The sequence below is a fragment of the Pleurodeles waltl genome, chromosome 10 (assembly GCF_031143425.1).
Source record: "Pleurodeles waltl isolate 20211129_DDA chromosome 10, aPleWal1.hap1.20221129, whole genome shotgun sequence".
NCBI classification, from domain to species: Eukaryota; Metazoa; Chordata; class Amphibia; order Caudata; family Salamandridae; genus Pleurodeles; species Pleurodeles waltl.
This window is the reverse complement of record NC_090449.1, coordinates 6,307,350-6,442,500: the sequence shown is the minus strand read 5'-3', so window position 1 is coordinate 6,442,500 and position 135,151 is coordinate 6,307,350. Positions and strand designations below refer to the sequence as shown.

The 135,151-nt window shown below is 50.4% G+C and overlaps 2 protein-coding genes across 2 annotated transcripts in view; both read right to left on the bottom strand.

Annotated features, from left to right (window-relative positions):
* LOC138260876 (selenide, water dikinase 2-like) overlaps positions 1-23,616 on the bottom strand; it is a 31,530-nt gene extending 7,914 nt beyond the window's left edge. The window contains exons 1-7 of the mRNA XM_069209321.1: positions 23,274-23,616; positions 16,567-16,670; positions 16,376-16,483; positions 15,080-15,234; positions 14,318-14,408; positions 11,731-11,830; positions 9,396-9,608 (exon numbers count right to left, since the gene is read on the bottom strand). Of these exons, the coding sequence (XP_069065422.1) occupies positions 9,396-9,608; positions 11,731-11,830; positions 14,318-14,408; positions 15,080-15,234; positions 16,376-16,483; positions 16,567-16,662 (763 nt within the window). The 5' untranslated portion in view covers positions 16,663-16,670; positions 23,274-23,616. The remainder of the gene's footprint in view (positions 1-9,395; positions 9,609-11,730; positions 11,831-14,317; positions 14,409-15,079; positions 15,235-16,375; positions 16,484-16,566; positions 16,671-23,273) is intronic.
* Positions 23,617-48,113: 24,497 nt separating this feature from the next.
* GPKOW (G-patch domain and KOW motifs) lies at positions 48,114-133,366 on the bottom strand. Its single transcript, XM_069209319.1, has 11 exons — positions 133,166-133,366; positions 119,440-119,603; positions 114,808-114,947; positions 110,485-110,591; positions 108,203-108,404; positions 106,883-107,015; positions 103,168-103,315; positions 94,315-94,456; positions 69,032-69,101; positions 65,255-65,340; positions 48,114-48,576 (listed from the first exon to the last, which is right to left on the bottom strand). Exons 1-11 carry the CDS (start codon positions 133,318-133,320, stop codon positions 48,448-48,450), a joined length of 1,476 nt encoding a protein of 491 aa, XP_069065420.1. The 5' UTR covers positions 133,321-133,366; the 3' UTR covers positions 48,114-48,447.
* Positions 133,367-135,151: the final 1,785 nt, after the last annotated feature.

Genomic DNA, 135,151 nt, shown 5'->3' with positions numbered 1-135,151 from the left:
GCTTCTTTAAAGGGCAATGTTCAGTGGATGAAGACCCGGGCTTAAGCACCTCTGTCAGAAGGTTAGTCCTGACTGCCACCAAAGGCAACTTGAGGCACAGGAGTTCGGCCGCTGTACGCACCACCATCAAATAGAACGCTCCCTCCTCCATAGCCACGGCAGGGGGAGAAAGCATGCCAGTGTCTGGGGAAGTGTCTAGACCACTGGCGTCACCCTGGTCCATATGACAGACCAAAGGGGCTTGGAGCTGGTATTCTAAAGGGTCCAGCGCCCCTCCCATTTCCCGTTGTACCCCAACCCCTAACAACAAGGGTCAGGATCCAAGATAGGGGGCAAGCGATGCCGATCCGGGTCGGTGTCCGTATCCCCAATGAAGATGGGGTCAGTACACCTGAAGGCACAGGCGGTGCTGGGAGCGTCTGCTTCAAAACCGGGGACGGTTGAGGTGGTATGACCTCGGCCCCCAGAGCAGAGGCTGAAGCTGCTGGTGTAGAAGCAGAGGAACCCCATTCTGACCACATGGGGCCCCATAGGCGCTCCAGCGGAGTCAGACTGGTCAAAATCAAGGCACATGGCATTATAAAAATTCTCGAAAGCCGATAGACAGGTTGAAGTCGAAGAACACTTGTTCTTCTACAACTTCATGTGCCTCGACTTACCAAACTGTCCAGAGGACTTGAAGCGGGACGAAGAAGGAGGGCTTGCGCTCCTAACACCAAAGGCAGTCGAGGTGCCCACTCGCCACGGATATCGCCCGATGACAAGAACCGCAGTGCTTGAAACCAGTCTTACGAGAAGACATTTGACACACCAGGAGTGTAGACACTTAAAAATCTTCAACAAAAAGACCAGTCAAAAAGTGACCGAGGGGGTCGCTCTTTCTTCGGATCAGCGCTGGCCGGTGTGGAACGGACATCAGCGCGCAGTGGCGCATATACAGGACCCGTGATGTCATTTCCAGCAAGGACGATGCCTGACACGGAGCCGATCAGTGCCACTTAACAGGGCGCAAGGGTTTTGCTTGAGACAAGTCTCCGGATCCAGACTGACGCATGGAGGAATCTGCGGCCAGATGTCTCAACCAGATACTTTGTAGTTGAATGATGTGGTTGGTTTCCACAACAGGTTTACCTCACGTTCATGTCACATCTAGTTCGAATGCACACCATACAGTGTATAGATGGTGGAGGCAACGCACACCAGGACCACTTCTCGGGTCCTCAAGGTACGCTACACGCCACATAGGCTCTCTCGATCTGAAGTGTTCCGAGTTATCAAGTACTCTTGGAGGGAGCTCCAAATATTAGGTCATGGTGGATACGGTCTGATATTTCATTACAATGAATAAGATCTGCTTCCCAGTCTTTAACTTTGGGGACTGCCCCCTTGCATCACCAGAGTGCCACCCTTCGTTTTGCCAGGAGACATCAATGCAGTATATTTCTGCACCCTCTTGGGGAACCTCTTCACATAACCCAGTAAGGTTGTAAAGCACAGGTCGTCAAACTTTTTGATGCAGAGACCCCCTAAAAAGTGTTTAGGAGTAAGGACCTCTTCCTGAAAAAAACTTCCAGAACCTGGTACTCTTCATTATCGACCATCATAAATGTCTCCAATTCCCACGGCAAATCATTTTTACGGTGAAGAAATATTGCTGCCTAGTGCCACTGTAGGGAGGTAGGATTGTTTTTGTGTAGGAAGGGGCACCTTCATCCACAAAAACAATCCCGAGCGGCATTTTCCTCTTTCGATATGTGCTTCAGAATGCAACACACATGGCAAGAGAAAAAACGAGGAGCAATTAAAACATTTATCCTCATTGCTCCTGCTCTGGGGAGGCGTAAGGTTTTGGCACTGGTCCAGTTTACATGATTTTGAAAATCTGGGCCAGCGTCAAAATCCATGGATGTTGCGTGGGAACAGCCACAGCGACGCCCATGGGATGCCTCCTTGGCGCAGAGTAAGGCAACGCAGCGGCTTGAACTGCTTTGCCTTACTCCATATCTATGAGGTCATGCGTCACGTGGGGTGGCTTTGCGTCGCCTCATAGGTATGATTGAAAGGCTTGTTCTGCCGGAGCGTCAAAAACAGTGATGCTTCAGTGACGCAAGTCTCTCATAAAGCTCCAAAATATTCTGTACTTTTTTTAGGTTTTCACCGTCAGCACGCTTAAATGAAAAATAAATAAAAGAAAGTTGTTACTCAGTGTGAAATGCACTGTACTGCATTATGAGACCTCAATTAGCTAATGCACTGCAGAGGTCTGTGTGTAACCAGAGAGGACAAAAGGCACGGTGAATATGTACGTCACTATTTTATATTTGCATTACACAGTATAAACTAGACTACTACAAAATGTGCAAAATGTTTTACCATAAAATACTGCTTCCAAGATATAGATTTTAGTAATAATACGCAGACCATACGAAATACAATTTTCTTACATAACTGTCCCTTCAACACCTCCTTAGGGGTAGTAAACACTATGTAATGAAAATGTCACTTACCCAGTGTACATCTGTTCGTGGCATCAGTCGCAGTAGATTCTCATGTTTTGCAATAGCTCGCCATCTGGTGTTGGGCCGGAGTGTTACAAGTTGTTTTTCTTCGAAGAAGTCTTTCGAGTCACGGGACCGAGTGACTCCTCCTTTTGTCTCCATTGCGCATGGGCGTCGACTCCATCTTCGATTGTTTTTCCCCGCAGAGGGTGAGGTAGGAGTTGAATTGTAGTAATAGTGCCCATGCAATGGAGTGACTAAGTTTGCACCTATTTAAGGTTGAGATGATACATATATAAATAGTTGAAGGTAACTTCCAAACTGCTACAGGCTCCCGGGGAGGCGGGTGGGCACATGCGAATCTACTGCGACTGATGCCACGAACAGATGTACACTGGGTAAGTGACATTTTCAGTTCGATGGCATCTGTCGCTGTAGATACGCATGTTTTGCATAGACTAGTAAGCAGTTATCTCCCCAAAAGCGGTGGATCAGCCTGTAGGAGTGGAAGTAGTCTGAAATAATGTTCTTAATACGGCTTGACCTACTGTGGCTTGTTGTGCGGATAACACGTCTACACAGTAGTGCTTGGTGAATGTGTGAGGCGTAGACCATGTGGCTGCCTTACATATTTCTTGCATTGGGATGTTTCCTAGAAAGGCCATGGTAGCACCTTTCTTTCTGGTTGAGTGTGCCCTTGGTGTAATGGGCAGCTGTCGTTTAGCTTTAAGGTAGCAGATTTGGATGCATTTAACTATCCATCTGGCTATACCTTGTTTTGATATTGGGTTTCCTGCATGAGGTTTTTGAAATGCAATAAATAGTTGTTTAGTCTTTCTGATGTTTTTTGTTCTGTCAATGTAATACATCAATGCTCTTTTGACATCTAATGTATGTAGTGCCCTTTCAGCTACGGTATCTGGCTGTGGAAAGAACACTGGAAGTTCCACTGTTTGATTTAGATGGAACGGTGAAATAACCTTTGGCAAAAATTTAGGATTGGTCCTTAGGACGACCTTATTCTTGTGTAGTTGTATAAAAGGTTCCTGTATTGTAAACGCCTGAATCTCGCTTACTCTTCTTAGGGAAGTAATGGCGATGAGAAATGCCACCTTCCAGGTTAGGAACTGTATTTCGCAGGAGTGCATGGGTTCAAAAGGTGGACCCATAAGTCTAGTTAGGACAACATTTAGGTTCCATGAAGGAACAGGTGGTGTTCTTGGTGGTATAATTCTCCTAAGGCCCTCCATGAATGCTTTAATGACTGGTATCTTATATAGGGAAGTTGAATAGGTAGTCTGCAGGTATGCAGATATTGCTGCAAGGTGTATTTTAATGGAAGAGAAAGCCAGGTTAGATTTTTGTAAGTGAAGCAAGTAACCCACTACATGTTCTGGAGTTGTGTGTAATGGTTGTATTTGATTAATATGGCAGTAGCAAACAAACCTCTTCCATTTACTTGCATAGCAGTGCCTGGCCTTCTGGCTTGTTTTATGACTTCCATACATTCTTGGGTAAGTTGTAAGTGCCCGAATTCTAGGATTTCAGGAGCCAGATTGCTAGATTCAGCGATGCTGGATCTGGGTGTCTGATCTTTTGGTTGTGCTGTGTCAACAGATCTGGCCTGTTGGGCAATTTGATGCAGGGTACTACTGATAGGTCTAGCAGCGTTGTGTACCAGGGTTGCCTTGCCCAAGTTGGTGCTATTAATATGAGTTTGAGTTTGTTTTGACTGAGTTTGTTTACCAGGTAAGGAAGGAGAGGGAGAGGAGGAAAAGCGTAAGCAAATATCCCTGACCAGTTCATCCATAGGGCATTGCCTTGGGACTGTTTGTGTGGGTATCTGGATGCAAAGTTTTGGCATTTTGCGTTCTCCTTTGTCGCAAACAAGTCTATCTGAGGTGTTCCCCAGAGTTTGAAATAAGTGTTCAGAATTTGGGGGTGAATTTCCCATTCGTGGACCTGTTGGTGATCGAGAGAGATTGTCTGCGAGTTGATTTTGGATCCCTGGTATAAATTGTGCTATTAGGCGAATTTGGTTGTGAATTGCCCAACGCCAAATCTTTTGTGCTAGCAGGCTTAACTGCGTGGAGTGCGTCCCCCCTTGCTTGTTTAGATAATACATTGTTGTCATGTTGTCTGTTTTGACGAGAATGTATTTGTGAACTATTATTGGTTGGAAAGCTTTTAGTGCTTGAAAAACTGCTAGAAGTTCTAGGTGATTTATATGCAGTTTTGTTTGATGTACGTTCCATTGTCCTTGTATGCTGTGTTGATCGAGGTGTGCTCCCCACCCTGTCATGGAAGCATCTGTTATTACGTATTGTGGCACTGGGTCTTGGAAAGGCCGCCCTTTGTTTAAATTTATGTTGTTCCACCACAGAAGCGAGAGGTAAGTTTGGCGGTCTATTAACACCAGATCTAGAAGGTGACCCTGTGCTTGTGACCATTGTTGTAAGGGCCTCATGTGCAGTCTTGCGTTTGGGACAATGGCTATGCATGAAGACATCATGCCTAGGAGTTGTAGTACCATCTTTGCTTGTATCCTTTGTGTTGGATACATGCGTTGTATGATGGTGTTGAAATTTCGAATTCTTTGTGGACTTGGAGTGGCTACTCCTTTTGATGTGTCTATTATGGCTCCTAGGTATTGTTGTACCTTGCGCGGCAGAATTTTGGATTTTGTGAAATTGGCGGTGAACCCTAGTTTGAAGAGGGTTTGTATGATATGATGTGTGTGATTTGAGCACTCTATTAACGAATGGGCCTTGATTAGCCAGTCGTCTAGATATGGGAACACATGTATTTGCTGCCTTCTTATGTGTGCAGCGACTACCGCTAGACATTTGGTAAAGACTCTTGGTGCGGTTGTTAATCCGAAAGGCAGTACCTTGAATTGGTAATGTATTCCCTTGAATACAAACCTTAGGTATTTCCTGTGCGATGGGTGTATTGGTATATGGAAATAAGCATCCTTGAGGTCTAAAGTTGCCATGTAGTCGTGTAGTTTTAGCAATGGCAATACTTCTTGTAGTGTGACCATGTGAAAGTGGTCTGATTTGATGAAAGTGTTCACTACTCTGAGGTCTAGGATTGGTCTCAGCGTTTGGTCCTTCTTTGGTATCAGAAAGTACAGTGAGTAAACTCCTGTGTTTATTTGTGTGTTTGGCACTAATTCGATTGCATTCTTTTGCAATAGTGCCTGCACTTCTATCTCCAGGAGATTGGAATGGTGTGTTGTCAAATTTTGTGCTTTTGGTGGTATGTTTGGAGGGAATTGTAGAAATTCTATGCAATAGCCATGTTGGATAATTGCTAGAACCCAAGTGTCTGTAGTGATTTCCTCCCATGCTTTGTAATAATGACTTATTCTTCCCCCCACTGGTGTTGTGTGGAGGGGGTGAGTGACATGTGAGTCACTGTTTAGTAGTAGGGGTTTTGGGGCTCTGAAATCTTCCTCTATTTCTAGGGAATTGCCCTCCTCTATATTGTCCCCGAAAACCTCCTCTATACTGTCCCTGGTAACTGGACGGTGTTGCTTGTGAGGTGCTGGCTTGTGTGCTCTGACCCCGAAACCCCCCTCGAAAGGGTGTTTTACGGAATGTGCTGTAATTCCCTCTGCTCTGCGGGGAGTAGAGTGCGCCCATGGCTTTGGCAGTGTCCGTATCTTTTTTGAGTTTCTCAATCGCTGTGTCCACTTCTGGACCGAACAGTTCTTTTTCGTTAAAAGGCAAATTGAGAACTGCTTGTTGAATCTCTGGTTTAAATCCAGACGTTCGGAGCCATGCATGCCTTCTGATAGTTACAGATGTATTAATTGTCCGTGCAGCTGTATCTGCAGCGTCCATGGAGGAGCGGATCTGGTTGTTGGAAATGGTCTGTCCCTCCTCAACCACTTGTTTTGCCCTATTTTGTAAGTCCTTGGGCAGATGTTCAATGAGATGTTGCATCTCGTCCCAGTGGGCTCTGTCATAGCGCGCAAGTAGTGCCTGAGAGTTCGCGATGCGCCACTGGTTTGCAGCTTGTGCTGCGACTCTCTTACCAGCTGCATCGAACTTGCGGCTTTCTTTATCTGGGGGTGGTGCATCTCCAGATGTGTGAGAGTTGGCCCTTTTCCTAGCTGCTCCTACAACGACAGAGTCTGGTGGCAGCTGTGTAGTGATGAAAACCGGGTCTGTAGGAGGCGCCTTATACTTTTTTTCCACCCTTGGTGTGATTGCCCTACTTTTGACCGGCTCCTTAAAGATTTCTTTTGCGTGCCGGAGCATACCAGGGAGCATAGGCAGGCTTTGGTAGGAGCTGTGGGTGGAGGAGAGTGTGTTGAATAAAAAGTCATCCTCGACCTGTTCTGAGTGGAGGCTTACGTTGTGAAATTGTGCTGCTCTAGCCACCACTTGAGAATACGCGGTGCTGTCCTCTGGTGGAGATGGCTTCGTAGGGTATGCCTCAGGACTGTTATCCGACACTGGGGCGTCGTATAGGTCCCATGCGTCTTGATCTTGGTCACCCTGGCTTATGGTGGTGTGAGCTGGGGAGTGTGATGGAGTTCGTGCTGGTGAGACGTTAATCACGGGCGGAGGAGAGGGTGGTGGGGTAACTCTTTTCACCACTTTTGGTTGTGGTGTCTGTTCAGTTTGGAACTCCAACCTTCTCTTTCTTCTAATGGGGGGAAGGGTGCTTATTTTTCCTGTCCCCTGCTGTATGAAAATACGCTTTTGCGTATGGTCCACATCAGTTGATTGTAGCTCTTCCTCAAACCTATGCTTCTGCATTTGTGAGGTTAGCGAGTGCTCTTCTGTATAAGAGCCTGGTGCTGGGTCGCTTGCAGTTTGTTTCGGCACCGAAACCCTGTCTGCGTGTTTTTTTCGGCTCCGAGGTGACTTTTTTCTTTTTCGGGGCCGAAACCTCTCGGCGTCGATCTTCTTCGGTGCCGCTGTCTCGGCGTCGAGCCGTGTCCACACCGGCATCTCGGTGTCGGGGCTTGTCTCCAGCACTTTCTCGGTCCCGAGAAGGCTGCGTGCCGGTGTCTCGACCGGAGTCGGACGATCTCGGCACTGTTTGGGCCTTTTTCGGTGCTGACGGTCGGTCACCGAATTTATGGGTGGAGCCATGGCCTGATGGCAGTGGCGTCCCCTGGGCCTTGTAAATCTTCCTCTGTGTGGTTTTCGACGTCTTACTCACGGTTTGTGTATCGTCGAATCCTTCGGAGTCCGATTCTTGGATCGAAAAGGATCCCTCCTCTTCTTGTTCCTCGAACTCCTGGTGGGCTGTCGGCGCGGACGCCATCTGAAGTCTTCTGGCTCGACGGTCTCGGAGAGTTTTTCGGGACCGGAACGCACGACAGGCCTCGCAGGTGTCTTCGCTGTGCTCAGGTGACAGGCACAGGTTACAGACCAAGTGTTGGTCTGTATAGGGGTATTTATTGTGGCATTTGGGGCAGAAACGGAACGGGGTCCGTTCCATCGGCGTTCTTCAGCACGCGGTCGGGCCGACCAGGCCCCGACGGGGGATCGAAAAACTACCCCGAAGGGCACCGGAGCTCTTCGATCTGGTGTTGAATCTAACTACGCCGATCCCGAACGCAACAATACCGACGAAAATCTTCCGAAATTAGCTATCTTTCCGTTCCGAAACTCGGAGCGACAGGAACACGTCCGAACCCGATGGCGGAAAAAAAAAACAATCGAAGATGGAGTCGACGCCCATGCGCAATGGAGACAAAAGGAGGAGTCACTCGGTCCCGTGACTCGAAAGACTTCTTCGAAGAAAAACAACTTGTAACACTCCGGCCCAACACCAGATGGCGAGCTATTGCAAAACATGCGTATCTACAGCGACAGATGCCATCGAACATACAATTACAATTAAAAGCACACACTTCACAGTTCAGATGTTAACTCTCTTTACTACCACTCAAATAGAATACATCTTTGTCATCACAAAGCTTCCAGTGATTCGATCAATACCGGCTCCTAAGCACCTTTTACATTTGCAGATTAACTGGTAGCGAATATCTGCATTTCTTTCTGGCAAGTAGGCAGCCTGGAAAGAACGCTTCTTTAGATGTCTGCCCCTCCCTCGGATTCCCTTAACAGGAGACTCACTGAATGACAATTCAGCTGAAGCTTTCTTAACTATCCAACTTAACCGTCCCAGGACAGTTGTGGTTTTACACAATGAAGCCTTTTGTATTTGAGAGAACTGGCTGGGAAGTGCACGTCCGTCTTCCAATATCTCCACAGCCACCCTGGGGGTCACGACTCCCAGTTTCTTTGGGGACCTTGGTTGTAAAGGAAGGAGGGATTACTGTGGGGGTCATGAAAAACACGGATTCAACGCCTGGGTCCAATATTGACATATGTGGGGATCGCAAGGTCACATGCACATAGCCAGCATGGTCAGCGTGACTTCAAGGGGGCCTTAGATCTGCCTCTAACACCATTGCCTCCAACCCCGCAGGCGTACAATATAACAAGTGAATGAATGTGAAGCGTGCGTTTCTGTGCCTACTGTTGAACGACGCCTCCGACTGGAGCCACTTTCCCAATCTTTGCCTCTCCCAAGTCAGCCTCCCCCTAGCTCTGCAGCAGGGGCAGGTCTGGCATCCGTGATCACCCTGTATATTTTTCACATGATCTTTATGAAAACACATGCTAGATACACTACTCCACACTCAGCTTCAGACTTTGTGCCCGATTTAGAACCTGGCAGATGGAGTATTCTATCACAAACATGACTGATATCCTGTCTGCTATTTAACTGAAAGATAGAGGTTCTAAACCAGGCCTTTACTTTGCTGAAAATTTATAAATCGTTGTCATATGTCCAGTTTGCCACACATCGATTAAGATCAGAGTTGTGTCCTTCACCAAGTGCAGTTTTTCAGAGAGCACTTACCAGATGTTTCCGGCGAGGTGCCGTGTAAGAGCTTGAAGCGGTTCCCACATGCTTTGGTGATAGCCGCCATCTTGGCGATGATGGGCAGGTTGTGGATGACGAAGGACACCTCATTGTGCTGCTGCTTGGCCAGGTTCTGCGCGTGACCCAGAATCCCGAAGCCTGTGATGTCAGTGGCAGCATGAGCATTGAAGGTATGCATGAGGCCTGCGGCTGGAAGAGAGCAACAGAGCGGTCACGTGCAGCCTCTATGTGCCTCAGACCAGTGGTACCCCTGAACCACCACTGGAGGCTAAAGACCCCAAGCGAGTTCTGCGACTAAGTAAACAAAAACGCAACACAAACAAGTACACACTACATGAACTCAGCACGTTTATCTTCAGCTGCATGTTTACGTGCGAGCTACAGGACCGGGTTATCCCGGGTCATGTTCACAACCCAGTGAGTGATCACAGCTCTCAGAAGAGACAATGGGACAGAAACAGGAAGCAACCAAGACTGGTATAGACAAAGCTGGAGGTGATGCAGTGTCTTTGTGTCAAAAAGTGAGTGCAGAAAAGCTAGAAAGATGAAGTGCTTGCTATCCCAGAGTGCACGCTGTCCAGTGGGCATCACTGCGCTCTGCTGAAGGGTGCAGACATGTGTCCTCTCCAACAGAAGAAGTGCAGGTGCTTGGAGTCTAAGTGCCACAAGAGGCGATAACCTGCAGCCTGAAGGGCCCATTGCCCAGTCTGTGTGTACATCCATAGATCACTGGGCGCTCTGAACACTGGCTCCAACTCTGCATTGGCAATTCAAGTGTCTTCTTAGTTAGAAGCCAATGGCTGGTTCAGGCTGGTGTGCCTGAATGTGAACAGTGACTGCGCACTCACCCATGCTCCGCCCTCAACTAGCAATCAGCTTCTCACTACAAACATGCTTGAAGTGCCTATGATCCTTTTTAAAAGATATCTATTAATTTAATACAGACATCTAATTAGTTACTAGATTTTTTTCACTGTAGAAGGAACTCTGTCAAGTAATGTTGCTCAAAATGCTTGTGATTGGCAAGCGATGATGGTTAGAAGAGGTGCAGCAGACCTCGTGGGGTCGCGGACCACAGGTTAAGAACTAATGCCTTGGACTAATGGAAACCCAAAGATGAAGACCCTAAACAGAGCTTGCGGCAGCCAGCGAGAGGAAGAATGGTGGACATGGGTAGCAGGATGAGGGGTAGATTACTAGTTGCAGTTCAAGGCCGGCAACAAGCAAGTCTGGCGCTCTGCTGTAAATAATACGCATGGTTTAAGCGTTACTCAGTTCTCCGGTGAGGGCTTCGTCACTTTTTAATGCTGCTGCAACAACCCAACAATGGGCTAATATTCTGTAGCCATCCTTGCCATTATATGTTCCTTCAGGTTACGTGGACCGAGGAGGCAGAGATTCGACATTTCCAATGTTTTAAGCAACACGCAGTGCCCTGTGGGCACTTGAGGCCTACCTTAGGGGTAACTTACCAGTATTAAAGTTATGCCTGGCTAAAGGTTTATTTTACCAGGTTGAATTTGCAGGTCTAGAGTCATGTTTTGATTTGTGACATTTAGTGGTGGCACCGTAGGGGCTGCAGTCCACTGGTGACATTCCACTTAGAGGCCCTAATTACCTCGAGTATTGTATACTAGGGACTTCATTAAATATGCCAATCAGCTATCAGCCAACTGCACATTTACTTTAGGGGTCGGATCACATACACTGGGCGCTGGACGTCAGCAACCAGGGTTTCGAGGCAGTAAATTAGCACTAAGTCTAGCAGAAAGTGGAGGTGGTCTGCACACATTGTAGATTGTATACACTCACCCAATAGGTTTGCTTTTGTACACTGCTGCAGATAGACCCGCAACCACCAGAACAAATGCAGAATACGCACACAAGGAAATGAAAACAAATGCAGACGAACCAACGAGCATGTATGTACACACTCAAGCCAACACAGCGGCAAACTTGCAGGGGACACACACATCTACAGGGTGCCTGGGCACAAAGGCCTGAATCCAACAGGACAGGGGTCATTATAGAAGCACCAGCAGAACAGGCTTCAGGTGGATCCACGAGTCCCACGTGGCCACTGTTTTACGTGTGATCTTGTGCACAAAGGCAGCATCAGATGGAATCCATGTGCTCTCCACACTACGCAAAGACACTTCAGAAACAACTGGAAGCGCACTGAGGCCTCGAGTCAAGCGCTGCAAGAGCTAGCAGGCAGGCCCAACCCCAGAAGGGTCACCGCAGGGGCTTCTGTAAAACCACACAAACACACACACACTATGCGAGCTGGGGCAGCTCGGGATTCACTCACCGGTCCGGTTCAGAGTGGCCATGCTGTACATGGCCTCCTGGTAAGCCAGCTCCACCTCCTCCTCAGAGACCACCAGCTTGATCTTGTTCCACCTCTCGGGCTGAAGAAGCAGAAAACAGGAGCCACAGGGAGTCAGGAAGTCTGCATGACTAGTGTAGGCAGGACTCAGGGACAGAATGTCAGTCAGCCCCTCAGTGTCTTCACTCAGTGCCCGTCCCTCACCAGCGCCTCATCCACCCAGACACCAGACCTCAGCTCTGCTCCTGACAGAAGAGAGCTGCCTCAGAGACATCTCAGAAGGGACAGTGGGTGCTTCACCCAGACTCACCTAACCTCAGCTCTGCTCCTGACAGAAGAGAGCTGCCTCAGAGGCATATCAGGAGGGACAGTGGGTGCTTCACCCGGTTACCCAGACACCAGACCTTAGCTCTGCTCCTGACAGAAGAGAGCTGCCTCAGAGACATCTCAGAAGGGACAGTGGGTGCTTCACCCAGACTCACCTAACCTCAGCTCTGCTCCTGACAGAAGAGAGCTGCCTCAGAGGCATATCAGGAGGGACAGTGGGTGCTTCACCCATCCAGACACCAGCCCTTAGCTCTGCTCCTGGCAGAAGAGAGCTGCCTCAGAGGCATCTCAGGAGGGACAGTGGGTGCTTCACCCACCCAGACACCAGACCTCAGCTTTGCTCCTGGCAGAAGAGAGCTGCCTCAGACATCCCAGGAGGGACAGCGAGTGCTTCACCCAGTCACCCTGACACCAGACCTTTGCTCTGCTCCTGGCAGAAGAGAGCTGTCTCAGAGGCATCTCAGGAGGGACAGTGGGTGCTTCATCCAGTCACCCAGACACCAGACCTCAGCTCTGCTCGTGATTGAAGATAACTGCCTCAGAGACATCTCAGGAGAGACAGTGACTGCTTCACCTGGTCAGACACCAGACCTCAGCTCTGCTCCTGGCAGAAGAGAGCGGTCTCAGAGGCATCTCAGGAGGGACAGTGGGTGCTTCACCCGGCCAGACACCAGCCCTCAGCTACGCGCCTGAGGGAAGAGAGCTGCCTAAGGGACATCTCAGGAAGGACAGTGGGTGCTTCACCCAGACTCACCTAACCTCAGCTTTGCTCCTGACAAAAGAGAGCTGCCTCAGAGGCATCTCAGGAGGGACAGTGGGTGCTTCACCCAGTCACCAGCCCTCAGCTCTGCCCCTGACAGAAGAGAGCTGTCTCAGAGGCATCTCAGGAGGAACAGTGGGTGCTTCACCCGGTCACTCAGACACCAATCCTCAGCTCTACTCCTGACAGAAGAGAGCTGCCTCAGAGGCATCGGAGGGACAGCAGGTGCTTCACCCGGTCAGTCGCCAGACCTCAGCTATGCTCCTGACAGAAGAGAGCTGCCTAAGGGACATCTCAGGAAGGACAGTGGGTGCTTCACCCGGCCAGACACCAGACCTTAGCTCTGCTCCTGGCAGAAGAGAGCTGCCTCAGAGACATCTCAGGAGGGACAGTGGGTGCTTCGCCCGGTTCCCCAGACACCAGACCTTAGCTCTGCTCCTGGCAGAAGAGAGTTCCCTCAGAGACATCTCAGGAGAGACAGTGACTGCTTCACCTGGTCAGACACCAGACCTCAGCTCTGCTCCTGGCAGAAGAGAGCTGCCTCAGAGGCATCTCAGGAGGGACAGTGGGTGCTTCACCTAACCTCAGCTTTGCTCTTGACAGAAGAGAGCTGCCTCAGAGGCATCTCAGGAGGGACAGTGGGTGCTTCACCCAGTCACCAGCCCTCAGCTTCGCTCCTGACAGAAGAGACCTCCCCAAGAGACAGTGGGTGCTTCACCCGGTGCCATCAACTCCTCTGACAGGGGTCAGCCCAGTGGCCTGTAGGAAGGGCAGTCTTCTAGCCATGGGCTGTGCTCCAAGGATGCTGGGAGTCCAAGGGCGGGTTACTACACTGAAGTAACCTTTGGTGGAAGGAAGGACACAGTGCCCCCCCAAACCTCACTCCCCCCCCCCCCCCCCCCAGGAGTCGCCTGCCTCATCCGTGCGCTGTGATCGGTTTGACAAACCTACAGCCACGACTGGCTTTACTCAGTATGGAGGCCTCTCCCACACACATGCAGCACGCCATCACTGCGGCCGCCCTCCCCACCGCTGCTAGAAGGGCCCCTGAAGAGCTTTTTAAATGTGTGATGTTGGGTATATTAGGGCTCCAGAGACATTCACTGTATATAGCTAGGATCTCCAATATTTTAAATGTGTGTGTTCACAACACATGAAGGCAAACCGGTAACTCCCACTTTCCTCACCAGGCCTTGTTTCCACTTCAAATGTATAGTTATGTTGCCTGAACCTCGGTCATTCAGGCCTGAAATATCGCACCAGTGTTTAACCCTGGGGGGGCTACAGAGGGGCAGTCAGCAGCTACCAGGTCGGTGGGATTCATGGGTGAAGATCCAAGCTTTACCTCCCAGGCACGAGCCCTGGCCCGGTCTCTCTCCAGTGCGAAGCACGCTTTACTCTATGAAGCCCCCCTCTCCAAGTAGATGCCCCCCTCCCCCCCCCAGAGGATGCAGGAGACATTTCATTCACTTAAATACTCACATTGTCCAGCCACTGATGGGCGTTGACTGCCACCTGCGTACCGAGAGGCTTGGTCAGCACCAGCACATCTCCAGGGACTGCGTTCTCAGGCCTGGAGGGACAGAGAAAACATCACCTTTCTTAGCCTTCAGGGGAGTGTACATAGTGACACACCAAAGACACACGTACAACCTCAAGCCACACAGCGCCATGCTTCCCACCGCTGGGTGCACAGAGACAAGATGCCTTACCTTGTGCGTGCGGCGACACTGGTGAAAGCACGGGTTTACCCCCCCACCCCTTTATGTAGGGACACGAAGACAACTGATGAAACTGATTGCACGACCCCAATCCCCCCCAAAGATCTGCACCAGCCCCCCCCTCCCACGTGTGCAGGGACACAGGACTCAACCTCAACCAGTGTAAGGATTGTGCAAGCTCAACTCATGTCTACGAAAACACAAGACACCCCAAGTGTAAACTAAGGCAGGAGACACCCCTTCATGGCGTGTGCAAGGACACAGGACACCAACAGTGCAGGTATGTCAAGGTTCGCCCCCCTCGTGCATGGATACAGAATCCCACGTGTGCACACACAAGGGCATGAGGATCCCTCTCCCCAAAGATGTGCAAGAAGGCCAGCAGAAATGGTAGCACTAGACACCCCCATAAACCCCCCCCCCCCCAAAAAAAAAAACACACATGCAAGGACACAGGCCATAACCAATGCAAAGAATGGCACAGAAGCCTCAAGGGGCACAAGTCTGGCGGAAGTGCACTCACATGATGAACTCGCTCGGCTGACACACGACGGTCGCGACTCCCCCGATGATGATCCAGGGATTGTAGACAGTCTGCCCACCAGTGACCGAGGTACCTCCCTCCTCAGCAGCATCACGGAAGCCCTTCACCATCAGCGGCATGATCTTATCCCGCTCCTGGAAGAGCAAGACACCAGGAGTTAGGGTGCACTCAAGAAGAAAAGTGGCTTCAGAACCTACGTAGCAGTCACCCTAACACCATGATGGAAGACAAACATTCACCCCAAACATGCGACCAAGGAAAGGCGCAGCCACCAAACAGGACACGGGGTGAAAGAAACATCAAACCTAAAAGAAGGCTTCCAAAGGAAAGGCCATTCCACCAGTGCAAGCTTCCAGCACACATGCACACGCAAAGAGCATGGGGGGAGCCACTGTACAAGCTTCTCTGACCAAAACATACCCAACCCACGCCTACTTTACACGCAAGGAACACACACATCAAACAAGCTGCAGCACAGAAGCAGGGCAAACTCTACTGCTCGACAGACTGCAGCAGTAAAAGCTTCCCTCATACTCAAGCACAACAGCCCTGCAAGCTTCCCTCACAGTAGTGCACTGTGGACTGGACTGCAAGCTTCCACCACACAAAGAAGAGATAGGCACAGGCTTCCCTCACAGCAGTGCACTCAGGAAAGGACTGCAAGCTTCCACCACACAAAGAGATAGGTACAGGCTTCCCTCACAGCAGTGCACTCTGGACTGGACTGCAAACTTCCACCACATAAAGAAGAGATGCAACAGGTACAGGAGTGTTAGCTCTACAGAGACTCACTTTGCAAGCTTCCCTCGCAGCAGTGCACTCTGGAGAGGACTACAAGCTTCCACCACACAAGGAGATGGGTACAGGCTTCCTTCACAGTAGTGCACTCTGTCCAGGACTGAAAGCTTCCACCACACAAAGAGATACAACAGGTACAAGAGTATGCTCAACAGAGACTCCCCTTGCAAGCTTCCCTCACAGTAGTGCACTCTGAAGAGGACTGCAAGCTTCCACCACACAAAGAAGAGACAGGTACAGGCTTCCCCCACAGCAGTGCACTCTGGACAGGACTGCAAGCTTCCACCACATAAAGAAGAGATGCAACAGGTACATGAGTGTATGCTCTACAGGGACTCCCCCCAGCTTGTCCCTACTGCACCTCCAGATGTGGTTGCTGAAAGAGCCCACCCTATGCACTCAAACCAGCCCTGTGATTCCCATTTCCTTCTCGACCTGGCCCCCTATGCCCCAAGTGTCTCTGTGCACTCAGCTCACCTCTTCGCTCATCTTCTGGCTGACACTAAGCAGCATCAGCATGTTGTCACACTCCGTGATGCCCATGGCATACAGGTCGCTCAGCACATTGGCACAGGCAATGCGACCCTGATAGGGAGAAGAAGGGGCATTAGTCAGGTACAGACCCGCTTTTACCCCCAAACAATACTCCAGCAGTGCTTTCACGGTACCTGCATGTAAGGGTCCTCAACCGAAGGGTAGAAGAAATCTGTGGTCTGCACAAGGGACAGGCCCCCATGCCGCAGAGGAATGACACAGGAGTCCATGCCGATACCTGCATGAAAAGAGGACAGTAATGAATTGCTGTGTGTCAGAAGCAGTAAAGGGAGTCTTCCGTACAGGACCTTACACATGGAGTGCTACGAGAGGAGCTGATGGAGACCCAAGTGTGTGGGGATGCCTCTGTACAGGTAAGAGAAGCATTCAACATGGGCATGCCACACTTATGCGGCTGCTCCGGCATGGGTGGTGGGCGAGTACCACAGATAGAAACACCTCTTTACACACAAGAGAAACAAGTAACACCCATGGGATGCACACACACACACGGACTCCACACAGCTTTCCAAGCAACTTTCTAATATGAGTCCCCATGCACAACCAGTGGAGGCCTCTACGTGGTGGAGCCCTGAGAACTGCCAAGAGACTTGCTGGTGGAGTCAGTGTGCACAACCAGTGGAGGCCTCTACATGGTGGAGCACAGGGAACTGCCAAGGGACCTGCTGATGGAGTCTGTGTGCCCAACCAGTGGAGGCCTCTACTTGGTGGAGCCATGAGAACTACCAGGAGAACTGATGGGAGTCTGAGGACAACCAATGGAGGCCTCTACATGGTGATGCCAAAAGAACTACCAGAGGACCTGCTGATGGTGTCCATGTACGCAATCACTGGAGGTGTCTACGTGATGGTGCTACAAGAGCTACCAGGAGACCTGCTAATGGAGTCTGTGTGCACAATTAATGGAGGCCTCTATGTGATAGTGCAATGGGTCCATGTAAGGAAGCCTTCCACATGGGAATACCATGCTTTCTGTCAAATGAGACCCTCCAACATGGACCATCACAAAGTAACTTCCTGACCAAATCATGTAGGATAATCTTTTTGGAGCGAAGACGCAAAATTTTAAGAAAACCTCATCCTTTCTTAAACACAGATCCACACCTGGATAACCTGCCCCCAGCAGTCAAAAGCAAGCGAAGTGAAAAGAAGTCCTCATTAAATGAAAAAGTCTTCCCTAACCTGGGAGAGCTTAGCCCCAAGTGGAATAATACTTTGTGCCTCTCAAACACTCCTGGGATGAAACCACTAATGCTTACACAGCATTTGGCACTATAGGGCGGGCACTCTCTCATTGAGAGTCCATCACAGCCACCATTCACAAACCACTGCCAAGCCATCATTCACCTTAGCAAGGACTCTAAACCCAATGTTCATGCTCTCCTACCGTTCCATAAGTCATCTAGACACAAGGATTCAGCCTGGTTCTCTGCTTTACTCATTACAAACTGGACCTGACTTAACTCTTATGCATGGTTATTGTAATGGTGCGCCAGAAATATCAAACTTTGAAGGCAACCCAGAGCAGTGCAAACGAAACTGCAAAAATTCCTGAATCACAAATCAGTATTTCCCTTGTGTCTTTGAAATCTGTCATTTCGGTTTCACAGAGGGGTCAGAGATGGACTAGTCATTAACTCGTCTGGCTAATTAGTTACTTTGTGTGGGCTGCTGGAAAGGATGCGAGGCTTGTCCGCTGCTGGGTCAGGGCCCCTTTAAAGCCAGTGTTCACATTTCTAAGCTAATAGTTAGCTAAGACGAGCACGTGTGAACCTGTTGTACAAGAAGCCTTGGGTGCCGCTTTACGCCCCACACCCAAACAGGGCATCTCTGCACAGCTTGTCTGGTGGGAGTTCCAGGGGATCTCTTCTTATAGCAATGAGAAGACACTACGGTTGAACCTCATTCAGAAGCTCCTGGCCAACCTCACACTGCCTATGGCATAGATAAGTCACCCCTCTAGCAGGCCTTACAGCCCTAAGGAAGGGTGCACTATACCACAGGTGAGGGCATAGGTGCATGAGCACTATGCCCCTACAGTGTCTAAGCAAAACCTTAGACATTGTAAGTGCAGGGTAGCCATAAGAGTATATGGTCTGGGAGTCTGTCATACATGAACTCCACAGCACCATATTGGCTACACTGAAAACTGAAGTTTGGTATCAAACTTCTCAGCACAATAAATGCACACTGATGCCAGTGTACATTTTATTGTGAAATACACCCAGAGGGCATCTTAGAGATGCCCCCTGAAAACATACCCGACTTCCAGTGTGGGCTGACTAGTTTTACCAGCCTGCCACACACCAGAGATGTTGCTGGCCACATGGGGAGAGTGCCTTTGTCACTCTGTGGCCAGGAACGAAGCCTGTACTGGGTGGAGGTGCTTCTCACCTCCCCCTGCAGGAACTGTAACACCTGGCGGTGAGCCTCAAAAGGCTCACCCCCTTTGTTACAGCGCCACAGGGCTCCCTGAAAAACTCAAAAAGAGATGGGATGTTCTCTTGCTATGTCTGCTTTTCGCCTACAGAGAGGTGCCTCAGAAGGGAGTAGGGTTTTCCCCGTTTGAACTTCTGTTTGGCCATCCTGTAAGGGGACCACTAGCTCTTGTAAGAGAAGGCTGGGAGAGACCTCTTCATGAGCCTAAACAAGATATAGTGGACTATGTACTAGGCCTACGTTCCAGGATGAAAAGGCAAGCAAAAACCTTGAGGCCAGCCAACAACTCCAGAAGATGTGGTATGACCAAAAGGCTGCTATGGTTGAATTTCAGCCAGGGCAGAAAGTCTGGGTTCTGGAGCCTGTGGCTCCCAGGGCACTTCAGGACAGATGGAGCGGCCCTTACCCAGTGCTAGAGAGAAAGAGTTAGGTCACCTAACTGGTAGCCCTAGGCATTAGCAGGACCCCCCCAAAAGGGTGATCCATGTGAACCGCCTCAAACTCTTTCATGAAAGGGCAGATGGGAACCTGTTGAGGGTTACAGATGAGGACCAGGAAGCTGAGAGTGAACCTCTCCCTGATCTCCTCTCCACTGACCCTAAAGATGGCTCAGTAGATGGAGTGATCTATTCAGACACCTACTCTGGCCAACAGCAAGCTGACTGTAGGAAAGTCTTACAATAGTTTGCTGAGCTCTTTTCCCTAACCCCTGGTCAGACACACCTGTGTACCCATGATGGGGGCACAGGAGACAGCATGCCTGTCAAAAACAAAATTTTCAGACAGACTGACCAAGTTAAGGAAAGCATCAAGGTGGAAGTCCACAAGATGCTGGAATTGGGAGTCATTGAGCACTCTTGACAGCCCCTGAGCTAGCCCAGTGGTCTTAGTCCCCAAGCCTCACACCAAAGATGGGAAGAGAGAGATGAGGTTTTGTGTGGACTACAGAGGACTTAATTCTGTCACCAAGACAGATGCCCATCCCATTCCAAGGGCAGGTGAGTAAATTGACAAACTAGGTGCTGCCAGATACTTAAGTACCTTTGACTTGACAGCAGGGTACAGGCAAATCAAAATGGCACCAGGAGCAAAAGAAAAGACAGCATTCTCCACCCCTGATGGGCATTATCAGTTTACTGTAATGCCCTTTGGCTTAAAGAATGCCCCTGCCACCTTCCAAAGGTTGGTGAATCAAGTCCTTGCTGGCTTGGAGTCCTTTAGTGCAGCTTATCTTGACGATATTGCTGTCTTTAGCTCCAGCTGGCAGGATCACCTGGTCCACCTGAAGAAGGTTTTGAAGGCTCTGAAATTAGCAGGACTCTCTATCAAGGCATCCAAATGTCAGATAGGGCAGGGAACTGTGGTTTACTTGGGACTACCACAAAATAGAGCATTGGAATGATCTCTTTTTGACACTATCTTACCTCTAAGGGGAACCCTGAGACTCTGTGCACACTATTTCTTACTTTGCAATAGTGCATACACAGCCAACTTCCTACACCAAATGTATGCACAGTTGACAACTAATTATCCTTTAAAGTATTGTCTGCTAACTACATTGTCCGGCTCACCAACACTGTAAAAAAATAATCCCAAACTGGCTGAAACAAAACCACCTCAAATGAAACTCCATGAAGACTGAATTCCACATCTTTCCCACTCGCACAGAGTTCTCCACCTGTACGAGAATGGCTTAAACACTTCGATGCTCTCAACTATAAAGCCATAATCATCAAATCAAAAAAATCTATAAACATGCAAGCACATTCACATGTACTACCCTTTACCAACTTAGCATCCTCAAGATGATTAAGCCATTCAGCCCACCCCAAGAGCTTATGAACGCAGCGCAAGCCTTGCTAGTCTCCAGGCTAGATTATAGACGTCCTACCCTAACTGGAATACTTAAAACACATCTTGTGCTGCTAAGGACGACCTTCAATGCTGTGGTAAGGCCAATAACTGGAGCTAAAGGCTTTGACCACACAATTCATTTTTATTTAGTGCTCCATCATCTTCCTGTTTAAGCCAGAAGCTCTCACAAGACAGCCTACTTAATGCATCAAGCAGTACACTCTGGCAGCCCTAAATACTTACCATGCAGTTTGCCCATTTCAGGCAGAGGTCGAACCCTACACAGCACTGATTCCCAGAGACTGCAACCACAGAGATTCAAGGAAAAAATAATACCTACACTTGCACCTTTTCCAGTGCAGCCCTCTAAAACATGCAACTCCCTCTGGCCGTAGCTATGCACAAACCCATCCGTTGTCACTTTCAAGAAGGAAGTCAAAGTGACCCTGATAAACAGGTTCTTACCACAATGACCCTCTCCATAATGAAGGGCAGCTACGAGCTCAGATTCTAGCCTATCGGCACTCTATCCTAGCCTGCTGGCATCCTGAAAGTGCTCCTGTGATCCTGACCAGGGCACAAGTCAAGGGTAGATACCACCTACCCACTTTCTTTCACAGGAGGGATGCAGACTACCCTGCCAAGAGGCTGAGCCCCACAGAAATATGCTGATCTATCCCTGTGTAATTTTCAGACACTGGGACACATTCAGCAGCACCTGCATGTGGCCTGCCTTCTCTACGAGCAGCAACAGTCAGGCGGGGGAGGCTGCTTATCAGATTCCAGCTGGGCCCATAACAGAGGCAAAGTTAGCAGGCCTCGAAAAATCATAAAAATGTTACTAGACCTGCAGGTCGAGTAACTTGAACAATCTACATGACCTAATGTACTCGACCTTTAAACGGGTTTCAAATTGTGTGATCCCAGACATATATTTTATTGTACAGAGTTGTCTTTTTCTTCATTCTCACATGAGAGCACCTTCAAATATGTGAATTCAACATTTCTGCTGTACAAAAAAACCTCCTGTTTGATTAAATAGACTAAATGTTTGCTCCAAGTATAATAAGAATCTAAGTTACATATAGGGAACACATAATCCATGACTTGCCTCTTAGTTTACTTATAGCATTGCCATCAGGGCAGGAGTGTTTCTCAGTTTATGTTTAAATACTCACTTTTAATAAATATATTACTAAAGCATGATGTAGTAGCACACTGTCATAATGTACAAAAACTTCCACAATAACTTGCAGCTTTACTGATAAAACTATATAGTGTATTAACAAAAATCTGTGAAAATTAGGATTCAGAAAACATTTTTCGTTGCACATCACCAAGTGTTTTCATTCTATTAAAATATTTTTTTCATTTTACAGAAGCACAAAAAATGGGCTTTTACAACTACTGAAATACATTGTGAAATGTTTGAACAGTTGACTTAGTTATTTAAATGCAGACTCAGCTCCTCCGCTAGGGCTACTCACTCAAATGCAGGATGTCAGAGCACTTGACATCACGTACACATTCTAAACTGACAATAAATCAAATGTGTAAATTAACGTACAGTACGTGTTGCATTAAGACAGTGAGGGTTACAGAGTAGAGGAGTTGCATGCCCTGCGCAGCTCACTGTGCTATATTAGAAGGATTACAATTCCAGAACTGCAAGTAACAAAAGGATCTGTGTTAAAAGCAGTGAACCATTAACCTTTTAAAATTAAAATGAACACCTGTCATCGGCATGTTAGATAATGTGATTTGCACATATTAACCCTCAAAGCTACAGTTGATTCAAAACTGGAACTAGACATAACACAGATCTCTCTAGCAAATGTGTTAATCTTTAGAGTTTTCTTACCATTATTATCCCCTGATTATCCCCTGATATTTACCGGGCACACCCAGATCTCTTGCAGCCACATCTCCTTGTTGCAGATTCCTTTATAGCAGGGTTTTAAGAAATAAATCTATACGTTGAGGCCCTGATTTTGCATTGGAGGTTGTGTCACATTGTGGCACATACTGACACAAAATCTAATTTGTTAAATATTGTAATGTGCTGAAAGCATGATAGACCTGCTACACGTGTGCAAGGGTTTAAGGTCTTACGTCACTTGTGATGTCACTTCCTGGGAGGTTATGGGCTGTGATGCACTTCCCGTGATGTCATGATGTCACTCGTGTACTGCCTACCTTGGTTAGTCCCCCCCTTCATTTTTTAGGGTTCGTGCACGGACCCAGAACAAGCACGTGCATGAAACGTCATAAGCGCTGAAGATCAGTGACAACAGTGACGTCAGAGACCACGCTGCACCCACGTGCTCAGCACAGTTCAGCTTGAAACTCATGCGACCACGTGACCACCAGCGGCCAATCCGACCTGCTGGTCGGCTCCCACCCCCGAAAGACGCCATCTGCGGGCTGTGACGTCATAAAGACCCCACTGCGAACCATCACGTGACCCCGGCCTCTCCAATCAGTGCGCGCGCACCCCGTCCGCTCCTCGGTGCGCGCGGCGGCTCACCCAGTGTGGGGGCGGGGAAGCCCCCGGGAACATCCTCCGCCGGAGGCGGCGGCTGCTGAAGTCCCGCCAGGAGCCCGAGCAGCGTCTCCTGCGGGACCTTGCAGCCTCAGCCCTTCAGCTCCGAGAAGGCGGTGAGGCGGAAGGAGTCCGGCAGCCCCACCTGTGCCGGGGACCAGGGCGGCCGCGGCCCGCCGGGGGGAGCCGCCTCGCACAGCCGGAGGCCTGCCAGAGACATGACTGCGTAACGCCGCCTGCGGGGAACCAGTCCGGAAGCAGCAGTCCGCGGTCCGCCGTGGACAGTATGGCCTGCGCGGATGGGATTGGCCGACACCCAAGACCTGCTTGCACGGGATTGGCCGACGCCCAGGGCCTGCTCGCACGGGATTGGTTCAATTTTTTTGAACTCGTCTATGCGATTGGCTCTAGGACGGAGTCTTTTCAGATGCGATTGGTGAAGCGTCTGGAGGGCGTGCTTGCGTGTGTGGTCGGATGCTGATTGGTTGAGCTGGTACGGGGCTGCTCTTAGTGGGACTTCTTATTCAACGCTGACCCCGGAATAGGACGAACGCGGCGGCCATCTTTAAAGTGTCCAAGTCACGTGACCAGGCAGGAGCTCATGGAGCTGGGCTGAGGGTTGTGGTTGATACAGCGGGAAGGAGCATTGTAAACCAGCTGCCGGTGTCTTAAATATAATCAAGTCTTGATTTCACATTTGTGGCCATCCCTAAACCTTCCATGTACTTGTTCAAGGGATGCTGCGCCCGGGTAACTGCAGGCGGTGTCAGTGGGTGGTCTACCTACCTAGACAAGCTTCAGGACACATGCAGGACCTGCACTGGCTTCCTGTCGAAGACTCTTGTCCATATGCACAGAGCCCTGAACCACTCTGTCCGAGTACCCGCCCCTCAGGGCCCATTTCTGCACTCCCTTTAGAACTCTTTCTTCTGCCCATGGCCATCTGGCCGAAGTTCCTAGGGCCAGGCTGACAGAAACAGGAGGTAGATCCTTCTCTCTCCAAGATCACTATGGCAGCCGTTTGGCCAATAGCATCAGAAGTTTTGATCCTATTGTGGCGCTTTGCTACACTAGCATCAACCGGTTTGACACTAGTGCAGTAAAGTGCAAGGAAGGCCTTAGGTTACTATGGGTGCGTCATTAACATGCCCCTAAGACTTTCACAAATTCAGCAGGCACGGCCTGTCTGGTTGCTTGACATTTGACAGTTTTGGAAGCCTAGAGCTCCCCATCTTACAGTCCGTTTTCTGACACCAATTGTGATTTAAGGACTGTCTCTTTGAAGTTTAAGAGGCTGCTTCTTTTTCAATTGCCCCTTCCTCCAGAAAGCAGTTTTTCTCAGCAAGAGCGACTCCAAATCTGATAGGCCATGGGAGTGATTCTAACTTCATCCACTGGATGTCAGCCACAGCGATGTGTATCAAAAGTCCACCCAGGCCTCAACCCTGTAGGATTTTCTCATCAGCCCCATCTCTTTCCTGAGATGTACCAGGCTCTCTTCCAGGGACCTCTCTGAATTAAAGACCAGTGTGTTCAGGAGAGGCTGGCTTTCCTTTCAGTGTGTGACCCACTTAGCTCACCAGAATGCAGCAATCCACAAATTTGTCTGTGGGGGATGCACCTATGCCCTCATGCTCCTCGAATCAGCCCTGGGCCTCCAAAAAATGGAGCCCAGAATCTTTCATGTATTGTCTTTGACTGGCGCACATACATTCAGGGGACAGACCTATGTCATGGCCCACACACATGATCCATGTTTGCTCATGACAACAAAAATCAGCACCATGGATCCATACATCACTGCAGCTGGGGGTCTCAGGTAAGGGTATAACGTCCTTGACCATGCAAGGGATTTTTCTTTTCCAACAGATGCACTTTTCAAATCAGAATACCCTAAACCAACTCCCAACCTGGAGAGATTGAGCGTTTAGCTTGGTAAAAATGGCAGGAAAGTCCATCAGCATTCCCATGGCTCAATCTGGCTCCATGCTCCACTACAAAGTCTAACTCTGGCAATGAAACAGACCATCACAGCAACTTGGAATTCTCTCCCTTCACAGCCATTATCCGTATCAATATCTTATTGTAAGGAATTGCCTTTTTTGTATAGTCACCACCAGGTTTTTGGACTGATGCTGCTGTGTGTTTCTTATATATATATATATATATATATATATTTTTTTTTTTTTTTTTGAGTCTGAGAGTGCACTGAGGCCTGCTAACCAGGCATCAGTGTCTGTGCCTTTACCCTTAAACAGGTATGTCGAATTGGCCCATGCCCAATTAGCTAATCTAACTTACCTGTAGGTCCTAAGTAAATGGTACCCAGGACATGTTAGAGGGTCACCTCCAGGGACTGCAGCAGTGGTTGTGCCACGCTGGGTGGAAGACGAATAAAATAAGATTACCAGCCTGTCATTGCAGGCTGGAAGAGCAGTTTAAAGTGCTGGCCTGACTTTGCCATTTAAAGGAATGACAAAGCCAGGCTTTCCCGTGGTATATGTGTAAGTCACTGTTATGGCAGGACTACAGAGTCCTAAGGCAGAGGGAAGCATCTCTCATGGGCAGTGTTAGAAATGGGGTTTCTGGTTGGCTACGGTATGCACCCAAGCCAGGCAGAGTCCACTCACTCTAGTCAGGGCAAGGGAGTTACACGTCCAAGATAACCCCTGCTCACCCCCTTGGTAGCTTGGCATGAGAAGTCAGGCCTATCCCAGAGGCAATTTGTAAAGCGTTTGCACAACACACGTGACACAAGAAATACACCACAAAGCGAGCACAGCATTAAGTTATGTAAAAAATAAACTGTATTGCACAAAATATTATTAGGCCAAACATAACATGTCTGTAATATCCTGCTACTCAAGCAGTTGTCAGAACATTACATAATATTGTTATTCTGCAGAAATCAGCTAGTCACACATAACACATAGGTTACTTATTATTCTTCAACATAAGCAGTAGTCAGGAGATCATTACTTAAAAAATGCACTTGTCATGAAATCATCATAACTACCCACAAAGGGAACATTAGGGAGTATATATGGCAAGTCATAAAGAAAGCCTATTAACATTAAATTCCCAATGAAAGGAACATTAGCAAAGATATGGCACATCAGCCAGTACCTTTCTAGTGCCACGATGTACACAGGGGGGCCGCTGCACAGAACTGGGGCCATTTGGTGATTTTGGGGGAGAGGTGCAGCACCCCGTGTCCTGTGATACTGGAGGCAGCCACCTGCGTCCTCGAGGCAGCTGCCAAAAAGGCGAGGGAGATGCAACCCCTTCCCGATGGTAGCCGCACTCCTCCTGGAGTGTGTCCTGGGTCTGCCAGGGGCTCAGAAATAGCACGGCCTATCTCCTAGCCAAATGTAGCCCAGGTTCGGCGGGTTTCCTCCACCAGGGGAGACATGCCTCCTTCCCAACCCAGGCTGCAGAAGTGACCCTCCAGGAAAGTAGTTTCGGCTCTTGCCCCGGGGGCACTCCTAAGATCGCCCTAGTCCGTGGGCACCTGAGACAGCACGTTTTGGACACGCTCGTGGATCCAGGGTCATGGCATTGATATTGTTGTCAGGGGGACACCAAAGAGCGCTCTTGCAGTGCGATGGGCAAAACTTGAAGAGCATTAACCCCAGGCACTCCAACAGGTAGGGGAAAAAGCACTCCTCATGTGTTTGCATCAGTCAAATGAAGCGCTCCCCACCTGCTAAAAAAACAACGGTTGCAGGAGGTAGGGGCCACAGCACCCAGCCCCTGGAGACAGAAAGGGGTAGCACAGGGCTGCAAGGCCCAAAAGCAGGCCAGCCCAAGAGTTGCAGAGAATGGCAGTTCCTCCTAGTTACCAAGCAGGTCACAATTCAGCACAACAGCAACAACAGTCCAAGGCGGTTCCTTGTGAGTCCCTCTAACAGCATCCTATGCCCACAGTTCAGTAGTTCATTAATGATTTGTGGGGGAAAATCCCCTGTACTTATACTCAGGTTTTGTAGAGCATTTCCAATGAGGAGCAGAGGGGGTTTCAACCAGTTACAACTCATTCGAGGTGTTTCCCTTCTCTCCTCCAGCACAGGCTCCAAACATCAGTTGGGGGGTAAACAACCATTTTGTGTGAGGCCAGGGCACAGTCTTTACAGATGCAAGTGTCCCCCACCTCCCACTTCTCTCAGCCCAAGAAGAACATTCAAAATGCAGATGCACCCCTGACACCTCCACCCTCCCTGTGTACAGGCTGCCTGAAAAGTATGCACAAAGCCCAACTGTTACTCTGCTCAGCCGTGGATTGGAGTCAAGCTGCAAAACACCAGTCATAAGCACAGAGAAATGCTCACCGCCTAGAAGTGCCATGTAAGGAAATGCCTCCTTGGCATGGTTACCCCCTAACCTTTTGCCTTTGCTGATGCTAAGTTTTGATTGAAAGTGTGCTGGGACCCTGCTAACCAGGCCCCAGCACCAGTGTTCTTTCCATAAACTGTACCTTTGCTTCCACAATTGGCACAGCCCTGGCACTCAGGTAAGTCCCTTGTAACTGGTACCCCTGGTCACAAGGACCCTGATGCCAGGGAAGGTCTCTAAGGGCTGCAGCATGTCTTATGCCACCCTGGGGACACCTCATTCAGCACACGCACACTGCCTCACAGCTTGTGTGTGCTGGTGGGGAGAAAATGACTAAGTCAACACAGCACTCCCCCCAGAGTGCCATGCCAGCCTCACACTGCCTGTGGCATAGATAAGTCACCCCTCTAGCAGGCCTTACAGCCGTAAGGCAGGGTGAACTATACCACAAGTGAGGGCATATGTGCATGAGCACTATGCCCCTACAGTGTCTAAGCAAAACCTTAGACATTGAAAGTGCAGGGTAGCCATAAGATTATATGGTCTGGGAGTCTGTCAAACACGAACTCCACAGTTCCATAATGGCTACACTGAAATCTGGGAAGTTTGGTATCAAACGTCTCAGCACAATAAATGCACACTGATGCCAGTGTGCAATTTATTGTAACATCCACCCTGACGGCATCTTAGAGATGCCCCCTGAGTACCAATCCAACTTCTAGTGTAGGCTGACCAGTTCCTGCCACAAACCAGACAAGTTGCTGGCCATATGGGGAGAGTGCCTTTGTCACTCTGTGGACAGGAACAAAGCCTGTACTGGGTGGAGGTGCTTCACACCTCCCCCTGCAGGAACTGTAACACCTGGCGGTGACCCTCAAAGGCTCACCCCTCTTGTTACAGCGCACCTGGGCATCCCACCTAGTGGAGATGCCCGTCCCTCCGTCCACTGCCCCCACTTATGCGGCAACGCTGGAGGAGATAATGAGAAAAACAAGGAGGAGTCACCCACCAGTCAGGGCAGCCCCTAAGGTGTCCTGAGAGGAGGTGACCCCTGCCTTTAGAAATCCTCCATCTTAGTTTTGGAGGATTCCCCCAAAAGGATTAGGGATGTGCCCCCCTCCCCACAGGGAGGAGGCACAAAGAGGGTGTAGCCACCCTCAAGGACAGCAGCCATTGGCTACTGCCCTCCCAGACCTAAACACACCACTAAATCTCTAAGTCTCCTGATTTGAAAACCTGCAACCAGCGATGCATCCAACAGGGACCAGCGACCTCTGAAGCCTTAGAGGACTGCCCTGGACTAAAGGACCAATAAACTCCCGTGAGCAGCGGCCCTGCTCAACACCAGCAACTTCTTTGCAACAAAGAAGCAACTTTTAAAGACTTCACGTTTCCCGCCGGAAGCGTGAGACTTCCCACTCTGCACCTGACGCCCCCGGCTCGAGATCCAGAGAACAAACACCACAGGGAGGACTCCCCAGCGACTGCGACCCTGTGAGTAGCCAGAGATGACCCCCTGAACCCCCACAGCAACGCCTGCAGAGAGAATCCAGAGGCTCCCCCTGACAGCGACTGCCTGTAACAAGGGACCCGACGCCTGGAACCAGCAGTGCACCCGCAGCCCCCAGGACCTGAAGGAACCAAACCTCAGTGCAGGAGTGACCAATAAGCTGTTTGTCACTACCAGGACTGGCCACGCTACTAGGCACATGTCCATGCACTAGCAGACCTGAGGCCGGTTTGAAAGGCTACTTCAGTGGGTGGCGCAAGCAGCGCTGCAAGCCCACTAGTAACATTTAATTTACAGGCCCTGTGTATAGGGATACCACTGTACAAGTGAATTACAGGTACATTAAATGAGCCAATCATACCAAGTTTACAAGGGAGAGCACATGCACTTTAGCACTGTTTAGAAGTGATAAGGTGCCCAGAGTCATAACGTCAGCCAAAAAGGGGTCAGAAAAATTAAGAGATGGCAAAAAGTTTTGGGAATGGCTCTGTAGAAAGGGCCAGGTCCAACAAGCAGAACATGTATTTTCCATGTCCTGATATTAAAATGCCAAACTGTTGTTTTTACTAGGGAAAGGCTTGGTCGTCCAATTGGCGAGTACAGACATGCTGGCCCCTCTGCTGTGCTAACTTTGGAGGATGGGGGGGGGGGGGTGACCAAAGTGGGTCATCCAAGGTGAAAAAAAAACTTGTTAAATTAAGCCTGACAATTCTCCAGCAAAGAGAGGCTGCACTGTTGTGGACTGCACCTGGTGGCTGGTAAAGGAGCGGGACTGTGCCTTCTGTGTCCTGCTCCAGGAGAAGTCGTTTTGAGAGCCTAGAAAAAGCCAAGCACCTCCAAGGGTCAGCTTACTGGTCTCCTATTCACAGCAGAGGGACACAACAGCTGTAATAGCCTGCTCAGGTAAGGTGGTAGCCCAGTCTTCAACCTAGCACTTTGCAGCACCAGGACCTGATGCACAAAGTTGCACCCGAGTGCAGTGAGCCCAGGAGGGGTATTGGAGTGCAGCTGGGACCTCCAGAGGACATGGTACTGACCCAAAAAGGATTGTTGTTTGAGTGAAATGCTCTGATTTACTATACCTTGTGTAACTTTTATATCACTAGAGCCCCCCCAGTGGATCTTTTTTCTTTGTTGTGTCTAAAAATACATAAAAATAGTCTTTTTTTAAAAATTTTACATTGGTTTTGGATTTCTTTGGTGCCACGTCGATTACTTCTTCCATTGTTCTGGTGGTGTTTGAGTGCTTTACACTTGTTCCTTTGTATAGGCCTTACTACTCAGAGCCACAGCTACCCAGGGATGAACTGAAGGTTTGACAAACGAAACCCAAGGGTCCTAAAGGGGTTGGTCAGTTGATTATACTGCAAGGTTGCACAACCACAACATATGATACACCCCGCATCAGCGGGGGCTTCTCTACTTCAGTAGTTTGCCATAAAATGTTGGTAGTATCCAGTGAGTGCTAAAAAGGCCATCACCTCAGTCTCATTAGTAAGCACCTCCCACATCATCACATACTGAATCTTGGCATCCAACAGGCAAATCATTCCGGTCTCCACCTCATGCCCAAGGTAGACTACAAAGGACTGCCCCATCAACTTGATGGTCAGTTTTGTCTCCTGAGTCTAGGCAACCCTTAGTGATAGTGAATAGGTGTCCAGATAGCAGAAGCTCTCTAGGGATAGCTGAGGCGAGCAGCTAAAGCTTATCCAGCAGAAATGTAAAACACTTGCAATACCACACTAGTCAGACAGTAACTCACAAGAAATTACCAAACAAGTGTTGCAGAAATAAAGGATTCTTTATTACAGCACTATTACTAGACTAGCAGTTGTATATCTCCCCTTGGAGATATCGACACACAATATATATATATATAAACAAATAAGCATCAGAAATAGCATTAAAACACACAACCCTATGGGGGCCAAACCATATACTCAAAAAAAGTGGAATGTGAAATAGTGAACCCAAGCAAGGTAAGTGTGGTGGGTAGCTAGGGGCAGATAGAAACACCAGAGGTAAGTACAATAAGTGACCCCAGCAACCAGGTGCAAGGTAGTTACCCACCCAGTTGTCCCATATGCTAGCACAGAGAATAGTGGTTGGAGTTTGTGGGATTCAGGACTCTTCCCAGTGTACTCCAAAGGAACTAGCAGACAATCGGATGGATGGTGTAGGAAGTTGGCTCTGTATGTACTATTTCAAAGTAAGAAATAGCATGCACAGAGTCCAAGGGTTCCCCTTAGAGGTAAGATAGTGGCAAAAAGAGATAATTTCCAATGCTCTATTTTGTGGTAGTGTGGTCGAGCAGTAGGCTTATCAGAGGGTAGTGTTAAGCATTTGTTGTACACACACAGGCAATAAATGAGGAACACACACTCAGAGACAATTCCAGGCCAATAGGTTTTTGTATAGAAAAATATATTTTCTTAGTTTATTTTAAGAACCACAGGTTCAAGATTTACAAGTAATACTTCAAATGAAAGGTATTTCATGTAGGAACTTTGAATTAGCAAAATAGCATATGCAGTTTTCACATAAATGACATATAGCTATTTTAAAACTAGACACTGCAATTTTCAACAGTTCCTGGGGGAGGTAAGTGTTTGTTAGTTTTTGCAGGTAAGTAAACCACCTACGGGGTTCAAGTTTGGGTCCAAGGTAGCCCACCGTTGGGGGTTCAGAGCAACCCCAAAGTTACCACACCAGCAGCTCAGGGCCGGTCAGGTGCAGAGGTCAAAGTGGTGCCCAAAACGCATAGGCTTCAGTGGAGAAGGGGGTGCCCCGGTTCCAGTCTACCAGCAGGTAAGTACCCGCGTCTTCGGAGGGCAGACCAGGGGGGTTTTGTAGGGCACTGGGGGGGACAGAAGTCAGCACAGAAAGTACACCCTCAGCAGCACGGGGCTGCCGGGTGCAGTGTGCAAACACGCGTCGGGTTTCTAATAGAAATCAATGGGAGACCAAGGGGTCTCTTCAGCGATGCAGGCAAGGGGGAGGCTCCTCGGGGTAGCCACCACCTGGGCAAGGGAGAGGGCCTCCTGGGGGTCACTCCTGCACTGGAGTTCGGATCCTTCAGGTCCTGGGGGCTGCGGGTGCAGTGTCTTTACCAGGTGTCGGGATCTTGGCAGCAGACAGTCGTGGTCAGGGGGAGCCTCGGGATTCCCTCTGCAGGCGTCGCTGTGGGGGGCCAGGGGGGGCAACTCTGGCTACTCACGGTCTCTCAGTCGCCGGGGAGTCCTCCCTGAAGTGTAGTTTCTCCACAAGTCGAGCCGGGGGCGTCGGGTGCAGAGTAGCAAGTCTCACACTTCCGGCGGGAAACGCAAGTTGTTTTAAAGTTGCTCCTTTGTTACAAAGTTGCAGTCTTGGGTGAACAGGGCCGCTGTCCTCGGGAGTTTCTTGGTCCTTCTAGAGCAGGGCAGTCCTCTGAGGATTCAGAGGTTGCTGGTCCCTGGGGAAAGCGTAGCTGGAGCAGTGTCTTTAGAAGGGGGGGAGACAGGCTGGTAGAGCTGGGGCCAAAGCAGTTGGTGTCTCAGTCTTCTCTGCAGGGTTTTTTAGCTTAGCAGTCCTCTTCTTCTTAGGTTGCAGGAATCTGAGTTCCTAGGTTCTGGGGAGCCCCTAAATACAGAATTTAGGGGTGTGTTTAGGTCTGGGAGGGCAGTAGCCAATAGCTACTAGCCCTGAGGGTGGCTACACCCTCTTTGTGCCTCCTCCCAAGGGGAGGGGGTCACATTCCTATCCCTATTGGGGGAATCCTCCATCTGCAAGATGGAGGATTTCTAAAAGTCAGAGTCACCTCAGCTGAGGTTGCCTTAGGGGCTGTCCTGACTGGCCAGTGACTCCTCCTTGTTTTTCTCATTATCTCCTCCAGCCTTGCTGCCAAAAGTGGGGCCGTGGCCGGAGGGGGTGGGCAACTCCACTAGCTGGAGTGCCCTGGGGTGCTGTAACAAAAGGGGGTGAGCCTTTGAGGCTCACCGCCAGGTGTTACAGTTCCTGCAGGGGGAGGTGGAGGATGCACAGCCTTGGATGGTGCAGAATTCTTGCAGGATCCGGAGAAACAAATGTTACAATGGGAGCCTTCCTACTAGAAGCCGGCGTATTTTGGTTCCAAGACAGAAGCGTGGGCATGGCCTCCCGTCCCACCTGGACACTCCTGCTTGGCCTGGACTCTGTGCCCTTCTTTTGCAAGTCCTCTTCTTCCAGAATCCACCCTTGGGTTCCCCCTGCTTGGTCCTGCTTTTGCAATATTCCATTTACGAGTCCCTATATTAGCCTATTGGAGGACCAGGTAACTTACCTCTGCTCTCCTGCTCGCTGGGTGTCTTCTAGATACTTACCTCTTTGGGTTCCATTCTCTCCCAGCCCTTGGCTAACTACTCCATATACTCTGGTGGGGACCCATTCTCGCATTTCACTTTTTTAGTATATGTTTTACACCCCCATAGGGCCCTTGCTATTTTGTGCTATTTCCTAATACTTACCTGGGTATATTTTATGTATAACTACCTCCAGAAGGGGGTTTGCCTATAGTAATCTAGTTTGGTGTTCCTGTAATAGAGTATCTTTATTTTTGCAACACTGTGTGGTTCCTTTCATGTGTGATAAGTTGCTGTGTGACTGCAAGTGTTCACACTCCTCCTAGATAAGTCTTGGCTGCTCACCACAGCTGCCACTAGAGAGCCCTGGCTGTCTAAACACAGTAACAGTATCTAATAAGGGTCGGCTGGACAAACTATTAGGTGTAACACCACAGGTGTCCACCACACACTGGGCCAGCCTCCTACATGTCTAGAAAATTAATCAGCTGGACTATGTTCTTTTTCAGGCTTGTGAACACTTTTTAAATTATAATCCATTCATCTCATTCCCCATCTCTCAATCTGTTATAATTACAAATGGCTTTCCATAGAGGAAATCATGGCAGTGCTCGCAGGCCCAGACAACTGCCAAATCTTTTTCTGGCTGTAAATATCTTTGTTCAACTTCAGGTAAGCTTTTGCTGGCATGTGAAACCACGTAACGTGCCATTTCTCTACCAGGCTCATGTTGTACCAATATTGCACCAAGGCCAACCCGACTAGCATCTACCACCAATTCTGTGCTGAATTCTGGACCAAAATATTCAAAATTTGCTGCTGATATTTCTTCTTTTATTTTCCTAAAAGCAAGTTCAGTCATTGTTTCAGAAAACGTTTCGTCCTTCCTTAGTTAATTCTCTTAAGTTGAGTGCTTATGGTGGCAACATTTTTGATTTATCGAGAACAATAACTAGCCATTGCCAAGAATGAACATTATTCTGACACATCTTTAGGTCTGCATTTACAGATACCATTTCATCTCGATCTGGTCTCATTCCTTCACAAAGGGTTCATGAAGCCTGGAGACCCTGGAATGCAATCTGAGGTTGAGAGGGACATGTCAGTTGCAAGGAGCAATAAAAGGAGGAAGCTGTGTTAAGATTGTATCTTTCAAAATCTACAATTCTTTGATGATCCAATTTCTCATTCATGCTTTTTATAAGCTGTTTATTTGTGATCTGCTCTTGTTCAGGGAATGATATTGTGTCTTTCACATCATCTACTAAATTCGATAGTGTTTTTTGCCGCTCATCTGAATACTTTTTACATGTGGCCTTTTAAAAAAATGTTTAAACCTTTTCCATTTTTCCCATTGTTGCGCAATATTCTGTTGATCTGAAATATCAAATGGTGATGGCCTTCGAAAAATTGTACTTGATACACTGCCCCCATTTATCATTGTAAATTTCTGTACCCATATTAATTGTTGTTTCACTATCCGTTTCCTCACTAGACATCACTTTTATATTAATATTATGATTTATTACTGAAAAAAAAATGTTTTGCCTTACATTAAAATGGTATTTTACCAGTCTTTGTATGAAGTCACATAAATTATGCCTGACTTAAAAAAATGGCTGCTGACATTTGAACAAGTACACGTGATATTCCTCTGTTTTAATTTTTAGCTTAATAGTTGCTGTTGAAATTGCACAATGGCAAAAATTTGCTGTGTCATGCAGTCATTTGTTTGCTAATAGTTGATCTCCCCACAGTAATCTATATATTTTTCTCAATAGATTTTTTTTATGCTCTGTGTGTGCCCTTGATTCCAAAATGGCGACACTAACACAGACATGTAGTTAATGCGCATGGGTGCGCTCTGTAACAGCTTGTAAAGAAATGGCTCCCTGTTGCAGTTACCCCCCCACTTTTTGCCTGATACTGATGCTGACTTGACTGAGAAGTGTGCTGGGACCCTGCTAACCAGGCCCCAGCACCAGTGTTCCTTCACCTAAAATGTACCATTGTATCCACAATTGGCACACCCTGGCATTCAGATAAGTCCCTTGTAACTGGTACTTCTAGTACCAAGGGCCCTGATGCCAAGGAAGGTCTCTAAGGGCTGCAGCATGTATTATGCCACCCTGGAGACCTCTCACTCAGCACAGACACACTGCTTGCCAGCTTGTGTGTGCTAGTGAGGACAAAACGAGTAAGTCGACATGGCACTCCCCTCAGGGTGCCATGCCAGCCTCTCACTGCCTATGCAGTATAGGTAAGACACCCCTCTAGCAGGCCTTACAGCCCTAAGGCAGGGTGCACTATACCATAGGTGAGGGTACCAGTGCATGAGCATGGTACCCCTACAGTGTCTAAACAAAACCTTAGACATTGTAAGTGCAGGGTAGCCATAAGAGTATATGGTCTGGGAGTCTGTCAAACACGAACTCCACAGCACCATAATGGCTACACTGAAAACTGGGAAGTTTGGTATCAAACTTCTCAGCACAATAAATGCACACTGATGCCAGTGTACATTTTATTGTAAAATACACCACAGAGGGCACCTTAGAGGTGCCCCCTGAAACTTAACCAACTATCTGTGTAGGCTGACTGGTTCCAGCAGCCTGCCACACTAGAGACATGTTGCTGGCCCCATGGGGAGAGTGCCTTTGTCACTCTGAGGCCAGTAACAAAGCCTGCACTGGGTGGAGATGCTAACACCTCCCCCAGGCAGGAACTGTGACACCTGGCGGTGAGCCTCAAAGGCTCCCCCCTTTGTCACAGCCCAGCAGGGCACTCCAGCTTAGTGGAGTTGCCCGCCCCCTCCGGCCACGGCCCCCACTTTTGGCGGCAAGGCTGGAGGGAACAAAGAAAGCAACAAGGAGGAGTCACTGGCCAGTCAGGACAGCCCCTAAGGTGTCCTGAGCTGAAGTGACTCTAACTTTTAGAAATCCTCCATCTTGCAGATGGAGGATTCCCCCAATAGGGTTAGGATTGTGACCCCCTCCCCTTGGGAGGAGGCACAAAGAGGGTGTACCCACCCTCAGGGCTAGTAGCCATTGGCTACTAACCCCCCAGACCTAAACACGCCCTTAAATTTAGTATTTAAGGGCTCCCCTGAACCTAAGAATTTAGATTCCTGCAACTACAAGAAGAAGGACTGCCTAGCTGAAAACCCCTGCAGAGGAAGACCAGAAGACGACAACTGCCTTGGCTCCAGAAACTCACCGGCCTGTCTCCTGCCTTCCAAAGATCCTGCTCCAGCGACGCCTTCCAAAGGGACCAGCGACCTCGACATCCTCTGAGGACTGCCCCTGCTTCGAAAAGACAAGAAACTCCCGAGGACAGCGGACCTGCTCCAAGAAAAGCTGCAACTTTGTTTCCAGCAGCTTTAAAGAACCCTGCAAGCTCCCCGCAAGAAGCGTGAGACTTGCAACACTGCACCCGGCGACCCCGACTCGGCTGGTGGCGATCCAACACCTCAGGAGGGACCCCAGGACTACTCTGATACTGTGAGTACCAAAACCTGTCCCCCCTGAGCCCCCACAGCGCCGCCTGCAGAGGGAATCCCGAGGCTTCCCCTGACCGCGACTCTTTGAACCTAAAGTCCCGACGCCTGGGAGAGACCCTGCACCCGCAGCCCCCAGGACCTGAAGGACCGGACTTTCACTGGAGAAGTGACCCCCAGGAGTCCCTCTCCCTTGCCCAAGTGGAGGTTTCCCCGAGGAATCCCCCCCTTGCCTGCCTGCAGCGCTGAAGAGATCCCGAGATCTCTCATAGACTAACATTGAAAACCCGACGCTTGTTTCTACACTGCACCCGGCCGCCCCCGCGCTGCTGAGGGTGAAATTTCTGTGTGGACTTGTGTCCCCCCCGGTGCCCTACAAAACCCCCCTGGTCTGCCCTCCGAAGACGCGGGTACTTACCTGCAAGCAGACCGGAACCGGGGCACCCCCTTCTCTCCATTCTAGCCTATGTGTTTTGGGCACCACTTTGAACTCTGCACCTGACCGGCCCTGAGCTGCTGGTGTGGTGACTTTGGGGTTGCTCTGAACCCCCAACGGTGGGCTACCTTGGACCAAGAACTAAGCCCTGTAAGTGTCTTACTTACCTGGTTAACCTAACAAATACTTACCTCCCCTAGGAACTGTGAAAATTGCACTAAGTGTCCACTTTTAAAACAGCTATTTGTGAATAACTTGAAAAGTATACATGCAATTTTGATGATTTGAAGTTCCTAAAGTACTTACCTGCAATACCTTTCGAATGAGATATTACATGTAGAATTCGAACCTGTGGTTCTTAAAATAAACTAAGAAAAGATATTTTTCTATACAAAAACCTATTGGCTGGATTTGTCTCTGAGTGTTTGTACCTCATTTATTGTCTATGTGTATGTACAACAAATGCTTAACACTACTCCTTGGATAAGCCTACTGCTCGACCACACTACCACAAAATAGAGCATTAGTATTATCTCTTTTTACCACTATTTTACCTCTAAGGGGAACCCTTGGACTCTGTGCATGCTATTCCTTACTTTGAAATAGCACATACAGAGCCAACTTCCTACTTTGGTGGATCAGCGGTGGGGTACAAGACTTTGCATTTGCTGGACTACTCAGCCAATACCTGATCACACGACAAATTCCAAAATTGTCATTAGAAATTGATTTTTGCAATTTGAAAAGTTTTCTAAATTCTTAAAAGACCTGCTAGGGCCTTGTGTTAGATCCTGTTTAGCATTTCTTTTAGAGTTTAAAAGTTTGTAAAAGTTTGAATTAGAACCTAGAACTAGTTGTAGATTCTTAAAAAGTATTCCAACTTTTAGAAGCAAAATGTCTAGCACAGATGTGACTGTGGTGGAACTCGACACCACACCTTACCTCCATCTTAAGATGAGGGAGCTAAGGTCACTCTGTAAAATAAAGAAAATAACAATGGGCCCCAAACCTACCAAAATACAGCTCCAGGAGCTTTTGGCAGAGTTTGAAAAGGCCAACCCCTCTGAGGGTGGCAACTCAGAGGAAGAGGATAGTGACTTGGAGGAAAATTCCCCCCTACCAGTCCTATCTAGGGAGAACAGGGTCCCTCAAACCCTAACTCCAAAAATAATAGTCAGAGATGCTGGTTCCCTCACAGGAGAGACCAACACCTCTGAAATCACTGAGGATAACTCCAGTGAAGATGACCCCCTGTTAGCCAGGATGGTCAAAAGATTGGCTTTGGAAAAGCAGCTCCTAGCCATAGAAAGGGAAAGAAAAGAGATGGGCCTAGGTCCCATCGATGGTGGCAGCAACTTAAATAGGGTCAGAGATTCTCCTGACATCCTAAAAATCCCCAAAGGGATTGTAACAAAATATGAAGATGGTGATGACATCACCAAATGGTTCACAGCTTTTGAGAGGGCTTGTGTAACCAGAAAAGTAAACAGATCTCACTGGGGTGCTCTCCTTTGGGAAATGTTCACTGGAAAGTGTAGGGATAGACTCCTCACACTCTCTGGAAAAGATGCAGAATCTTATGACCTCATGAAGGGTACCCTGATTGAGGGCTTTGGATTCTCCACTGAGGAGTATAGAATTAGATTCAGGGGGGCTCAAAAATCCTCGAGCCAGACCTGGGTTGATTTTGTAGACTACTCAGTAAAAACACTAGATGGTTGGTTAACTGGAAATGAAGTGTGTGACTATGTTGGGCTTTATAATTTGTTTGTGAAAGAACACATTTTAAGTAACTGCTTCAATGAAAAGTTGCATCAGTATCTGGTAGACCTAGGTCCAATTTCTCCCCAAGAATTGGGAAAGAAGGCAGACCACTGGGTCAAGACTAGAGTAACCAAAACTTCCACTGGGGGTGACTAAAAGAAAGGGGTTACAAAAACTCCCCAGGAGAAAGTGGGTGACACTAGAAACAAAGAAAAAGAGTCCTCTGTAGGCCCCCAAAAACCAGAACAGGTGGGTGGGCCCCAAGACACAACCCAAAACAAAGGTGGGTACCAGGGTAAGAACTGGGATGCCACTAAGGCATGGTGCCACAACTGTAAACAGTCTGGGCACCACACCAAGGACACTTCTTGTCCCAAAAACAAACCCCAGAACAAAATTTCAGGGGTAACCAGTGTAGCCATTGGAGATGACTCCTCAGATGAGGAGGTCTTCATAGCTTTCAACTGGAAAATGGGCCCAACAGGTGAGTTGGAGATTCCAGAGGGAAGTAGACACTTCCACCACCTACAGGTGAATGGAATCCCAGCCACTGCCCTGAGAGACACTTGTGCCAGTCACACTATTGTGCATGACAGGCTGGTGCTCTCAAACCAGTACATCCCAGGTGAGATGGCCAGAGTAAGAGTTAGCCCAGACAGGGTCACTAATAGGCCTGTGGCTCTTGTGCCCATAGAAGTGGGTGGAACTTTTAGCTGGAGAAGGGTGGTAGTCAGTACAGACCTCCCCCTTGATTGTCTCCTTGGAAATGACTACCCAGAGGTTAGTCAGAGCCTAAGAGAAGAACTGGTCCAGGGCCAGTCCTCTCCCAAGGATTCTGGAGTGCCTGCCTCTGCAGTAAATGCAAGTAGGCCCCAGAGGAAAAAGAAAAGGAAACAGAGTAGGAAAGGTGGACAACCTTTAGCCAAGGTTCCAGCAAGCCAAGGAGATTCTGCTCCAGTAGGGGAGAACTCCAAAAATGGCTCTGATAAAGTCCAACCTGACCCACAAGAAGTCCTGGCTAGTCAGGCAACTGTTAAACCTGAGTGGGTGGCTCCTCAGCTAACAGAAGAAAGAGTGGAAGAAGGGTGTTTACTACAAAATGTGGTAACCCCCCACTCTAATACAGCAGACAGGCACCCTGAACCCAAAGAAGCCTGTAACTTAGCCCCTTCCCTTGTAGGTGAAGAGCTAAAGGTGTGGTTCTGGGCACTGACAGCTGTCAGTGGCCTCTGCTGGGTGTTAGCCTTTATGGCTGCACTATCCTTGGCATGGTGGTCAGACCCCATGCCAAATAGCAAGTTAGGCCCCCTGACCCTGTTGGTCATGGTGGGGTTACTCCAGCTCTGGGTAACCTCTTTGGGTAAGCTAGGGATGACCCTGGCTAAGATAAGATTAGCAGAGGTGGATACCTCTAAACCCAAAATAAAAAGAATGGGTGGAGACATTGAAGAGGCAGACAAGAGGCAATTCAGACTAGGTCCTATCACTGTGGAAGTGGGTCAGTTCCCCAAAGGGAATGACCTGAACAGAAGGATGTAAGGCAGAGTAGGCCCTGCAACTAACCAGCCTATTTCTCCTACTCTTCCTCGCCTGACAGACTAGGAAGACTCTCCCAGCTTGGGCTGAGTCTCCTGGCCTGTGGGCTGGGGGGGGCTTGTGTAAAGAAATGGCTCCCTGTTGCAGTTACCCCCCCACTTTTTGCCTGATACTGATGCTGACTTGACTGAGAAGTGTGCTGGGACCCTGCTAACCAGGCCCCAGCACCAGTGTTCCTTCACCTAAAATGTACCATTGTATCCACAATTGGCACACCCTGGCATTCAGATAAGTCCCTTGTAACTGGTACTTCTAGTACCAAGGGCCCTGATGCCAAGGAAGGTCTCTAAGGGCTGCAGCATGTATTATGCCACCCTGGAGACCTCTCACTCAGCACAGACACACTGCTTGCCAGCTTGTGTGTGCTAGTGAGGACAAAACGAGTAAGTCGACATGGCACTCCCCTCAGGGTGCCATGCCAGCCTCTCACTGCCTATGCAGTATAGGTAAGACACCCCTCTAGCAGGCCTTACAGCCCTAAGGCAGGGTGCACTATACCATAGGTGAGGGTACCAGTGCATGAGCATGGTACCCCTACAGTGTCTAAACAAAACCTTAGACATTGTAAGTGCAGGGTAGCCATAAGAGTATATGGTCTGGGAGTCTGTCAAACACGAACTCCACAGCACCATAATGGCTACACTGAAAACTGGGAAGTTTGGTATCAAACTTCTCAGCACAATAAATGCACACTGATGCCAGTGTACATTTTATTGTAAAATACACCACAGAGGGCACCTTAGAGGTGCCCCCTGAAACTTAACCAACTATCTGTGTAGGCTGACTGGTTCCAGCAGCCTGCCACACTAGAGACATGTTGCTGGCCCCATGGGGAGAGTGCCTTTGTCACTCTGAGGCCAGTAACAAAGCCTGCACTGGGTGGAGATGCTAACACCTCCCCCAGGCAGGAACTGACACACCTGGCGGTGAGCCTCAAAGGCTCCCCCCTTTGTCACAGCCCAGCAGGGCACTCCAGCTTAGTGGAGTTGCCCGCCCCCTCCGGCCACGGCCCCCACTTTTGGCGGCAAGGCTGGAGGGAACAAAGAAAGCAACAAGGAGGAGTCACTGGCCAGTCAGGACAGCCCCTAAGGTGTCCTGAGCTGAAGTGACTCTAACTTTTAGAAATCCTCCATCTTGCAGATGGAGGATTCCCCCAATAGGGTTAGGATTGTGACCCCCTCCCCTTGGGAGGAGGCACAAAGAGGGTGTACCCACCCTCAGGGCTAGTAGCCATTGGCTACTAACCCCCCAGACCTAAACACGCCCTTAAATTTAGTATTTAAGGGCTCCCCTGAACCTAAGAATTTAGATTCCTGCAACTACAAGAAGAAGGACTGCCTAGCTGAAAACCCCTGCAGAGGAAGACCAGAAGACGACAACTGCCTTGGCTCCAGAAACTCACCGGCCTGTCTCCTGCCTTCCAAAGATCCTGCTCCAGCGACGCCTTCCAAAGGGACCAGCGACCTCGACATCCTCTGAGGACTGCCCCTGCTTCGAAAAGACAAGAAACTCCCGAGGACAGCGGACCTGCTCCAAGAAAAGCTGCAACTTTGTTTCCAGCAGCTTTAAAGAACCCTGCAAGCTCCCCGCAAGAAGCGTGAGACTTGCAACACTGCACCCGGCGACCCCGACTCGGCTGGTGGCGATCCAACACCTCAGGAGGGACCCCAGGACTACTCTGATACTGTGAGTACCAAAACCTGTCCCCCCTGAGCCCCCACAGCGCCGCCTGCAGAGGGAATCCCGAGGCTTCCCCTGACCGCGACTCTTTGAACCTAAAGTCCCGACGCCTGGGAGAGACCCTGCACCCGCAGCCCCCAGGACCTGAAGGACCGGACTTTCACTGGAGAAGTGACCCCCAGGAGTCCCTCTCCCTTGCCCATGTGGAGGTTTCCCCGAGGAATCCCCCCCTTGCCTGCCTGCAGCGCTGAAGAGATCCCGAGATCTCTCATAGACTAACATTGAAAACCCGACGCTTGTTTCTACACTGCACCCGGCCGCCCCCGCGCTGCTGAGGGTGAAATTTCTGTGTGGACTTGTGTCCCCCCCGGTGCCCTACAAAACCCCCCTGGTCTGCCCTCCGAAGACGCGGGTACTTACCTGCAAGCAGACCGGAACCGGGGCACCCCCTTCTCTCCATTCTAGCCTATGTGTTTTGGGCACCACTTTGAACTCTGCACCTGACCGGCCCTGAGCTGCTGGTGTGGTGACTTTGGGGTTGCTCTGAACCCCCAACGGTGGGCTACCTTGGACCAAGAACTAAGCCCTGTAAGTGTCTTACTTACCTGGTTAACCTAACAAATACTTACCTCCCCTAGGAACTGTGAAAATTGCACTGTGTCCACTTTTAAAACAGCTATTTGTGAATAACTTGAACAGTATACATGCAATTTTGATGATTTGAAGTTCCTAAAGTACTTACCTGCAATACCTTTCGAATGAGATATTACATGTAGAATTCGAACCTGTGGTTCTTAAAATAAACTAAGAAAAGATATTTTTCTATACAAAAACCTATTGGCTGGATTTGTCTCTGAGTGTGTGTACCTCATTTATTGTCTATGTGTATGTACAACAAATGCTTAACACTACTCCTTGGATAAGCCTACTGCTCGACCACACTACCACAAAATAGAGCATTAGTATTATCTCTTTTTACCACTATTTTACCTCTAAGGGGAACCCTTGGACTCTGTGCATGCTATTCCTTACTTTGAAATAGCACATACAGAGCCAACTTCCTACACAGCTTTTTTAATTGCACTCATGGCTGATCTGCGAGTGTGGCCCTCTGTGCCATAAACGGCAACTCTCCAACTCTTCCGGCGCTTGCACTCACTGCTTGATTTGTGAGTGTGACCCCGCAAGTACAAGTGCCAACTCTGAATCCCAACATCCCCACAGCTGCAGAACTCTTCAAAAGCTGCGTCAGATCTTCTTGCCAGTTCTGGTCACACTTAACAAGGGGTCCGCTCGGTGCCATTGTGAGGACCCGCCACATATTCACAATGGACTTCGTTGTGGGTTTCAACTTCTTCATTGATATCGGTAGAAGATGACGCCTCCTCCTCGAACCGCCCCTTACAACTGACTTGAGTCCCTTTCAACCTCACATTCCATTCCAGAATATCCAGCCCTCATCTCATCTCCAACATGCATGCCACACATGCAGCCTAGGCATTTCCATTTTACATCGCATTACTATGGGGGAAAGCTGGTTCAGCATGGTGTGAGGGGAGGGAGGCAGAGGGGGTGGCAGGAATGGCTGTTCACCCATTAGATCTTGGGAGATGTGGCAGCCTGATGCAGGGATTGAGGGGCAGGAAAGACAGCTTCCCCCCATTGGCCTGTGGGAGACGTGGCAGCATGGTGTGGGGACAGGAAGGGCGCTTCCCCCATTGGACCTTAGGAGATGAGGCAGTGAGGCGTTGTAGCATGGCGGAGGGAGGCGTCAGAAAAGGCTGTTCCCCCATTGGCCCGTGGGAGATGTGGCAGCATGGTGTGGGATGGGGGTAGGGACAGGAAGGGCACTTCCCCCATTGGACCGAAGGAGATGAGGCAGTGAGGCGTTGTAGCATGGCGGAGGGAGGCGTCAGAAAAGGCTGTTTTCCCATTGGCCCGTGGGAAACGTGGCAGCATGGTGTGGGGATGGGGGTGGGGACAGGAATAGCGCTTCCCCCATTGGACCTAAGGAGATGAGGCAGTGAGGCGTTATAGCATGGTGGAGGGAGGCGTCAGAAAAGGCTGCTTCCCCATTGGCCCATGGGAGACGTGGCAGCATGGTGTGGGGATGGGGTGGGGACAGGAAGGGCGCTTCCCCCATTGGACCTAAGGAGATGAGGCAGTGAGGCATTGTAGCATGGCGGAGGGAGGCGTCAGAAAAGGCTGTTTTCCCATTGGCCCGTGGGAAACGTGGCAGCATGGTGTGGGGATGGGGGTGGGGACAGGAATAGCGCTTCCCCCATTGGACCTAAGGAGATGAGGCAGTGAGGCGTTGTAGCATGGCGGAGGGAGGCGTCAGAAAAGGCTGTTCCCCCATTGGCCTGTGGGAGATGTGGCAGCATGGTGTGGGATGGCGGTGGGGACCGGAATAGCGCTTCCCCCATTGGACCTAAGGAGATGAGGCAGTGAGGCGTTGTAGCATGGCGGAGGGAGGCGTCAGAAAAGGCTGCTTCCCCCATTGGCCCGTGGGAGACGTGGCAGCATGGTGTGGGGATGGGGTGGGGACCGGAATAGCGCTTCCCCCATTGGACCTAAGGAGATGAGGCAGTGAGGCGTTGTAGCATGGTGGAGGGAGGCGTCAGAAAAGGCTGCTTCCCCCATTGGCCCGTGGGAGACGTGGCAGCATGGTGTGGGGATGGGGTGGGGACAGGAATAGCGCTTCCCCCATTGGACCTAAGTAGATGAGGCAGTGAGGCGTTATAGCATGGTGGAGGGAGGTGTCAGAAAAGGCTGTTCCCCTATTGGCCTGTGGGAGACGTGGCAGCATGGTGTGGGATGGGGGTGGGGACAGGAATAGCGCTTCCCCCATTGGACCTAAGGAGATGAGGCAGTGAGGCGTTATAGCATGGTGGAGGGAGGCGTCAGAAAAGGCTGCTTCCCCCATTGGCCCATGGGAGACGTGGCAGCATGGTGTGGGGATGGGGTGGGGACAGGAAGGGCGCTTCCCCCATTGGACCTAAGGAGATGAGGCAGTGAGGCGTTGTAGCATGGCGGAGGGAGGCGTCAGAAAAGGCTGTTCCCCCATTGGCCTGTGGGAGATGTGGCAGCATGGTGTGGGATGGGGGTGGGGACCGGAATAGCGCTTCCCCCATTGGACCTAAGGAGATGAGGCAGTGAGGCGTTGTAGCATGGTGGAGGGAGGCGTCAGAAAAGGCTGCTTCCCCCATTGGCCCGTGGGAGACGTGGCAGCATGGTGTGGGGATGGGGTGGGGACCGGAATAGCGCTTCCCCCATTGGACCCAAGGAGATGAGGCAGTGAGGCGTTGTAGCATGGTGGAGGGAGGCGTCAGAAAAGGCTGCTTCCCCCATTGGCCCGTGGGAGACGTGGCAGCATGGTGTGGGGATGGGGTGGGGACAGGAATAGCGCTTCCCCCATTGGACCTAAGGAGATGAGGCAGTGAGGCGTTATAGCATGGTGGAGGGAGGCGTGAGAAAAGGCTGTTCCCCTATTGGCCCGTGGGAGACGTGGCAGCATGGTGTGGGATGGGGGTGGTGACAGGAATAGCGCTTCCCCCATTGGACCTAAGGAGATGAGGCAGTGAGGCGTTATAGCATGGTGGAGGGAGGTGTCAGAAAAGGCTGTTCCCCTATTGGCCCGTGGGAGACGTGGCAGCATGGTGTGGGATGGGGGTGGGGACAGGAATAGCGCTTCCCCCATTGGACCTAAGGAGATGAGGCAGTGAGGCGTTATAGCATGGTGGAGGGAGGCGTCAGAAAAGGCTGCTTCCCCCATTGGCCCGTGGGAGACGTGGCAGCATGGTGTGGGGATGGGGTGGGGACCGGAATAGCGCTTCCCCCATTGGACCTAAGGAGATGAGGCAGTGAGGCGTTGTAGCATGGTGGAGGGAGGCGTCAGAAAAGGCTGCTTCCCCCATTGGCCCGTGGGAGACGTGGCAGCATGGTGTGGGGATGGGGTGGGGACAGGAATAGCGCTTCCCCCATTGGACCTAAGGAGATGAGGCAGTGAGGCGTTATAGCATGGTGGAGGGAGGTGTCAGAAAAGGCTGTTCCCCCATTGGCCCGTGGGAGACGTGGCAGCATGGTGTGGGATGGGGGTGGGGACAGGAATAGCGCTTCCCCCATTGGACCTAAGGAGATGAGGCAGTGAGGCGTTATAGCATGGTGGAGGGAGGCGTCAGAAAAGGCTGTTCCCCTATTGGCCCGTGGGAGACGTGGCAGCATGGTGTGGGATGGGGGTGGGGACAGGAATAGCGCTTCCCTCATTGGACCTAAGGAGATGAGGCAGTGAGGCGTTGCAGCATGGTGGAGGGAGGTGTCAGAAAAGGCTGTTCCCCATTGGCCCGTGGGAGACGTGGCAGCATGGTGTGGGGATGGGGTGGGGACAGGAATAGCTCTTCCCCCATTGGACCTAAGTAGATGAGGCAGTGAGGCGTTACAGCATGGCGGAGGGAGGCGTCAGAAAAGGCTACTTCCCCCATTGGCCCGTGGGAGACGTGGCAGCATGGTGTGGGGATGGGGTGGGGACAGGAAGGGCGCTTCCCCCATTGGACCTTAGGAGATGAGGCAGTGAGGCGTTATAGCATGGCGGAGGGAGGTGTCAGAAAAGGCTGTTCCCCTATTGGCCCGTGGGAGACGTGGCAGCATGGTGTGGGGATGGGGTGGGGACAGGAAGGGCGCTTCCCCCATTGGACCTAAGGAGATGAGGCAGTGAGGCGTTGTAGCATGGCGGAGGGAGGCGTCAGAAAAGGCTGTTCCCCTATTGGCCCGTGGGAGACGTGGCAGCATGCTGTGGGGTTGGAAGGCCACTTCCTCCATTGGGCCTGAGGTGAACAGGCAGCATTGAGATGGGGAAGCGTGGTGTAGGCCTTCAACAGCGTTTCCTCAACCTGCTGATATTCCCAGAAATCATATTGAATATGTTGAAAGAATAAACTTAAAATGCGACTTGGGAGTCATGGTACAGAGGATGTAATACTTTTTATCTTTGATTACAGAATATTATCTTACTGATTCGAATGTAGTGGTGCCCTGCATATACTGTTCGAAAGGCAGCAAGGCAGATTAATAACATTCAGAGGGTCCCCTTTATCTTGTCAGGCGTTCCCAAACCAGTGCCAGGACCCCAAGAATAAAAGATCTGGCCCTCCTATTAGGATAGCTTGTGCCACCACATGAAAGTATAGCTCCCATTCCTCTCTGCATCATTCCACACTTGCACAAATTTGTCAACAAATGAAAAATACTGTCCACAGACAGGTTCCTCTGTGCCCTTTCACACTGAAGCCCCTCCTTGGAGTAGCGCTGTATCCTTTCACACAAAGCACTTTCGGGCCTCGTCAGGGGAGATACACAAATGCTACTACAATAAAATAGAATATGAATCGCACAGTGTAGTGACATTAAAGTAGAATTCAAACTATTATTAGCGTAAACAAAACAGGAAATTAATTCAAGTGACTGAATTAAATGCCCTCCTGCATCTCCGTGTCGCTTACTGCATTCTTGAAATTTAATATCGCCTGGTAAGGCGCTCCTCTCAAAGCTGTGGAGATACTGGTCATTCTTTAGTGAGAGAAGGGAGCACATTGTACAGTCACCTAAATTCCAGATAGACACATCTGTCTGTCCTCCAGCAGTTTACGCACCCAAGCACTCTACATCCCTCTCAAAGACATTCAAGACTAGAAAGGTAGGAAAAGGGTTTTATTTACAGCATAAAAAAGAAATACCAGTCCTTGAGGTGATCTGGTGTGTCTAGTCCTGTGGAGAGACCAGTTTATCTTGCATGATGTTCAGAGGGTCACAGGACCACACACCCTTGTGGTCAGCCAAGATCGTGGTGGTGGGTGTCAGCTCTGTCAGAAAAGGGGTGCCCACGCTGTTTGCAGGAGGAGGAAAGAAGGACAAACTTAGAACGTTTGTCCTTGAAACCTGAGCTCCAGGTACGACTTCTGCTCAGCAATAGTTCTGAGAGTCAAGCAGCGATCTATGTTCCTCAGACTGATCTCTTGTCATGGTGGCACTCATTCCTGGGTCTCACCCACATAGTGACAGATGGCATCAAAGTCTAGTTTCAGGACATTCACCTCATCCCGCAGAAGCTGCACCAGTGCTCGACTCTTCTCTTTATCCCTGCGGAGGATCCGCCCAACCTGCAAGGGAGGCAGATCTTTGCTCAGCACCAGCATGTTTCACAAAAGCATTCCAAAAATGGGTATTCTGCCCCCTCCCATCAGTCCTGCACCTTCCATGTCCAGGCCTGTTCTCTAAGACACCCACACAATATATGATCACATTGGATCCCACCCAGCACCCATTTCAGGAGAACAGGTAATCCACACAGGATCCGTCCCCTACACCGATGAGTATCCCCTTCTTAGGTCCACGGGACTCCTCTTGGGGCACGTGCTCCTTCTAAAACCAACTCACTCCAGCATGCAGTCTCCTGTCCAATCTGCTTTCAGCCTGCAAAGAGCAGGATCTTTACTCCTGCACACAACTGGGATAAGGAAAATGTTACTTACCCAGTAGACATCTGTTTGTGGCATGTAGTGCTGCAGATTTTGCATAACTCCGCCATCTAGTGTTGGGCTCGGAGTGTTACAAGTTGTTTTTCTTAGAAGAATATTTTCGAGTCACGGGACCGAGTGACTCCTCCTCTCGGTGATAGTGTGCATGGGCATCAGGTCCTTTGTTAGATTGGTTTCCTGCAGGTGGGTGAGGAAAGAAGTATGTGTGTATATATATTTATAGTGAAAAAAGATGTCCATTAAATTTTGTACTACAACATCTACAGGCTTCCGGGGAGGCGGGTGGGCGCATGTGAATCTGCAGCACTACATGCCACGAACAGATGTCTACTGGGTAAGTAACATTTTCCGTTTGATGGCATGTGTAGCTGTAGATACACATGCTGTGCATACGCTGTAAAGCAGTCCCTCCAAGTATGCAGTGGCTAGGAGTTGGAGTTGCTTGAAAAAGAGGTCAGAGCACTGCTTGGCCAACATTTGCTTGTTGGGGAGCTAAAACATCTACACAATAGTGCTTAGTAAATGTGTGTAGTGTAGAGCAAGTAGCAGCTTCGCAATTATCTGCTATTTGAATGTTTCCTAAAAAGGCCATAGAGACACCTTTTTTTTCCTGTTAGAGTTTGTTGTAGGAGTTGCTGGTAATTGACTTTTAGCTTTGAGGTTACAAGTTTGAATACAATTGACTATCCATCTAGCTAATCCATTCTTTGAAATTGGATTACCTCTGTGAGGTTTTGAAAAGGCTACAAAAAGTTGTTTCGATTTTCTAAAACTCTTTGTTCTGTCAATGTAATACATAAGAGCTTGTTTAAAATCTAGCGTATGCAGAGCTCTTTCAGCAACTGAGTCTGGCTCTGGGGAACAAAACAGGTAACTCAACTGATTGAGTAATGTGAAATGGTGAAACTACTTTAGGGAGAAATATAGGGTTTGTCCTTAGAACTATTTATCTTTATGGACTTCGAGAAAGGGTTCCTCTAAGGTGAACACTTGTATTTCACTTACATTTTTTAGTAAAGTTGTGGCTACTAAAAAGGCAACTTTCCATGAACGTTTTTAGGATGACAGTAATGTACAAAACGTTTCTATTTTGCATCATAACACTGTCTAGTTGTAGGTCTGCGTGCCTCTTTAAGAATGTCTACACATTCAGAAGGAAGTTGTAAATACCCAAACTCTAGAACTTCAGGAGCCATATCGCAAGATTGAGTATCTTGGGGTCTGGATGTCTGATATGACCTCTCTTCTAAGTCAAAAGGTCTGGTCTGTTGGGAACTTTCTGGTGGGGGAACCACAGAAAGATCCAATAGTGTTTTATAGCAGAGATGACATGCCCATGTGGGAATTACAAGGATCATGGAGAGTGATGTTTGATTGAATTTGCGTACCAGAAATGGAATGAGTGGGAGAGGCGGAAAAGCGTAAGCAAATATCCCTGACCAATTCATCCATAGGGCATTGCCCTTGGACCGAGGGTGTGGGTATCTGGAAGAAAAGTCTTAGCATTTTGAGTTTTCTACAGTGGCGAAGAGATCTATTTCTGGTGTTCCCCAGAGGCAAAAGTATTGGTGAGGTACTTGTGGGTGAATTTCCCATTTGTGGACTTGTTGCTGCATCCTGTTTAATAGGTCCACAAACTGATTGTCCGTTCCTGGGAAATATTCTGCCAGTCAGTGAATGGGAGTGTGAATCACCACTTCCAAACTGTCTGCGCTAGAAGGAACAATTGAGATGAGTGTGTCCCCTGTTTCTGCAGATAGTACATAGTTGTAATGTTGTCTGTACAGACTAACACCACTTTGTGAGATATTTGTGTCAGGAATGCTTTAAGTGCTAGGAAGACTGCTAGCAACTCCAAATAGTTGATGTGATAAGTTTGTTGAATGGGATCGCATTCCCCTTATATTTGTAAGGTTATTGAGGTGAGCCCCCTCGCCCCCCCAAACCCGTCTGTGATTCATCTGTTATGAGAGTGAGGGCCCTGAAAGAGCCGCCCTGTTAAAGGTTGGTTGGTTGGTTTCCACCACTGCAGAGAGCGGAGAGTCTGGCGGTCCAACAACACTAGACCCTGAAGATAACCCGGTGACAGACCACTGACTAGAGAGCCACTGCTGTAGTGGACTCGTGTTGTCTTGCATGGGGAACGATGGCAATGCACAAGGCCATCATCCCCAATAGTTGCATCACTAGTTTTACTGTGTAACTATATTTCTCCTGTAATTGAGCAATGGATTTTGAAAAGCCTGAATCCATAGTGGGTTTGGATATGCCAATGCTGAATGAGTATTCAGGATTGCTCCCAGATAAGGCAATATCTGTGATTGTTGAAGATGGGATTTGAGATAGTTTACTGAAAATCCCAAAATGTGTAGAAGATTTATGTTGTACTGAATATGCTGCTGGCATTTTTAGATGGTATTGGCTTTTATAAGCCAATCGTCTAAGTATGGGAAAATATGGATGTGTTGTCTTCTGAGAAATGCAGCTACTACAGCTAAGCTTTTTGTGAACACCCTTGGGGCGGTTGTTACCCCGAATGGTAGTACTTTGAATTGATCATGTTTTCTGCAATGACAAATCAAAGGTATTTGTGGTGTGCCGGGTGTATGGGAATGTGGAAATAAGCATCGTTGAGATCTAATGCGGTCATGTAATCCCCTTGCTGTAATAGAGGAATAATGTTGTGAACATATGGAAGTGCTCTGAAAGTATGTATAGGTTAAGAGATGAAAAATTGGCCTTAACCCCTTCGCTGCCAGGCCTTTTCCCCCTCCTGTGCCGGGCCTTTTTTTGCCTATTTGGGGCAGTTCGCGCTTAGGCCCTCATAACTTTTTGTCCACATAAGCTAACCAAGCCAAATTTGCGTCCTTTTTTTCCAACATCCTAGGGATTCTAGAGGTACCCAGACTTTGTGGGTTCCCTTGAAGGAGGCCAAGAAATTGGCCAAAATACAGTGAAAATTTCGTTTTTTTCAAAAAAATTGGAAAAAGTGGCTGCAGAAGAAGGCTAGTGGTTTTTCCCCTGAAAATGACATCAACAAAGGGTTTGCGGTGCTAAACTCAGCAGCTTCCCAGCTTTCAGGAACAGGCAGACTTGAATCAGAAAACCCAATTTTTCAACACAATTTTGGCATTTTACTGGGGCATACCCCATTTGTGCAATTTTTTGTGCTTTCAGCCTCCTTCCAGTCAGTGACAGGAATGGTCATGAAACCAATGCTGGATCCCAGAAACCTAAACATTTCTGAAAAGTAGACAAAATTCTGAATTCAGCAAGGGGTCATTTGTGTAGATCCTGCAAGGGTTTCCTACAGAAAATAACAGCTGAAAAAGAAAAATATTGAATTTGAGGTGAAAAAACCATCAATTTTTCTCTACGTTTTACTCTGTAACTTTTCCCTGCAATGTCAGATTATCGAAAGCAATATACCGTTACGTCTGCTGGACTCCTCTGGTTGCGGGGATATATAGGGTTTGTAGGTTCATCAAGAACCCGAGGAACCCAGAGCCAATAAATGAGCTGCACCCTGCAGTGCGTTTTCATTCTATACCGGGTATACAGCAATTCATTTGCTGAAATATAAGGAGTAAAAAATTGCTATCAAGAAAACCTTTGCATTTCCAAAAAGGGCACAAGATAAGGTGTTGAGGAGCAGTGGTTATTTGCACATCTCTGAATTCCGGGGTGACCATAGTAGCACGTGAATTACAGGGAATTTCTCAAATAGATGTCTTTTTTACACACACTCCTATATTTGGAAGGAAAAAATGTAGAGAAAGACAAGGGGCAATAGTACTTGTTTTGCTAATCTATGTTCCCCCAAGTCTCCCGATAAAAATGGTACCTCACTTGTGTGGGTAGGCCTAGCACCCGCGACAGGATATGCCCCAAAACACAACGTGGACACATCACAGAAAACAGAGCTGTTTTTAGCAAAGTGACTACCTGTAGATTTTGGCCTCTAGCTCAGCCGCCACCTAGGGAAACCTACCAAACCTGTGCATTTCTGAAAACTAGAGACCTAGGGGAATCCAAGGAGGGGTGACTTGCGGGGCTCAGACCAGGTTCTGTTACCCAGAATCCTTTGCAAACCTCAAAATTTGGCTAAAAAAACACATGTTCCTCACATTTCTGTGGCAGAAAGTTCTGGAATCTGAGAGGAGCCACAAATTTCCTTCCACCCAGCGTTCCCCCACGTCTCCCGATCAAAATGATACCTCACTTGTGTGGGTAGGCCTAGCGCCCGCGACAGGATATGCCCCAAAACACAACGTGGACATATCACAGAAAACAGAGCTGTTTTTAGCAAAGTGACTACCTGTAGATTTTGGCCTGAATTCAGCAAGGGGTCATTTGTGTAGATCCTGCAAGGGTTTCCTACAGAAAATAACAGCTGAAAAAGAAAAATATTGAATTTGAGGTGAAAAAACCATCAATTTTTCTCTACGTTTTACTCTGTAACTTTTCCCTGCAATGTCAGATTATCGAAAGCAATATACCGTTACGTCTGCTGGACTCCTCTGGTTGCGGGGATATATAGGGTTTGTAGGTTCATCAAGAACCCAAGGAACCCAGAGCCAATAAATGAGCTGCACCCTGCAGTGCGTTTTCATTCTATACCGGGTATACAGCAATTCATTTGCTGAAATATAAGGAGTAAAAAATTGCTATCAAGAAAACCTTTGCATTTCCAAAAAGGGCACAAGATAAGGTGTTGAGGAGCAGTGGTTATTTGCACATCTCTGAATTCCGGGGTGACCATAGTAGCACGTGAATTACAGGGAATTTCTCAAATAGATGTCTTTTTTACACACACTCCTATATTTGGAAGGAAAAAATGTAGAGAAAGACAAGGGGCAATAGTACTTGTTTTGCTAATCTATGTTCCCCCAAGTCTCCCGATAAAAATGGTACCTCACTTGTGTGGGTAGGCCTAGCACCCGCGACAGGATATGCCCCAAAACACAACGTGGACACATCACAGAAAACAGAGCTGTTTTTAGCAAAGTGACTACCTGTAGATTTTGGCCTCTAGCTCAGCCGCCACCTAGGGAAACCTACCAAACCTGTGCATTTCTGAAAACTAGAGACCTAGGGGAATCCAAGGAGGGGTGACTTGCGGGGCTCAGACCAGGTTCTGTTACCCAGAATCCTTTGCAAACCTCAAAATTTGGCTAAAAAAACACATGTTCCTCACATTTCTGTGGCAGAAAGTTCTGGAATCTGAGAGGAGCCACAAATTTCCTTCCACCCAGCGTTCCCCCACGTCTCCCGATCAAAATGATACCTCACTTGTGTGGGTAGGCCTAGCGCCCGCGACAGGATATGCCCCAAAACACAACGTGGACATATCACAGAAAACAGAGCTGTTTTTAGCAAAGTGACTACCTGTAGATTTTGGCCTCTAGCTCAGCCGCCACCTAGGGAAACCTACCAAACCTGTGCATTTCTGAAAACTAGAGACCTAGGGGAATCCAAGGAGGGGTGACTTGCGGGGCTCAGACCAGGTTCTGTTACCCAGAATCCTTTGCAAACCTCAAAATTTGGCTAAAAAAACACATGTTCCTCACATTTCTGTGGCAGAAAGTTCTGGAATCTGAGAGGAGCCACAAATTTCCTTCCACCCAGCGTTCCCCCACGTCTCCCGATCAAAATGATACCTCACTTGTGTGGGTAGGCCTAGCGCCCGCGACAGGATATGCCCCAAAACACAACGTGGACATATCACAGAAAACAGAGCTGTTTTTAGCAAAGTGACTACCTGTAGATTTTGGCCTCTAGCTCAGCCGCCACCTAGGGAAACCTACCAAACCTGTGCATTTCTGAAAACTAGAGACCTAGGGGAATCCAAGGAGGGGTGACTTGCGGGGCTCGGACCAGGTTCTGTTACCCAGAATCCTTTGCAAACCTCAAAATTTGGCTAAAAAAACACATGTTCCTCACATTTCTGTGGCAGAAAGTTCTGGAATCTGAGAGGAGCCACAAATTTCCTTCCACCCAGCGTTCCCCCACGTCTCCCGATAAAAATGATACCTCACTTGTGTGGGTAGGCCTAGCGCCCGCGACAGGATATGCCCCAAAACACAACGTGGACATATCACAGAAAACAGAGCTGTTTTTAGCAAAGTGACTACCTGTAGATTTTGGCCTCTAGCTCAGCCGCCACCTAGGGAAACCTACCAAACCTGTGCATTTCTGAAAACTAGAGACCTAGGGGAATCCAAGGAGGGGTGACTTGCGGGGCTCGGACCAGGTTCTGTTACCCAGAATCCTTTGCAAACCTCAAAATTTGGCTAAAAAAACACATATTCCTCACATTTCTGTGGCAGAAAGTTCTGGAATCTGAGAGGAGCCACAAATTTCATTCCACCCAGCGTTCCCCCACGTCTCCCGATAAAAATGATACCTCACTTGTGTGGGTAGGCCTAGCGCCCGCGACAGGATATGCCCCAAAACACAACGTGGACATATCACAGAAAACAGAGCTGTTTTTAGCAAAGTGACTACCTGTAGATTTTGGCCTCTAGCTCAGCCGCCACCTAGGGAAACCTACCAAACCTGTGCATTTCTGAAAACTAGAGACCTAGGGGAATCCAAGGAGGGGTGACTTGCGGGGCTCGGACCAGGTTCTGTTACCCAGAATCCTTTGCAAACCTCAAAATTTGGCTAAAAAAACACATATTCCTCACATTTCTGTGGCAGAAAGTTCTGGAATCTGAGAGGAGCCACAAATTTCCTTCCACCCAGCGTTCCCCCACGTCTCCCGATAAAAATGATACCTCACTTGTGTGGGTAGGCCTAGCGCCCGCGACAGGATATGCCCCAAAACACAACGTGGACATATCACAGAAAACAGAGCTGTTTTTAGCAAAGTGACTACCTGTAGATTTTGGCCTCTAGCTCAGCCGCCACCTAGGGAAACCTACCAAACCTGTGCATTTCTGAAAACTAGAGACCTAGGGGAATCCAAGGAGGGGTGACTTGCGGGGCTCGGACCAGGTTCTGTTACCCAGAATCCTTTGCAAACCTCAAAATTTGGCTAAAAAAACACATGTTCCTCACATTTCTGTGGCAGAAAGTTCTGGAATCTGAGAGGAGCCACAAATTTCCTTCCACCCAGCGTTCCCCCACGTCTCCCGATAAAAATGATACCTCACTTGTGTGGGTAGGCCTAGCGCCCGCGACAGGATATGCCCCAAAACACAACGTGGACATATCACAGAAAACAGAGCTGTTTTTAGCAAAGTGACTACCTGTAGATTTTGGCCTCTAGCTCAGCCACCACCTAGGGAAACCTACCAAACCTGTGCATTTCTGAAAACTAGAGACCTAGGGGAATCCAAGGAGGGGTGACTTGCGGGGCTCGGACCAGGTTCTGTTACCCAGAATCCTTTGCAAACCTCAAAATTTGGCTAAAAAAACACATATTCCTCACATTTCTGTGGCAGAAAGTTCTGGAATCTGAGAGGAGCCACAAATTTCATTCCACCCAGCGTTCCCCCACGTCTCCCGATAAAAATGATACCTCACTTGTGTGGGTAGGCCTAGCGCCCGCGACAGGATATGCCCCAAAACACAACGTGGACATATCACAGAAAACAGAGCTGTTTTTAGCAAAGTGACTACCTGTAGATTTTGGCCTCTAGCTCAGCCGCCACCTAGGGAAACCTACCAAACCTGTGCATTTCTGAAAACTAGAGACCTAGGGGAATCCAAGGAGGGGTGACTTGCGGGGCTCGGACCAGGTTCTGTTACCCAGAATCCTTTGCAAATCTCAAAATTTGGCTAAAAAAACACATGTTCCTCACATTTCTGTGGCAGAAAGTTCTGGAATCTGAGAGGAGCCACAAATTTCCTTCCACGCAGCGTTCCCCCACGTCTCCCGATAAAAATGATACCTCACTTGTGTGGGTAGGCCTAGCGCCCGCGACAGGATATGCCCCAAAACACAACGTGGACATATCACAGAAAACAGAGCTGTTTTTAGCAAAGTGACTACCTGTAGATTTTGGCCTCTAGCTCAGCCGCCACCTAGGGAAACCTACCAAACCTGTGCATTTCTGAAAACTAGAGACCTAGGGGAATCCAAGGAGGGGTGACTTGCGGGGCTCGGACCAGGTTCTGTTACCCAGAATCCTTTGCAAACCTCAAAATTTGGCTAAAAAAACACATATTCCTCACATTTCTGTGGCAGAAAGTTCTGGAATCTGAGAGGAGCCACAAATTTCCTTCCACCCAGCGTTCCCCCACGTCTCCCGATAAAAATGATACCTCACTTGTGTGGGTAGGCCTAGCGCCCGCGACAGGATATGCCCCAAAACACAACGTGGACATATCACAGAAAACAGAGCTGTTTTTAGCAAAGTGACTACCTGTAGATTTTGGCCTCTAGCTCAGCCGCCACCTAGGGAAACCTACCAAACCTGTGCATTTCTGAAAACTAGAGACCTAGGGGAATCCAAGGAGGGGTGACTTGCGGGGCTCGGACCAGGTTCTGTTACCCAGAATCCTTTGCAAATCTCAAAATTTGGCTAAAAAACACATGTTCCTCACATTTCTGTGGCAGAAAGTTCTGGAATCTGAGAGGAGCCACAAATTTCCTTCCACCCAGCGTTCCCCCACGTCTCCCGATAAAAATGATACCTCACTTGTGTGGGTAGGCCTAGCGCCCGCGACAGGATATGCCCCAAAACACAACGTGGACACATCACAGAAAACAGAGCTGTTTTTAGCAAAGTGACTACCTGTAGATTTTGGCCTCTAGCTCAGCCGGCACCTAGGGAAACCTACCAAACCTGTGCATTTCTGAAAACTAGAGACCTAGGGGAATCCAAGGAGGGGTGACTTGTGTGGCTCGGACCAGGTTCTGTTACCCAGAATCCTTTGCAAACCTCAAAATTTGGCTAAAAAAACACATGTTCCTCACATTTCTGTGGCAGAAAGTTCTGGAATCTGAGAGGAGCCACAAATTTCCTTCCACCCAGCGTTCCCCCACGTCTCCCGATCAAAATGATACCTCACTTGTGTGGGTAGGCCTAGCGCCCGCGACAGGATATGCCCCAAAACACAACGTGGACACATCACAGAAAACAGAGCTGTTTTTAGCAAAGTGACTACCTGGAGATTTTGGCCTCTAGCTCAGCCGCCACCTAGGGAAACCTACCAAACCTGTACATTTCTGAAAACTAGAGACCTAGGGGAATCCAAGGAGGGGTGACTTGTGTGGCTCGGACCAGGTTCTGTTACCCAGAATCCTTTGCAAACCTCAAAATTTGGCTAAAAAAACACATGTCCCTCACATTTCTGTGGCAGAAAGTTCTGGAATCTGAGAGGAGCTACAAATTTCCTTCCACCCAGCGTTCCCCCAAGTCTCCCGATAAAAATGATACCTCACTTGCGTGGGTAGGCCTAGCGCCGGCGACAGGAAACACCCCAAAGCGCAACGTGGACACATCCTAAATTTTGGAAAAAAACAGAGGTGTTTTTTGCGAAGTGCCTACCTGTAGATTTTGGCCTCTAGCTCAGCCGGCACCTAGGGAAACCTACCAAACCTGTGCATTTCTGAAAACTAGAGACCTAGGGGAATCCAAGGAGGGGTGACTTGCGGGGCTCGGACCAGGTTCTGTTACCCAGAATCCTTTGCAAACCTCAAAATTTGGCTAAAAAAACACATGTCCCTCACATATCTGTGGCAGAAAGTTCTGGAATCTGAGAGGAGCTACAAATTTCCTTCCACCCAGCGTTCCCCCAAGTCTCCCGATAAAAATGATACCTCACTTGCGTGGGTAGGCCTAGCGCCGGCGACAGGAAACACCCCAAAGCGCAACGTGGACACATCCTAAATTTTGGAAAAAAACAGAGGTGTTTTTTGCGAAGTGCCTACCTGTAGATTTTGGCCTCTAGCTCAGCCGGCACCTAGGGAAACCTACCAAACCTGTGCATTTCTGAAAACTAGAGACCTAGGGGAATCCAAGGAGGGGTGACTTGCGGGGCTCGGACCAGGTTCTGTTACCCAGAATCCTTTGCAAACCTCAAAATTTGGCTAAAAATACACGTTACTCACATTTCTGTGGCAGAAAGTTCTGGATCTGAGAGGAGCCACAAATTTCCTTCTACCCAGCGTTCCCCCAAGTCTCCCGATAAAAATGATACCTCACTTGTGTGGGTAGGACTAGCGCCCACGAAAGGAAAGGGCCCAAAACACAACGTGGACACATCACATTTTTTTATAAAAAGCAGTGCCTACCTGTGGATTTTGGCCTATAGCTCAGCCGACACCTGAGGAAACCTAGCAAACCAGTGCATTTTTGAAAACTAGAAACCCAGGGGAATCCAAGATGGGGTGACTTGCGGGGCTCTGACCAGGTTATGTTACCCAGAATCCTTTGCAAACATCAAAATTTGGCCCAAAAAACACTTTTTCCTCTCATTTCGGTGACAGAAAGTTCTGGAATCTGAGAGGAGCCACAAATTTCCTTCCACCCAGCGTTCCCCTAAGTCTCTCGATAAAAATGGTACTTCACTTCTGTGGGTAGGCCTAGCGCCCACAAAAGGAAATGGCCCAAAACACAACGTGGACACAACATATTTTTTCACAGAAAACAGAGGTGTTTTTTGCAAGGTGCCTACCTGTGGTGTTTGGCCTGTAGCTCAGCCGGCCCCAGGGGGGGGGGGGCAGAAATGCCCTAAAATAAATTTGCCCCCCCGCCGGGAGCGACCCTTGCCTACGGGGTCGCTCCCCCTGCGTGACATTGGCACCAAAAAACAAATCCCCGGTGCCTAGTGGTTTCTGCCCCCTTGGGGGCAGGTTGACCTAAACTCAGCCAATCTGCCCCCAAGGGGGGCAGAAATGGCCTAAATACAATTTGTCCCCCAGGGGAACGACTTTTGCCTGATGGGTCGCTCCCCATCTCTAAAAAAAAAAAACAAAGAAAAAAAAAGAAAAATTCCCCTGGCGCCTAGAGGTTTCTGCCCCCCCCCCGGGGGGCAGATCGGCCTAATAATAGGCCGATCTGCCCCCCGGGGGGGCAGAAATGGCCTAAAATAAATTTGCCCCCCCAACACCCACCCCCCCCGGGAGCGACCCTTGCCTACGGGGTCGCTCCCCCTGCGTGACATTGGCGCCAAAAAACAAATCCCCGGTGCCTAGTGGTTTCTGCCCCCTTGGGGGCAGGTTGACCTAAACTCAGCCAATCTGCCCCCAAGGGGGGCAGAAATGGCCTAAATACAATTTGTCCCCCAGGGGAGCGACTTTTGCCTGATGGGTCGCTCCCCATCTCTAAAAAAAGAAACAAAAAAAAAAAAAAAAACAGAAAAAAAAAATAATAGGCCGATCTGTCCCCCGGGGGGGGGGGGGGGGCAGAAATGGCCTAAAATAAATTTGCCCCCACAACCACCACCCCCCCCCCCCGGGAGCGACCCTTGCCTACGGGGTCGCTCCCCCTGCGTGACATTGGCGCCAAAAAACAAATCCCCGGTGCCTAGTGGTTTCTGCCCCCTTGGGGGCAGATTGACCTAAAATTGGCCAATCTGCCCCCAGGGGGGCAGAAATGGTCTAAATACAATTTGCCCCCCCAGGGGAGCGACCCTTGCCTGATGGGTCGCTCCCCATCTCTAAAAAAAGAAACAACAAAAAAAAAAAACACAAAAAAAAAATTGCCCTGGCGCCTAGAGTGTTCTGCCCCCCCCCCGGGGGCAGTTCGGCCTAATAATAGGCCGATCTGTCCCCCGGGGGGGCAGAAATGGCCTAAAATAAATTTGCCCCCCCAACCCCCACCCCCCCCCCGGGAGCGACCCTTGCCTACGGGGTCGCTCCCCCTGCGTGACATTGGCGCCAAAAAACAAATCCCCGGTGTCTAGTGGTTTCTGCCCCCTTGGGGGCAGATTGACCTAAAATTGGCCAATCTGCCCCCAGGGGGGCAGAAATGGTCTAAATACAATTTGCCCCCCAAGGGGAGCGACCCTTGCCTGATGGGTCGCTCCCCATCTCTAAAAAAAGAAACAACAAAAAAAAAAAAAACACAAAAAAAAAATTGCCCTGGCGCCTAGAGTGTTCTGCCCCCCCCCGGGGGCAGTTCGGCCTAATAATAGGCCGATCTGTCCCCCGGGGGGCAGAAATGGCCTAAAATAAATTTGCCACCCCAACCCCCACCCCCCCCCCCCCCCGCCCGGGAGCGACTCGTGCCTACGGGGTCGCTCCCCCTGCGTGACATTGGCGCCAAAAAACAAATCCCCGGTCCCTAGTGGTTTCTGCCCCCTTGGGGGCAGATTGACCTAAAATTGGCCAATCTGCCCCCAGGGGGGCAGAAATGGTCTAAATACAATTTGCCCCCCCCCCAGGGGAGCGACCCTTGCCTGATGGGTCGCTCCCCATCTCTAAAAAAAGAAACAACAAAAAAAAAAAAAACACAAAAAAAAAAATTGCCCTGGCGCCTAGAGTGTTCTGCCCCCCCCCCCCCGGGGGCAGTTCGGCCTAATAATAGGCCGATCTGTCCCCCGGGGGGGCAGAAATGGCCTAAAATAAATTTGCCCCCCCAACCCCCCCCCCCCCCCCCCCCCCGGGAGCGACCCTTGCCTACGGGGTCGCTCCCCCTGCGTGATATTGGCGCCAAAAAACAAATCCCCGGTGCCTAGTGGTTTCTGCCCCCTTGGGGGCAGATTGACCTAAAATTGGCCAATCTGCCCCCAGGGGGGCAGAAATGGTCTAAATACAATTTGCCCCCCAGGGGAGCGACCCTTGCCTGATGGGTCGCTCCCCATCTCTAAAAAAAAAAAAAGAACAAAAAAAAAAAACACAAAAAAACAATTTGCCCTGGCGCCTAGAGGTTTCTTCCCCCCCTGGGGGCAGATCGGCCTAATAATAGGCCGATCTGCCCCCAGGGGGGGCAGAAAAGGCCTTCCCAAAAAATTGCCCCCCCTGGGAGCGACCCTTGCCAAAGGGGTCGCTTTGTTGCGTGACATTCGCGCGCAAAAACAAACTCCCTGGTGTCTAATGGTTTCTGCCCCCCTTGGGGGCAGATTGGCCTTATCAAAATAGGCCAATCTGCCCCCAAGGGGGGCAGAAATGGCCTAAATATATATTGCCCCGTAGGGGAGCGACCCTTGCCTAAGGGATCGCTCCCCACCTAAAAAAAAAGAATTCATCACAAAAAAAAAAAAAAAAAAAAAAAATGGTCCCTGGTGCCTAGAGGTTTCTGCCCCCCCTGGGGGCAGATCGGCCTAATAATAGGCCAATCTGCCCCCAGGGGGGGCAGAAAAGGCCTTCCTAAAAAAATGCCCCCCTGGGAGCGACCCTTGCCCAAGGGGTCGCTCCCTTTTGCCAATTTCAAGAAAAAAAAAAAATCCCTGGTGTCTAGTGGGGTTTCAAAAGCCGGATTGCAAGCAATCCGGCTTTTGAAACCTGTGAGAGACTTCAAAGGGAAGGAAATACATTTCCTTCCCTTTGAAGCCTCTCGGGGCCTCCCCCATGGGATTGAAAAAGAAATGCAAAAGCATTTCTTTTTCAATCGCGCTGGAAGCTCTGCTTCCAGCGCGATGGGGGAGACCCTGTGACTAATCAGCGCGCGCTCGCGCGCTGACGTCACAGGGGGGGGGTTGGGGGGGTCGGGGGGGTCAGGGGTGGGAGGGGAAGGGCTTCCCCTTCCATCCCTGACTTGGGGGGGTGGGGGGGAACCCCACAGAGGGAGCGAGAGCGCTCCCTCTGGGCTCTGTGCACAGGACGTAATGGTTACGTCCTGGGCACAGCAGCACTGTGCCTCAGGACGTAACCATTACGTCCTGGGCACAGAAGGGGTTAAAGAACTGTCTTTCTTTGGTTTGACGAAGTATAGTGAACATACTCCTCCCCCTTGTGTGAAAGGGGAACTGGTTCGGTAGCTCCTCTGAAAAGTGGCTGTACATCTTTTAAGAGAACAAGATGGTCGTGTGAGTTTGCAAAAACGAAGAGGTATATTTGGTGGAGTAGAGATGAGTTCTAGACAATAACCATGGTGGATAATTGATACCACCCACTGGTCTGTGGTGATATTGTACCACTGGGGATAAAATGTGCCCGTCTTCCTCCCACTGTAGATGTATGTGCTGTGGGAGTTTGTAAAAAGTCACTGTTTTGTATTAGAGGGAGATCCTCTAGAGGCGGATACTTTGCCTCTCCCTCTATTATTTAAGCCTCTATAGAATCCTCTGAAGGAACCCCTGTTATACAGATGTGTTCCTTGCTTTTCTTGTGAGGTAGAAGGTTCGGTGGTTGATGTTTTAAAACCACCCCTAAATTGTGGCCTATGAAAATTACCCCTGCTGTGTGCAGTTAATAAGGCGCCCATTACTTTAGCTGTGTCTGAGCCCTTTTTTAATTTTCCGGTAGTGATATCTACCTCTGGGCCAAATAAATGCTCCTTGACAAAAGGCATGTTCAGGACTTCCTGTTGCATTTCCTGCTTAAATCCTGAACACCACAACTAGGCATGTCTTATGAGAACACTAGTGCTCACTCCACGTGCTGCGGTGTCAGCCGCATCAACGGCACATCTGATTGAGTTACTGGAGATGGCCTGTCCTTCTGCAACTATCTTCAGTCCTCTCTTTTGGTGTTCCTGTGGAAGATATTGTAATAACTCCTCCATCTCATCCCAGTGGGCCCTGTCATACCTCGCCAGGAGTGCTTGAGAATTTGTCATTTTCCAATGGTTGCAGCTCGAGCAGCCACTCTTTCCCGCTGCATCTGTTTTTTTACTTTCCTTATCTGGTGGACAAGCATCCCCTGTGGACCAATTGTTGGCCCTCTTTTGTGCTGCACTTACCACTATAGAGTCTGGTGGTAGTTGTGTTTTTATGAAAGTTGGATCTGAGCGTGCTGCTTTCTATTTCTTGTCTACCCTTGGTGTGATTATTCTTGCCCTAACCGGTTCTTTGAATGTCATTAGCCTGTCTGATGATACTCGGTAGCATCGGTAGAAACTGAGACTCTTTTTGTGTGTTGGTTAGTGTGTCAAAGAGAAGGTCCTCTTTAATTGGGTCTGTATGCATGTGCACATTATGATACGCTGCTGCTCCTGCAATAACTTGGTTGTATACAGTGGTATCCTCACTAGGAGAAGGCCCTGCTGGATAAAAGTCAGGGTCATTAGAGAATGAGATCTGGATCGTATAGATCCCATGGATCCACGTTTTGTGGAACATCACCTAAGTCATCTCTATGAGGTGATGATGATGCTTGTGGTGAAAAGTTTGGATGAATAAAGGCTGTCTGTGATTGTGGTGTACTAGGGAGAAGTGCAAGAGAATGAGATGGCAGAGGTTGTTCTGAAGCCTTGTCTTTCTTTGGAGACTTTTAGGGAGCGGCGCAGTGTCCAATGTTTCTTGGAATGTAGGTCTCTTTGATTGGAATAGGAGGAGAAGCCATGATTCTTCCTGTTCCTTTCTGTGTGTGAATTTTCTGCTGTCTAATGTCCATCACTTCTAAGATAGGATAAATCTCAAAGGAAACTGCAGAATCTTTGCCCACTATAGATTTCAACTCCGAACTCTTCGGTTCTGAATGCTTTTTTCGAGCCAAAAGTGTCAGCTCCAAAGTAGACGGCAATATTTGTTTCTTCGGCACCAAAATGGTTGATTCGAATGTTCGTAACAGATTGGGATGTAGTTGGCTGTTTGGTCGGTGGTGAAGGTATTTTGATCTTTATCAGTTTCGGTGCCGAACAGGAGGGTGGGGCATCCAATGTATTTTGCGGATCCTACCCTGGCCTGAGGCCAGAGGAGGACCGACAACCAATTCAGAAGTCTTTTTGAATGTCTTTTCTTGGTGCGATGGTGCTGGTGTTCTCACGTACTGAGCCTCTAGAATGGATTGACTCTCAATGTCTGAATCTTTGTCCGACTTGAAGTCTCGAATCAAAAGGGCTGCCTGGTGTCACACTCCTTCCTGTGTGTGTTCTTCTCCAAAGATGTAGGGGGTGTTGTAGGAAAGTGCCACTGTTGGCATTGTTTCACCATTGTGTATTTGCACAAGGGTTCCAGTTCTCTCTATAAACCTGCACCTGTAGCAGCTTTCCTTGCAGAATCCTGAAACGTTTTGTGAATTTCAAGAAGTAGTAAATGTGTGCTCTGCCACGGATGTAAATCTCTGAATGTAGCTGTCCTACTTTTATATGAATTGGTCCTGTGAGCGAAAGTACACACACCTCCCCCTGCAGGACCTGTTACACCTGGCAGTGAGCCTCAAAGGTTCACCCCTTTTGTTACAGCGCCCCAGGGAATCCCAGCTAGTGGACTCTAAGAATGGGAACCAAAAACCTCCACCAACCTGACCACGGTGTGGCCCCAACACCACCATGACAAAATCCTCCTCCATCTTGGGAATGAGAGTCTCCAGCATGGACTCCTTGATTCCTGTGGGAAAAACACAGAAGCCATTAGGAGGAACGAAGCCCGCAGACATGGTAGAAGTATGAAAGAGGACAGAGAAGGGGTGCTAGACACGAGGGGAGAAGTGAATGTGCGAGACCGCCAAGGGAGGGCTGGATACATAAGAGGCAACTAGCGAGAGGAAGACGAGGGACCTTAGGAGAAGGGGAGGTAGACAGAGCCACAGCCCAGTTACCAGGTGTGAGAGACTCAAGGGTACTAGCAACAGAGGAGCAGGTACCTCTGCGACCTAAGGGAGTGGGTGTGTGAGACTCAAGGGTACTATGAACTGAGGAGCAGGTACCTCTGTGATCTCACGGAGTGGGTGTGTGAGACTCAAGGGTACTAGCAACAGAGGAGCAAGTACCTCTGCGAGCTCACGGAGTGGGTGTGTGAGACTCAAGGGTACTAGGAACCGAGGAGCAGGTACCTCTGCGAGCTCACGGAGTGGGTGTGTGAGACTCGAGGGTACTAGGAACCGAGGAGAAGGTACCTCTGCGAGCTCAGGGAGTGGGTGTGTGAGACTCGAGGGTACAGGGACAGAGGAGCAGGTACCTCTGCGAGCTCAGGGAGTGGGTGTGTGAGACTGAAGGGTACTAGGAACAGAGGAGCAGGTACCTCTGCGAGCTCACGGAGTGGGTGTGTGAGACTCAAGGGCACTAGGAACCGAGGAGCAGGTACCTCTGCGAGCTCAGGGAGTGGGTGTGTGAGACTCGAGGGTACTAGGAACAGAGGAGAAGGTACCTCTGCGAGCTCAGGGAGTGGGTGTGTGAGACTCGAGGGTACTAGGAACAGAGGAGCAGGTACCTCTGCGAGCTCAGGGAGTGGGTGTGTGACACTCGAGGGTACTAGGGACAGAGGAGCAGGGACCTCTGCGAGCTCACGGAGTGGGTGTGTGAGCCTCGAGGGTACAGGGACAGAGGAGCAGGTACCCCTGCAAGCTCACGGAGTGGGTGTGTTAGACTCGAGGGCACTAGGAACCGAGGAGCAGGTACCTCTGCGACCTCAGGGAGTGGGTGTGTGAGACTCAAGGGTACTATGAACTGAGGAGCAGGTACCTCTGTGAGCTCACGGAGTGGGTGTGTGAGACTCAGGGCTTCTAGGAACCGAGGAGCAGGTACCTCTGCGAGCTCACGGAGTGGGTGTGTGAGACTCGACGGTTGCGAGCTCACGGAGTGGGTGTGTGAGACTAGAGGGTACTAGGAACCGAGGAGCAGGTACCTCTGCGAGCTCAGGGAGTGGGTGTGTGAGACTCGAGGGTACAGGGACAGAGGAGCAGGTACCCCTGCGAGCTCACGGAGTGGGTGTGTTAGACTCGAGGGAACTAGGAACCGAGGAGCAGGTACCTCTGCGACCTCAGGGAGTGGATGTGTGAGACTCAAGGGTACTATGAACTGAGGAGCAGGTACCTCTGTGATCTCACGGAGTGGGTGTGTGAGACTCAGGGCTTCTAGGAACCGAGGAGCAGGTACCTCTGCGAGCTCACGGAGTGGGTGTGTGAGACTCGAGGGCACTAGGAACAGAGGAGCAAGTACCTCTGCGAGCTCAGGGAGTGGGTGTGTGAGACTCGAGGGCACTAGGAACCGAGGAGCAGGTACCTCTGCGAGCTCAGGGAGTGGGTGTGTGAGACTCGAGGGTACTAGGAACCGAGGAGCAGGTACCTCTGCGAGCTCAGGGAGTGGGGGTGTGAGACTCAAGGATACTAGGAACCGAGGAGCAGGTACCTCTGCGAGCTCATGGAGTGGTTGTGTGAGACTCGAGGGTACTAGGAACAGAGGAGCAGGTACTTCTGCGAGCTCACGGAGTGGGAGTGTGAGACTCAAGGGTACTAGGAACCGAGGAGCAGGTACCCCTGCGAGCTCACGGAGTGGGTGTGTGAGACTCGAGGGTACTAGGAACAGAGGAGCAGGTACCTCTGGAAGCTCACGGAGTGGGTGGGTGAGACTCGAGGGCACTAGGAACAGAGGAGCAGGTACCTCTGGAAGCTCACGGAGTGGGTGGGTGAGACTCGAGGGTACTAGGAACCTAGGAGCAGGTACCTCTGCGAGCTCACGGAGTGGGTGTGTGAGACTCGAGGGTACTAGGAACAGAGGAGCAGGTACCTCTGTGAGCTCACGGAGTGGGTGTGTGAGACTCGAGGGTACAAGGAACAGAGGAGCAGGTACCTCTGCGAGCTCACGGAGTGGGTGTGTGAGACTCGAGGGTACTAGGAACAGAGGAGCAGGTACCTCTGCGAGCTCAGGGAGTGGGTGGGGTGTGTGAGACTCGAGGGTACTAGGAACAGAGGAGCAGGTACCTCTGCGAGCTCACGGAGTGGGTGTGTGAGACTCGAGGGCACTAGGAACAGAGGAGCAGGTACTTCTGGAAGCTCACGGAGTGGGTGTGTGAGACTCGAGGGTACTAGGAACCTAGGAGCAGGTACCTCTGCGAGCTCACGGAGTGGGTGTGTGAGACTCGAGGGTACTAGGAACAGAGGAGCAGGTACCCCTGCGAGCTCACGGAGTGCCAAGCCCCCCCCGTCTTCAGGCTTTGACTCCCACCGAAGGCTCGCTCTGGTGTGGGGAACGCGTCACTCATCATATATACAATGTCCAAGTACTGTTACTCGTTATACACTTTAACAGTAACGCGTTTACAGTGTTTGTGTGTCCCAGGAGTTCTGTGCACGCAGCTGCAACGGATCAGCCTGAGCTACAACCAAAGCGCCCTCTTGGGTTACTGTGGCCAGTGACAGTCAGGTCAGTACACCGGATGCTTGCCCAGGCCTGGCCACACTGCCCAGCTCTGTGGTACTCAGCACTCAAGAAGGGTGAACAGGGACATCGATGGCCCTGGATGTACAAGGGCCCACGCTTGGGCAGATCTGCTGCTGTCGAGTGAGGAGGGGTTGCTTGAGGAGGAAGGCCCTGTTGCAGGGGGCAGTGTCTCTCGCAGACAGGGCAGGAGGGCAACGAAGAGTCAATGTCATAGACCCTTCTGCTGGCCTTGCAAGGGAAAGCGATGGGTGCGGGGGCACAGAGCCTTGCACAGAGGCCCTCTAGTGCCCGCAGGGTTAGACTGTCGGCATCAAGGCACTGAGGCTGATGAGGAGGACTTGGCAAGGAATGGGGAGGCAGCAGGTGGGGGGGCCGGCGTGAGAGGATGGGAGAGAAGAGCCCAACCTGAGCCGCCGGCAGGAGGCGAGGAGATCCCACCCAGTAAGAGGGCAGTTTGAGGACATGGGGAGGGAGGGCGGGTACCCGAGCTGTGGCGCAAGGGACAAAGAGGAAACGGGGCAAACCAGGAGGTACAGGACAGAAACCAGGAGGGACAGGGCAGAAACCAGGAGGGACAGGGCAGAAACCAGGACAGAAACCAGGAGGGGCAGGACAGAAACCAGGAGGGAAAGGGCAGAAACCAGGAGGGAAAGGGCAGAAACCAGGAGGGACAGGACAGAAAACAGACGATATAGGACAGAAACCAGGAGGTACAGGACAGAAACCAGGAGGTACAGGGCAGAAAACAGAAGATATATGACAGAAACCGTGAGGTACAGGACAGAAACCCAGAAACCGTGAGGGCGACACAGAAAAGGAGGTGGGGAGACCAGAAAGAGGGGTGTGTTAGATGGGCGGCTGAGGGAGAAGAGAGCCCTGGATAAGTACAAGAGGCCGGGGGCAACTCCAAGGACACGCACCGTCCAGAATGCAGCCTTCCTCGGTCCGGCACACGCACACCTCGGGGCTCAGCACGTCCTCGATTCGTATCTGTGGAGGCAGAAAAGAAAAGCACGTGTAAGAACAGCACCAGAGCTGCTAATCTTAGCCTAGGAGAGCGCTTTACCAAAGAACAGCACCAGAGCTGCTAATCTCAGCCTAGGAGAGAGCTTTACTAAAGAACAGCACCAGAGCTGCTAATCCCAGCCTAGGAGATCGCTTTACCAAAGAACAGCACCAGAGCTGCTAATCTCAGCCTAGGAGAGAGCTTTACCAAAGAACAGCACCAGAGCTGCTCATCCCAGCCTAGGAGAGAGCTTTACCAAAGAACTGCACAGAGCTGCTAATCCCAGCCTAGGAGAGCGCTTTACCAAAGAACTGCATAGAGCTGCTAATCCCAGCCTAGGAGAGCGCTTTACCAAAGAACAGCACCAGAGCTGCTCATCCCAGCCTAGGAGAGAGCTTTACGAAAGAACTGCACAGAGCTGCTAATCCCAGCCTAGGAGAGCGCTTTACCAAAGAACTGCACCAGAGCTGCTAATCCCAGCCTAGGAGAGAGCTTTACCAAACAACTGCACCAGAGCTGCTCATCCCAGCCTAGGAGAGAGCTTTACCAAAGAACTGCACCAGAGCTGCTCATCCCAGCCTAGGAGAGAGCTTTACCAAAGAACTGCACAGAGCTGCTAATCCCAGCCTAGGAGAGCGCTTTACCAAAGAACTGCACAGAGCTGCTAATCCCAGCCTAGGAGAGCGCTTTACCAAAGAACAGCACCAGGGCTGCTGTAAGGAAATGGCTCCCTGTTGCAGTTACCCCCCACTTTTTGCCCGATACTGATTTGACTGAGAAGTGTGCTGGGACCCTGCTAACCAGGCCCCAGCACCAGTGTTCTTTCACCTAAAATGTACCATTGTCTCCACAATTGGCACAACCCTGGCACCCAGGTAAGTCCCTTGTAACTGGTACCAAGGGCCCTGATGCCAGGGAAGGTCTATAAGGGCTGCAGCATGTCTTATGCCACCCTAGGGACCCCTCACCCAGCACAGACACACTGCTTGCCAGCTTGTGTGTGCTGGTGGGGAGAAAAAGACTAAGTCGACATGGCACTCCCCTCAGGGTGCCATGCCAACCTCACACTGCCTATGGCATAGATAAGTCACCCCTCTAGCAGGCCTTACAGCCCTAAGGCAGGGTGCACTATACCACAGGTGAGGGCATAGGTGCATGAGCACTATGCCCCTACAGTGTCTAAGCAAAACCTTAGACATTGTAAGTGCAGGGTAGCCATAAGAGTATATGGTCTGGGAGTGTGTCAAAAACGAACTCCACAGCTCCATAATGGCTACACTGAATACTGGGAAGTTTGGTATCAAACTTCTCAGAATAATAAGCCCACACTGATGCCAGTGTTGGATTTATTAAAAAATGCACACAGAGGGCATCTTAGAGATGCCCCCTGTATTTTACCCAATTGTTCAGTGCAGGACTGACTGGTGTGTGCCAGCCTGCTGCTGAGAGACAAGTTTCTGACCCCATGCGGTGAGAGCCTTTGTGCTCTCTGAGGACAGAAACAAAGCCTGCTCTGGGTGGAGATGCTTCACACCTCCCCCCTGCAGGAACTGTAACACCTAGCAGTGAGCCTCAAAGGCTCAGGCTTCGTGTTACAATGCCCCAGGGCACTCCAGCTAGTGGAGATGCCCGCCCCCTGGACACAGCCCCCACTTTTGGCAGCAGGTCCAGGAAAGATAATGAGAAAAACAAGGAGGAGTCACTGGCCAGTCAGGACAGCCCCTAAGGTGTCCTGAGCTGAGGTGAGACTGACTTTTAGAAATCCTCCATCTTGCAGATGGAAGATTCCCCCAATAGGATTAGGGATGTGCTCCTCTCCCCTCAGGGAGGAGGCACAAAGAGGGTGTAGCCACCCTCAGGGCTAGTAGCCATTGGCTACTAACCCCCCAGACCTAAACACACCCTTAAATTTAGTATTTAAGGGCTCCCCAGAACCTAGGAAACTAGATTCCTGCAACCTAAGAAGAAGAGTACTGCTAAGCTGAAAAACCCTGCAGAGAAGACGGAGACAGCAACTGCTTTGGCCCCAGCTCTACCGGCCTGTCTCCCCACTTCTAAAGACACTGCTCCAGCGACGCTTTCCACAGGGACCAGCGACCTCTGAAGCCTCAGAGGACTGCCCTGCATCTAGAAGGACCAAGAACTCCAGAGGACAGCGGCTCTGTTCACCAAAGACTGCAACTTTGCAATAAAGAAGCAACTTTGAAACAACTTGCGTTTCCCGCCGGAAGCGTGAGACTTGGCACTCTGTTCTCCACAAGTCGAGCCGGGGGCGTCGGGTGCAATAACTTCAGGGAGGACTCCCCGGCGACTGCGAGACCGTGAGTAGCCAGAGTTGACCCCCCTGAGCCCCCACAGCGACGCCTGCAGAGGGAATCCCAAGGCTCCCCCTGACCGCGACTGCCTGCTTCTAAGAACCCGACACCTGGTAGGGACCCTGCACCCGCAGCCCCCAGGACCTGAAGGATCCGACCTCCAGTGCAGGAGCGACCCCCAGGTGGCCCTCTCCCTTGCCCAGGTGGTGGCTACCCCGAGGAGCCCCCCCTTGCCTGCCTGCATCGCTAAAGAGACCCCTTGGTCTCCCATTGCTTTCTATTACCAACCCGACGCTTGTTTGCACACTGCACCCGGCCGCCCCCCGTGCCGCTGAGGGTGTACTTTCTGTGTGGACTTGTGTCCCCCCCGGTGCCCTACAAAACCCCCCTGGTCTGCCCTCCGAAGACGCGGGTACTTACCTGCTGGCAGACTGGAACCAGGGCACCCCCTTCTCCATTGAAGCCTATGCGTTTTGGGCACCACTTTGACCTCTGCACCTGACTGGCCCTGAGCTGCTGGTGTGGTAACTTTGGGGTTGCTCTGAACCCCCAACGGTGGGCTACCTTGGACCCAAACTTGAACCTCGTAGGTGGTTTACTTACCTGCAAAACCTAACAATACTTTACCTCCCCCAGGAACTGTGAAAATTGCACTAAGTGTCCACTTTTAAAACAGCTATTTGTGTTTTAGGTGAAAAGTATATATGCTACTGTAATTATTCAAAGTTCCTAAAGTACTTACCTGCAATACCTTTCAAATGAGATATTACATGTAGAATTTGAACCTGTGGTTCTTAAAATAAACTAAGAAAAGATATTTTTCTATAACAAAACCTATTGGCTGGATTTGTCTCTGAGTGTGTGTTCCTCATTTATTGCCTGTGTGTATGTACAACAAATGCTTAACACTACTCCTTTGATAAGCCTACTGCTCGACCACACTACCACAAAATAGAGCATTAGTATTATCTCTTTTTGCCACTATCTTACCTCTAAGGGGAACCCTTGGACTCTGTGCATACTATTCCTTACTTTGAAATAGTGCATACAGAGCCAACTTCCTACACTTACTTTGAAATAGTGCATACAGAGCCAACTTCCTACAGCTGCTAATCGGAGCCTAGGAGAGCGCTTTACCAAAGAACTGCACAGAGCTGCTAATCCCAGCCTAGGAGTGAGCTTTACCAAAGAACTGCACCAGAGCTGCTAATCTCAGCCTAGGAGATCACTTTACCAAAGAACTGCACAGAGCTGCTAATCCCAGCCTAGGAGAGAGCTTTACCAAAGAACAGCACCAGAGCTGCTAATCTCAGCCCAGGAGAGCGCTTTACCAAAGAACTGCACAGACCTATGTTTATGTAGTTTACTACAGCGCACGAACCAGCCGTGAAGATGTGTCTCGGCGCTGTCAGTCAGAGTGCTGGGATTAAAATCAGACTCTCTTACACTGCTTCCTGGATTTAACATAATCAGAAGAGACGCGGGTATGAGAAGGCGAGTTATTCCAAGAGATCGGGCCAGGTAAATACAAGATATACCTTGTCAGTCGGACACAGGGACCGGAAGCAGGGCTTGACCCCTTGAGTGCAGACTCCTGACTGCAGAGTACTCTTTAAGGTGTCCGTCAGTGAATTGTGTGTAAAGCAACACATTTTAAATATTCACCTTTTCGTAACTGGCCCCAATGTAGAGCTCTCAGTAAAGGTTCAGAAGCAGCCCCGGGAGGGAGATTACAAACAAGCAATGAGGATGTGTTTTCAAACACCTCCAATCTGGACATTTTAAGGCACCACGCATGGGTACAGCCAGGCTACCACAGACTCTGGACATTAGATGGCACCACGCATGGGTACAGCCAGGCTACCACGGACTCTGGACATTAGATGGCTCCGCGCATGCGTACAGCCAGGCTACCACGGACTCTGGACATTAGATGGCTCCGCGCATGCATACAGCCAGGCTACCACGGACTCTGGACATTAGATGGCTCCGCGCATGCGTACAGCCAGGCTACCACGGACTCTGGACATTAGATGGCTCCGTGCATGCGTACAGCCAGGCTACCACGGACTCCGGACATTAGATGGCTCCGCGCATGCGTACAGCCAGGCTACCACGGACTCCGGACATTAGATGGCTCCGCGCATGCGTACAGCCAGGCTACCACGGACTCCGGACATTAGATGGCTCCGCGCATGCGTACAGCCAGGCTACCACGGACTCTGGACATTAGATGGCTCCGCGCATGCGTACAGCCAGGCTACCACGGACTCTGGACATTAGATGGCTCCGCGCATGTGTACAGCCAAGCTATCATGGACTCTGGACATTAGATGGCTCCGTGCATGCGTACATCCAGGCTACCACGGACTCTGGACATTAGATGGCTCCGTGCATGCGTACAGCCAGGCTACCATGGACTCTGGACATTAGATGGCTCCGCGCATGCGTACAGCCAGGCTACCACGGACTCTGGACATTAGATGGCTCCGCGCATGCGTACAGCCAGGCTACCATGGACTCCGGACATTAGATGGCTCCGCGCATGCGTACAGCCAGGCTACCACGGACTCTGGACATCAGATGGCTCCGTGCATGTGTACAGCCAGGCTACCACGGACTCCGGACATTAGATGGCTCCGCGCATGCGTACAGCCAGGCTACCACGGACTCTGGACATTATGGACTCCAGACATTAGATGGCTCCGCGCATGCGTACAGCCAGGCTACCACGGACTCTGGACATTAGATGGCTCCGCGTATGCGTAAAGCCAGGCTACCACGGACTCCGGACATTAGATGGCTCCGCGCATGCGTACAGCCAGGCTACCATGGACTCCGGACATTAGATGGCTCCGCGCATGCGTACAGCCAGGCTACCATGGACTCTGGACATTAGATGGCTCCTTGCATGCGTATAGCCAGGCTACCATGGACTCCGGACATTAGATGGCTCCTTACATGCGTATATCCAGGCTACCATGGACTCCGGACATTAGATGGCTCCGCGCATGTGTACAGCCAAGCTACCATGGACACCAGACATTAGATGGCTCCTCGCATGCGTACAGCCAAGCTACCATGGACTCTGGACATTAGATGGCTCCGCGCATACATAGAGCCAAGCTACCATGGACTCTGGACATTAGATGGCTCCGTGCATGCGTACAGCCAAGCTACCATGGACTCCGGACATTAGATGGCTCTGTGCATGCGTACAGCCAAGCTACCATGGACTCCGGACATTAGATGGCTCTGCGCATGCGTGCTGCCAGGCTACCATTGACTCGGCAGCTGTTTATCCTACTTCCTTCATTTGACTGGTAGCGCACAATCAACTCATCACACAACCATTTCAGGGCACTTTTGTAACAAAAAGATGATGCAATGGTGAGGCCTGTGGTTCTGGGTGGTGTGGGTGACTCATGGTGGTATAGATTCTGTCTGGCGATCAATATCTGGTGGGATACTGGAGCAAGTCCCAGCCTGCTCCCTTCAGGGAGAGAGATGGTCACCAGTGGATAATCCAATGCTACAAGGGATGCTGGAGCCGGGCTGGTGCAGGGAGGCACTTCGGTTATATATGTAAGATCCCTGTACCCAAAGCAGTGGCACAGAAATACTGAAATAAACTAGTTCTTGTTGCAGTTCAATGCACAATTCCAAACAAATACAAGAGAGGTAAAGAAAGTAAGAGAGGGGTAGTAGGTGAGGCCAGTGAAGCCGTTTGTAGTAGCGACTTAAACTTTTCTTTGTGGAACAATGTGGGAGATATTTAGATACAAAACTAGTGAGGAGGGCTAATGATTTGTTACAAAGATAGTGGTGAACAGTAGTGTTTTTGGTGTGAGTAGCATGTGCGGCGCTGTAGATACACGTTCTTCAAACTCCTACCATCTCGTGTTCCGCTTGAACATCTGCGAGCTGTTTTTCTTTGAAGAAGTCTTCAGAGTTACAGGATGAACTGGGACGCCTGCCTTAGTGGGCAACACTCAACAAGATGCACAAGCAGTCTGCCACTGATACCCGACATCTTCAGCGAACAAGACCTCTTTGGTGCAGAGGGAGGAGAGGACACCAGCCCTTCGGACACTCTGCTGCAGCAAGCCACACCCAGCCAGAGGCCATCTCACCCAGCGCATGCGACCCACAGGAAGTTGCAGAGGCTCCTCCAACCTTGAGGACCAGCAGCTCTTGAATGAAGAGCACACCCAGGGCCACAAGTACAGTTGGCACAGACACTCCTTCCAAGCATCACAGGATGCCTCACACTAAGACAGAGTGCTGCTCCCATGAGGGTCGAGTGTCAAGCTCCACTCACAAGACACTTCTACCTCCATGGTCTCGACTGCATTTGGGATCCAGTCGCACCAGGTAAAAGCCTTGGATTCAAGGAAGGACCCATCAACAGCATCAACCCCTCCCATTTGTGGCGGCCCATGGAGCACAAAGCCACCAAGAAGCCTCAACACCACCCAAAAATGAAGGCACTATTAACGCTGGTGCCCAGGCCCCAGCTAATACCTCTAAACAGCTCCAGTTTGCCTGCATTGAAACAGGGAACATTCTTCCTTATCTAGGATCCCTTTCATCAAGACATTCATGAAGGGTCTCAAGAGGATCACACCTCCCAGGGAGCCCCCGCCCCTGCATGGAACCTTCATGTCATGCTCAGTCGGCTCATGGGTCCTCCCTCGAGCCCCTGCCCTCATGCCCTTCAAAGTTCCTCTTATGGAAGGAGGCATTCCTGATAGCCAGAACTTCTCTCAGACACATCTGTGAGCTGCAGGCACTTACCCTACAAAAACCCTTTGTAAGGAAATGCCTCCTTGGCATGGTTGCCCCCTGACTTTTTGCCTTTGCTGATGCTATGTTTACAATTGAAAGTGTGCTGAGGCCTGCTAACCAGGCCCCAGCACCAGTGTTCTTTCCCTAACCTGTACTTTTGTATCCACAATTGGCAGACCCTGGCATCCAGATAAGTCCCTTGTAACTGGTACTTCTAGTACCAAGGGCCCTGATGCCAAGGAAGGTCTCTAAGGGCTGCAGCATGTCTTATGCCACCCTGGAGACCTCTCACTCAGCACAGACACACTGCTTGCCAGCTTGTGTGTGCTAGTGAGGACAAAACGAGTAAGTCGACATGGCACTCCCCTCAGGGTGCCATGCCAGCCTCTCACTGCCTATGCAGTATAGATAAGACACCCCTCTAGCAGGCCTTACAGCCCTAAGGCAGGGTGCACTATACCATAGGTGAGGGTACCAGTGCATGAGCATGGTACCCCTACAGTGTCTAAACAAAACCTTAGACATTGTAAGTGCAGGGTAGCCCTAAGAGTATATGGTCTGGGAGTCTGTCAAACACGAACTCCACAGCACCATAATGGCTACACTGAAAACTGGGAAGTTTGGTATCAAACTTCTCAGCACAATAAATGCACACTGATGCCAGTGTACATTTTATTGTAAAATACACCCCAGAGGGCACCTTAGAGGTGCCCCCTGAAACTTAACCGACTGTATGTGTAGGCTGACTAGTTCCAGCAGCCTGCCACACTAGAGACATGTTGCTGGCCCCATGGGGAGAGTGCCTTTGTCACTCTGAGGCCAGTAACAAAGCCTGCACTGGGTGGAGATGCTAACACCTCCCCCAGGCAGGAGCTGTAACACCTGGCAGTGAGCCTCAAAGGCTCACCCCTTTGTCACAGCCCAGCAGGGCACTCCAGCTTAGTGGAGTTGCCCGCCCCCTCCGGCCACGGCCCCCACTTTTGGCGGCAAGGCTGGAGGGAACAAAGAAAGCAACAAGGAGGAGTCACTGGCCAGTCAGGACAGCCCCTAAGGTGTCCTGAGCTGAGGTGACTCTGACTTTTAGAAATCCTCCATCTTGCAGATGGAGGATTCCCCCAATAGGGTTAGGATTGTGACCCCCTCCCCTTGGGAGGAGGCACAAAGAGGGTGTACTCACCCTCAGGGCTAGTAGCCATTGGCTACTAACCCCCCAGACCTAAACACGCCCTTAAATTTAGTATTTAAGGGCTACCCTGAACCCTAGAAAATTAGATTCCTGCAACTACAAGAAGAAGGACTGCCTAGCTGAAAACCCCTGCAGAGGAAGACCAGAAGACAACAACTGCCTTGGCTCCAGAAACTCACCGGCCTGTCTCCTGCCTTCCAAAGATCCTGCTCCAGCGACGCCTTCCAAAGGGGCCAGCGACCTCGACATCCTCTGAGGACTGCCCCTGCTTCGAAAAGACAAGAAACTCCCGAGGACAGCGGACCTGCTCCAAGAAAGGCTGCAACTTTGTTTCCAGCAGCTTTGAAAGTACCCTGCAAGCTCCCCGCAAGAAGCGTGAGACTTGCAACACTGCACCCGGCGACCCCGACTCGGCTGGTGGAGATCCAACACCTCAGGAGGGACCCCAGGACTACTCTAAGACTGAGTACCAAAACCTGTCCCCCCTGAGCCCCCCACAGCGCCGCCTGCAGAGGGAATCCCGAGGCTTCCCCTGACCGCGACTCTTTGAATCCTAAGTCCCGACGCCTGGGAGAGACCCTGCACCCGCAGCCCCCAGGACCTGAAGGACCGAACTTTCACTGGAGAAGTGACCCCCAGGAGTCCCTCTCCCTTGCCCAAGTGGAGGTTTCCCCGAGGAACCCCCCCCTTGCCTGCCTGCAGCGCTGAAGAGATCCCGAGATCTCTCATAGACTAACATTGCGAACCCGACGCTTGTCTCTACACTGCACCCGGCCGCCCCCGCGCCGCTGAGGGTGAAATTTCTGTGTGGGCTTGTGTCCCCCCCGGTGCCCTACAAAACCCCCCTGGTCTGCCCTCCGAAGACGCGGGTACTTACCTGCAAGCAGACCGGAACCGGGGCACCCCCTTCTCTCCATTCTAGCCTATGCGTTTTGGGCACCACTTTGAACTCTGCAGCTGACCGGCCCTGAGCTGCTGGTGTGGTGACTTTGGGGTTGCTCTGAACCCCCAACGGTGGGCTACCTTGGACCAAGAACTGAACCCTGTAAGTGTCTTACTTACCTGGTAAAACTAACAAAAACTTACCTCCCCCAGGAACTGTGAAAATTGCACTAAGTGTCCACTTTTAAAGTAGCTATTTGTCAATAACTTGAAAAGTATACATGCAATTGAAATGATTCAAAGTTCCTAATGTACTTACCTGCAATACCTTTCAAACAAGATATTACATGTTAAATTTGAACCTGTGGTTCTTAAAATAAACTAAGAAAAGATATTTTTCTATAACAAAACCTATTGGCTGGATTTGTCTCTGAGTGTGTGTACCTCATTTATTGTCTATGTGTATGTACAACAAATGCTTAACACTACTCCTTGGATAAGCCTACTGCTCGACCACACTACCACAAAATAGAGCATTAGTATTATCTATTTTTACCACTATTTTACCTCTAAGGGGAACCCTTGGACTCTGTGCATGCTATTCCTTACTTTGAAATAGCACATACAGAGCCAACTTCCTACATTGGTGGATCAGCGGTGGGGTACAAGACTTTGCATTTGCTGGACTACTCAGCCAATACCTGATCACACGACAAATTCCAAAATTGTCATTAGAAATTGATTTTTGCAATTTGAAAAGTTTTTCTAAATTCTTAAAAGACCTGCTAGGGCCTTGTGTTAGATCCTGTTTAGCAATTCTTTTAGAGTTTAAAAGTTTGTTAAAAGTTTGAATTAGATCCTAGAACTAGTTTTAGATTCTTAAAAAGTATTCCAACTTTTAGAAGCAAAATGTCTAGCACAGATGTGACTGTGGTGGAACTCGACACCACACCTTACCTCCATCTTAAGATGAGGGAGCTAAGGTCACTCTGTAAAATAAAGAAGATAACAATGGGCCCCAAACCTACCAAAATACAGCTCCAGGAGCTTTTGGCAGAGTTTGAAAAGGCCAACCCCTCTGAGGGTGGCAACTCAGAGGAAGAGGATAGTGACTTGGAGGAAAATTCCCCCCTACCAGTCCTATCTAGGGAGAACAGGGTCCCTCAAACCCTGACTCCAAAAATAATAGTCAGAGATGCTGGTTCCCTCACAGGAGAGACCAACACCTCTGAAATCACTGAGGATAACTCCAGTGAAGAGGACATCCAGTTAGCCAGGATGGCCAAAAGATTGGCTTTGGAAAGACAGATCCTAGCCATAGAGAGGGAAAGACAAGAGATGGGCCTAGGACCCATCAATGGTGGCAGCAACATAAATAGGGTCAGAGATTCTCCTGACATGTTGAAAATCCCTAAAGGGATTGTAACTAAATATGAAGATGGTGATGACATCACCAAATGGTTCACAGCTTTTGAGAGGGCTTGTGTAACCAGAAAAGTGAACAGATCTCACTGGGGTGCTCTCCTTTGGGAAATGTTCACAGGAAAGTGTAGGGATAGACTCCTCACACTCTCTGGAAAAGATGCAGAATCTTATGACCTCATGAGGGGTACCCTGATTGAGGGCTTTGGATTCTCCACTGAGGAGTCTAGGATTAGATTCAGGGGGGCTCAAAAATCCTCGAGCCAGACCTGGGTTGACTTTGTAGACTACTCAGTAAAAACACTAGATGGTTGGATTCAAGGCAGTGGTGTAAGTAATTATGATGGGCTGTACAATTTATTTGTGAAAGAACACCTGTTAAGTAATTGTTTCAATGATAAACTGCATCAGCATCTGGTAGACCTAGGACCAATTTCTCCCCAAGAATTGGGAAAGAAGGCGGACCATTGGGTCAAGACAAGGGTGTCCAAGACTTCAACAGGGGGTGACCAAAAGAAAGGGGTCACAAAGACTCCCCAGGGGAAGGGTGATGAGACAACCAAAACTAAAAATAGTAAAGAGTCTTCTACAGGCCCCCAAAAACCTGCACAGGAGGGTGGGCCCAGAGCCTCTTCACAAAACAATGGGTACAAGGGTAAAAACTTTGATCCCAAAAAGGCCTGGTGTCATAGCTGTAAACAGCATGGACACCAAACTGGAGACAAGGCCTGCCCCAAGAAAGGTTCCACTCCAAACTCCCATCCAGGTAACACTGGTATGGCTAGTCTCCAAGTGGGATCAACAGTGTGCCCAGAGCAAATCAGGGTCCACACTGAAGCTACTCTAGTTTCTGAGGGTGGGGTGGATTTAGCCACACTAGCTGTCTGGCCGCCTAACATGCAAAAGTACAGACAGCAACTCTTAATTAATGGGACTAGAATAGAGGGCCTGAGGGATACAGGTGCCAGTGTCACCATGGTGACAGAGAAACTGGTTTCCCCTGGCCAATACCTGACTGGAAAAACTTACACAGTCACCAACGCTGACAATCAGAGAAAAGTACATCCCATGGCAATGGTTACTTTAGAATGGGGAGGGGTCAATGGCCTGAAACAGGTGGTGGTCTCCTCAAATATCCCAGTGGACTGTCTGCTTGGAAATGACCTGGAGTCCTCAGCATGGGCTGGGGTAGAACTAAAAACCCATGCAGCAATGCTGGGTATCCCTGAACTGGTGTGTGTGAAAACAAGAGCACAATGCAAGGCACAGGGTGAACAAGTAGAGCTGGAGTCTGGAAGAATGGCCCAGCCTACCAAGAGGAAAGGAAAGTCAGTTGGGAAACCAACTGCAACACAGCCAAAGAAAGGGAACCTCTCTTCTCAGGAAGAAGTTCTGCCCTCTGAGGGAACTGAGCCTTTGGAGCTTGAACCTTATCAGGTTGAGCTCTTAGGCCCAGGGGGACCCTCAAGGGAGGAGCTGTGTAAGGGACAAGAAACCTGTCCCTCTCTTGAAGGCCTTAGGCAGCAAGCTGCTGAAGAGTCCAAGGGCAAGAAAAATGGAACACATAGGGTCTATTGGGAAGGTGGACTCCTGTACACTGAGGCCAGAGACCCCAAACCTGGGGCCACTAGGAGAGTGGTAGTGCCTCAGCTGTTCAGAGAGTTCATCCTAACATTGGCCCATGACATTCCCCTTGCTGGACATTTGGGACAAACCAAGACGTGGGAGAGGCTAGTCAACCACTTCTACTGGCCCAATATGTCCAACATGGTTAAGGAGTTTTGCCTCTCCTGCCCCACCTGTCAAGCCAGTGGTAAGACAGGTGGGCATCCAAAGGCCCCCCTCATTCCACTTCCAGTGGTGGGGGTTCCCTTTGAAAGAGTGGGTGTGGACATAGTTGGTCCACTAGAACCTCCCACAGCCTCAGGAAATATGTATATCCTGGTAGTAGTGGATCATGCTACCAGGTATCCTGAAGCTATTCCCCTTAGGTCGACTACTGCCCCTGCAGTAGCCAAGGCCCTCATTGGTATTTTTACCAGAGTGGGTTTCCCTAAGGAGGTGGTGTCTGACAGAGGTACCAACTTCATGTCAGCATACCTAAAGCACATGTGGAATGAGTGTGGAGTGACTTATAAATTCACTACACCCTACCATCCACAAACTAATGGCTTAGTTGAGAGATTCAACAAGACATTAAAAGGCATGATCATGGGGCTCCCAGAAAAACTCAAAAGGAGATGGGATGTCCTCTTGCCATGTCTGCTTTTCGCTTACAGAGAGGTGCCACAGAAGGGAGTAGGATTCTCACCCTTTGAACTTCTGTTTGGTCATCCTGTAAGGGGACCACTTGCTCTTGTTAAAGAAGGCTGGGAGAGACCTCTCCATGAGCCTAAGCAAGACATAGTGGACTATGTACTTGGCCTTCGCTCTAGAATGGCAGAGTACATGGAAAAGGCAACCAAAAACCTTGAGGCCAGCCAACAGCTCCAGAAGTTTTGGTATGACCAAAAGGCTGCACTGGTTGAGTTCCAACCAGGACAGAAAGTCTGGGTTCTGGAGCCTGTGGCTCCCAGGGCACTCCAGGACAAATGGAGTGGCCCTTACCCAGTGCTAGAAAGGAAGAGTCAGGTCACCTACCTGGTGGACCTGGGCACAAGCAGGAGCCCCAAGAGGGTGATCCATGTGAACCGCCTTAAGCTCTTCCATGACAGGGCTGATGTGAATCTGTTGATGGTAACAGATGAGGATCAGGAGGCAGAGAGTGAACCTCTCCCTGATCTTCTGTCATCAGACCCAAAAGATGGCACAGTAGATGGAGTGATCTACTCAGACACCCTCTCTGGCCAACAGCAAGCTGATTGTAGGAGAGTCCTACAACAGTTTCCTGAACTCTTCTCCTTAACCCCTGGTCAGACACACCTGTGTACCCATGATGTGGACACAGGAGACAGCATGCCTGTCAAAAACAAAATCTTTAGACAGTCTGACCATGTTAAGGAAAGCATCAAGGTGGAAGTCCACAAGATGCTGGAATTGGGAGTAATTGAGCGCTCTGACAGCCCCTGGGCTAGCCCAGTGGTCTTAGTCCCCAAACCTCACACCAAAGATGGAAAGAAAGAGATGAGGTTTTGTGTGGACTACAGAGGACTCAATTCTGTCACCAAGACAGATGCTCATCCAATTCCTAGGGCTGATGAGCTCATAGACAAATTAGGTGCTGCCAAATTCCTAAGTACCTTTGACTTGACAGCAGGGTACTGGCAAATAAAAATGGCACCTGGAGCAAAAGAGAAAACAGCATTCTCCACACCTGATGGGCATTATCAGTTTTCTGTTATGCCCTTTGGTTTAAAGAATGCCCCTGCCACCTTCCAAAGGTTGGTGAATCAAGTCCTTGCTGGCTTGGAGTCCTTTAGCACAGCTTATCTTGATGATATTGCTGTCTTTAGCTCCACCTGGCAGGATCACCTGGTCCACCTGAAGAAGGTTTTGAAGGCTCTGCAATCTGCAGGCCTCTCTATCAAGGCATCCAAATGCCAGATAGGGCAGGGAACTGTGGTTTACTTGGGCCACCTTGTAGGTGGAGGCCAAGTTCAGCCACTCCAACCCAAGATCCAGACTATTCTGGACTGGGTAGCTCCAAAAACCCAGACTCAAGTCAGGGCATTCCTTGGCTTGACTGGGTATTACAGGAGGTTTGTGAAGGGATATGGATCCAATGTGACAGCCCTCACTGAACTCACCTCCAAGAAAATGCCCAAGAAAGTGAACTGGACTGTGGAATGCCAACAGGCCTTTGACACCCTGAAACAAGCAATGTGCTCAGCACCAGTTCTAAAAGCTCCAGATTATTCTAAGCAGTTCATTGTGCAGACTGATGCCTCTGAACATGGGATAGGGGCAGTTTTGTCCCAAACAAATGATGATGGCCTTGACCAGCCTGTTGCTTTCATTAGCAGGAGGTTACTCCCCAGGGAGCAGCGTTGGAGTGCCATTGAGAGGGAGGCCTTTGCTGTGGTTTGGTCCCTGAAGAAGCTGAGACCATACCTCTTTGGGACTCACTTCCTAGTTCAAACTGACCACAGACCTCTCAAATGGCTGATGCAAATGAAAGGTGAAAATCCTAAACTGTTGAGGTGGTCCATCTCCCTACAGGGAATGGACTTTATAGTGGAACACCGACCTGGGACTGCCCATGCCAATGCAGATGGCCTTTCCAGGTTCTTCCACTTAGAAAATGAAGACTCTCTTGGGAAAGGTTAGTCTCATCCTCTTTCGTTTGGGGGGGGGGCTGTGTAAGGAAATGCCTCCTTGGCATGGTTGCCCCCTGACTTTTTGCCTTTGCTGATGCTATGTTTACAATTGAAAGTGTGCTGAGGCCTGCTAACCAGGCCCCAGCACCAGTGTTCTTTCCCTAACCTGTACTTTTGTATCCACAATTGGCAGACCCTGGCATCCAGATAAGTCCCTTGTAACTGGTACTTCTAGTACCAAGGGCCCTGATGCCAAGGAAGGTCTCTAAGGGCTGCAGCATGTCTTATGCCACCCTGGAGACCTCTCACTCAGCACAGACACACTGCTTGCCAGCTTGTGTGTGCTAGTGAGGACAAAACGAGTAAGTCGACATGGCACTCCCCTCAGGGTGCCATGCCAACCTCTCACTGCCTATGCAGTATAGATAAGACACCCCTCTAGCAGGCCTTACAGCCCTAAGGCAGGGTGCACTATACCATAGGTGAGGGTACCAGTGCATGAGCATGGTACCCCTACAGTGTCTAAACAAAACCTTAGACATTGTAAGTGCAGGGTAGCCCTAAGAGTATATGGTCTGGGAGTCTGTCAAACACGAACTCCACAGCACCATAATGGCTACACTGAAAACTGGGAAGTTTGGTATCAAACTTCTCAGCACAATAAATGCACACTGATGCCAGTGTACATTTTATTGTAAAATACACCCCAGAGGGCACCTTAGAGGTGCCCCCTGAAACTTAACCGACTGTATGTGTAGGCTGACTAGTTCCAGCAGCCTGCCACACTAGAGACATGTTGCTGGCCCCATGGGGAGAGTGCCTTTGTCACTCTGAGGCCAGTAACAAAGCCTGCACTGGGTGGAGATGCTAACACCTCCCCCAGGCAGGAGCTGTAACACCTGGCGGTGAGCCTCAAAGGCTCACCCCTTTGTCACAGCCCAGCAGGGCACTCCAGCTTAGTGGAGTTGCCCGCCCCCTCCGGCCACGGCCCCCACTTTTGGCGGCAAGGCTGGAGGGAACAAAGAAAGCAACAAGGAGGAGTCACTGGCCAGTCAGGACAGCCCCTAAGGTGTCCTGAGCTGAGGTGACTCTGACTTTTAGAAATCCTCCATCTTGCAGATGGAGGATTCCCCCAATAGGGTTAGGATTGTGACCCCCTCCCCTTGGGAGGAGGCACAAAGAGGGTGTACTCACCCTCAGGGCTAGTAGCCATTGGCTACTAACCCCCCAGACCTAAACACGCCCTTAAATTTAGTATTTAAGGGCTACCCTGAACCCTAGAAAATTAGATTCCTGCAACTACAAGAAGAAGGACTGCCTAGCTGAAAACCCCTGCAGAGGAAGACCAGAAGACGACAACTGCCTTGGCTCCAGAAACTCACCGGCCTGTCTCCTGCCTTCCAAAGATCCTGCTCCAGCGACGCCTTCCAAAGGGACCAGCGACCTCGACATCCTCTGAGGACTGCCCCTGCTTCGAAAAGACAAGAAACTCCCGAGGACAGCGGACCTGCTCCAAGAAAAGCTGCAACTTTGTTTCCAGCAGCTTTAAAGAACCCTGCAAGCTCCCCGCAAGAAGCGTGAGACTTGCAACACTGCACCCGGCGACCCCGACTCGGCTGGTGGAGATCTAACACCTCAGGAGGGACCCCAGGACTACTCTAAGACTGTGAGTACCAAAACCTGTCCCCCCTGAGCCCCCCACAGCGCCGCCTGCAGAGGGAATCCCGAGGCTTCCCCTGACCGCGACTCTTTGAATCCTAAGTCCCGACGCCTGGGAGAGACCCTGCACCCGCAGCCCCCAGGACCTGAAGGACCGAACTTTCACTGGAGAAGTGACCCCCAGGAGTCCCTCTCCCTTGCCCAAGTGGAGGTTTCCCCGAGGAACCCCCCCCTTGCCTGCCTGCAGCGCTGAAGAGATCCCGAGATCTCTCATAGACTAACCTTGCGAACCCGACGCTTGTCTCTACACTGCACCCGGCCGCCCCCGCGCCGCTGAGGGTGAAATTTCTGTGTGGGCTTGTGTCCCCCCCGGTGCCCTACAAAACCCCCCTGGTCTGCCCTCCGAAGACGCGGGTACTTACCTGCAAGCAGACCGGAACCGGGGCACCCCCTTCTCTCCATTCTAGCCTATGCGTTTTGGGCACCACTTTGAACTCTGCACCTGACCGGCCCTGAGCTGCTGGTGTGGTGACTTTGGGGTTGCTCTGAACCCCCAACGGTGGGCTACCTTGGACCAAGAACTGAACCCTGTAAGTGTCTTACTTACCTGGTAAAACTAACAAAAACTTACCTTCCCCAGGAACTGTGAAAATTGCACTAAGTGTCCACTTTTAAAGTAGCTATTTGTCAATAACTTGAAAAGTATACATGCAATTGAAATGATTCAAAGTTCCTAATGTACTTACCTGCAATACCTTTCAAACAAGATATTACATGTTAAATTTGAACCTGTGGTTCTTAAAATAAACTAAGAAAAGATATTTTTCTATAACAAAACCTATTGGCTGGATTTGTCTCTGAGTGTGTGTACCTCATTTATTGTCTATGTGTATGTACAACAAATGCTTAACACTACTCCTTGGATAAGCCTACTGCTTGACCACACTACCACAAAATAGAGCATTAGTATTATCTATTTTTACCACTATTTTACCTCTAAGGGGAACCCTTGGACTCTGTGCATGCTATTCCTTACTTTGAAATAGCACATACAGAGCCAACTTCCTACACCCTTTCATTGAGGTTCACAGGGACAGGGCTGTTCTCAGAACTAATCCTAAATTCCTCCCCAAGGTAGTATGCTCTTTCCAGCTCAGACTACAGAATTCCCAGTTGTCTTTCCACAGCTTGACTCTCTGGCAGAGAGAGCTTTTCTTACTTTAGGAGTTAAACAGGCTGTCATGATCTACCTTCATAGGACGACGTCCTTCCACAAGTCTGACCAGCTCTTTGCAGCCTTTGCCGAACCCCACAAGGGCCCTCCCACCTCAAAGGTGTAGCTAAGTGGATAGCCAAGTGCATCCAGATCTGTTATCACAAAGACAAAAGAACGCCATCTCTTCTCCCACAGGGCACATCGGTCCGCAGAAAAGGCATAACCGTGGCCTTTTCGGACAATATCCCGCTAGCTGACATATGCAAAGCGGCCAACTGGTTAATCCCACATGTTTTTGGGGGGGTAGCCTAGTCCAACAACAGGCTACGGTTCAGACTGTATTGCAGACATCTGCACTGTCCACCAGCTAACTAGTGCTTACACAGGGTACTGCTGTACCGTCTATGCGGACGTGCGTCTACAGCCACACATGCTGTAAACAGAAGATGTCACTTACCCTGTAGGCATCGGTTTGTAGCGCATAGTACTGTAGATTCACATGCACCAAGTCTGCTGCAGATCTGTCCTCTTACCACCTATTTCTAATACTCTCGGCATGCATGGCGGCCGGGTTATGCTCCCTTGCCTCTCCATACATGTACTAACTCGCTCTGTGGAAAACAATCTAACATGGAGTCAATGCCCATGCGCATTGCCTAGGGTTGAAGTCAGAGAATTCAGTCACACAAATGACTTCTTTAGAGAAAAACACGTTGCAATCATCCGATCCCACACTAGGGCAGGAGTACGCAGAGCATGTGGAGCTGCAACATTACATGCTAAGAACAGATGCTTACAAGTAAGATTTTCCTTTCTCCTAAACTGAAGAAGATATTGTTTTTTACAACAGAGGTGTTTGGGGAGGGAATGCCAGAGTGCTGGGGCCGCTCTTGACAATGATTGCAGCGCCACCAGATCGCAGGAATTCCTGATTTCCAGCTGAGGTGATTTAACTCTTTCGGTTTTCTTTTCAGCCAAGATTTAGGATGATTCGAGCTATGATGGATGTCTCGGATCAATCGCCCTAAAAGTGATGCCTGCCAGTTTGACATTAGTATGAGCATAGGTCAGGGGTGAGTGGGAATCTTTCAGAAGGGGACGTGAACAAACATGTTCCTGCTAGAGCAGTCTAGCTGCTACAGGGGGACCATTACACTTTTGTGAGCTCAATCGAGGCTGCATTTCCACAGTCCATGTGACACACCGCGAGCAACTGTACTAGTAAGAAAACATCTTGAGGTTCAAGAAAGGTTTTGAAAGACCATTTAGAGCCGGATGTGTTGCCCACCTACCAGTGCTGCACAAGCACATGTAGAGATTCCCACTGTCTCAGCGGAATTGCTTTGGCAAAAGTGCTCCTCCTGGCAAAGCATGACCACTTTCGTCAAAACTGCACATGGGGGCCGTTGATCATTTGCCCTGTGTTGGCCCACCATGACCAAACAGCGCCTACACACAGTAACAAGGTACGTCCAAAGATCCGCAATGAATAGGGCTGCGGGCCTTCTTATGTACCTTTTTTATGGGGCTTTGTGGGGGATTGCCTGTTGGGTTGTAGGTTTCCGATGGCAGAGCTAGTTGAGGACCTCCTGTTGGAAACCTAGCGGTTCCCCACCTCTAAATGTGGCAGAGGAACTGTGGGCTTGGCGGTTAAGGAGCACTGTTAACTTACAGATAAGCTTCCCCCATGCCCCACCCTAAATGAGTCCCTTAGTCTTTTTACAGATTTACTCATTTCTTAAAGTATGATCACTGTGGACACTCAGAGAGGATGAGCAAACTAAGAGCCCGTAGATTTTACTTCAGGAGAGAGCATTTGTGTAACAGCACTTACCACAAGTTCAGAGAGCCATACTATGCGGATGTTTGAATTTACTCTTTTATCCAGATAAGACAACTATGTTCTAGGTTGATACTGAGGGCATGATTTACATTTCGGTGGACTGGTTACTTCATCACAACGGTGACAGATATCCCTTCCGCCGAAATATAAATCACACAGGAAATAATGGGATTTATAGTTCAGCGGACACCAACAGATTACAACTGCCGACACGTGTTTCGCCCCCTACGGTAGTTCCACCTGGGGCTTTTCCAAGGCTGAAAACAATTCAAAATAAGTACAATTGAATTGTTTTCAGCCTTTAAAAAGCCCCAGGTGGAACTACCGTAGTGGGCGAAACACGCGTCGGCTGTTGTAATCTGTTCTACACTCTTTGAATTCATTGGATTTACTTTACCACATTTTGTCGTCATTTGGCTCAATTTCTGTCCTCTGCTCCAAATTGGATTTATGAAATAAAGACTATATTCACTCAATTGACGAACATGGGTTTTCATTCCTTTACTTGTGTTGGACTACTTTACAAAAGGGGCTATGGTCCATACCCCTTAAACCTTGAGTTCCCACTCAATTACTTCTCCTAATTGGGCATTCAACAGGAAGGGAATTTTTGGACCATTGATACTTTACAAGAGCAGTTAGATTTGTGTTAGGGCTGCTTAGCACTGACGACACGAGAAGTAATCGCTCTGTGTGGATGCACAGTAACCCATTGGTAGGGTAAGCACACCTAGTAACCAGTACTGGGCTCGGTCTCTTAGGACCTGTTGCTAAGCTGCACAGCTGGGCGACCACCTATCAGGAGGGAGTTGGGCCCAGAGGACAGTGTAAAAGCCGTTAGCGATGCCCACTGCTATTATGGTTATAAGACATTTGTGTAAGTGCTCCTCTTTGAGCACACGATGAACTAGTCATACCAAACAGTCATCACAATATGCACACAAGAAATACTGTTCACCCTAGGGGTTTATATCTGAAAGAGCAACTGTAAGGGTTGTGAGTGAGGCATTATACCCTGCGTAGCACAGCACTACAGCGTACCTTGTAGGTAATCATATCATGTGATCTAATGTATGTTGTAAGGCTTAATATAACTCCCCTGTGGGTGAAAACCACACACAATACATTGTATGTGGTTCAGTATTGTCAGGTATGGCTTTGACAGCAAACTTGTCCTAAAAGACCAGTTGTTTCTAACATACATATTGTGGTCCTTGGGGATAATCCCCTAATAACCAATGACTTTCTGACCAGCCTCCTTCAGTCACGGAGTTGCGACGTTTGTCCGTCACACCGTGGCTCTGCCCAGAGGGGTATGCGTTTGACTGTTTATGTGTATCTGTCCACCTCCCAAAGAGTGCATGCATTGCAATGCCTCGCCTTCTATTGTCTTTCAAGGATAACGCATGCATACATAGGCGCGCCCATTGCACACTCGTGAATGACTCTTTACGTGCGGCAGCACATTCAGCCCAGGCTCTTTGGCTTTGCCAAGGATGATAAGGTGGCGCTGTTGGTGCTGCTCGCACACATTTTGGATTCCTAAGGTCCAAGAAGACTGTTCCTGGACTTGTGATCGGTTGGAAGGGCAGATAAGATTGTTTTGAAGTGCTTCAAGCATTCCAGGACACACAGGGCCCAACTGAGAGTTGCTTAATCCAGTGGTCACAAAAATACTGAATCTTGTTTTCCCCCTATCTCCACGTCGACCCAAAGTAGTGAGAGCCTCTAACACCATGGACCTGCCGAACAAAGAATCTGCACCCCAGCCAGGCTGAAGAGAATCAACAGTTTCTCTGCTCAGCTAAGACCCTCAAGAACCAAGAACACCCCCTGTAGGAAGTTGGCTCTGTATATATATATCTCAAAGTAAGAAATAGCATGCACAGAGTCCAAGGGTTCCCCTTAGAGGTAAGATAGTGGCAAAAAGAGATAATTCTAATGCTCTATTTTGTGGTAGTGTGGTCGAGCAGTAGGCTTATCAGAGGGTAATGTTAAGCATTTGTTGTACACACACAGGCAATAAATGAGGAACACACACTCAAAGACTTAACTCCAGGCAAATAGGTTTTTGTATCGAAAAATATATTTTCTTAGTTTATTTTTAGAACCCCAAGTTCAAGATTTGAAGTAAATGCATAAAATGCAAGGTACTCCACACAGGTAAGTTAGGAACCTTGAGTTAGAGCAATAACATACAGTTTTTGTTAAAATGGCAATAAGCTATTTTATAAGTAAGTGAAAAAATCAACAGTTCCTGGGGGAGGTAAGTAATGGTTAGATTGTGAAGTAAGACAGACACTTACAAGTCTCAGTTCCTGGGCATAGGCAGCCCACCGTTGGGGGTTCAAGGCAACCCCAAAGTTACCACACCAGCAGTTCAGGGCCGGTCAGGTGCAGAGATCAAAGAGGTGCCCAAAACACATAGGCGCCTATGGAGAACAGGGGTGCTCCAGTTCCAGTCTGCCAGCAGGTAAGTACCCGCATCCTCGGGGGGCAGACCAGGGGTTTTTTGTAGAGCACTGGGGGGGGGACACAAGGAGGCACACAAAACACTCCCCCAGCGGCACAGGGGCGGCCGAGTGCAGTGTGCAAAGCAGGCATCGGGTTTTTGGTAGAAAACAATGGAGGGACCCGGGGGTCACTCTAGCAGTGCAGACAGGCATAGGGGGACTTCTCGGGACAGCCACCACTTGGGCTAGGCAGAGGGTCGTCTGGGAGTCACTCCTGCACTGAAGTTCAGTCCCTTCTGGTCCTGGGGCCTGCGGGTGCAGCGCTTGGTCCAGGCATCCGGACCCTTGTTACGGGCAGTCGCGGTCAGGGGGAGCCTCTGGATTCTCTCTGCAGGTGTCGCTGTGGGGGCCCAGTGGGGTCGTCTCGGGCTACTCACGGGATCGCAGTCGCTGGGGAGTCCTCCCTGTGGTGGTGGTCCTCTGGATCTCGAGCCAGGGGCGTTGGGTGCAGAGTGTGAAGTCTCACGTTTCCGGTGGGAAGAGTGAGGTCTTTAAAGTTGTAGAAAAGTTGCAAGTTTGTTGCAGGTTGTTGAGCAGAGCCGCTGCTCACAGGAGTTTCTTGGTCCTGGGGGTCAGGGCAGTCCTCTGAGGCTTCAGAGGTCGCTGGTCCCCCTGTTGGATGCGTCGCTGGTTGCAGGTTTTCGAGTCTGGAGACAGGCCGGTAGGGCTGGGGCCAAAGCAGTTGTCGTCGCCCGTCGTCTCTGCAGGCTTGTAGGTCAGCAGTCGTCCTTTGTAGTTCAGGTTGCAGGAATCTGATTTCCTGGGTTCTGAGGTGCCCCTAAATACTACATTTAGGAGTGTGTTTAGGTTTGGGAGGGCAGTAGCCAAAGGCTACTGTCCTGGAGGGTGGCTACACCCTCTTTGTGCCTCCTCCCTGAGGGGAGGGGGGCACATCCCTAAACCTATTGGGGGAATCCTCCAAACTTAAGATGGAGGATTTCTAAAGGCAGGGGTCATCTCAGCTCAGGGCACCTTAGGGGCTGTCCTGACTGGTGGGTGACTCCTCCTTGTTTTTCTCATTATCTCCTCCAGCCTTGTCGCCAAAAGTGGGGGCAGTTGCCGGAGGGGCGGGCATCTCCACTAGCTGGGATGCCCTGGGGCCCTGTAACAAAGGGGGTGAGCCTTTGAGGCTCACTGCCAGGTGTTACAGTTCCTGCAGGGTGAGGTTTGAAGCACCTCCACCCAGTAAAGGCTTTGTTCCTGGCCACAGAGTGACAAAGGCACTCTCCGAAGGTGGCCAGCAACTCGTCTGGTTGTGGCAGGCTGGCAGAAACTGGTCAGCCCTAACTAGAAGTCGGATTGGTATTCAGGGGGCATCTCCAAGATGCCCTCTGGGTGCATTTTCCAATAAATTCCACATTGGCATCAGTGTGCATTTATTGTGCTGAGAAGTTTGATATCAAACTTCCCAGATTTCAATGTAGCCATTATGGAACTGTGAAGTTCGTGTTTGACAAACTCCCAGATAATATACTCTTATGGCTACCCTCCACTTACAATGTCTAAGGTTTTGCTTAGACACTGTAGGGGCATAATGCTCATGTACATAGGCCCTCACCTGTGGTATAGTGCACCCTGCCTTAGGGCTGTAAGGCCTGCTAGAGGGGTGACTTACCTATGCCACAGGCAGTGTGAGGTTGACATGGCACTCTGAGGGGAGTGCCATGTCGACTTAGTAATTTTCTTCCCACCAGCACACACAAGCTGTGAGGCAGTGTGCATGTGCTGAGTGAGGGGTCCCCAGGGTGGCATAAGACATGCTGCAGCCCTTGGAGACCTTCCCTGGCATCAGGGCCCTTGGTACCAGGGGTACCAGTTACAAGGGACTTACCTGAGTGCCAGGGCTGTGCCAATTGTGGAAGCAAAGGTAGAGTTTAGGGAAAGAACACTGGTGCTGGGGCCTGGTTAGCAGGGTCCCAGCACACTTTCAATCAAAACTTGGCATCAGCAAAGGCAAAATGTCAGGGGGTAACCATGCCAAGGAGGCATTTCCTTACACACCAGCACCTCTTTCTGGCCCCTCCCACCCCCCTTCCCCCAGGTTCAGCCGGACTGGTCACCAAGTCCCCACTTGCAGCCCTTTTCTTCCAGGTATTGCTCCCACTGACTTTACAACATAGTGTCCTAGGCTACCACTGCTGGGAGCACCTCCGCACCTGGACACACCAGGGGAGGAATCTGGAAACTGCTGTCGTTCTACAGACCTTGGCTCCTACTTATCTTAAGTCCAGAACGACAGTACTGTAAGTCAATTGCGGGTGACCCTGTGCAGTAGACGTTTTCTCCATAGGATAGAATTACCGCGATCGAGGCTCATGCCTCCCATTTGACAGCTTTATTTTTTAAGTGTTGAAATATTGCTAACTCAAAATGTACTTACCTGATTGTGTAGATTTGTGTGTCTAAATTAATATAAATATGTTATTTTTCTAAATTGGTCTCAAGTTTATTCCTGAGTGCGTGTCTCATTTATTAACTGAGTGTTCAACAATTGCTTAACACTACCCTCTGATAAGCCTAACTGCTCGCCCACACCACCACAAAAGACAGCATTTAGGATTATTAGTTGAACGCCTGTAAAACGATAAGGGTCACCTAGACTATCTACATAGCGTCTCCTTATATGCGGTACACAGCATAGGTAGCCATCTTCCTACATATGTGTACCGTAAACCAGAGGTATTATTGACACACAGTGCCCAAGTGTAAGCACACGGTCCACAGGAGGTATTACCCTCACAACGTAACTGGGTGTGAGCGTACTGTAAACCAGAGGTATTATTGACACACAGTGCCCAAGTGTAAGCACACGGTCCACAGGAGGTATTACCTTCACACAGTAGCTGGGTGTGAGCGCACTGTAAACCAGAGGTATTATTGACACACAGTGCCCAGTGTAAGCACACAGTCCACAGGAGGTATTACTGAAAAGGGCCACTGGAGGTATTCTTGACACTCAGATCCTTGGTGTAAGCGCACTATAAAGTGGAGCTAATACTGACACGTGCTCCCTGGCTGTAAATACAGAATACTTTGGAGTGTCATTACTCATAAACACGCTGTCCCTGCATGCACGCGCGTACAGTGCACTTCAGTTTCAGTATTACCATGCATTACCTTGGCGTTATAGTATCTGCCGCCTTTGTACTGTTTGTCGATGAAGCGCACCCGGAGGTCTCTCTGCAACCAGTGGTTGGATCGGGCTGAGGAGTAGCTGACGTGGTCACTGTTCTTAACTTGCTTCACCGCAGGGGACTCTCTGTGGACAAAGAGACGAGAGGTCTGAGGTGATTAAGAGCTACCAACCTCGGGCAGAGTTAATCAGACACCAGCAAGGATAATGTGTGTATGCAGTGGTCGAAACTCAGACTGGGCTCTGGAGGGTCTCCATAAACACAACTGAGGAACATGGAGACCTTCACAGACAACCCGCGCTCTGTAGGGGCTCCATAAACACAACTGAGGAACCCAGAGGGCTTCACAGACAGCCTGAGCTCTGGAGGGGCTATTAATACAACCAGGAAATGCTGAGAGTTCCACAGACAGCATGGGCCCTGGAGGGGCTCCATAAACACAACTGAGGAACCCAAAGGGCTTCACAGACAGCCTGAGCCCTGGAGGGGCTATTAACACAACCAAGGAACCTGAAGACCTTCACAGACACCCTGGGCTCCGGAAGGGTTATTAACACAACCTAGAAATGCAGAGAGCTTCACAGACAGCCTGAGCCCTGGAGGGGCTCCATAAACACAACAAAGGAACCCAGAGGGCTTCACAGACAGCCTGGGCCCTGGAGGGGCTCCATAAACACAACCAAGGAACAAGAAGATCTTCACAGACAGCCTGGGCTCTGGAGGGGTTATTAACACAACCTAGAAATGCAGAGAGCTTCACAGACAGCCTGGTGTAAGGAAATGGCTCCCTGTTGCAGTTACCCCCCACTTTGTGCCTGATACTGATGCTGACTTTACTGAGAAGTGTGCTGGGACCCCGCTAACCAGGCCCCAGCACCAGTGTTCTTTCACCTAAAATATACCATTGTCTCCACAATTGGCACAACCCTGGCACCCAGGAAAGTCCCTTGTAAAAGGTACCAGTGGTACCAAGGGCCCTGTGACCAGGGAAGGTCCCTGAGGGCTGCAGAATGTGTTGAGCCACCCTAAGGGACCCCTCACCTAACACATGCACACTGCCATTGCAGATTGTGTGTGTTGGTGGGGAGAAAAAGGCAAAGTCGACATGGCATCCCCCTCAGGGTGCCATGCCTACAAACCACTGCCTGTGGCATAGGTAAGTCACCCCTCTAGCAGGCCTTACAGCCCTAAAGCAGGGTGCACTATACCACAGGTGAGGGCATAGCTGCATGAACAATATGCCCCTACAGTGTCTAAGTCCATTCTTAGACATTGTAAGTACAGTATGGCCATATAAAGTATATGGGCTGGGCGTTTGTCAAAAAAAAACTCCACAGCTCCATAATGGCTACACTGAATACTGGGAAGTTTGGTACCAAACTTCTCAGAATAATAAACCCACACTGATGCCAGTGTTGGATTTATTAACAAATGCACACAGAGGGCATCTTAGAGATGCCCCTGTATTTTACCCAATTGTTCAGTGCAGGACTGACTGGTCTGTGCCAGCCTGCTGCTGAGAGATGAGTTTCTGACCCCATGTGGTGAGAGCCTTTGTGCTCTCTGAGGACAGAAACAAAGCCTGCTCTGGGTGGAGGTGCTTCACACCTCCCCTCTGCAGGAACTGTAACACCTAGCAGTGAGCCTCAAAGGCTCAGGCTTCGTGTTACAATGCCCCAGGGCACTCCAGCTAATGGAGATGCCCGCCCCCCTGGACACAGCCCCCACTTTTGGCGGCAAGTCCAGGGGAGATAATGAGAAAAACAAGGAGGAGTCACTGGCCAGTCAGGACAGCCCCTAAGGTGTCCTGAGCTGAGGTGACCCCTGCCTTTAGAAATCCTCCATCTTGGTTTTGGAGGATTCCCCCAATAGGGATAGGGATGTGCTCCACTCCCCTCAGGGAGGAGGCACTAAGAGGGTGTAGCCACCCTCAAGGACAGTAGCCATTGGCTACTGCCCTCCCAGACCTAAACTCACCCCTAAATTCAGTATTTAGGGGCCCCCAGAACCTAGGAAACTAGATTCCTGCAACCTGAAGACGAAGAAGGACTGCTGACCTGAAGCCCTGCAGAGAAGACGGAGACACCAACTGCTTTGGCCACAGCCCTACCGGCCTGTCTCCCCCCATCAAGAAAAACTGCAACAGCGACGCGTCCCCCAGGGTCCAGCGACCTCTGAAGCCTCAGAGGACTACCCTGCATCTAAAAGGACCAAGAACTCCAGAGGACAGCGACCCTGTTCCACAAAGACTGCAACTTTGCAACAAAGAAGCAACTTTTAAAGACCACACGTTTCCCGCCGGAAGCGTGAGACTTTCCACTCTGCACCCGACGCCCCCGGCTCGACCTGCGGAAAACTAACTCTACAGGGAGGACTCCCCGGCGACTGCGAGCCCGTGAGTAGCCAGAGCTGACCCCCCTGAGCACCCACAGCGACGCCTGCAGAGGGAATCCAGAGGCTCCCCCTGACTGCGACTGCCTGCTTCAAAGAACCCGACGCCTGGGAAACACACTGGACCTGAAGGATCCGACCTCCAGTGCAGGAGCGATCCCCAGGTGGCCCTCTCCCTAGCCCAGGTGGTGGCTACCCCAAGGAGACCCCCACCCACCTCCCCCTTGCCTGCATCGCTGAAGAGACCCCTGGGTCTCCCATTGAAACCTATTGCAAACCCGACGCCTGTTTGCACTCTGCACCCAGCCGCCCCCGTGCCGTTGAGGGTGTACTTTCTGTGCTGACTTGTGTCCCCCCCCCCCCCCCGGTGCCCTACAAAACCCCCCTGGTCTGCCCTCCGAAGTCACGGGTACTTACCTGCTGGCAGACTGGAACCGGGGCACCCCTATCTCCATTGAAGCCAATGTGTTTTGGGCACCACTTTGACCTCTGCACCTGCCCGGCCCTGAACTGCTGGTGTGGTAACTTTGGGGTTGCCCTGAACCCCCAACGGTGGGCTACCTTGGACCCAACTTTGAACCCTGTAAGTGCTTTACTTACCTGTGAAACTAACAAATACTTACCTCCCCCAGGAACTGTTGATTTTTGCACTGTGTCCAATTTTAAAATAGCTTACTGCCATTTTTGCTAAAACTGTACATGCTATTGTGATGATTCAAAGTTCCTAAGATACCTGAGTGAAATACCTTTCATTTAAAGTATTGTTTGTAAATCTTGAACCTGTGGTTCTTAAAATAAACTAAGAAAATATATTTTTCTATATAAAAACCTATTGGTCTGGAATTGTCTTTGCGTGTGTTTTCCTCATTTATTGCCTGTGTGTGTACAACAAATGCTTAGCACTACCCTCTGATAAGCCTACTGCTCGACCACACTACCACAAAATAGAGCATTAGAATTATCTCTTTTTGCCACTCTCGTACCTCTAAGGGGAACCCTTGGACTCTGTGCATGCTATTTCTTACTTTGAAATAGTACATACAGAGCCAACTTCCTACACCTGGGCTCTGTAGGGGCTCCATAAATACAACAGAGGAACCCAAAGGGCTTCACAGACAGCCTGGGCTCTGGAGGGGCTCCATAAACACAACCAAGGAACCTGAAGACCTTCACAGGCAGCCTGGGCTCTGTAGGGGATCCATAAATACAACAGAGGAACCCAAAGGGCTTCACAGACAGCCCTGGGCTCTGGAGGGAGTCCATAAACACAACCAAGGAACCTGAAGACCTTCACAGACAGCCTGGGCTCTGGAGGGGTTATTAACACAACCAAGAAATGCAGAGGGCTTCAAAGACAGCCTGAGCCCTGAAGGGGCTCCAAACACACAACCAAGGAACCCAGAGGGCTTCACAGACAGCCTGAGCTCTGGAAGGGCTATTAACACAACCAGGAAATGCTGAGAGCTTCACAGACAGCCTGGGAGCTGTAGGGGCTCCATAAAAACAACAGAGGAACCCAAAGGGCTTCACAGACAGCCCTGGGCTCTGGAGGGGCTCCATAAACACAACCAAGAAATGCAGAGAGCTTCACAGACAGCCTGGGCTCTGGAGGGGCTATTAACACAACCAAGAAGTGCAGAGAGCTTCACAGACAGCCTGGGCTCTGGAGGGGCTCCATAAACACAACCAAGGAACAAGAAGATCTTCACAGACAGCCTGGGCTCTGGAGGGGCTATTAACACAACCAAGAAATGCAGAGAGCTTCACAGACAGTCTGGGCTCTGGAGGGGCTCCATAAACACAACCAAGGAACCCAGAGGGCTTCACAGACAGCCTGGGCTCTGGAGGGGCTCCATAAACACAACCAAGGAACAAGAAGATCTTCACAGACAGCCTGGGCTCTGGAGGGGCTATTAACACAACCAAGAAATGCAGAGAGCTTCACAGACAGCCTGGGCTCTGGAAAGGCTATTAGCACAACCAAGAAATGCAGAGAGCTTCACAGACAGCCTGGGCTCTGGAAAGGCTATTAGCACATCCAAGGAACTCCTAGGGCTTCACAGACAGCCTGAGCTATGTAGGTGCTCCATAAACAAACCAAGGAACCTGGAGGGCTTCACAGACAGCCTGGGCCCTGGAGGAGCTCCATAAACACAACCAAGGAACCTGGAAGGCTTTACAGACAGCCTGGGCCTTGAAGGGGCTATTAACACAACCAAGAAATGCTGAGAGCTTCACAGACAGCCTGAGCTATGTAGGGGCTCCATAAACAAACCAAAAACCAGGAGGGCTCCACAGATAGCCTGAGCCCTGGAGGGGCTCCATAAACACAACCCAGGAACCCAGAGGTGCTTCACAGACAGCATGGGCTCTGGAGAGGCTCCATAAATACAACTGAGGAACCTGAACACCTTCACAGACAGCCTGAGCCCTGGAGGGGCTCCATGAACACAACCGAGGAACCTGAACACCTTCACAGACATCCTGGCCCTGGATGGGCTATTAACACAACCTAGAAATGCAGAGAGCTTCACAGGCAGCCTGGGATCTGGAGGGGCTCCATAAACACAACCAAGGAACCCAGAGGGCTTCACAGACAGCCTGGGCTCTGGAGGGGCTATTAACACAACCGAGGAACCCGTAGGGCTTCACAGACAGCCTGGGCCCTGGAGGGGCTCCATAAATACAACTGAGGAACACAGAGGGCTTCACAGACAGCCTGGGCTCTGGAGGGGCTCCAAAACACAGCCAAGGAACCTGGAGGGCTTCAAACACAGCCTGGGCTCTGGAGGGGCTATTAACACAACCAAGAAACGCAGAGAGATTCACAGACAGCATGGGCTCTGGAGGAGGATCCATAAACACAGCCAAGGAACCTGGAGGGCTTCACAGACGCCTGGGCTCTGTAGAGGCTAGTCACACAACCAAGGAACACAGAGAGGTTCATAGACAGCCAAGGCTACACACTGAGAAGGTGAGCTCCACACAAGGTCAAGACACTTGGGAAGAATGTGGGGAAGAACTCAAACAATTGGGGGTTTTGAGGGGCTTCTCAAACTGTCAGAACACAGGGGTCTGGACGGCCAGGGACTACAAACCCAGTCTGACCGTGCCGAAATGTGTTTCTCCATCAAACATGAGCTGACCTCAAGGGTTCCCCTCCACCAGAAAACTGATCACCAACAGATCCAGAGATGCCACAAGCCTCAATAAAATAATGTACCCCCTCAGTACTCTCGGACTTAAATTTCCCAGGCACAACTCCTTTTATGGAATACAAATCTTAAGGGACAAGACTGCAGCTGCCACCTCAGGTCATGTGCACACTACCAGCAAACACAGGGCCCTATCAGCCATGTCTCTGAAAACACAAACGGCTTTCAGAAGAACAGCATCTCTTTTAAGGTCAGGGAAGTCCTTAAGAAATGCGAAGGAGGAGGACATGAAGTCTTCCCGCTGAGGAGACACCTGCCAGCTCCCATCTACAGAATCTCGATGGAATTCCACCTCCATGCAAGCCCCTATTCTAACTGCAGTTTGATTCAGACTGAACTCTCTAACAGACTCCATGGAGTCTACCTGCCAAGACACTGCACAAGCCCCTGAGAGCCCAAAACCATGCAACACACTGCACTCTTGGTCTCAAGCAAACTGGCAATATGTCACCAACATTGATGGCATCCCTACAGGCTACCAGTGGTGGCGATCTCACAACAGCAATGGACAGCCACCAAACCTGAGGGATGTGTCCTACTTCTGAAGTAAGCTGAAGGTCACAGGGAGCAAATACATTTATGGTACCACATTAAATAAGCTGAATTCAAGCCAGCATAGCTCATGTACAAGGCCACGTATAGTCTTGCACCCTCTACCTCTCCAGCTGTCTGATGCCGCCCTCCACCTCTCCAACCTTCCCCCACCTCTCCAGCCGTCTGAGGCCGCCCTCCTCCTGTCCAACCTTTCCTCTACCTCTCCAGCCTTCTGATGCTGCCCTCTACCTCTCCAGCCTTCTGATGCTGCCCTCTACCTCTCCAGCCTTCTGATGCCGCCCTCTACCGCTCCAGCCGTCTGAGGCCGCCCTCTACCTCTCCAGCCTGCCGAGGCCGCCCTCCACCTCTCCAGCCTGCCGAGGCCGCCCTCCACCTCTCCAGCCTGCCGAGGCCGCCCTCCACCTCTCCAGGCTTCCGAGGCCGCCCTCCACCTCTCCAGGCTTCCGAGGCCGCCCTCCACCTCTCCAGGCTTCCGAGGCCGCCCTCCACCTCTCCAGCCTTCCGAGGCCGCCCTCCACCTCTCCAGCCTTCTGATGACATATCAGCTGAGGAGAAGCCCTGACTTCACCACCCAAAGCAGGTTCTCCATTCGACAAAATACAGATCTTTTGGGGAAGAACATTATGGATACAATTCTCCTCCCACTGGCGTTTGCTTCCTCTCCTCTTCTAGCTCACAGCTGAGTCTGACCTTCAGGAAAAGCAGTGTAAACACATCTGCTCCAATAAGCTTCGGGTTTACACACAATGCAGTGACCGACGCCCAGAACAGAGGACACTGAAGGTGCGTCTACCAACGTCCACCTGCCAGAATATACACAGTGGGGATGTGCAGATCCCACCTCCTAAACCCAGCACTATCCTGTCTCCATCCATGAAAAGCGATTTGAAGCAACCTCCGGGAAGCATCAGCGCTATGCGAAGCAAACAAAATAGAGAGCCAGTGCTCCCATGGCGCACCTCTCGGAATTCGGATTCCCCAAAGGACTTAGAGGCGCGCTAATTTGCCCTTCAACCAATTTCAGCTGAGGCACCAAAGCACAAATCACAATTTACTTTCTCTTATAAATTTTTGGTGTCTACTGATCTCACGGTCTGAGAGAAGAATATAGACAATTAAACACTTGTGCATAGAAAGAGCCAGAGTCCTCAGCCATGAGGTGGCTACCGGAAGGCCAGCATGTTGTGTGCCAACCCAACAGTAACAAAAGACACACAACAGTGAATACTAAACCAATTGACTATACAGGGGAGTATGAAGTCAAGCATGATTTGCAGCCCTACCTCGTAGAGCACATGTGACATCCAAGACAGGCAAGGCCTGGAACTGCCAAAAAGTGCAGACAAAAGTGTTCCCTTGCCACAGAAGAGCCCAGGGCAAAGGGAGCCCCCTGGGAAGTCCCTCCACCCCCGCAGGTAGTTCACACAACCTAACACCATCTTGTCCCAGTGGCCTAGGGGGTGGGGTATGAGGGGTGGTGCACGGGTAATGTGGGAGGGCAACACCCACCTCTGTCAGCTACCACTGAGCATGCTCACCAAAGAGTTGACTACTGAACAGAGTGAGAATCTTCCCAAGACTGAGCATGACAAGTGGTTTTCCCACGCCACTCCTGCACCGCGCCCCCATTTTGTTACCACGGTGGAAAGGAGATATTGGTTACCTGGTCAAAAACACAAACCAGCCTTGACTGACACCAGACATCCATTAACTTATGCTTAATAAACACAGACATTTATTAGATAGAAGTTCACGCTGTCGCGGGATAGGTAGGCTGAATTACAGACTGTTGGCACAAGCGCCATTCACGTCACACAGTGGCGAAGCTTGCTATTTCAGAGCCCCTGTCTACGCATCTTGTACAATGCTAGTGATGTGACCATGTCAAGCCACTCTGCACACATTTACTCAAAGAGGAACAAATAATCAGGTTTCTGGGGAACAATGGTGCAAAATACATGTTTACCAAACTGCCACATAAAAATACAGCACCATAACTAAAAGCTAAAGTCATAAATACAATTTAACATCCTACTGCTCAATCGTGGTCCTGAGCCTCATAGGTCACCCTTGAGTGTCCCTAAAGTGCTAACGGAAAAGAAGTCCTACAAATGGCTAAACAATAAACGGTAAAAACACAAACCAAAAATCAATGGGGTGCACAGGGCGCAGTCTTTGCAACGGAGGTCCCTTGGCCACAGCTTTTCAGCAGCGATGTCATGAAAGTCCTGCACTCGTTTTTCATACACTGCATAGAAAAGTAGCCACAGAGCTCAATTTGAGCTGGTGGGGCCCTCCAGCACTCATTTTTGGGGACCAGCACTTACTTTTCCTTATCAGTCTTTGACTCAGAGCACAAGAAAGACAAAAGAGGGGGAAAGAAGAATGGAAAAAAGACAACAACAAAAAACAGTGACAAAGAAAGCAAGCAGGATGAAAAAGAATCTGGAACAGCGCGATAAAGGAGCAGAGAGTGGCTGAAGAGGACTGAGGTGGAATCTAGACTATGCTCCCTTGGAATACATCACCCTGACATTCAATAGCTTCGGTTGCCGGCTTCTGAGAACAACCTTGGGCCCCAAAAAGTATTAAATCAGTACAAGCATCAAGAGGCTGTGTCACGGTTTCTACTTTAGACCCACAGGCTAGTGACAGGCTCCTTCTGCAAGGGTTACCTGTCAGACTCCCTCTGGGGTTTCCTCTTCTTATCGCCCTTCACTGAACTACTCAGGTCCGTTCTATCAGTCTGCAAACCTGGTCCAGATCCCTTCCGTTCTTCCTCTTTCCTTTTCTCTTCAGCCTTATGGGCTTTGCTTAAACGACCTGGTGAGACGACAGAAAAAACAGGAGAAGCATGAAAGGCCGGTGTTAGGGGGGTCTTTTTTTGTGGCTGACAAGTAACTGATTGACAGATCCATGTTGGAGTAAAGAGCCACATATTACAAGATCTAAATTGTGGCTTACTGCTGGTTCAGGCCCCTAAATCCTTTGCGGTGAACACAGACCATTTGAGGAGTTTTTTGGGCCAGAAACACACACACACACAGATGCACACAAACTCAGGAAACCATGAGCTATCCTGAAGGTACTGTGGTGAAGTGACAGTGGAGAAGGTCCCTAGCTGACCATAATGAGTACAACAGAGTGCAGACATGTGCTATTTCCTTTCCTGTTAGACTATAGTATGTTATAGATCTTTCCAGAGCCTTATTCACAGAAACAGGGCTAGCCACCTCTGGGTTTCACAATTCAACCTACCTTCAATTCAAGTTATCTAATTGTATTTTAAAGATATTTCTCTTTAAAAAAAAAATACCTATCAGGTCTAAAAAAAATCATTAAAATGTTACTAGACCTGCAGGTCGAGTAACTTGAGTAATCTGCTCGGCCATAACTAATGTACTTGACCTGTAAACAGGTTTCGAATTGTGGGATCCTAGTCAAATAATTTTGTTTACAGAGTCGCCTCTTTCTTCATTCTCACATGAGCTCAGCTTCAAATATGTGAGCTCAGCATTTCTGCAGTACAAACAAACTTCCTTCTTTGTTTAAATAGACTAGATGTTTGCCCCATGTATGAAAAGAATCCAGCCCACATATAGGGAACACATGATCAATGACTTGTCTCTTAGTTTACTAATAGCATTGCATCAGGGCAGGAGTGTTTCTCAGTTTATCTTTAAACATTAACTTTTAATAAGTATACGACTAAAGCATGACGTGGACACACTGTCATTCACAGACAGAACATTTCCATGAAATGCTCCAAACCTTTCCATCTTTCAACTTTAGTGATAAAACTATATAATGTATTAATCTGTGAAAATTTGGTTTCAGAAAACATATTTATTCTTTGCACTTGACCAAGTAAAGTGTTCTGATTTATTTTCATCCTACTAAAATATTTTTTCTAATGAGGGAACGCCTACCTTGCATACATTATATCTAGCGCAGGTATAATGTGGCACAAGGCTTTACAAACTAGCACAATGGTACCATTACACCAGTTTGTAAATGTAGCTCACTGTAGGAGACTTTAAATGTCAAGGACTTTGAAACTGGAGGCTAAAAATTAAATTAGTTTACTCAGATTGATTCGAGGGAGGAGTACAGGTGTGTCAAAAACAGGATATGGTATGGACGATGTGTGGCTTGAATTGAATTTAGAAAAGATCTAACCTTACTATTTTTATTTTATTTACGTTTGTTACAAATTAAATAAAATGTGCCATCATTTGTGTATGTGTTTGATGAATGCTTCTTTCAGTATTCTCTGCATATTGTTTTACGTTTCAAATCACTGCCAATATTTAGACCGGGGTTCCAGGATCCAGTAATGACTCAGTTGGGGTCCCTGGCTTCCACTAATGATAAAGGGGGGGGGGGGGGGGGGGGGGCGGGTCCACAGAAGTCAAAAGGTTGGGAACCACTGATTTACAGTATAGTATCACAACTGGTGTGCTCTCCCCGAGAGCAGCACATAGACCACTGTCAACACCAGAGCAGTACGCACTCTATTGGCAACAAAAATGCAAAAACCCAGCACTCTCAAAACAACGTAATTTATGAATTGTGCTGATATGTTGTGGTTTAACCTTTTGCATTGCAGAGTTCAATCCTGAAAACTTATTTTTAATATGTTTACAAATACTGTTCCATTGCAATGTATTGCTGCAGGTTTTCAGAGTGTGTTAGGGTGTGGTCCCTTTCCAGGGCCTTCCAGAGACTTTGCCTGCAACATGCCTGGGCGTGGTTCTGGGCTGGGCCAAGACTCTATAAAAGAGAGCCAGCCCAACTCCCAATGCTCACTATTCAGAGGTCCCGGTGCAGAGCAGCAGCTTCTTCCTGAGCTCCTGTCCCGGTGGCCTATTTGGATCTTTCAGTCTTCTGCCCTCATCCTTCATTGATGATCATTGTTCCAGGCGGTAAGACGGTGGTTGGACATTTCCCGACACCGTTATTGAGAATATTCATATTCTTGGTTTAATTCTTAGATGAATAACAGATTACTTGCGCGCTGCCATTTTTTGACATTTATATGCTGGTTTGCAAATAGGCAGGACGTGCAATTTATTCCATAAAGGTTTGACTTTGTTATTCATTACGCGCTGCCATTTCGTGACATTTACGTGGTTGCTTAAGAATCGGCAAGACGCGCAATTCGTTTTATGGTGTTTGGACACTGTTGTCGATTGCGCGCTGCTATTTCTTGACATTTACATGATGTTTTACGAGTTGGAAAGACGCGCAACTCGTTTCATGAGTATTTAACTTTGTTGTTCATTGCGCGCTACCATTTCTTGACATTTACATGGTGGCTTAAGAATCGGCAAAAGAAGCGCAATTTGTTTCATTGTACTTTGATCTTGTTATTTATTGTGAGCTGATATTCCTTGACATTTATATCGTGTTTTACGAATCGGCAAGACGCGCGATTCGATTAATGAGGATTTGACTTTGATGTTCATTGCATGTTACCATTTCTTGGTATTTTACATGGTAACACTCGAATTGGCAAGACGCACAATTCTCTTCTCGAGTTTAATTCATGTTGTTTATTGTATGCCACTATTCTAAGATATTTATTATGTAATATTCGAGTTGACAAGTTATGTGATTTGTTTCCTGAAACCATATTGTGTTATTCATGGTGCACAATCCTTTTATGGTGTTTAATATATATATATATATTCAATTTGTGTTGAAACATTTTAAGAGTACACAGAAGGCCAGAGTTTCTAGATGCAATATTGTATGGTCCTAGTATACATTCTCAAAACAGGGTTTATATGACTAGTTTAAAATGTAGTCAGAATGTTTTTTCTGATTCTCATGTAAAGGAAAGTACTTGAATAAGAAAGTTTTAATTTAATTCATCTTGATTCCCCTACAGGTATCCAGCCATCTTGAAACTTAGTCATTTTAAACTTAACTCTTAGATTGTTCATGTTTTCAGAGTGACTAGGCTTAGAATCATAGTTTAGTATTGATTTCAGGAGATATAATTTTCATATTGTGTGTTCTAACCTTTTTCTTACTACAGGTCTCCTTCCCAGCTGTTCCCTTCCTAATCCCCTCTTGGACTCTCTCAGTCTCTGTGATTTATCTATCAGAGTCTTGGAGCTGTTCAGTGGTGGACGTGTTGGGAACGTGCACAGACCCCGAGGATCTGGTGACTCTGACAACCAGGGAGTTCCCTCATTGCAGAAAAGAAGTGCCCCCTTCCTCTTAAGCTGATAGACCTTCCCACAGAGCATCTCAGAAACCAAGAAGTCCCCTGTCATTACAGAAGAGATGATGGTTCACCAAAGGGCATCACAGAGACTAGGAACTCCTTCCTATGCAGTGTTTCCTTCCTGCCCTAGACAGCCCATACCCTCAGTTACTTACTTAAGTCTTTGCTGTTTTTCTCATATTCTTTCTTGCCAACCAATCGAAGGGAGTACTGTGTGACTGTCGCAACTTTCCCCCCAATAGCAAGCTTCACCATCACTCGAGCATTGTCGGGGTCTACGCCCTCCACCTACAAAAGAAGGATGATTAGTCATCAACAGGAAGAGCACAATACACCAGTGAGACATCAAAAGGAACAAAAGCAAAGAGCATATGTTGATAGCACCTGGGAGGGGCCAATGGTACTGAAGAGCAGGCTAGGCCTGCGTACATTCCCAGCACGAGCCGAGCAGAAGGGCGACACGGTGGATGAACGAGACTTGTATCCCCAAGACAAAGGAGCGACAGCACAGGAGGCCAAGCAAGAGCTGTAGTCACCCCCTTGGTAAGGTGGGAGGAGGATGCAGAGCTAAAGGTGCTGTATAGAGAGGCGGGTAAGCAATACCGAGACAAAGGAGGGACACCCCCGCAGGGGAATGTGGCGGTCAGCGCCGCAAGCCAACCAACAGAACTATCCACAGACAGTACTGCATGCTGACCCCCAAAGGAGGTCGAGAGAGGGGCAGTGGCTACGGTATACTGACCACTAGCTATAGTCACTGGGGGGGGGAGGGGGGGGGGGGATGGAGTGCTGCATACTGACCACTGGTTATAGTCAAAGGGGGGGTGGCAGTGCTATATACTAACCACTGGCTATTGAGGGCTTGGCAGTGCTATACACAGGGGAGGTGGCCGAACATCAGGGTTTTGTTCTCAGCGCTATGGATAGTAAGGGAGGGGCTGTCTGAGCAATACATCGACCTCAGAGTATGGCTATAGGAGGGGTTGACCGTGCTTTATAGTGACCTGTGGATAGTCAGGGAGGGGCTGTCTGTGCGGTACACCGACCTCTGGGTATGGTTATTGGAAGATTGACTGTGCTCTGTAGGCACCTGTGGATACAGTCAGAGAGGGGCTGTCTGTGCAGTACACTGGCCTTTGGGTATGGCTATAGGAGGGGTTGACCGTGCTTTATAGTGACCTGTGGATAGTCAGGGAGGGGCTGTCTGTGGAGTACACCAGCCTCTGGGTATGGCTATTGGGAGATTGACTGCTCTATAGGCACCTATGGATACAGTCGGGGAGGGGCTGCCCATGCTGAACACTGACCCCTGAAGACAGAGGGGCTTCTAGTGTAATACACAGAGTCTGAAGAGGGCATAGACTGAAGAGAACGTTAAGCGTGATCAACAGGTTAGTCCCCCATCTACACAAGGAGCTGGCAGATTCCTGAAGAGTGACCAAATGTGAGAGACGCCACCAGCACAGTGCATTTACCTTTCCGTACAACTCCTTATGTGCGCCTGTCTCAATGTGCACGAGTGCCCCTGTCACAAGTCCTCCCACCTCCTCCTGCCGCTCTTCACCAGGCTTGGGGGGCCGGCGAGGTCTGCTGGGCTCCAAGTCTTTCACTGCAGATCTGTCAGCTCCTAGACCAAGTCCCTTCGGCCTCAGCTGATGCTCCAGGGGCTTCACATCTCTGAAATGAATGGAAGAGATCACTGGTGTCCCTGAAGCCCAACCTCATTCCCCGGGGCCTACGAAGCACGAAGGAAAGATCTTTAAACACGCTGTGATCCCCCACCGTAAAGACCTGTTCCCATAGAAGAGCTATCAGCATTTTGGGGCACATAGAGGCTTTAGAGCACAGAGCCTGAAATGAGTTGATGGACAGGAGAGGGGCAGTCTGCCATTTTACTAGGAGATGAAGCCCGTTAGATGTGTACAGACCATCTATGCATTATGTGGGCCAACAAGCTATGTGGGGGCAGAAACCAACTTAGGACACCCCGATAAAGACACCTCTGAGAAGCACGAAGAGAGATTAGTGTGATGCCACTTGTTCAAAAGGGGCCAATGTAATGCCAAGGGAAGAGACGGTGGAGTACATATGATGAAAAGGTACCAAGATCCTAAGACACACAACCACTAAAACAGAGCAGACATCTCAGAACAATTCAGTCCTGTGGATTTGAGCCGTGAATTGCATCTTCCTCTCTAGATGTTGGTGGAGGTCTCTAGAAGCGCATGTCCACGTGCACGCTGCACTTCACTGAAGGCGCCTGGGGATTTAACCCAACTGACGCAGAATATTCCAAAAGAGAATTCCTGGGACGGATAGGGGTGGCTAGGACTGGGTGTTTCCTGACACACCAAGGGCATTGTATAACCACATCCATGCACTGCGAGCTGCCTGAGAGAGGTCAGTGAGTGCAAATGTAGGCATGACCGCCAGAACGAGGTACACTGACACACGGAAGGTGTCCAGTTGTGTGGTTCAGCGTTTGGTGCATCAATGGCTTCCTTCCTTGCTTTCAACTGTGCTTGCTACAGCCAGTATTTGTATGCGTTCAGAAGTGCAGGATCCAGATTGTCAATGGATACCATGCGGGCGAATCAAGTCCTGAAAATAAATGATTCGGGCCCTGACATGAAAACAGTGCTATCGATACTCAAATGGGGAAAGAGTGCTGGGCTGTCTGAAACTTGTATCGTCTCATATGTAACTGTAAAGCTATCAAATGAACACTCCGGACTAGGAATCCAGACCTACAGCTCTGCAGGAAAGGACAACCTCCACAATCCAGAATATGATTTTGAAAAAAAGGCACAAAGACTCCTCCACTAACCTAGGTGGCATGCTTCATCATTGAGTAGCTCCTCATTTGAAACCCATGTCTGGCGAGCAGGTGGGCTCTATAGTCAGAGGGGATCTTAAATGGAGATCTTTTGCAGACTGTGCTGAGATCTAGATACGCACAGGATAAAATTGCTTGTAGATCAACCATTTGTGGATCTCAGCTACATTTAAATCATCAAAATGGGGATAAGAGGGGGCAATCAATGACTCTCTTTACCTCTGGTCAACATGTTCCGGTCTCATGTGAGGTCCCCGGCCTTCTTCAGGGCCTGGATCAAAGCCTTAACTATGTTGTGCCTCTACCCTTGCTGCCTAGCACCTGCTGCATAGCGTCAACATGGTGACCGCGCGGGTAGCCCCATCAATCACAGCCATGCATTCAAGCTCAACATTCATGTTAATGTTCTTCATCTCCGAAGAGCAGGAACATGTAAAGGTGAATGCAAACTGCAGTGAGAAACATAAGGACTGACAATCTGGTGTGTCACCTCATCGGTTCCAATCTCATTGTCTAGTGCAATTCTCTGTTATTTTGGAAACACACTAAGAACCTGACAACATGCATGCAAAACAGTTGCTCTCGATATCAGTGAGAATCTCATGAATTCACCGTTACGTTAATGCAGAATGTCGATGATGCACAAAAGAGGAGAGCAAAAGCAGGAAGGACGCTGAAATAGTCAGCGACTCAGTGAGGTCTGTTGATACTTCAACAAAGAGGGGGTTTAAGTAACTGAGGAATATTTTCCCAGTCGATTCCACACAAATATTTTATATATTCATAATCTGGAGGTTGGGTTCCAAAACGGACACGTCTGCAGGAGTATAGCCCCGTGGGGAAGTCTAAATAACCCCTCTACTTCCCAAAACATTTCAGAAACATCCAGGTTAACATCTGTCCCCCATTTCTTACACTCACTGTTTGAAGGTTCGTCCAATGCCTTCCCCCTGCTTCCAGCCCATTCCACGCAGCATTGCCATTCCATAGGCCTCAACGGGTACCACGTCGTAATCCACATCTGTGGCCTGTGAGAAAAAGGAATTCTAGAGTTACATCCTACAAAAGGGTGCAAAATACTTCTACACAGGGTTTAAATATATGGGCAGGCGATCTCAGTGCCGTACCCACTTCACCCACCCATTGACTCCAGGTCAGGCTAAGAAAGGTGTGTAGCATGAAAAGCAAGGACTCTGCGAACCCCGAGGCCAGGAGAGATAGAAAGTGTGTGACACTGGATGCTGAAGCCCTGGGATCCTGAACCTTTGAAAGATGAATCATTTTGGTTCAAGACCGGGGTCCCTCCAATCTTAACCATGGCTTGAGGTTAATTGCCACATGGATGATTAACAACTCGCCTGAACTAAACAGCAATAAGACTAAGGTGATGATGTTGAATAACAGTCCCCAACTTTGGGGTCTACAACACTGGCCGTTCTGGGGACCTTTCCTACTCAGTCACCCAAAGTTAAGAACTTGGCTTCCTACTGGACGAAAATCTTTTGATGAATCATCAGGTGATGAAGGTGACCTCCACTTGTTTTGCTATACTCAAGTTGCAGAAGAAAATTGTCTGGATTTTCCCTCTGCCAGCCGAAAAGACAGCAATCCAAGCCCTAATCCTGTCCAGACTGGATTATGGTAACATTCTTGTAGGAAAGTAGCCTCCCTTTAGCATGGTTACCCCCACTTTTTGCCTGTTTGTCAGTGTGTTTGACTGTGTTCACTGGGATCCTGTTAACGAGGACCCCAGTAATTATGCTCTTTGCCTTCTAACTTGGTAACTTGCACCATTTTCACAGCACATTTGGTATACTAGTGCCCCCATTTAAGTCCCTCGTATATGGTACCCAGGAATCCATGCCATTGTGGTACCAGGGGATCCCCATGGGCTGCAGCATGTATTATGCCACCCATGGGGGCCCATGCAAAATGTTCTGCAGGTCTGCCATTGCAGCCTGTGTGAAAGGGTGCATGCACACTTTTTCACCAAAGGTCACTGCACAAGTTCACTATAAGTCACCCCTATGGCAGGCCCTCTGAGACCAAAGGGCAGGATGCAAGTACCTGTGTGTGAGGGCACCCCTGCACTAGCAAAGGTGCCCCCACGAACCCCAGTGCCATTTTCATGGACTTCGTGAGTGCAGGTCACTACCTATGTCCAGCTACATAATGGTAACTCCGAACTTGGGCATGTTTGGTATCAAACATGTCGGAATCGTACCCCAATACTGTTGCCAGTATTGGATGTATGATTCCAGGCACTCTGGGGGCTCCTTAGAGGACCCCCTGCATTGCTCCTACCAGCCTTCTGGGGTTTTCCAAGCAGCCCAGGTTTCTACCCTCCTGCTGCTTGAACAGCTCAAGCCCAGGAAATCAGAACAAAGGATTCCCTTTGGGGGGAGAGGGGGGCTAACACCCTCTCCCTTTGGAAATAGGTGTTACATGGCTTGGGAGGGGCAGCCTCCCCAAGCCACTGGTATGCTTGGAAGGGCACATTTGGTGCCCTCCGTGCATAAACCAGTCTACACCGGTTCAGGGACCCCCAGTCCCTGCTCTGGCGTGAAACTGGACAATAGAAAGGGGAGTGACCACTCCCCTGTCCACCACCACCCTAGAGGTGGTGCTCAGAGCTCCTCCAGAGGGTCCCTGGGTTCTGCCATCATGAATCCAAGGTTGGCAGGGACCTCTGGGAGCATCTGAGTGGCCAGGTCAGGCAGGTGACATCAGAGCCCCCTCCTTATAGGTGCTCACCTGGTTAGGTGACCAATTCCCCTTTCAGGGCTATTTAGGGTCTCTCTCTTGGTTGGGTCCTCAGATTCAGCTTGCAAGATTCCAGGAGGATGCCTCTGCAACCTTACTTCAACTTCTAACCACTGGAACCGCGACAAGACCCTCCAGGATCAGAATCTGCATCCACAAAGAAGATTCTGCTTACAACATTGTTTCCACAGCTCCTTCCGGCAACTTCAACATTTCCCTGGCTGTACATCCTCTGAGGGCGGCAAGTCTTCAGTCTGCACGAGAAGGAAGGAGGAATCTCCCTTGGAGTGAAGGAGTCACTCCCCTGCATCCACAGGTACCTATTGCAACGTCGACCGGCTGCATGGATCTCCTCTCACCCTGAGCTGCGTGGATCCTGCATCATGGGTGGTGGTCCAGAGTAGTACTCTTGGTCCTCTCTGCAAGCTGTCCAACTTTGGTGGAGGTAAGCCCTTGCCTTCCCAAGCAGGACAGTACCCCTTTGCACCCGCATCTCTTGCAGCTGCCAAGGTTTGTTTGCATCTTCTCCAAGGGATCTTCAGTCTTCGTGTAGTCCTAGCACAGGCTTAGTGTAGTCCTAGCACAGGCTTCGTGTAGTCCTAGCACCCAGCACTCCTTCCTGCGATGCACAGCCCTCTACGTGGTTCTCCTGCGGCGTGGGACACTCCTCCATTTGTGCTGCGTGGGCTCTTCTGTGACTTGTGTCCCCGTCCTATGGGACTCCTATGGGTGCTGCCTCTGCTCCTGTGGGCTCTCTGTGTCGCTGAGGGTCCCCTGTAACTCCCTCTCCTGGGGTGAGTCCTCCTGGGCCTTGCTGGTCCCTGCAGCTCCACTTTCCGCCAACCAACGACATTTGCCTTAGCCAAGGCTTGTTGGTGGAATCCTTGCACCAGAACTCAACTGCAATTCTTCTTCCAGAGTGGGACGTTGTCTGCACCCCTCAGGAACTCTTCACCAACCCCAGGGGTGCAGTGCTGTCCTTCTTCAATCTAGGATTGCAGGAGTTGGTCGACGGTGATGTGGTGGGTAGTGGCTCCTGCCCCCAGTGGAATCTTCTGTGACTTCTGGACTTGGTCCCCTTCTTCCACAGGTCTTCTTCTTCAGGAATCCACTGCAGGTTTCGTGCAGTCTTGTCTGGGTGTTGTGCTATCTTCATTTTCATTCCTTTTAGTGGTTTGGGGAAAGTCAAGTAACTTACTCCTTTCCTCCTGGTCGCTGGGGGGCACTGTGGTACTTACCTTTGGGGTTTCCTAGTACCCCCAGCTCCCCTGTACACATTCCACTTACCCAGGTGGGGGTCCTGTGTTCGCATTCCATTTTTTTAGTGTATGGTTGGGGCTCCCCCCAGAGTCACTATCGGTTATTGCTATTTGCACTGTTTTCTAACCTTTTCTATGCCTAGTGCTGATTACTAGTGTACATATCTAGTGTGTTACTTACCTCCTATTGGAGGGTCGCCTCTCTAGTACTTTTTGGTATTGTGTCACTAAAATAAAGTACCTTTATTTTTGTACAACTGAGTGTTTTGACTGCAGTGGTATTGCATGAGCTTTGCATATCTCCTAGATAAGCCTTGGCTGCTCATCCACAGCTACCTCTAGAGAGCCTGGCTTCTAGACACTGCCTACACTTCACTAAGAGGGGCTATCTGGACCTGGTATAAGATTTAAGTACCCTGTGTACCCACCACACACCAGGCCTGCTTCTTACAATTCTATTCTTAGGCATAGACCAAGCTTCTATTCGCCACCTGCAGAATGTTCAGAATGGCTACGGCACGCTTTACGGGCTCACGATCTTGAAGAGCATTCAGTTTGAAGCATTGTGCTAGATCTTAAAAGGTAGAACGCGAGTTGGCCAGTGCTACATCCAGAAGCTAATACTGCCCTACTTGCCGGCCTGCTCCTTAAGATCCCAGCATCTGGCACTATGTACGGTCCCTAGGTTTCACCTGAACTGAATAGGTGTACATTTGTGCTCCGTTTTAGGTCCCAAGCTCTGGAACTCCCTTCCAATTACCTTAAGAAACTGTTCCACACTCCTTGCTTTTCGCAAGAACCTGAAGACGTGGGAGCTATTTTAATCTGGGAGCTGGCCTTCACTGTTTCTATGGCTCAGCACCGGGAAGCCCTATTTTGGGTAGCTGTGCGCTTTACAAAATTACAATAAAAATAATAATAATAATGTCAGCGAATAACTGAAGCGGCAAGCGCCACAAGAGACTTGCAATGTATTGAATGGGCACAAAGTGTGCAGAAAGGGTGAGGGTGGTGGGATAAGAGGCTGCAAGCGGGGGCTGGTGGGTGGAAGGCGGGTGCTGACGAACATTTGTTGAGGGCTGGTATGTGCAGCAAAGGACAGAAATGTGAGCTGAAGGCAGGTGACGGTGATGCATGGTCATTGCAGATGGGACGCCAGGGTGCAGAAGGAGGCAGAAGCTTTTCCTGAAGCTAAATGCAGATAATGCTCGCAGCAATTTACCGATTCCGGGCGCAGGCTCACATCTACTTTGTCCCCATCCTCAAAACCGTCAGGGACCTTATTCTGCATCAGAAGCGGGATGGTCATGTTCAAATCAACCTTCTCTCCATGCTCCCAGATCTCTTGGGACCTCTTGGACTCTGAAAGATACAAGGCAGCAATGGTGAAGACATGAAGGCAAGAGCAGCAGCAGGAAGGAGCTTGGTACTACAGGGAAAGGAAACACCTAACAGCAAACAGGCCGCTTCGAGTGATAGCGCGTATGTGAAGGGTTGACCAACAGAAGGAGGATCAGTATTACTGGGAAAGAAAACACCCAGCAATAGACAGGAAACAAGGGGCAATAGAGAAGGCAAAGCCAAGAACAGGCACATAAAACTGGGCACTATAGGGTACTACAGAGAAAGAAAAAACAACAGCAACAAACAGCAATGGAGACTTCATGATGAAACTGCAACCAGAACAAGGCTTGGGACTACAGTAAAAGAAAACATCCAGAGTCAAACAGCAATGGTGAATCTATGTGAAGGTTTATAACAGCAACCAAGAAAACGCTGAGTAGTACAGGGAACGAAAACATCAAGTGACAAACAGCAACAGTGAATATATGTGAAGGTTTATAACAACAACCAAGAAAACGCTGAGTGGTACAGGGAACGAAAACATCAAGCGACAAACAGCAACGGTGAATATATGTGAAGGTTTATAACAACCAAGAAAACGCTGAGTAGTACAGGGAACGAAAACATCAAGCAAGAAACAGCAATGGTGAATATATGTGAAGGTTTATAACAACAACAAGAAAACGCTGAGTGGTACAGGGAAAGAAAACATCAAGCGACAAACAGCAACAGTGAATATATGTGAAGGTTTATAACAACCAAGAAAACGCTGAGTAGTACAGGGAAAGAAAACATCAAGCGACAAACAGCAATGGTGAATATATGTGAAGGTTTATAACAACAACAAGAAAACGCTGAGTGGTAAAGGGAAAGAAAACATCAAGCGACAAACAGCAATGGTGAATATATGTGAGGGTTTATAACAACCAAGAAAACGCTGAGTGGTACAGGGAAAGAAAACACCAAGCGAGAAATAGCAACTGTGAATATATGTGAAGGTTTATAACAACAAGAAAACGCTGAGGGGTACAGGGAAAGAAAACACCAAGCGAGAAATAGCAACTGTGAATATATGTGAAGGTTTATACCAACAACAAGAAAACGCTGAGGGGTACAGGGAATGAAAACATCAAGCGACAAACAGCAACGGTGAATATATGTGAAGGTTTATAACAACCAAGAAAACGCTGAGTAGTACAGGGAACGAAAACATCAAGCGACAAACAGCAACGGTGAATACACGAAGGTTTGAAACACAACAAGGTATCCTACAACCTGTAACCAACAATGGTACTTATTGGATTCAATAAAAGGGAGAGTGACATGCAATCCATGGGAAACCTGCTTAGATTTTTAAAGGATCCGCACCCACTCTTGCTTGACCTTCCCAGATGAACCTACATCACACCCCACCTCAAGAAGCTACACTGACTCCCAAGCCAGAAGACATGCCAGTTCAAGATGCTGACCCATGCATACAAAGCTCTGCACAATGGAGGACCCGCATACATCAACACGAGTGACCTTCCACCAACCGACCAAACACCTGTGATCTGCCTCTCGCAGACCTCCAAGGATCCAAAAGCGGAGGACGCTCCTTCTCTCACCTGGCAGCCAAAGCCTGGAACGACCTTCCTGTGCACCTGAGGAACACCACATTGCTTTGGGAATTCAGGAAAAGACTCAAAACATGGTTGTTCGAATGAACAGAGCACCGCGAAGCAGCTAGCAACGGCAGCGCCTTGAGACCCTCACAGGTGATTTGCCTCACTTTATAAATCCTGACTGATTGACTGTTAGAGCACGCATCATCATCGGGTGGCATCAACTCCCGTAGAACCAGGATGGGCTCGACCACATTCCAAGAAGCAAAAAAACTTAAGATATCATTTTTGAGCTGGGGTTTACTGCAATTTAAAAATAGTGAATGCCCAGGTATCCCTTTAATATTGGGCTCCCCTAGTTGTTCATAAAAACAAATGTAGGGTGTATGTGGGGTATAATGGCCCTACACCCTTTCTAGTGTTATCATTTTCTACGGCCACTGTGGGTCCAAGGCTTTCCTCAGGACCAGAAGTAGCCCCAGGAACAGTACTGGTGTAATAATCGCCCTCATTTGTCCTGTCCCTAATGTCATTGGACAAACAACACGCCCTTAATTCTTTCCACTTGATCCACAGTTTAGGAACGTCCATGTGACATAAGAGGGGGAGCACCCCCCTTTAGTCACACAGTCATCAAGGGTACAATGTCACCCTTTGGTACACAGTAACAGCCATTCATACACCCTGAGCTGACTCCAGACGACATCTATGAAAACCCCCAGAACACGCTGCAAGCCCAGCGACTTTATCCTGGCCACTTGCTCTTGGTGGCCCTGTTAACTACCTGCCTCTTACACTGAGAGTAGTCAAAGATAAAGAAAAACACTGTGGCCTTCCAGCTCTTGGCTTGCTTGATAACATGTTCCATTTTGGGTGCAGCTCGAACAGCTTTCGCCTTAACAGAAGTACCGAGCCAGCTCCAGTAGCAGCTTTACACGATCTTCGAATGGCTTTAGACTGTATCCCGATGTGTTAGTATCCAGATTAGGTGATCCTAGTATTGGTAATAAAGTACTCGATTGGCTCCAAAACAGATCTCAAGAAGAGATGCTTAACAACCTTCCTGTCAGAATCTGTCTCTCTGACTACTGGAGCCCTGCAAGAGGCTGTGGTTTTCCCTTTCCTGTTTATTATCCACACCCAAACTCTGTCCAGACCTACTCGGAAACTCTGGATGTAAAATTTATATCCATGCCGATGACACCCAACTTATGTTCCTTCTCGCCAGCTACAACTTCCAGCCAGAATGCCTTATAGAGTGCCTTTGCTCGGTTAAAGAATAGATGGAGAGTAACTGGCTGAAAATCAATTTGGATCGTGGGGTCGGATTCTCTTATTTTTGGTCTCAGTCCCATCATCGACCCAAGCATCATGCAAAAAGCTTGGTTTCATTTTTGTCCCATAAACCTAAAATTGACGTCTGCTTTTCCTTGTCCACAAATTATGTTCTATTCTCCCCTTATAGACGGAAGAATGCAGAAAGAGTGTCGCTGCCACTGTTGGTTCCAGGGTGGACAAGGCAATTACTTATATTCAAGTATTGTAGAAAACCAAACAAACAGACTCCAAGTGATTCAAAATAAAGTGGTATGAGCCGGCTAATTTCCCTCCTTTCTCTTCAGTCAAGCCTTTATTGAAGAAGGTTAACTGGCTTACGGTAAGAAAAAGAATCAACGTTAAGATCTTCCACCTTGTCCTTTTCAGTTAGTGACAAACTTTCTCGAAATGAAACTAAACAGATATTTACCCCAGCCCAATCTTTGGTCTACCTCAGACAATTTCTGCATATCCCTCTGATTAAGAAAGCCACCAGTGGAGGGAAAGCCTTTTCAGTGGTAAGCTCTGAAAAGGACTGCTTTTTCTTTTGTAGTGAACCCTATCTTGTTTTAATGGGAAGCAAGAGTTCGCTTAGCCTTCTGGCTTGCAGGCCTGTGCCCCCGTCACCCAGTGACTTTTACCCTACTTCGTTTACTCTGTTTTAGCACAATTATTTAATTATATCCTTCCAAGATGGCTGCATTGTTTATAGTTAGGACAATGTTTTAGTTTCATGCTATCAGTGCCACTCTGCTAAGGAGTCACTATCAGCACCAGAGATAAGATGTAGGTATCACATTAGGTACTTTCGAGGAATTTTATATGTAATTGCCTCCCCAAGCATGTCTTGTTATCTGTTGTTTGGGAGCAGACCTACGTCAGGGGTCCGATCAGATCTGTATAAATGCACCTTACACAGACAGATAGTCAGAGGGATTCCTACAAGATGCCATCGACGCTATCCATGCGACACGTCGCCTTGACGCTGACCCAGTCCTCATTTCCCTACAGAGTCTGATCTAGAGACTTCATTCCAAGGTGACGAGGGTTGGGGGCTCTTCTCATGGACATGGCATTGGCAGATTAGGTTTAACACACCTAGCTCTCTTTAGGTTAGAGATTAGGTTCATCATGCTAGGGTATTGGGGCATATTTCATGTCATTCTATGTTATTGCAAGAAGGGGGTCTTTGTATTAATGATTCTCGTGTTCACAATTCTGCTTCTTGCACTGTTCATTATCCTAATCATTGCAGCCCGTGCAACTTATCGTAGATTGCAGTCTTTTTATTGAAAACTTTACTGCACCTCCTTCATTGCCTGTGCTTGACTGAGATATGTTATTCATGTGAGAAAGGTGTAATCTCCGTTTAACCACGACCTCCCTGAGATGTCGCACTCTTGAGGTCAAAGGCTGCCACAAATCACCTTTTACTGTTTGGGTTTCTGGTGAGGTGCTGCTTGTGGGACGGGAGGGTTGGGACGACAGTTGCGACTTGCTGTAGGATTGGCCTAGACACCTACAAACATAAGTACTGTCATCCTTAAACCAGCAGTCTTGCCTAGAGTATATTTTGCACACGTACTGACCTTCTATTAACTCCTTCACTGCCTGCGAGAGGACCCCATCTTCTGGTCCCTTCTCTTGCTCTCCTTTTTCTGTCCGTGCTCGCGGGGGATGCTCATCTTTATTCCAGCGGTTCTTCTGGATCAGTGGAATGACTAGCTCCTTTGGGGCCTCGACTGGGTTTACACTGAAAAAAAAGAGAGGTAAAGCTCAAGGACAAGAGAGTGTTGCGTCAACAACGTACCCCTAAAATCACACATCCACAGTCTCTCCAATATCTCTCCTGTCAGCGCCAAGTGAACTTCTTTAGAGAATCTTTGTACCATCCTGAATTCAGCCTACATTTGGCTTATGACTAGATGCCTTTCATGTGTGGTTACACGTCTACAGTATGAGTGTCAGATGTCTGTAGTATGACTGAGAAATGACTTTAATGCGAAGATCAGATGTCTCAGGCCAGGTCCTGTGACTTAACCCATTGTGCATAGTACAACGCTGTGCGCAGCAGGGGTTGAAAGCCCACGGCAGGCTGGGTGCAGGGTGTGGGTCTGGGAGGGACCCTGCTGTCAGCCCCCGCTGCACACAGCCAAAGAAGAAGCACAGTGGATGTTGGGCAGCCATGGCGGTTTTGGTACAGGGCCTGGCCGCAGGCAGGGAGGCAGATGGGGTAAACATTTAGTAAATTATATTTAAAAAAAAAAAAGAATTAGTGAAAAAAAATACAAACTGAGTTATGGCTTTGTGTCAAAGTTGTAAAACCACTGAAATTCAACAGTTAAGGTTATGAACGCACACAACATGCACCATCACTCATGGTGTCGACCATGCACAAAACACCTATTTGCCAATACACAAAGAAAAACAGTGAACAGGGGAACATCATGGCGGACGCTGGGGTTATGGCACGTAGTGTGCATTCATAACCATAAGTGATTAATTTAACTGGTTTTACCTGTATGAGCCAGAACCACAACTGGTTTTAACTGTATTTTTTCTGTGAATCTAATCTATACTCGAAGACATGACACGTTAAAAGTGGATACACATCGTGACACTCAGTACCTTGTACACTGTACCTCTCGTGCCCCCTCCCCACCTCCAGGGTAAGTACTTGGGTGCTCCAGCATCTTGATAGTACCAGCTTGGAATAAACACATTAGCAAAGGCTTCCCAGGCCAACACCCTGGGCTCTGGGATGTACTTCTGTACAACCCACAATACAGCCAGCAGCTCTTCCACAGACCACATGTACAGACCCCTCTGGCGCTCACCCTCCAATGAGGAGTGCTCGGAGTTCACCCAGGGCAAGGGAGGGCACGACAGGGGTAACATCAGGATGGCATTCAGTGTCGGACACTAAGGGCACTTCAGATCGGCCTCGAAGACCAAATGTGCTGATGAGCACTGTATTGATAAATCATAGGGAGAATCAAAATAATGGTGCCCCCCCCCCCCCCAGTATTAATCAATATGGACCATACGTTGGGTATGATTGATGTGACTGGCTTGCCTTATCGTAGTTACAAGTGCTGACTTATGATCACTCACAAGGAACCATCACAAGTGCTGAGTGTAGATGTGACTGTTCTGTTCAAACACAGCAATCGCTGTGCCCTGAAGACAACTTTGCCTGTTTCACCACCCTCGTGTAAAAAAATAACAATAAATTTATATATATATATATATATATATATATATATATATACACATACACACACACACACAAATACTTTGGTTGCCTTTCTAAGCGAATCGCAGCATTTTGCCCGGTCATAAATTCCTATCCATCAAAGGAAAAATTAAAATAATAATAATAAAAAATAAAAAAAGAGTTGCAGGTTAGTCCCTGGGATGTTGCTCCAATGTTTCAGTTCTCTGTTCTTTCTCCTTCTTTGCCAGTCACCCTCGTGTGATAGGACGCGCTCTCCTGGCTGCAGTGATTCAGCGCCAGGGCACATCCTCTTGTGCCAGGAAGAGTCGGGCGTCCCTGCTGCCAGCATTAACCCAACATGCCGAAGTACACTTGCCCACTAGCAGGGATGCAAACTGTTTGATCATATTTGCATGTGGTTATTTATTTTCAACCTAAAACACACAGACCCTCATGTACGCAGCTTTTTTCATTTTTATAGCATATCATTGCGATAATTAAAAAGAAACATCTCAGCAGCTTGCCAAAGCCACACCAACTGGCTTTGCTAGAGGTTGTTTTTTATGTATTCACAAGCAGGGCCTCAAGCTTACAAGGTATGTATTTCTTCATTTGTTTCATTTTATGGTACATTCCAAAGTGAGCTGCACTGCTGAGTGTAATGATATGCGTGGTTAAGGCAGACATGCAGCCAGGCGCGGTGAAGGCAGGCATGCAGCCAGGCGCGGTGAAGGCAGGCATGCAGCCAGGCGCGGTGAAGGCAGGCATGCAGCCAGGCGCGGTGAAGGCAGGCAGGCAGGCATGCAGCCAGGCTCGGTTAAGGCAGGCATGCAGCCAGGCTCGGTTAGGGCAGGCATGCAGCCAGGCTTGGTTAGGGCAGGCATGCAGCCAGGCTCGGTTAGGGCAGGCATGCAGCCAGGCTCGGTTAGGGCAGGCATGCAGCCAGGCTCGGTTAGGGCAGGCATGCAGCCAGGCTCGGTGAGGGCAGGCATGCAGCCAGGCTCGGTGAGGGCAGGCATGCAGCCAGGCGCGGTTAGGGCAGGCATGCAGCCAGGCGCGGTTAGGGCAGGCATGCAGCCAGGCGCGGTTAGGGCAGGCATGCAGCCAGGCGCGGCGAAGGCAGGCATGCAGCCAGGCGCGGCGAAGGCAGGCATGCAGCCAGGCGCGGCGAAGGCAGGCATGCAGCCAGGCGCGGCGAAGGCAGGCATGCAGCCAGGCGCGGCGAAGGCAGGCATGCAGCCAGGCGCAGCGAAGGCAGGCATGCAGCCAGGTGCAGTGAAGGCAGGCATGCAGCCAGGCGCAGCGAAGGCAGGCATGCAGTGTTAAGGCAGGCATGCAGCCAGGCGCGGTTAAGGCAGGCGTGCAGCCAGGCGCGGTTAAGGCAGGCGCGCAGCCAGGCGCGGTTAAGGCAGGCGCGCAGCCAGGCGCGTTTAAGGCAGGCGCGGTTAAGGCAGGCATGCAACCAGGCGCAGTTAAGGCAGGCATGCAGTGTTAAGGCAGGCATGCAGCCAGGCGCTGCGAAGGCAGGCATGCAGTGTTAAGGCAGGCATGCAGCCAGGCGCGGTTAAGGCAGGCGTGCAGCCAGGCGCGGTTAAGGCAGGCACGGTTAAGGCAGGCGTGCAGCCAGGCGCGGTTAAGGCAGGCGCGGTTAAGGCAGGCGTGCAGCCAGGCGCGGTTAAGGGAGGCGCGGTTAAGGCAGGCATGCAACCAGGCGCGGTTAAGGCAGGCATGCAGTGTTAAGGCAGGCATGCAGCCAGGCGCTGCGAAGGCAGGCATGCAGTGTTAAGGCAGGCATGCAGCCAGGCGCGGTTAAGGCAGGCATGCAACCAGGCGCGGTTAAGGCAGGCATGCAGTGTTAAGGCAGGCATGCAGCCAGGTGCGGCGAAGGCAGGCATGCAGCCAGGCGCGGCGAAGGCAGGCATGCAGCCAGGCGCGGCGAAGGCAGACATGCAGCCTGGCGCGGTTAAGGCAGGCATGCAGCCAGGCGCGGCGAAGGCAGGCATGCAGCCAGGCGCGGCGAAGGCAGGCATGCAGCCTGGCGAAGGCAGACATGCAGCCTGGCGCGGTTAAGGCAGGCATGCAGCCAGGCGCGGCGAAGGCAAGCGTTGTTCTGCTTGCATGCTCAGCGTATGCGCAGCTTAGCCTGCATTGTATAGGCCGTTCACCATTATTTACCTGACAGAATGTGCAACGTCCCAGTGGGGTCTGCGGAGGGTAGAGTGTCCTGTCTACCCTCTGTTCTTCGCATTGCTTCTCTCACCTCCGAGGACAGGGGCCACAAAGGCGGTGTTAGGGGTCGCAGCCAAACTGGCTCAACCTCTCCAGGCGCTAAAAGTGTAGGGAAATGTCAGCCCAGCCAACCCTTTGGGGAAGCTTGATCCTAACTGCTCCAGACCCAAAGAAGGTGCCCAGTATCTTCCCAGAGGGTTTCAGCTGCTTCAGGGAGACGTGAACTCATAACCTGTGTCTAAAGTATGAAGGGGTGAAACCGAGAACAGACGCCACGGAACTGATAAAAGGCACAACCACCTGAGGATGTTTGGTGGGGGAAGAGAAACTCCACTAATCCACTTGCCTTCCCACCTTCAGCCTCACTGTTCACTCCTCTGCATCATCCAGATACATCACCTCAGGATCCGACAGCCTGAGTCCTGATTGTGCACTCTGTACCGGCCTTCCCGCATCACGGCTTATGCCTCCCCTCACCTCAGTACCTCCCAGGTGGAACCACAGCTCGAGTGTCCGATTCCATGCAAGAGTAACTCATCCGGTCGACGTCTCTTGCTCGTAACTCATCCGGTCGACGTCTCTTCCTTGTACCTCTTCTAGTCGACGTCTCTTCTTAGGAACTCAACCAGTCGATGTCTCTTCAATGTACCTCATCCAGTCAATGTCTCTTCAATGTACCTCATCCAGTCCATGTCTCTTCAATGTACCTCATCCAGTCCATGTCTCTTCAATGTACCTCATCCAGTCCATGTCTCTTCAATGTACCTCATCCAGTCCATGTCTCTTCAATGTACCTCATCCAGTCCATGTCTCTTCAATGTACCTCATCCAGTCCATGTCTCTTCCTTGTACCTCATCCAGTCCATGTCTCTTCCTTGTACCTCATCCAGTCCATGTCTCTTCCTTGTACCTCATCCAGTCCATGTCTCTTCCTTGTACCTCATCCAGTCCATGTCTCTTCCTTGTACCTCATCCAGTCCATGTCTCTTCCTTGTACCTCATCCAGTCCATGTCTCTTCCTTGTACCTCATCCAGTCCATGTCTCTTCCTTGTACCTCATCCAGTCCATGTCTCTTCCTTGTACCTCATCCAGTCCATGTCTCTTCCTTGTACCTCATCCAGTCCATGTCTCTTCCTCGTAACTCCTCCGTCATTGTAACTCATCCAGTCGACGTCTCTCCCTCGTCACTCAAGCACCCGATGTTTCTTCCTCGTAACTCATCCAGTCGACGTCTCTTCCTTGTACCTCTTCCAGTCGACGTCTCTTCCTTGTACCTCTTCCAGTCGACGTCTCTTCCTTGTACCTCTTCCAGTCGACGTCTCTTCCTTGTACCTCTTCCAGTCGACGTCTCTTCCTTGTACCTCTTCCAGTCGACGTCTCTTCCTTGTACCTCTTCCAGTCGACGTCTCTTCCTTGTACCTCTTCCAGTCGACGTCTCTTCCTTGTACCTCTTCCAGTCGACGTCTCTTCCTTGTACCTCATCCAGTCGACGTCTCTTCCTTGTACCTCATCCAGTCGATGCTTCTTCCTTGTACCTCATCCAGTCGATGCCTCTTCCTTGTACCTCATCCAGTCAATGTTTCTTCCTTGTACCTCATCCAGTCAATGTTTCTTCCTTGTACCTCATCCAGTCAATGTTTCTTCCTTGTACCTCATCCAGTCAATGTTTCTTCCTTGCCACTGTGGCAGATAAGACCTGGACAACCTGATATCCATAGTGGCCTCTGCCCCGATTGCTGTTTTTTTTCATCATAGGAGAAGTCGAGTAAATATGGGACTTTTAACGGTTGTGTAGGTTTGACTTAGGGAACCAGGAGGCAATATTCCTGCTTGGAAAATGTTGGCCAGGCACTGGTTATGTCACCATTTTTCACTGCTGATCCAGCGATTATTTTGATTATATGGTGAAATGTTTGTCATTTGGAAGTATCTCTACCTCAAAAAACATTGCAGGTTCTTCGTGCACGTCAGCATTTTGACTATTGTGCCATCTGTGAGTAGGTGCTTTGGACATCATCGTACACAGTGACTGGCTGCCGTGGTCATGGGGGTTCTATGTAGGCACGTAAAGAAACACCCCAAGGCCTGCCTTCAAGAACGGATGACTGAAAAGCCACAGGCAGCAACAAACACAAACTTTCATCAAAAGACTTCAGACTACCTTGCAATTGAGGTAACATTTTTTACTGTCCCAGATCTTGAAAACCACAGGTCGTCCTAGTAACATGTGTACATTAATGGTGATTTGATGCCCTCACTGGTTTGCGGAGCTGTATCTCCTTGTGAAGCCCTTTAGTGTGAACACAGGGTGAGCCCAAAACTCAAGAGAAGCTTTGAATTTAACAGGGACAGGCCGAATAAGCACAAGAAGCCTGCAGGTGGAGGCAGGTTGTCTGACACCTGAAAGTTGTGCATATTGTACACACTCTGGTCTCAGAGGCAATGAGAGCAGTTAGTAGAGTGGTGTTCCTGTGCCTCCACCGAAGACAACATTATTAATGGCAGGGGACTACGTCTTTTGGAATGATCTGCAGTGTGTGCAGTTTTCTTCGAGTTCTTGATTTCTACACAGGAGCCACTTTTGTGTGTGAGTTAAGATGGTAAAATAGCTGAACAATAAACAAAGCCAAGGAATGTGTTATTGTGTCTTTCGCTATTAACAATGGTTGGTAATTAGAGTCTCCTACTAGTATAACCTGCTCACTCCAGAGCATAACTTGGTCCACCGATGGCCACACACTCCAGGGGGTCTGGATCCCCCCTCGCCCCTCAATACCCGACTGGTCCATCTGTGACACCGTAGCTGGCAGAGAAGAACCACACACACCACAGGTGATGGGCGGCTGCAGCAGGAACTCTAACCACTGGCAATTACCAGGACAGCATCCCAACCCACCGCTCGTCTGCCCACCTGCCCCCTCAGACCAGACCCTGCCATGTGCCAGCCAGCCTTGGCCCTGATCCAACAGGAACCGTCCAGCCTGAACCGTAGAGATCCCATCTCCCTGTAAAGTGTCATTCAAAGTGTCACACGAAAAGCACTGCCCCTTCACAGGATGCACCCTAAAACACATGGAAAAGTCACACCCAAGCAAAGTGAACACTGGTAGCTATGACTGGATGCCCCCTGCCTGATCCTCCCACCCCAGCACCTGGATGCCCCCTGCCTGATCCTCTCACCCCAGCACCTAGCTGCTGCCCCCTGCCTGATCCTCTCACCCCAGCACCTGGCTGCTGCCCCCTGCCTGATCCTCTCACCCCAGCACCTGGCTGCTGCCCCCTGCCTGATCCTCTCACCCCAGCACCTGGCTGCTGCCCCCTGCCTGATCCTCCCACCCCAGCACCTGGCTGCTGCCCCCTGCCTGATCCTCTCACCCCAGCACCTGGCTGCTGCCCCCTGCCTGATCCTCCCACCCCAGCACCTGGATGCCCCCTGCCTGATCCTCTCACCCCAGCACCTGGCTGCTGCCCCCTGCCTGATCCTCTCACCCCAGCACCTGGCTGCTGCCCCCTGCCTGATCCTCCCACCCCAGCACCTGGATGCCCCCTGCCTGATCCTCTCACCCCAGCACCTGGCTGCTGCCCCCTGCCTGATCCTCTCACCCCAGCACCTGGCTGCTGCCCCCTGCCTGATCCTCTCACCCCAGCACCTGGCTGCTGCCCCCTGCCTGATCCTCCCACCCCAGCACCTGGATGCCCCCTGCCTGATCCTCTCACCCCAGCACCTGGCTGCTGCCCCCTGCCTGATCCTCTCACCCCAGCACCTGGCTGCTGCCCCCTGCCTGATCCTCCCACCCCAGCACCTGGATGCCCCCTGCCTGATCCTCTCACCCGAGCACCTGGCTTCTGCCCCCTGCCTGATCCTCTCACCCCAGCACCTGGATGCCCCCTGCCTGATCCTCTCACCCCAGCACCTGGCTGCTGCCCCCTGCCTGATCCTCTCACCCCAGCACCTGGCTGCTGCCCCCTGCCTGATCCTCTCACCCCAGCACCTGGCTGCTGCCCCCTGCCTGATCCTCCCACCCCAGCACCTGGATGCCCCCTGCCTGATCCTCTCACCCCAGCACCTGGCTGCTGCCCCCTGCCTGATCCTCTCACCCCAGCACCTGGCTGCTGCCCCCTGCCTGATCCTCCCACCCCAGCACCTGGATGCCCCCTGCCTGATCCTCTCACCCGAGCACCTGGCTTCTGCCCCCTGCCTGATCCTCTCACCCCAGCACCTGGATGTCCCTGCCTGATCCTCTCACCCCAGCACCTGGCTGCCCTCCTCCTGCCCACACCTCTCACCCCAGCACCTGGCTGCTGCCCCCTGCCTGATCCTCCCACCCCAGCATCTGGATGCCCCCTGCCTCAGCCTCTCACCCCAGCACCTGGCTGCCCTCCTCCTGCCCACACCTCTCAGCCCAGCACCTGGCTGCCCTCCTCCTGCCCACACCTCTCAGCCCAACACCCCTCCTCCTAACCACAACTCTCAGCCCAACACCTGGCTGCCCTCCTGCCCACACCTCTCACCCCAGCACCTGGCTGCCCTATTCCTGCCCAGCACCTGGCTTCCATCCTCCTGCCCACACCTCTCACCCCAGCACCTGGCTGCCCTCTTCCTGCCCACACCTCTCACCCCAGCACCTGGCACCTGGCTGCCCTCTTCCTGCCCACACCTCTCACCCCAGCACCTGGCTTCCCTCCTGCCCACACCTCTCACCCCAGCACCCGGCTGCCCTCTTCCTGACCACATCTCTCACCCCAGCACCCGGCTGCCATCCTTCGCCCACACCTCTCAGCCCAGCACCTGGATGCCCCTGCCTCAGCCTCTCACCCCAGCACCCGGCTGCCATCCTTCGCCCACACCTCTCACCCCAGCACCTGGCTTCCATCCTCATGCCCAAACCTCTCACCCCAGCACCTGGTTGCCCTCCTCCTGCCCACATCTCTCACCACAGCATCTGGCTGCCCTCCTCCTGCCCACACCTCTCACCCCAGCACCTGGTTGCCCTCCTCCTGCCCACATCTCTCACCACAGCATCTGGCTGCCCTCCTCCTGCCCACACCTCTCACCCCAGCACCCGGCTGCCCTCCTCCTGCCCACACCTCTCACCGCAGCACCTGGTTGCCCTCCTCCTGCCCACACCTCTCACCCTAGCACCTGGTTGCCCTCCTCCTGCCCACATCTCTCACCACAGCATCTGGCTGCCCTCCTCCTGCCCACACCTCTCACCCCAGCACCCGGCTGCCCTCCTCCTGCCCACACCTCTCACCCCAGCACCTGGCACCTGGCTGCCCTCTTCCTGCCCACACCTCTCACCCCAGCACCTGGCTGCCCTCCTCCTGCCCACACCTCTCACCCCAGCACCTGGCTGCCCACTGCCTCATCCTCTCACCCCAGCACCTGGCTGCCCTCCTCCTGCCCACTCCGCTCACCACAGCACCCCCCCATCCTTCCCAAACCTCTCCGCCCAACAACTGGCTGCCCTCTTCATGCCCACACCTCTCAGCCCAACACCCCTCCTCCTGCCCACACCTCTCACCCCAGCACCTGGCTGCCCTCCTCCTGCCCAAACCTCTCACCCCAGCACCTGGCTTCCCTCTTCCTGACCACATCTCTCACCCCAGCACCCGGCTTCCGTCCTCCTGTCCACACCTCTCACCCAAGCACCCGGCTGCCATCCTTCGCCCACACCTCTCAGCCCAGCACCTGGATGCCCCTGCCTCAGCCTCTCACCCCAGCACCTGGCTGCCCTCCTCCTGACCACACCTCTCAGCCCAGCACCTGGCTGCCCTCCTCCTGCCCACACCTCTCAGCCCAGCACCTGGCTGCCCTCCTCCTGCCCACACCTCTCAGCCCAGCACCTGGCTGCCCTCATCCTGCCCACACCTCTCAGCCCAACACCCCTCCTCCTACCCACACCTCTCAGCCCAACACCTGGCTGCCCTCCTGCCCACACCTCTCACCCCAGCACCTGGCTGCCCTATTCCTGCCCAGCACCTGGCTTCCATCCTCCTGCCCACACCTCTCACCCCAGCACCTGGCTGCCCTCTTCCTGCCCACACCTCTCACCCCAGCACCTGGCACCTGGCTGCCCTCTTCCTGCCCACACCTCTCACCCCAGCACCTGGCTTCTCTCCTGCCCACACCTCTCACCCCAGCACCCGGCTGCCCTCTTCCTGACCACATCTCTCACCCCAGCACCCGGCTTCCGTCCTCCTGTCCACACCTCTCACCCCAGCACCCGGCTGCCATCCTTCGCCCACACCTCTCAGCCCAGCACCTGGATGCCCCTGCCTCAGCCTCTCACCCCAGCACCTGGCTGCCCTCCTCCTGACCACACCTCTCAGCCCAGCACCTGGCTGCCCTCCTCCTGCCCACACCCCCAGCCCAGCACCTGGCTGCCCTCCTCCTGACCACACCTCTCAGCCCAGCACCTGGCTGCCCTCCTCCTGCCCACACCTCTCAGCCCAACACCCCTCCTCCTACCCACACCTCTCAGCCCAACACCTGGCTGCCCTCCTGCCCACACCTCTCACCCCAGCACCTGGCTGCCCTATTCCTGCCCAGCACCTGGCTTCCATCCTCCTGCCCACACCTCTCACCCCAGCACCTGGCTGCCCTCTTCCTGCCCACACCTCTCACCCCAGCACCTGGCTGCCCTCTTCCTGCCCACACCTCTCACCCCAGCACCTGGCTGCCCTCTTCCTGCCCACACCTCTCACCCCAGCACCTGGCTGCCCTCTTCCTGCCCACACCTCTCACCCCAGCACCTGGCTTCCCTCCTGCCCACACCTCTCACCCCAGCACCCGGCTGCCCTCTTCCTGACCACATCTCTCACCCCAGCACCCGGCTGCCATCCTTCGCCCACACCTCTCAGCCCAGCACCTGGATGCCTCAGCCTCTCACCCCAGCACCCGGCTGCCATCCTTCGCCCACACCTCTCACCCCAGCACCTGGCTTCCATCCTCCTGCCCAAACCTCTCACCCCAGCACCTGGTTGCCCTCCTCCTGCCCACATCTCTCACCACAGCATCTGGCTGCCCTCCTCCTGCCCACACCTCTCACCCCAGCACCCGGCTGCCCTCCTCCTGCCCACACCTCTCACCCCAGCACCTGGTTGCCCTCCTCCTGCCCACACCTCTCACCCCAGCACCTGGTTGCCCTCCTCCTGCCCACACCTCTCACCCCAGCACCTGGTTGCCCTCCTCCTGCCCACATCTCTCACCACAGCATCTGGCTGCCCTCCTCCTGCCCACACCTCTCACCCCAGCACCCGGCTGCCCTCCTCCTGCCCACACCTCTCACCCCAGCACCCGGCTGCCCTCCTCCTGCCCACACCTCTCACCCCAGCACCTGGCTGCCCTCCTCCTGCCCACTCCTCTCACCACAGCACCCCCCCATCCTTCCCAAACCTCTCCGCCCAACAACTGGCTGCCCTCTTCATGCCCACACCTCTCAGCCCAACACCTGGCTGCCCCCCTCCTGCCCACATCTCTCACCCCAGCACCTGGCTGCCCACCTCCTGCCCACACCTCTCACCCCAGCACCTGGCTTCCCTCCTCCTGCCCACACCTCTCACCCCAGCACCTGGCTGCCCACCTCCTGCCCACACCTCTCACCACAGCACCTGGCTGCCCACTGCCTCATCCTCTCACCCCAGCACCTGGCTGCCCTCCTCCTGCCCACACCTCTCACCCCAGCACCTGGCTTCCCTCCTCCTGCCCACACCTCTCACCCCAGCACCTGGCTGCCCACCTCCTGCCCACACCTCTCACCACAGCACCTGGCTGCCCACTGCCTCATCCTCTCACCCCAGCACCTGGCTGCCCTCCTCCTGCCCACACCTCTCACCCCAGCACCTGGCTGCCCTACTCCTGCCCACACCTCTCACCACAGCACCTGGCTGCCCACTGCCTCATCCTCTCACCCCAGCACCTGGCTGCCCTCCTCCTGCCCACATCTCTCACCCCAGCACCTGGCTGCCCCCCTCCTGCCCACACCTCTCACCCCAGCACCTGGCTGCCCTCCTCCTGCCCACACCTCTCACCCCAGCACCTGGCTGCCCACCTCCTGCCCACACCTCTCACCACAGCACCTGGCTGCCCACTGCCTCATCCTCTCACCCCAGCACCTGGCTGCCCTCCTCCTGCCCACACCTCTCACCCCAGCACCTGGCTGCCCTACTCCTGCCCACACCTCTCACCACAGCACCTGGCTGCCCACTGCCTCATCCTCTCACCCCAGCACCTGGCTGCCCTCCTCCTGCCCACATCTCTCACCCCAGCACCTGGCTGCCCCCCTCCTGCCCACACCTCTCACCCCAGCACCTGGCTGCCCTCCTCCTGCCCACATCTCTCACCCCAGCACCTGTCTGCCCTCCTCCTGCCCACATCTCTCACCACAGCACCTGGCTGCCCACTGCCTCATCCTCTCACCCCAGCACCTGGCTGCCCTCCTCCTGCCCACATCTCTCACCCCAGCACCTGGTTGCCCTCCTCCTGCCCACACCTCTCACCCCAGCACCTGGTTGCCCTCCTCCTGCCCACACCTCTCACCTCAGCACCTGGCTGCCCCCCTCCTGCCCACACCTCTCACCCCAGCACCTGGCTGCCCTCCTCCTGCCCACACCTCTCACCCCAGCACCTGGCTGCCCCCCTCCTGCCCACACCTCTCACCACAGCACCTGGCTGCCCACTGCCTCATCCTCTCACCCCAGCACCTGGCTGCCCTCCTCCTGCCCACACCTCTCACCCCAGCACCTGGTTGCCCTCCTCCTGCCCACACCTCTCACCCCAGCACCTGGTTGCCCTCCTCCTGCCCACACCTCTCACCTCAGCACCTGGCTGCCCCCCTCCTGCCCACACCTCTCACCCCAGCACCTGGCTGCCCTCCTCCTGCCCACACCTCTCACCCCAGCACCTGGCTGCCCCCCTCCTGCCCACACCTCTCACCCCAGCACCTGGCTGCCCCCCTCCTGCCCACACCTCTCACCCCAGCACCTGGCTGCCCTCCTCCTGCCCACACCTCTCACCCCAGCACCTGGCTGCCCTCCTCCTGCCCACACCTCTCACCCCAGCACCTGGCTGCCCTCCTCCTGCCCACACCTCTCACCCCAGCACCTGGTTGCCCTCCTCCTGCCCACACCTCTCACCTCAGCACCTGGCTGCCCCCCTCCTGCCCACACCTCTCACCCCAGCACCTGGCTGCCCTCCTCCTGCCCACACCTCTCACCCCAGCACCTGGCTGCCCCCCTCCTGCCCACACCTCTCACCACAGCACCTGGCTGCCCACTGCCTCATCCTCTCACCCCAGCACCTGGCTGCCCTCCTCCTGCCCACATCTCTCACCCCAGCACCTGGTTGCCCTCCTCCTGCCCACACCTCTCACCCCAGCACCTGGTTGCCCCCCTCCTGCCCACACCTCTCACCACAGCACCTGGCTGCCCACTGCCTCATCCTCTCACCCCAGCACCTGGCTGCCCTCCTCCTGCCCACACCTCTCACCCCAGCACCTGGTTGCCCTCCTCCTGCCCACACCTCTCACCTCAGCACCTGGCTGCCCCCCTCCTGCCCACACCTCTCACCCCAGCACCTGGCTGCCCTCCTCCTGCCCACACCTCTCACCCCAGCACCTGGCTGCCCCCCTCCTGCCCACACCTCTCACCCCAGCACCTGGCTGCCCCCCTCCTGCCCACACCTCTCACCCCAGCACCTGGCTGCCCCCCTCCTGCCCACACCTCTCACCCCAGCACCTGGCTGCCCTCCTCCTGCCCACACCTCTCACCCCAGCACATGGCTTCCCTCCTCCTGCCCACATCTCTCACCACAGCACCTGGCTGCCCACTCCGTACATTACCCCATCACTTGACACCCCCTCCTTACCTCACCACCTGGCGGCCCTCCACGCCCCGCACCCACTCCTTTCCCTCGGCCTGCTCCCCAACTTCTGCTCCCGAGAGCTTTTTCCGGGGAGCAGTGCGGGTGAAACCGAAGGACACCGGAGCCGGGGGAGCCCCCGGTGCAGTCTCCTCCGCCATCTTCCTCTCACAGCCGGTGACACCGTGTAAACTACAACACCCAGCATGCACCTAACAGACGTACACTCGTTGCTGCGGCCGCCATTTTAGAAAGGCAGAGCTGTGTTTGCGGCCATCTTGGAACGGGAAGGAAACCTGTTCACCCTAAACACAGCTGCATGGTCGCCATTTTAGGACAGAGCTCTTCACACGCACCACAATGGGCAGTGATACACCCTCCATCTTGGAATGTGAAAGTTGAAGGTGCCCCAAAATGGCTCTGTTCGTCTCATTAGTGGGGTTAACTCTTCCCTCGAGCTATGAACACAAGGCTATGGCGGCCATTTTGTATTGAGAAAGCGTCATTATGGGCCAGGCCACACGGCTTTGCGCACGGGATTACAAGAAATTCTTATGTAAACATAGGCGGGAGTCACTTTCCATGGGGTGCAGGTTCCCAATCTAAAATGGAAGCCGCGATCACTTCATTGTCCTTCTTTTATGATTGTGACAGTGGAAGTACTGGTGCCACTATAACCAGGGCCACTGGAATTATGCAGCGCTGTTGACTAAATTATGTGGCAAGAAAAGCAAATTATGCAGCCTAAAACGGAACATCTTGTGATAGTATTGCTACATTAGTTTGTCATTTTTTACACCAATTAACATGGAGCAAACGTTATGACATAATTAGTACCAGGTTAAACAAGCATTTACAATGCAACGGGTCTCGCGTTTGCTCATGTTAGAGCCGATCGCGTTGTAAACTCCTAACCCGACTTTTCACCTATCGGGCAAAAGTGCATTTATGCACGTAACCCGAAAAAGTGAAATCAAGTAGATAAAGCGCACGACTTCTGCCAAGCGAGATCGGGCTCGTAAATTAGTTTAAAAAGAAGTCCACGAGCCGGACGGAAAACAGCGAGCCTCGCATGTTTTCTGTACTTGGTCGCTGCGCTCGACGAGGGCTAGCCACCGGAAAAGGCATGACGTATGCGTGCCTTTGATAGAGCGTTCCGTACTAGTAATTTACCTATACTTTGGACGCTCTTTTGGCCGATGAATCTTTTGGCTAAGTGGGACCCTCTCCACCCGAAATCAGTCAATTTAATTAAACCAATAATTAATAACGAACATAAGCAATGCCCTGATCAACATAACACTTAACAATTAATCCAGAATACATTTCGGCGAACCCTGACCTTTCAGTCAGGAATAACCACACCAGTTTATTCAAAGTTAGTGAATTTATTTCCCTATATTAACAAAGCTAGCACGATATAGATGTGTCTCAACACCAAATGATAAACATAAATGAACATTAATAGCTGTCCATAACGGCGAAACAGGTGCAATCTATGCAACATTTGAATTACAAGGCATTCGATAATAGCAATGCAAATCACTAGAACTATAATCTGTAATGAGCTAATTGCATACATTTAGTCAGCATAACAAGGTCTCAAATTGCATCGTGCGACAAAAGGAATCCTCATCTAACCTCAAATCAGCATCGGCATGTGGGACTTCATGCAAAAACAATTTAGCAACATTAATTTAGAAAACTCCTAACTAGGGCTCTTGTCAAAAATCAGCAGTTGGTTACCTAAAAGAAACACAATGCAATTGTACAGTTTCCTTTCATATTTACCAATTTCAATCAGCATTCAAGGAAGTCTTCGTCTCACAGGTACCGTTTCTCGATCAGCATGGGACGGGGCAAAGGGGCAGGGGTGGACGGGGCAGTTGCCTCACGGCGGCAAGATAAACTACTACTTCATGCAAAGGGACAAATCAAAATTAAAGTCTCTAGGGTAAGAATCATTTAAGTCTCTTTCTCTCGATTAGAGAA

Bases quoted from the DNA above. Each gene is read 5' to 3' on its own strand.
- GPKOW (XM_069209319.1), bottom strand. From the start codon at position 133,320: ATGGCGGAGGAGACTGCACCGGGGGCTCCCCCGGCTCCGGTGTCCTTC. The intron at 110,592-114,807 runs GTAAATTGCTGC...TTTTTCTCACAG, and splicing joins TGAGCCTGCGCCCGGAATCG to GCCACAGATGTGGATTACGA. The intron at 48,577-65,254 runs GTTGGTGGAGGT...CCTCCCTTGCAG, and splicing joins TGGGGCCACACCGTGGTCAG to GTTGGGCGGATCCTCCGCAG.